The 144179-nt window shown below is 46.9% G+C and overlaps 7 protein-coding genes across 15 annotated transcripts in view; 2 read left to right on the forward strand and 5 right to left on the reverse strand.

Moving 5' to 3' along the window:
* Positions 1–1298: 1298 nt before the first annotated feature.
* Positions 1299–3077, reverse strand: LOC120947303 (uncharacterized protein K02A2.6-like). The gene has a single exon (XM_040362510.2). The coding sequence runs from the start codon at positions 2961–2963 to the stop codon at positions 1344–1346; it is 1620 nt and encodes a 539-aa protein (XP_040218444.2). The 5' UTR covers positions 2964–3077; the 3' UTR covers positions 1299–1343.
* A 4727-nt stretch (positions 3078–7804) lies between these two features.
* LOC120961045 (neurogenic locus Notch protein) lies at positions 7805–84027 on the reverse strand. Of its 2 annotated transcripts, none has more exons than XM_040384630.2 (12): positions 83848–84027; positions 81395–82304; positions 54371–54449; positions 40360–40631; positions 40074–40275; positions 30249–30382; positions 21916–22428; positions 21654–21836; positions 12104–17724; positions 11706–12027; positions 10987–11340; positions 7805–10893 (listed from the first exon to the last, which is right to left on the reverse strand). In XM_040384630.2, the coding sequence occupies exons 2-12, from the start codon at positions 81486–81488 to the stop codon at positions 10352–10354; spliced, it is 8316 nt and encodes a 2771-aa protein (XP_040240564.2). In that variant the 5' UTR covers positions 81489–82304; positions 83848–84027; the 3' UTR covers positions 7805–10351. The 2 variants fall into 2 exon arrangements, with proteins under 2 accessions (XP_040240564.2, XP_040240556.2); XM_040384622.2 differs by having other exon boundaries at positions 10987–11367.
* A 2962-nt stretch (positions 84028–86989) lies between these two features.
* Positions 86990–91227, forward strand: LOC120952454 (outer dynein arm-docking complex subunit 3). Its single transcript, XM_040371788.2, has 2 exons — positions 86990–88357; positions 88431–91227. The coding sequence occupies exons 1-2, from the start codon at positions 87177–87179 to the stop codon at positions 89200–89202; spliced, it is 1953 nt and encodes a 650-aa protein (XP_040227722.1). The 5' UTR covers positions 86990–87176; the 3' UTR covers positions 89203–91227.
* Positions 91109–96446, reverse strand: LOC120952438 (uncharacterized). Of its 2 annotated transcripts, none has more exons than XM_040371769.2 (6): positions 96095–96446; positions 93852–95773; positions 93533–93774; positions 92867–93458; positions 92084–92777; positions 91109–92008 (listed from the first exon to the last, which is right to left on the reverse strand). In XM_040371769.2, the coding sequence occupies exons 2-5, from the start codon at positions 95667–95669 to the stop codon at positions 92100–92102; spliced, it is 3330 nt and encodes a 1109-aa protein (XP_040227703.2). In that variant the 5' UTR covers positions 95670–95773; positions 96095–96446; the 3' UTR covers positions 91109–92008; positions 92084–92099. The 2 variants fall into 2 exon arrangements, with proteins under 2 accessions (XP_040227703.2, XP_040227711.2); XM_040371777.2 differs by having other exon boundaries at positions 96329–96404.
* Positions 96447–100151: 3705 nt separating this feature from the next.
* On the reverse strand, positions 100152–104657 carry LOC125906819 (uncharacterized). Its single transcript, XM_049607345.1, has 2 exons — positions 103712–104657; positions 100152–103637 (listed from the first exon to the last, which is right to left on the reverse strand). The coding sequence occupies exons 1-2, from the start codon at positions 104582–104584 to the stop codon at positions 103632–103634; spliced, it is 879 nt and encodes a 292-aa protein (XP_049463302.1). The 5' UTR covers positions 104585–104657; the 3' UTR covers positions 100152–103631.
* Positions 104658–108466: 3809 nt separating this feature from the next.
* On the reverse strand, positions 108467–115367 carry LOC120948807 (dihydropyrimidine dehydrogenase [NADP(+)]). Its single transcript, XM_040365532.2, has 5 exons — positions 115257–115367; positions 112709–114002; positions 109042–110573; positions 108802–108959; positions 108467–108721 (listed from the first exon to the last, which is right to left on the reverse strand). The coding sequence occupies exons 1-5, from the start codon at positions 115302–115304 to the stop codon at positions 108634–108636; spliced, it is 3120 nt and encodes a 1039-aa protein (XP_040221466.1). The 5' UTR covers positions 115305–115367; the 3' UTR covers positions 108467–108633.
* A 2-nt stretch (positions 115368–115369) lies between these two features.
* LOC120948811 (gastrin/cholecystokinin type B receptor-like) overlaps positions 115370–144179 on the forward strand; it is a 38855-nt gene continuing 10045 nt past the window's right edge. For 5 of the 7 annotated variants that reach the window (XM_040365561.2, XM_040365570.2, XM_040365619.2 and 2 more), the window contains exons 1-3: positions 115370–115458; positions 140487–141039; positions 141142–141256. In XM_040365561.2, the coding sequence (XP_040221495.2) occupies positions 115451–115458; positions 140487–141039; positions 141142–141256 (676 nt within the window). In that variant the 5' untranslated portion in view covers positions 115370–115450. Of the gene's footprint in view, positions 115459–126977; positions 127326–128773; positions 128973–140486; positions 141040–141141; positions 141257–144179 lie in introns of those variants that run through there. The other 2 variants (XM_040365580.2, XM_040365587.2) reach the window with 2 other exon arrangements.

Consider the following 144179-nt stretch of genomic DNA (forward strand, 5'->3'; position numbering starts at 1 on the left):
GTTTTGGCTAACCTAGATAGATGTAGCCACATATAGTTTGTTGTGACACGGTTGGGATCGACGTGGTGGTGGTATCGGTTCCTGTTATTATTGGTGGTAGTGAAGGGCGATTTCTTTGGTGAGTATTGTCGGTGTCTGTATTTACAGGGTATTGTGGAGCATTGTCAACAACAATGGCTTCCGTGGATGCAACAACGTCACGGAACAACCTTCTACGCTTTCCACTCGGGAGGGCATCTGGGGGCGGTACGTTGAAGTGTTCGCTAGGAGCTTGGTGAGCCGCGGCAAAACTGGCAAAGCCCTCACGGATTAGTTTTATTTAGTAGTTAGAAATAGTTTTTATCGGTCATTTAGTGCTAGTTGTTTCACTGTGGTACCCTCAATGTTTGTCTGTCTCGGTCTGCGTCCTGTATCAATCTTGCTTTATCATGTCGTCCCTTTATAGTGATGGTCCTTCATCCAGTCCCCTGTTCCATGGTGTAATCCCATCCGGATTGATCTAATCCGATCTTCTTTGCACCGCTAATCTTTGTCATCATGTTCATGGTGATGGGTAGCTACAGTTGCCGTACCACAGATACGATGTCCATCTATGTACAAGAAATAAATGAGACACCACAAATTGCCACGGCAATAGTGGAAGAATATATAACTACATACGAGAAAACCGACAAATTTGATAAATTTCACAGCTTTAATTAGCGGACACAAGGAGAACTACTACAAAGTCAAGAACAGACCGAAACGAAATAATGATAATAATAATGAATGGATAGAATACAAGGAGACAAAACTGGTGAAAACAAACGAGACACAATCTACATAGTAATGTAATTTTGCCAAGGTAAAAATACTAATTACTGGGTACATATTAATTTGATCGATATTGAGTATCTCCATTTCAAAATATCCATTGTGGATACTACACATTGTAGGTGTTTAGGATTGAAAGGCGCCAAACTATAGGCAATTTGATTTACACCATAGTCAAGCCATAAAATCAATAGCAGCGCCATCTCGAGGCAATGACACAACTACTCCCCTTTTCACAATAGCGCCATCTACGTAGTTAGTTATGCAAGTTATGGGGTCAAAGGGTGGGGTCTTGACTAATCATTAGGAAACATTTGTATGTCCACGGAAAGAGGGGAAATTAAGCCAGCGTACAAACCCAAAAATGTAAACATCGCTAACGGAACACAGCAATTTGTAATGAGTACCCCAAGAAATACATTCAGAATTCAGTTAACAGTACAGATTTTGGAGCTAGAATTTATTTCTACATCTTCATATCACCTTTGTTGTGATTCTTACACTTTATTTAAGATACAATAGGAAACACGTTAAATAACACATAGGACGATACGCGAATACTGGTGTGTGGGTGTGCAACCGTCCGTTGCCCTTGAGCGCTCGGTATCAACTCTCATGCGGCTCCGGTCCTTGTTCGCCAATACGGGAACACTCAGGCACTCAACACGATCGTGCTTCAATAGTCGACAGGCGAATGTCGACGTCGAGCAGCTGGCGCTGCTGAGGCTGCGTTCCCACAACATCTCCCTTCTTTTAATACAGCAGGTACGGGTCGAACCAACGCGGTGCTTTTCTATCTCTAAAAGAGCGGCGTGGTGGTGGTACCGGCTGTGCTCCTCGATGCGACTCTTCAGGGATGCAATCACGTTCAGGAGGTGGTGATGCTGATGATTGGGACACGGTCCTATAAGATGATGATTCAGCGGACGACGGTGATAGATTACACGGAGCTGAATCGGACGGTGGCGACAACGACAATGACGATGGAGACGATGAGGACGATGATGACGATGAATCAGGTGACGACGACGGAGGCGTAAGGTTCCACTCATCCAAGAGAATATGTAGCGGCAAAAGGTGTTGATCACGCTTACTGGATTGCTGGTTAGAAGGGACCCGACGACGTAGTTGGTTGATATGGCTTCGTATAATCTTATGGTCCCTGTCATAACACAGTACATTACATTGCCGCATTTCCGCAATATTCTTCCTGGCTTCCATTTCCATCCGTTCTGCGAGTAAATCTTAGCGAAGACTAGATCATTTGGGACGAAATTGCGTCGTTGCTCATCGTTATTGGTTTCTTGCGGTTTAGGCACAGGGCGTATAAGCTCTAAACAAGTGCGAATTTGTCGTCCGAACATTACTGTCGCTGGCGCTTCGTTATTTGGCACTTGAGGATTTGGCGTGGCGCGATATGTTTGTAAAAACGTGTCAAGTGCATCTTCTATCGCAGTTCCATCGCTCGTGATTTTGGTTATGGCGCGCTTGAATGTATCCACGAAGCGTTCCGCTTGCCCGTTAGACTGAGGGTGGAACGGGGCGGATGTGAGGTGCTCTATACCGTTACAAATACAAAAATCCTCAAATTCGGAACTGATGAATTGGCAACCATTATCGCTAACAAGGGTTACTGGCATACCGTATCGCGCAAACATGGTATTAAGGATTCGTATGGTCGCTTTGGAAGTTGTGCTGGCAGTCCTTATTACCTCTGGCCATTTAGAGAAAGCATCGACTACGATTAAGTAGGAGAAACCGTCGATGGGGCCAGCATAATCGATGTGGATACGTTGCCACGGTGCAGTTATCTCAGGCCATGATACCGGGCTAGCGTGTGGGGGTGATTTCGCTGCGGATGCACAAGCGTTACAAGATGCTACAAGTTCAGCGATATCAGTGTCTATCTTCGGCCAGTAGACGTAGCTTCGTGCGATCGACTTCATCCTTTGTACACCTGGATGGCCGTGATGTAGTTGACGCAGGCATCGTTGCCGGAGAGCCTTTGGTATGATGACTCTCTCCCCGAATAAGAGACAGCCTCCCATCTCTGATAAAGCTTCCTTCCTAGCGTAGAAGCATGCCAGCTCACCACTGAACGTACTGTTACGTGGCCAGTCTTGTCGTACAAACTGTATGACTTTGCTCATAATGGGATCGGATTTAGTAGCCGTTGCGACATCCGTTGCATTTAATGCAACTGAACTCAATGAGTTAACGACGACTGATCGTATGTCCTCCTCTAGGCCGATGCTAGCAATCACGTAATCCTCCTCTAATTTTTCGTGATTTCGAATCAGTCGCGAAAGGATGTCGGCGTTCCCAAAACTGTCGGTCGATACGTAATTGATGTCGAAATCATACAGCTGTAAGGTGAGCGCGAATCTCTGCAAGCGATTGGCAATGTAAACGGGGATGCCTTTCTTGCTGCCGAAAATTCTCAAAAGTGGCTTGTGGTCTGTTTGTAGAGTAAAATGCCGTCCAAATATAAAAATATGGAATTTCGTCACAGCGAAGATAATTGCCAAGCCTTCCCGATCTATCTGGCTGTAGTTTTTCTCTGCCTTTGTAAGTGCACGGGACGCATGCTGCACAACTTTAAAAGTTCCATCGGGGAACTTGTGACCGATTGTTGCGCCTAATCCGACGGATGACGCGTCCGCGGATACAACGATCTCACGCCTTGGATCGTAGTGCGTCAGGAGCAGTTCCGATGATAGGATACTTTTGAACTGCTCGAAGGCTTTTTGACATTCAGGGGACCACTTCAACGAACTGCCTTCTTTCAGTAGGTTGTCCAACGGGTATCGAAGCTTGCGCATGTTCGGGATGAATCTTCCATAATAGTTAACGGCGCCAAGAAAGGAACGTACACCACTAACGTCGGTTGGCGCTGAAAGATCCTTTATCGCAGCTATTTTGGCTGGGTCTGGACGAATGCCGTGGTTATCGAGGATGTGACCAAGGTAGCGAACTTGGCGTTTGTTGAACGAACATTTCTCCGGGCGGATGGTGAAACCATACTCCTGAATGCGTCTCAGGGTTTCGTTTAGTACGTCGTCGTGTTCCCGTTGTGTTCGTTCACCAACGATAACGTCGTCCATGTAACTCGCGACACGTTCCATTCCAGCAAGCATTTGGTCCATAAGCTGCTGAAATGCGCCTGGTGCTACTTTAATCCCTGGTGGCAGGCGATTATACAGGTACAACCCTTGCGTGTTTATGGTGAGCAAGCGGCGACTTTGCTCGGCAATGGGGACCTGTAAGAAAGCATCAGATAAGTCAATTTGGCTAAAAATTGTCGAGTTACCCAGTTTGGTGTAGATGTCCTGTGGCAGCGGCAGCGGATAGTCATGGGGGTGGAGTGATGCGTTGAGTCCCGTCGAATAGTCTCCGCATATTCTCAGTTGTCCATTCGACTTGCGTACCACTACAATCGGTGCTGCCCACTCGGAGTGCTGGACTGGTGTGATGATATTGAGCCGCTCCAGTCTATCAAGTTCGGCGTCCACTGCATCGCGCATAGCATAAGCTACGGGACGTTTTGCGCAGAAAACTGGACTGCAATTCGGCTTCAGGTGTAGTGTAACCTCAGCTTTCGCACAAAAACCCATCGTTGATTTAAACAGGCCGGGAAATTTTCGAACGATTCCCTCCGGAGTAGTAGCTGTGCTGGTAACATTGTTACACAGCTGGTCTATAGGCACAGACCATAAGGAGAAAGCTTCAGCAAGGTCGATTCCCAGCAAGGCCAATTCTCCTTTTGCCACGAAAATTACAGCTTGCTTCTCCTGCCCGTTGATTCCAACCGTTGCTCGAAATTCGCCATCCATTTCGAGTTTGTCACCAGATGCCGATTTCGCGATTACAGATGATGGGAATAATTGCGGGCTACCGATGCGTTTCCAAAGCCGACGACTAATCACGGTGATGTCCGATGCTGTATCCAGTTGGAGCCGAATTTGTGAACCGTTGACCGAACACGATAAAAATTTCCTCCGATGATGTAGGCTGTTCACATTCACGGTGACACTTTGCATATTGGCTCGTTTACGAAAAGTCTTCTTTCGATGGGGCTGATTCTTGGTACGTTGCTGCTTACAGAAACCTTCGCGATGGCCGACCGATCCGCATTGTGTGCATGTGTGCGTCTTGTAAGTGCACTCGCGAGTCCAATGCAGGGATCCACATAACCAGCATGGTCGACTAGGTTTACCTGTACGCTGTTCGTTGGTGTAATGAGACGGGCCTGTGTTGGTGCGCTGATTCCGATTTGCGTTACGTTGAACGGAAAATACTTGATCACTGCGGTCACGTTCAATCATCGCACTATCCTGACGCAAATTCGTCATACGTTGACACTCAGCAGAAAGTTGGTCAAGGGTTACATCCTGGTTCTCCTCGATGCGATGTAAAAGACGTGTACGAAACTCGATGTCTTCTTCGCCCTTCATACCGCAAACGAACACTAAACACTTTAGCTGCTCTTCCGTTAGCCTTCCCAGCTCAAAATCGACGATGCCACGATTGACCCGGCACGCGAAAGTGATAAAATCCTCGGTGCGAAGTTTGGTTAGCTTCAAACACTTGTATCGTCGATGAAGCAAGGATTCTTTCGTGCCAAATAAGCTGGTCAATTTAGCAACTGTTTCCTGCAAACTGTAATCACGCGGATGCTTTGGCAGTATGTAGCTGGTGTAACGGTCGTGTTCAGAGGTTCCCAATTTTCTCATCAATAAACGCACTTTTGCCTCGTCTTTCAAGCGTGCAGCGTCTTTAAGGAAAAGATCCTCGTATCTCGTGTACCATGCAGCGAAAGTTGAACCGTTTTCTTCGTCATACCTGAATTCCTTAATGTGACCGCATAAGGAATCGAGTATTTGCTCAAGGGGGGTTAGTTCGATAGGCGCTTTCGTTTGCTGCATTAATTGCAACAAAATTTGCTGCTGTTGCGCCATCTGCTGTTGCATTAGTTTCAAAATTTGTGCCGTTGCAGAATTATCACTTTCCGGAACATTCTGTACTGACGATGCAGAAAATTGTGGGACCGAACCATTTTGCTGTACGAACTGGGTCAGTGGCACTTGGGGACGTTGACCTGTATCTTGCGGTGCGTGCACTGTAACCGGGGCAATCACGTTTTGCCAACCTTGCGATGATCGACGTTCATCTTCTTCTTGGCTCATCCTGCGGCGTTTCCTTGTCGGTGGAATAGCTTTGCACTACGCGAAATTCACTTCCGATAAAAATTCGTCACAAACTTTAAAAATCCTCGTCGCCAACTGTTGTGATTCTTACACTTTATTTAAGATATAATAGGAAACACGTTAAATAACACATAGGACGATACGCGAATACTGGTGTGTGGGTGTGCAACCGTCCGTTGCCCTTGAGCGCTCGGTATCAACTCTCATGCGGCTCCGGTCCTTGTTCGCCAATACGGGAACACTCAGACACTCAACACGATCGTGCTTCAATAGTCGACAGGCGAATGTCGACGTCGAGCAGCTGGCGCTGCTGAGGCTGCGTTCCCACAACAACCTTGCTAGCAAATCTTGCATAGAGTCCTTGGCGGGTAGCTCTTGCTTGACACTTGTTAGCGCTCTCCGGTGAATATGGTAACTGTGCTGATTTTTGCTCCCTTGGAAAACTCGAGTCGCGAGTTTTAACTATCTAGTGAGGGGCGCAATCCTACACAGTAGGGATCGAGAGCAGGAAGGAAAATAAATATATATCATAGATTCGAATAGTGCAAGTAACAACCATTTCAGGATGATCAGATAATCAGATAATCAGATAGGAACATACAAATATAACTTTATTAAGTAGAAGATGAAAACAGTTACGATAGAATAGCGATTAACGAAAAGTATCGGCGCATTCAAAATAAAAATCAGGTTAATCGCAGAGAGAGTGAGATAGCGAGATGCGATACATCCGTTCGTACGGAAGTGTCAAAATAGGAGGCTTTTCGAGGAGAGGAAGAAAATCGTCAGTCTTGTAATTGATCTTAGCAAGGATGGATGCAACTACTCGATTGGACAAAATAAAAAGCTGTTATTAATAAAAATAATATTTCGGAAATCACCACACACATATGGAAGGTTTTCTTTCCAACAGAAAAAGAGAAGTTTTGGAGATCATACAACGTTTGAGCGCAATAAAAGATTGGATAATAGGATAAAAGCAAAAGGCAAAACTAACGATGGATTCAAATACAACAATACAAAAGATAAAGTAACATACTCTATAAAGTAAAGGAAAACCGGGCAAACCAGAACAAAACAAAACAGAGCTATCAGAAAGCACAAACGTGAACCTAGCAAAGATGTTTCCTCACAGAAAAAGAACAGATGGCCTAAGTTGCCGGAACTAGTTTTTATAGAGGTTGGTTAATATAAAGTCACCAGTTGCGGACTAGTTTTAGAGAGCCCAGAAACTGGACTCTGAAGCCGAACCGCAATATAACCTTGCAAAGGGAAGAAAAACTTGTTTTGTACTATGGGAGCACAGTTGAACGGTTCAACAGTACTTCAATACAGGACCCATGGTCTTCAAACCTCTGGTCCGGTGCGTACCTTCATAATGGCTTTGTAATTAATGCAATGCATTAATAGCGAGAGTCTAAAAGTGGTAGTTTTGCATCCGTGTGATGGCCTTAATATGAAATTTACAAATACCACACCATAAGCAAGACAAAGAGGACTTTCTAACTCTGCTGATATTCCGTAATATTGTTTGGAGTTTCTGAAGTAATACTTAATAACGTTTTGTTGAGGAGCATCAGAAAGAGCAAAATTGCATCCTTAACCACTTGGTTAGAATACACTTGAGAGTCTTATTGTGTCCTTGCCGAGTAAACTAGATGTTGTGAATACCTCCACGTGAACGATTTCGGAAGAAGACAAATTGTTCGAATGTACCTAATAAATAATGTAATGTTTCGCATTTCAAACAACACTCAAATAAATAACTCTACAAGACCGAAAAGTTCACTATTATTTTTAAAAGATATTTTATTTAAAATTCCTGCATCTACTTGTTGCGCTTTCTAACCGCATCGTCTTCGGCCGTTTACTTTACCAAAGATGCTACGGCGATTCATGTACGTGGTTGTCATAATTTGCCTTGTTTGTATTTTTTATGTTCCATTCGACTTAACTTTGCATACCCTTTACCTGTTCTCCTCTATCAGGGCTCTAAGTTGGGCCGATAATCACGATTCAATCATGTTTGTTCGTACATTAAACATAAGTAAAAGTTCGATTTGCTGCTGCTGCTGCTGCTGCTGCAGTGAGGATTAAGCTCTTTGTTTCCATGTTTTGTGTTTGCATTCTTTAACACGCCCTTGCAGCTCATCATTGGCTAAAATACTTCCACATACTCTCTGACTGCATTCAACGCTTTCGCAAACACACCGCACAACAACAACTCGCACAAGGGCTCAAGGCGAGAAGCGCTCTCCTTCCTCACTAGTCTGCTAAATAATAAACGAAATAAAATATGAGTAAAACTGCAAACACACACCGGCGTATATTGTTTTGCTTGATCAAGGGGTTCCATTTTTTTCTACTTCGTCTCTTTAAGTGGAGTGAGTTTTTTGATTGGGCAATAGAAAGAGTTGTTGTTATGTGCTGCTGAATTGCGGCACAGTGCGACGGACCACACGCAGCAGCAGCCCTCGTACGTATGTGTCTGTGTGTGCTGCATTAGACACACTCGAAAAGTAAAACAAGAGAACTTGCTTAAAATTCACAACTAAACGAAACAAAGAGAAACTACTAACAAGTGAGTTGTTTGTTTGCGTTAAGAGATTACGACAATTATTTGAATATTCTACACACTTAGCGGCTAGATTTTTTTTAATATAGCGGCTAGTTTAATGATAAAATGTTTTTGTTGTTGCTCGTGTAATAATTATTAAGCTAATAAAATGGAACAATAGCGGGACGGGTTGTGTGGAGGGTGTTTTTTGAAGAGAGTTCTAAAGAGTTCAAATTTAAATCGAAAATATCTTTCGTTGCCAACGTATAGGGGCGCTTTGTACGAAGGAAGCGGCTTAGCGTTTCCTCTGGAACGAATTCCCCTTCACACGATTAGACAAAAGTATCTCGGAAATGGTGCGAACATTTAAAAAAAATCAACTGATTAGTAGCAACTGTCATGCTTTTGCTCATGCGAGACAACGTTGGCTACGGCATCTGCAGGATTTCTAATTGTGTAGTAAGCTGCAGCGCTACCGCTGCATCGCTGACGTGAATAATACACGGTTATAAAAAAAATATATATAAAACATAAAGTACACACGTCGATCGTCAACCCCGTTGTGAATGAATTTAAGGGAAGAAGGTTTAGGACTGATCGCCCGTCGCATTGTTTCTATTTTTCTCCTCTCGCTCACTCTCTCTTCTCTCTTTTCTCTCTCTTCTCTCTCCATCTCTTTTTTCTCTCTCTCCCTCTTTCCCTCACACACACATACAACCTCTTATAACCTTTGTAAAAGCGCACTATGTAATAACATAAAATATATTACTCTTCCGGGATAGTCTTTTATGCTGCGCGTCCCGGAAGGGGACAGTGAGATTGTGTATGGATGCGTGTGTTGTCGAAGAGAGCGTAAAAAAACACACACACACACACAGAGCTTATACAAACAATTAACAAACAGTTTCTATGTACAAAATCGAACCCCGCCATCGTCTGGCCCCAGCTGCGGAGTGGTAATGGTGGCGCGGCAAATGCAGTAGCAAACACCAGCCAAACCATTTCTAGTCCGGGGCGGAAGGGATCTGTTTTCGTTATAGCAGTCGGTGCGAAGTTTTGTTTTTAGTTAAAAAAAATGCGCGTGCACCACTCGGAACATATACGGCACCAAAGGATCGCTAAGTTATACAGCTACGTACTATAAAAAAGGATAACCCTAAATTATGTTTGTAAAAAAAGTCTAAATAAGGCTTCCTCACTTTTCTCTATTCCTCTGTCTGCTCCTTTTTTCTCCCATCTTGCTCCTGCTGTCGGGCATCCTCCTGCTGTCGGGCATCCTCCTGCGAAGCATCTTTTCTATACCAGCTACTCTGCGTTTTAACTTACAAGCTAGCACGTTTGCTACACTACGCACTAAAAACAGATATGTGCAATTACAGCGCCATTGTTTAGTCCTTTTCTTCCCTCTTAGATTTTGCTATACACATTCGCGCATATCTCTCATTAAAACTTATATAATACGTTTGCTTCTGTCGAGTGTACTTTAAAAAGAAAATAAAATAAAATGTATCTTTCTCTTTGCCCTCCTCCCCGTTCGCCTACGGTTTTGCGCATGTTTTGTCTGCAAATAAAGGAAAGGGAGGATTTTGCCCTAACACCTAACAGCCCTAGCGTAACCTAAACAAAAGCGCACACAAAACGCGCAGTACGTCAACAACAAGATTCTATTCGGGTATTGTGCCAGGGACAGGGAAGGGAAAGCCTCAAACCCACCCGGCTCCGCGGCCCCTCGTAACCCAAAGTTTCGTTTGTCCATCCGGCCGCACCAGCCGCGCTAGATGTAGATCGCCTCGGAGCCCTTGTTCGCCTGGTGGCCGGCCGCACTCGTTACGTACACGTTGTTGGCCGGCGACTGCACGCCCTCGGACCAGTCGGACGTCGAGTGCGGCGAGGAACTTGACCAGTGGCCGGGCGATTCCGGCGATGGCGTTGGGTAGCTGTCGAGCGTCTGCACCAGATGCTGGGGCGTCACACCGCCGCTGTGCTGGCTCGGCGGGGTGAGATATTGGTAGAAGGATGATTGTTGTTGTTGCTGCTGCTGCTGCGGTTGCTGCTGCTGCTGCTGCTGCTGTTGCTGCTGCTGTTGCTGCTGCTGTTGCTGCTGCTGCTGTAGCTGTTGCTGCTGCATCTGATGATGAGCCTGCTGCTGCTGCTGCTGCTGCTGGCTGTTCAGCTGTGCCTGCTGCTGTGCAACCATTGCCAACACCTGCTGCTGTTGCTGCTGACTCAGCGGCGACAGGTGCGCGGACGCAACCGTCATCGCGGAGTTGGTCGTGCCGGTGGTGTTCTGTGAGGTCGATGCTTGAGATCCTTGACCTAGAAATATGGCAAAAAAAGAAAGGTGGAGTTAGTGAACATTCATTCCCTTGTTTCTTTAACCTGTTCGCACTCTCGCTCTGTCTAACGTACCAGCAGGACTGCAGAATCCGGCCAGCTCGAGCCCGCTGGAACCGTTCACGAAGTTCATCTGCAGCCCGGCCAGCATTGCACTGTTCGAGGTGGCGTTGCCGGTATTGCCCCCGTTGCTACTGCTCAACCCACCGCCCATCTGCTGTTGCTGCGGGCCGCCTCCACCATTGCAGCCTAAGCTGGTGCCACCCTGCTGCTGCTGCTGTTGCTGCTGCTGCTGCTGCTGCTGCTGCTGTAGGTTGCTGCTGGAGATCATCTGTATGTTGTGCTTTTGCTGCTGCGCGTGCCTCATCGCCTGGATGTGGGTCGGTGAGGTCGGCAGGCTGGGTCGCGTTTTGGCGGGTGAGGGAGAACCTGCAAAGGCGTTGTGATCGGGAGACACTGTAGCGCGCCAAACGCAGCGAGACAAACCAAGCGAGAAAGGTTGAAACAAAGCAAGATAGAGAGAAAGAGAAAGAGAGAGAGAGAGAGAGAGAGAGAGAGAGAGAGAGAGAAAGTGTTAGTAAGTATTATATCCATTATTGTAGATTTAAGATTAGATTATAGATTAGATTAGATTAGACTAGATCATAGCATATTATAGCATGTAACTGTACGGAAAGAAATGAGAAATAAAACCCGGCACTTCTCGTTGAGCCTTGCAAGTGATGATTATAACAGTAAGCTTGCAGAAGGGAAGAGCGTAGCTGCAGCACCGAGCGGATTAGTGCGACACTTACCTATATAACCTTGAGGCGAGAGCGCCATGTTGCTCTGCACCGAGTGTGGTGGCGACTGGTTGGAGTACGGCGGGCTGAGACCACTCTCGCCCATCGTGTGCATGGCCGTGTGCATCAGGTTGTTCCCGCCCGGGCCCATACCGTTGGACGCGAGCGACCCGACACCACCGCCGCTTCCCCCTCCGCCATTGTTCAGTGATCGCTGTTGGCTCATGAGCAGGTCGGAGAATTGATTGCCGCCGCCACCGGTGACGTTGCTCCCGAGCGAGTAGCCGTAGTTGTCGAGCTGAATATTGTGCAGCGATTGCATCGACTGTGCGCTCTGCAAAGAATACAAAAAAAACATTAGTCATTAAAGCACACAAACCAAACTACAAATGCTGCGAGCAGCCACTTACCTTTATGCAGTCTTCGTAGCTGGGAGGTTTCTTCGGCATCATGCCGTTGCCGGCAACCGCTCCACTCCCGTTAGGGCTGATCGCGTCCAGCTGGTGGACGGTCATCGCGTTCGAGTAGAGGCTGACCGAGTCGTACGGGCTGTTGAGGTTCGCGATCGGCGACTCGACCGAGCTGAGCTGATCGTCCGCCAGCCCCAGCTCGGTCAGCCCACCGTGCCCGGGAGTGGCACCGCCGGAGCCACCGCCGCCGGACGCCTTCTTTGCCGCACCGGTCGGCTTCTTTGCTACCGCTTTTCGCCGCATGCTGCCCGCGACTAGTTCGGCCGCCCCGCAACTGCCGTCCTGCGGGCTGGTCGGGTTTTGGCCGAGCGACAGCCCGCCGCCCATGTTGGCCACTGCTGCCGCTGCCGCCGCCGCCGCCTGTGCTGCCGCGGCTGCCTGTGCCGAAGATCCTGCCACTACACCGCCCCCACCGCCAACGCCACCGCCGTTCATCTTTTGCTGGCGCTGCTTCTTCTGCTTGCTCTGCTTCGCCGAAGCGATGATGGTCGGGTGCGTGATCATGTGGGCGTGCGTCGGCGACATGATCGTGTTGCCACCGCCGCCGCCGCCGGCCGTGCCCGCCCCGCTGCCCGCCGATATCGTCGTCACCATCTGGGGCGACCGGGGCACGTGCTCATCCAGCAGGCGCACTATGTCGTGATGGAGTCGCTCGCTCGCCACGTCCCGCGGCAACCGGTCCATATGGTCGGTAATGTCCCGGTTGGCGAAGTTGTCCAGCAGGGCCCGGCACGCCTCGAACGAGCCTTCGCGCGCCGCCAGAAACAGGGGCGTCTCGTCCTTGTCGTCCTGCGCGTCCCGGTTCGCACCGTGCGTCAGCAGTATGTTGACCGCGTCCACGTTGTTCACCGCCGACGCCCAGTGCAGCGCCGTCTTGCCACTGTTGTCCGCCGCGTTGATGTCCGCATCGGCCTGGATCAGATCCTCCACCATGCCCTCGATCGCGAGCCGCGCCGCCAGTATCAGCGGCGTCGTGCCATCGTGCATGCGCGCGTTCAGGTTCGTCGCCCGGTTGCGCAGCAGTATCTGGAACACGCCCATCGCGTCCGCTGCCACCGCCGCGTGCAACGGCGTCCGGCCCGTGTTGTCCTGGCTGTTCGCTTCTGCGCCCGCGTCCAGCAACCGTTTCGCCGCGTCCGCCCGCGCGTACCGTGCCGCCAGATGGAGCGACGTTTCGCCCGTCTTGTCCATGGTTGCGTTCAGCTCGGCGCCCTGTGCCACCAGCTCCGAGATGATCTGCGCCGCCGAATCGTCCGTCGAGTCAATGTCCTCGCCCGAGTCGAGGCCGCCGCCCCGGACCGCCGCCACCATCAGCGGCGTCATGCCGCACGGGCCGCGCACATCCACATCCCGCACATCGCCGTCGTGGTGCGTCGGCGGCGTCATCATCGCCGGATGGTCCCGTATGTCGGCCGCCTCGAAGTGCTGCTGCGCCCAGACGCGTGGTTCCGTCTCCTCGTAGTCCGTGATCGCCGTGTGGTCGCTCGAGTAGCCCTGGTCGATCGCCCGCATGCGCTTCCGGGCCGTCGGCATCTCCGACTCGTCGTCGCTGTTGCACCACGGCTGCCCATGCCCCATCATACCGTGGCCACCGGCCCCGCCAGCACTGCCATGGCCGCCTCCGTTCGCCACCACCATGTCCACCATCGACGGGTTCTTGTTGAGGTTGCGCATCTCCTGCCCGTCCGGGCGGCGGCGCGACGGCCGCCGCACGTTCGTGTTTGCGGTGAAGAAACCCTCCGGGAACCAGGTGATACCGTGGGCGCGCTTCCGATTCACCACCAGCACGGTCACCAACACCATCAGCAGCAGGCCGAAGAAGCCCACCAGCACGTAGTTGACGTTCGTCGCACCCGGCAGCCCATCGTCGTCCGGATTGACGCCCTTCACCTGGTAGATCGGAAACTGCTTCGACAGCGAGTGCTTCGAGGCCGTGGCCGCCAGAAACTCGGCCGCCTCGTTCGCCGTCCCGAAGCATTCCGCGCCGCTCATCCCGATGCACTTCCGGTTGTCCAGCTCCAGGTACACCTGAATCCCGATCTGGCGCGTTTCCGTGTACACCACGTGGTGCTTCCGCCCGAACTCGCTGTCGGTTAGGCCCTGCAGTGCGGTGCCACCCTTCCACGGGTAGATCATCTCCATGCCGGCCGCGTTCTTCTTGATGCGAACCGTCGTCCGCAGCTGGTGCCCCAGATCGCGCAGGAACTGGATCGCGTTCAGCCGGAACGTGGCCGCATCCATCAGCAGTATGATCGAGATCGCACCCTCCGCCAGCTGGGCCGGCTCCTTCTCGTTCTCGCAGTCCAGCCCGTCCCAGTTGCACTCCGCATTGTTGCAGCCGTAGTCGCAGAACCCGTTCGCGTAGTGCTTCTGGCAGTACGCGTCGTAGATCGGATTGCACGGCTGCAGCTTCTTCTCGCAGTCGCGCCCATCGAACAGGCAGGCCGCATTGTTGCACTCCTCGTTGCAGAACCCGTCCATGAACACCTCCCAGCAGTTGATGCTGGCGGTGCAGTTCAGCCACGGATTGATGCCGAGCGAACAGTCGTTCCCGTCGAAGTCGCACGCGTACGTGTTGCACTCCTCGTCGCACCGGTGGTTGCCCTGCTTCTCCCGGCAGCCCTTCTTCACGCACTGCGACCGCTGGTACTCCAGGTCGATCGCGTAGATGTTTGGCAGAGCCGCGCCGCCATGCTTGTGCCCACGGCCGCCCTGCTGCTGCGTCGTATCGTACCAGCCGTGGTAGTGCGGATCGTACGTGCCGCACGTTTTGCCGCTCCACTTCGGCGGGCAGAGACACTCGAAGTCGCCCAACTTGTTCTGGCACGGGGCGCCCTTCTCACACGGCGCCGATGTGCACTCGTCCAGTATGTCCAGCTCGCAGTTCACGCCGCTCGTGCCGAGCGGACAGTCGCACCGATAGCCACCATCGTCCGCGATCTGGCACAGCCCGTTAATGCAGGGATTGGAGTCGCAGTCGTGGCCGCTGAACTCGCAGTTCTTCCCGTAGTACCCGTCGGCGCACACGCAGTGATGGCCGGACTGGCGCGTCGAGCACTGTCCGCCGTTCAGGCAGGGGCTGTTGGCGCAAAAGTCCACCTTCACCTCGCAGTGTCGGCCCATGTGGCCCGGCTTGCAGTTGCAGTGATAGTCGTTCACCAGCTGCACGCAGTCGAGCGTGCCCGGATTCGAGCACGGATTCGACAGACATTCGTTGATGTCGCCCTCGCACCGGGCCCCCACAAAGCCGGGCGGGCAGCGGCACTCGAACCCGCCGACCTTGTCCACGCAGCTGCCATTGTTGTGGCAGGCGCCCGGCGTACAGTCGTCCGTGTTGATCTCGCACAGCACGCCGATCGTGCCGGGCGGGCAGGAGCACTTGTACCCGTTGACGAGATCGTGACAGATGCCACCATTTCGGCACGGGTTCGGCTTGCACTCGTCGATGTTCAGCTCGCAGTTCTGGCCCTGGAACCCGGCCCGGCACTGGCACCGGTACGAGCCGATCAGGTTCTTGCACGTGCCCCCGTTCCGGCACGGTTGCGACTCGCACTCGTTGATCTCGTGATGGCAGTACGATCCGGTGTAGCCGCGCGCGCACCGACACCGATGCGAGTTGCCAAAGTCCTCGCACGTCCCGTTATGGCAGAGGTGCTTCGCGTCCACGCCCTTCCGTGCGGCCGCATCCTTGCACGATACCATCTCCACGTCGCACAGCTTGCCCGTCCAGCCGGCGGCGCACGCGCAATGGTACGTGTTTTCCTGCTGCGTGCAGGTGGCACCGTTTTCGCACGGATTTTGCGAGCACCAGTCGACGTACTCCAGGCACTGCTTGCCGGTGTACCCGTACGAGCAGTGGCACGTGTAGTCGTTCTCGTAGTCATGGCACGTGGCCCCGTTCCGGCACGGCTGCGAGTCGCACTTGTTGATGCGATACTGGCAGTTCGAGCCGGTGTAACCCGTCTCGCAGGAGCAGTTGTAGCTGTTGATGCCGTCGATGCAGGTGCCCCCGTTCATGCACGAGCTTTCCGTGCAGTCCTCGTCGTTCGTTTGGCAGTTCATCCCGCTGAACCCGAGCGGGCAGGTGCAGGTGTACGAGTTGACGTACTGGTTGCAGGTCGCGCCGTTCTGGCACGGCATCGACAGACACTCGTTGATGTCGACCTCGCAGTGCTTGCCTTCGAACCCGTCCACGCACAGGCAGGTGTAGTCGCCGATCCCGTCGAGGCAGGTGCCCCCGTTCTGGCACGGGAACGACGCACAGTCGTCGGTGTTGATCGTGCAGTCCCGCCCCTCGTACCCCTTCGCACAGATGCAGTGGTAGGAGCCGTTCGTGTTCCGGCAGGTCGCACCGTGCCGGCAAGGCGACGACAGCGCACACTCGTTGATGTCCTCGTCGCACAGCCGGCCGGTGTAGCCTAGCGTGCAGGAGCAGGCGAAGTCGAGATAGTTCGGGCTCGGTGAGCATTTGGCCCCGTTCCGGCAGCGGTTCGGCTGGCACGGGTCCATCTTGGACTCGCAGTCGCGCCCGGTGAACGGTCCGCGGCAGACGCACTTGTACCCGTTAACCAGATCGATGCAGGAGCCCCCGTTGCGGCACGGATTGTTCACGCAGTCGTCGATGTTGATCTCGCAGTTGCGCCCGGTGTACCCCGGCATGCACTGGCAGGTGTACGCGTTGAGGCCGTCGCGGCAGATGCCGCCGTGCTGGCACGGGTTCGAGCCACACTCGTCGATGTCGATCTCACACCGCCGTCCACCGTACCCGGGCGGACAGTGGCAGATGAACTGGTTCACACCATCCTCGCAGCGGCCGCCGTTGATGCACGGGTTCGAGGCGCACTCGTCCACGTCGCTCAAGCAGCGGGCGTCGAAGTAGCCGCGCGGACACTCGCACCGGAACCCGTTGACCAGGTCCATACAGACGCCTCCGTTCGCGCACGGGTCCGACGCACACTCGTTGATGTTCGTCTCGCAGTGGAAGCCGGTGTAGCCCGGCACGCACTGGCAGGTGTACCGGTTGATGCCGTCGATGCACTTGGCCCCGTTCCGGCACGGGTTGCTGTGGCACTCGTTCACGTTCACTTCACAGTTAGGACCGGACGTGCCCGGCTGGCAGCGGCACATGTACCCGCCGACCAGATCCTCGCAGTGACCGCCGAACAGGCAGGGATTCGATTCACACTCATTGATCTGTATCTGGCACAGGTAGCCGGTGTAGCCCGGATTGCACAGGCAGGTGAACGAGTTGTCGCCGTCGATGCAAGCGCCCCGATGGCACGGGTTCGACTGACAGTCGTTGATGTTCGTCTCGCAGGACAGGCCCGTGTAGCCGGGCTGACATTCGCACGAGTAGCCGGCGATCGAGTCGTGACAGATGCCGCCGTTACGGCACGGCTGTGACATGCAGTCGTCGATGTTGATCTGGCACCGCAGCCCCGAGAAGCCAATCGCGCACGTACACTTGAACGAGTTGACCATGTCGCGGCAGATGCCACCGTTCAGGCATGGGTTCGTCGCACACTCGTCTATGTCGATCTCGCACTGCGTGCCGGTGTAGCCTGAAACATGGGCAAAGAAAAGAGTGTCATTAAACGGAGAGTTCCTCAGGGATGTTAGATATACTAGCTGGCATTACAGGGTTTTCCAGGGGTTCTCATAGCTGTGGGACACTTTGTTGCCTCCTTTTTACTTGATATGAACTTAATCTAAGGCGAATTGGAATCTATGGCACCCTTGTTCGACAAATCTAGAAGGAATTTTGAATAAGCCTGTTCAAAAAGGGTACCATATAGTCCAATTTCCATCATATGAAGTTCACTTCCCATAAGAAAGAGTCTGGGAAGTGTCCCACAACTATGAGAACTCATGGACAACCCTGTATATGAACATGGGAATTAAAGAGTTTCCCGCAAAAGCGTGGGATATTTCAGACACTTTGGAATCATTTTCGTAAATATTAACGCTTTTGGTGACATATTTGTATCTTCTCGTCACAATAGAATGTCTCGTGTGTAAGAGACATGAACCAGTGCTGCAAAATGTCATGAGCATCGCGAGATTTTCACCAACGAAAACAACGAAAACATATCCGTGGTAGCTAGATGCTCATTGCTGATACCCAATAAAAGTGCGTTATGACATGCCAAACGCGACATGCGAATTCTTAAATCCAACGTGATACTCTGACTGACAAGCTGAGCTTAATGCCGTCGCAAGCATTATCATGACTTTTTCTGGCTGTAAACAATGCTGCCAGGTGCCACTGTTTCAGTCACCAACACTCATGACTGAAAAGAAACTCAAATCAGATCACGTACATAACTGAGATGATCAATGACGAGACTCAAACAGTTGGAGAATCAACCACATGCTTGGTGACATTTTGTTTAGCACCCAACTCTTGGTCACTCACTTGGTCACGACATTTTTGTCGATGATAATCACGGACTTGGCGCGTGGGCTCAAGCAACAAAATGAGCATGCTATCTTCTTCTGTCTGTTTTGATGATTTGTCGGGTCGAACAGAGCGCGAAACCATACTCATTATGTTTCTTGGAACCATTCCCAAACACCGTATATCTCCCATGCCTATCGCGATGATCACCGACTGAAAATGTCGCGACCAAGCGATGGTCGCATAAATGGCATGAAGCATGTATTGGTCACACCAACCATTCTGAGTATCACCTCTGATTATCACAATTTAGTACGTGACGCTGATATGGATTTTGTTTCTGTCAGATTTTTTTATGACATTGACAGGGACTTTCTGTAGCTCTGCCAGCAAGAGAATAGAGAACCTTCTAATGCGATGTTCAAACTGATTATAATTACCCAATGTCGTAGGAATTCTCAAACAGTATGCTTTACTACAAGACTTATAACTAGACTAGATTTATAAACATTTCATCTTCTTTCTTTTGAACGACGACTCCAAGCGAGAGACATATATGAAGCGATAAAGTCGAGTGATCATAGTTGCGAAATGCCACGTAGAACTTCTCAAATACTGTGTTGAAGACTCTATTGGAATAACACAGACTTCAGTCTTTGGAGTTGATTAAGCTTAATACGGGTGTTAACTCCGTAGATCCAAAAGATTTCCGAAAAAGATTTGAACGTTTGGGCACACAAGAATAACAATTGCTTGGACATTGCAACATTTGATAATATCGACTGAGGACTTCTCAAACACTTTGTTAAACAATGATCGAGTACTCTTCAAGATCTTGGACTTGGAATTCAAGATGTTTGAACGAACCAAGAATTGTATAATGTCAATTTCATTTTCCCTTTTCCACTGGCACCGCACGTTGTACAACGTGTGTCACTTGAACTCAAACGCTCGGTCCAGCGTTTAGCTCCGGTTCAGATTTCATGGACGACGTCATGAGAACAAACAAAATATAGCTCTCGATGGGGGCATTCTCAATGATGCATGTTTTCTCTTCCTCTCTCTTTCTCTCTCTCTCCTTCCGTCTCTTTGTCTCTTTTTCTCTCTCTCTCTGTCTCTTTTTCTCTCTCTCTCTCTCTGTCTCTTTTTCTCTCTCTCTGTATCTGACTCTCTAGCTCTCTCTGCTGCTTTCTTCATTCCGACATTGCGTCACTCAAAAGGTACAAATTATGTGCCATGCCTGAAGCCTGCGAACCGAATTAGAAGTAAGGCATACCGACCTAATGGCATCGGAATGGGGAGGATGGAATGCAAACATTCATTTCGCCCTCCCCGCCGGCCGAAACTCGGACCGCAACACAGCCCAAAACGTTCCGGGCGGATGTGTGTGCGAGCGCGCACACGCTCGCGAGACCACAGCCGGGCTCCCGCTCGACAAGACGCCGGTATGTGCGTTATTTCCGAGCGAAAGGGGACCAGGGCGAAGTGCGCGAAACCGCATCATCATTATATGACGGTTTGATTGCACGCGTTTCGCCGCGTTTACGATGTTCGCTTCGGCGTTTGCTGGAAAGGGAACCGAGTGTCCATCGTGAGATTTGCAAAACTGCGATATCCAGAATATTTCTCTCGCCGAGGCGTACCCCAAGAACACAGCAAGACCGTGGAAAATTACACCACTGGCTACGACGTGAGCGTATGTATGTGTGTAGGGGGAGGAGAAGTAGGAAAAACCGCAAAAACCCACCAGACTGCAGGCAATTAACTGCCAAAGAAGAGCATAACAGGAATAGTTGCTGCAGTGCCAAGCGCTCCCAACGGCGACGAATGACGAGCGCGACCGCGCGGCCTAATGGGGGACGACCCGAGGCGAAAGGAAGGCACCAGAATTCGCAAACCCCGCAAACTCGCTGCAAGAGCTGACCAAGGAATGCAACAGAGTCTGGACACTGGAGCGGCCCGGGGTGGAATGGAAGTCCCGTTCCGAGGGTGGAGGCTTGTGTGGGGCATGGGAAAACTGGAACCCGATTCCGAACGAAAGCACAGCCAATACAGCGGAGCAGCGAGCGGTGCATACGATTGCACACACAGTGGCCAAAGGAGTTGGCGCAAAACGCAAAACTCGAGTGACTCGGGTACGGTTGCTGCGCAGGGCCTAGAGCACAAGTCGGCCACCGCCAATCCAGTCGTTCGTACGTGATTTGTATGTAAATTGGCCACCGCGACTCGCGAGAGTTGGCGCGTTCCGTTTCTTGTTTGGAGAGGCTGGTCCGGAGACCCCTCTGGCTGGCGCATTGCTCGGGCAGATACTGGCGGATACTGTGGGGGGAAGGGGGGGGGGCGATGTGGGAAATGCCGGGAATTCGTCAAAGCAGACTCCAGAGCAATAACCGTGGGACACACTCTCCGCGCAATATGACAATAAACCATGTCCAAGGCAGGACCAGTTTTTTTTGTCTTTTCTCCCCAGTTTTGCTCTCGCACAGCTTCGTCCCGTCTTTTGTTTCTGTGGGCATGCTCGGCCAGCAGAAATAATGATCCTGTGCGAGCGGAGCACGCGCAAATCAAGATCGGCGGACCGGCGACACGATCGAAATAAGGTCAGTGCGCGGTGCGGATCAACATATTTATCATATCTGCGCGCGGCTGCCTCGGACGCGTTAGTGGACTTCCGCCTGGCGAGCTGAAATGGATCCGTCCGCTACGGCACCACTCCGCTAAGTACAACATTAATCATCAAGATGGAGTTACCGAACGGTGCGCACCGCTCTAGCAGGAGTCCTGTGCTTTGAGCGCGTGGTTGTGTGGGCGGTTTCGGCTCGGCTCATGCGGAACAACATAAAGCGTTTTGCTTTTAAAAAAACACTCCCCATCCTAGCAAGGAACCGGTTTCATGTGCGCAGTCGTTGGTTAATGTTTGTCTGCCCCCACCCTACACCTCTAGATGTGATTCTAGAGCGATAGGAGCATTACACAGCGGCCCCACGAACTACACAGTCCATGACCGTGGAGTTCCGGGAGGTTCGATAGAGACTCGCACTGTGGGGTTCGCTGTCTACTTTCGCGCACACTTGATTTGCTACAGACACTTACCTGGCATGCAGACACAACGGAAGGTACCGGGATCGTCCAGACAGCTGCCCTGGTTCTGACACGGATGTGACTCGCACTCGTTCACGTTCGTTTCGCACCGCGGTCCGGTGAATCCTTGCGAGCAGTTGCACGCGAACGAACCGGGCGTGTTCACGCAGATACCGTTGTGCTCACACGGCGAACCTGCAGCAAAAAATAGACAAAAAGGATCAGTTTTAGCCTTAAAGCCTCTTCCTTTTGACACCCGTTTGGTGACACTTACCTTGATCGCACTCGTCAATGTCTTCCGAGCAGTCGATGCCCTTGTACCCGACGGCGCAAGAGCACGTGAACGAGCCGTTGATCGGGCTGGTGTCGCAGATCGCGTCCGCGTGGCACGGGTTCGACGTGCACGCATCGTCCAGATGGCACAGCAGCCCCGTCTTGCCGGGCGTGCAGCGGCAGTAGAAGCTGCCGACACCGTCGATACAGGTCGCCCCATTGAAGCAGGCCGCGTCCACACAATCGTCAATGTTGTTGCTGCAGTCGGGCCCGTTCCAGCCGTTCACGCAGATGCAGTTGTAGCTGCCGTGCGTGTTGGTGCAGGTCGCCCCGTTCTGGCAGATCGATGGCCGCAGCGCACACTCGTCCACGTCGTTCTCGCAGAACTCGCCGGTAAAGCTGGACGGGCAACTGCAGTGGTAGGCGTTGATGCCGTCCACGCATGTCCCACCGTTCTGGCACAGGTTGCCCGGGCAGTCGTCCGTGTTTTCCTCGCAGTTCTTGCCTTGAAAACCTGGTGTAGGAGAAAAAATAGAGAGAGAGTGTGTGTGTGGGCAATTAATTAACTTGATACGTATGTGCACGCGGAAAGTGTGGGAGACAACAGCATATCCAGCATCCAACCCTATTTAAAATGAAATTATAACAACACTAAAAATAGCGTAAGAGAAATAGAACGAATGACTTGAATTGTGCCCCCAACCCAACATTGCAGATGACAAGCGACGAACCCGAAAATGTCTCTGTTCAAATGAATTTCGTAGTCGTCCAACTTTTCGCCTCTGAAATTACAGTGATACTGTGCGTGCATATTCTCGGCGTTTAAGTGTGTGTATCTGAAAGATTGTAAAGCGTATTGATGGAACCTACAATGCATGACGTGATCAAACAAACATGCAAACCCTTCCTCCTCTCACGGTGCGCGGATGACCATTAATTCGTTTGACGATTAAACACAAATAAGAAAAACAACACACACGCACGCACGCACACACACACACACACAACAGACCATTTTGATTTGAGCTTTGTGGTAAACGAACCGTCTTCTTGAGCGCTGCAAGCAACGGTCGCCAGCAGTCGGTGCGCCAAACTATGCACAGCTATCGCGTGCACAGGTCATTTAGCCGTAATGGTGTAACAACACAGTCCGGCGCATTGTTGGCAGACATACCTACAGTCCCGGAAAGTTTTAACGCCCCTGAAGGAAGTGTACGGCATGATACATTTGCTACATTAAAATATTATGATCACGCATACGTGCGTAGATTTTCAAGCCCGATTCGGAGGGCATTATCATGAGCAGAAAGAGGCAGCAAGCAACGGCCAGCTTGGAACCCCCGACACCGTGGTTTAGCGAGGGCAAGAATCGAACAGTGGTCGAAGCATAGCAACCCGAACCAACACACGAACACATCGTCCGTAAGGACAGGGTTTTGATTGCAGCAGCAGCAGCAGCAGCATCAGCAACAAAATCTAACAACGAGAGAGAAATGTTGATGCCCGACCGGAGAGCGTGCAACGGCAACCGCGCAGGAGTGGTGTGAGCAAGCGCGGCACACAACAGAAATAGAAACGAATAATTCATCTCGATGGGCAGCGAGCGGTGAGCTTAGAGCTCTCCGCGCAAAAGAGTCGCACCCGGCCTGTCTGCCTAGGAGAAGGTCTAGAAAGAAAGGAAAAAAACGCGAACGCGCTAGCGCACCATCGTTCCATTCAAAACGCCCCGATTCCTCCACACATAGTGCGCACATACACACGTGTGCGCACTAGGAGAGTGTGCGCTGCGGAACGGACGCAGGGAGCAGCGGGCCAACAGCATCACGGGCAGCGACAGACACACAACAGCCACAACAGCTTGTCTGCGTGGTCGCTAAGCTAAGGGAAGAACAGTTTCCCACGGTTTCATATCTTGCTTTCCGTTTCATTCCCTCCCGATTACTTCTGCCTTAACATTAATCATCGATCGCTCTCTTTCCCTCTCGCACATTGGTTGTTTTTTTTTTCTTTTCTGTGCCTGTATGCTCACTCACTCATTCATTCGCTCGCTCGCTCATTCACCCTTTTAGCTCTTTCTTTCTATCTCTCTTTTTTCTCATTCTTTTTCATGTTTCTCTCCCATAAACGACATCTGATCGAAAGGAAGTAATCTTTTTTTTTCCCTGCTATATTCATTACACTGCGTTCACGCACACATTTTTCTTGCATCCCATTCATCGGTGGCTGTTCGTTCGTTCATCCGTTAGCGGGCTCATTCGCCGTTGCTTCGTTTCATGGCAAAAGAAACAACAACACCAATGTTCTTTTCAGCTCTTGCACTCACACATAGCTGCCTGTTTGGTAAAATTCGAGCAGTTTAACTAACGGATGAATGCGAAGTGTGTTCATTCACTCCTGCTTCACCATTCAACAGCGATTCCATTTTTTTTTAGACACTGAGGGATTAAAGAAGCGACTGAATATTGAATGTAAGATCAGACATACCCATAACATCACACATTCCAATTCCTTTTTGTGAAAATAAAAATAGCAACATGAAGTGCAGAAAACATTGCAGGCAAAACCCAGAGCAACTCGGCGAGGAAATTGATGTTGTTATGGAAGCGGGTTTGTCGCATTACCCCTGCACTATTAATTATGTTTGCTAAAATTATGCTATCACTCCAACAATGACGTCAAAACAATAAAGTGTATACCTTAATATCGACGTTTGGTCTATTTTGTTTTAGTATGGTCTCTGTTATGTATTGTAAACGCATCACATAGAAGCCATACTAATGCTCTGCATTTTCAGTGGGTCATTTGGCCGGACAATCTCATTCCCGGATTATTTAAAAATACCATACCAGGGTGAACAAAAAACAATAAACAAAACAGAAAACCTTGCAATTTTCAGCTGCAATGCAGTACATTGACCACACCGACAGGCGCATCTTAGAAGCAAAGCAGCTTCTCAACACAAAAGAAACAGATCTGAAGAGGACCGAAAGAATCAAAGCCGTCCCTTTGGAAATTAAACAAAACAAAAAGCCGGCAACGCATCGTCCTAGGCGGTGCTGGGACTTTTCGTTCTCGAATTTCTTCTCGTTTTTCCTGATTTTCGTTCCACACTATACGGCCATGTATGTGCAAAACAAACGCCCAAAAGTTGGTTTAGATTTAGATTTTTGAAGGAAATTTGACCCCGAAACGAAACATTTTCTTTCTCTCTCTCTCTTTCTCTCTCTCTCTCTCTCTCTCTCTCTCTCTCTTTCTCTCTCTCTCTCTCTCTTTATCTTTCTCTATTTCTCTATTTCACTCTCCATCTAGATTTGTCCATCAGCAGGTACTGCACAAAATCCTGCCGAAAAACGGGTCGAAAGTAAAAGCTTTTCTGTGGCAAGCACCTAGATGCAGATGCAGCTACAACCCAACACAAAACGATTATGCCGATGCGCCTTTATTGTTGTGTACTTTATGCCTGGTCGTCCTTCTTCCTGACGGTTGCAAACCTTTGCACCAGAGGGCAAGTATTTGTATTGCTGGTTTGCAAACTGGCAAATGTAAAGTTGCATTCAGCTTACTCTTAAGTCGCTTAAGTCTTTCGTACTGAAAATGCGCCTGTGTAAATCAAGTCACCGCTGAGCGGGGCGGCCACTGCGGAACGAAAACATACCTCGAGGCTACACGTCCCGGGCTGACTGTCTGATTGCACTGCACGCAGATAGAGCGAGCGGGAGAGGCTGGGAGATCCGATGGCTCCGTGGCTGCTGGACGGAGTAATCATTGCAATTACGTATCGCTCCGATCCGGTATAAACTAAGATTGAATTTTGCGGTTCTGCACAAACTGACACATTCGTTTGGAGAAGGAGAGAGATAGAGATACAGAGTACGAGCGAGGGAACGATCCAGACAGCATACAGCATACATTAAAATGGGGAAAGAAATCACCATTCCTAAACCGCTCGAGGCGGATTTGCTTCGTTGGAAAACGACGATAAAAAAAGACGACCCGACGGAACAACGTGCGGCCATGCAAACACACAGAGACTTATACACAGGATATGGCCCCGAATGGCTCCTGGACTCGCCTTCTTTTACGCTGCTTTTAATGGCTGCACCATGACTTAAGCGCACGTTCTCCTGCGGGGCAAAACGGAACGGAGCCCACTGTGTAACCATGATAAATGGTTTGATTTTCGCATCAGCAGCGGCACCGTCAGTGCCTTTCTTTTTCTTTTTCTTTTTTACGTGCCACTCGTGACACCCGAAAGGCTTTTCCCGAAATCCCGCAGACCGCCACGCCAGCTCGAAACCCGGAAGTCCCGGACATGGCGCGATGGAAAATCCTGCTCAGCGGAAAATCCTGCAATCTACCGTTTTGTTTTGTTTTTTTTTTTGTTTTTTTTTTGCCGAAGGCTTTCGTGAGACACGATGCGACTGGGAGAGTTTATGGAGTCGCTAGAACAGCGCCAATCGGTCCAACAAATTCAATGTTCTCAGATCCACTTCCTGGAACTGGGGGAATAACGAGCATTAAGAGGGCGAGATTGTGCAGGCACGTGAGTCGGCGGGGGGAAAACATTGAAGCTCGCAAGAGAATCAATCAACAAGCCGGTGTACGCATTCGAACAACATCCGGCTAATCAACAGACCACAGCAGCACGCCAAAGAGTTGAGGAGCTGATCCTCATCATCTCCCCGCGCTGGTTGTCATCGTCTAATTTCCAAAACCTAGCCCCGCTCCGGAAAAGGGCCATAAAAGTGGCCGAATTTTCCAAACTCCGGCAAAGAGGAGCCATCGTTTTATTGAGGGATGGTTGTCGCTACACAGTACAGTATCTCGGAAGCGTCGCGGGAAGACCTAGGCCTAGACGACGAACCCACCACCCATGGTCTCGCTCTCACATCAGTAACTGAAAGGCCGCCCCGAAAGCAAGAAACAAAGCACTAAAGCCCAATTCCAACGGGCCTGCTCTGCGTTGGCCCCATGTTGTGGGCCTGCTGGTACGATCGCCAGACACGACACTCACACACACACAGGGGATGAGCAAACCACTGGGAACCGGGCAATTATGGACGTAGAGAAAATCTTCGACTCAATCAGTCAGTCAAGTCTTCCGTCACATCTTTCCCACCCGCTCTCAGCGCCCAGCCTTTCGCCATCGCTGGGCCTTCTGCTCGTTCGAAGTTTATGGAGATCGGAGCGTGTGGAATTGGCCACCGCGGCGGCAACCTGGGAATTGAAAGGTTGCTCCTCGTGCTCCTCCTGAAAACGCCATAGAACCCGACAACCCGAAAATGATCATCAAGGTGGTGGTGATGATGATGATGATGATGATGATGACGATGATGATAATGCTGGAAAGACGGTAGTGTTGGGGGGCAGCGCTTTCGTCTTTCGTGATTACCTCGGGGCGATCTGTTTCGATTGCCGGATTTGCGAATATTGTGCAGGGAAAACGCAACGATCTTTCGAGGAACGATGAATCGAGGTGACTCCCCTAGAGAGGAATATTTTGAATAATACATGGCGAGAGAAAGAAGGAGAGAGAGAGAGTGAAAACAAGAAAGTATGAAAAAATACATTTCGGTTCACTTCCTTCCAGGGGCAAGAGCGGTAAGAAAGAATGTTATTACAGATCGCAGGGGGGATGTGGTGTGGTACACAAAAAAGTAATAAACGAGGAATGTTAACACGCACACGCACAAATGAAATGTAAGTGTGACTGCGTGTACGTATTTGGAGAAAACATGACAAATTAAAAGGAAAAGAAATCGAGAACGACGAAAATCTAAACCTGAGCGCCCCGTGAAGATAGAACATGCGCTCTTACACACACACACACACACACACATACACACATACATTTACAAAATAAAAATGTTCAGGAGAGTGCAGCGTGTGGGGGTAAACGGGGCAAAATTGACACCTTTTGTTTAAGGCATTATTTGACAGCAAGGATAAATTCCAAGGCTCAAAATGTATTTATTGAAGAGTTCAATGAACACCATGTAAGTTTTATAACCAGTACCTAACAACTAACCAAAAAAAAATAGAAAATAAGATTTAGCAGCATATTGGTATTTATAAGTCAATAAAAATACAAAAATGCTTCACATGGGGCAAAATGGGTAGATGCTTTTGACATATAGCGCTCGGTGAGGCTATGGTGTTGTATTTGTCCACACAATTATGCTAACAGACACAGCTTCTACAGATTCAATTTCGTTGATTAAAACATGTGTAAAACGTGTTCTATTTAAAAAAAAATATTTTTGGATACATTTGAAGGGCTTTTTTGAACAGCAAAACAAAAGATAGGAAGAGAATACGTTTCACTAATCGTACGCAAAAGCTTTGACCATAACCAAAGCGCTGTTGTTGTGGCCCATATTGCCGCGCGTGTCAAAAAAGCATCTCATGAAACATCTACTTTTATTTGACACTTTTTTTCATATGTTTACGTTATTTTCCAGCTGTGTTGCAATTTTATTCCATAGAAAAATGGTGGAGGCATATAAAATAATGTAAGAATGTTTATGTTTCGTGGCAAATTCAAAGGAATAGTCATTAAACTGCTTAACATGTCCATTTTGCCCCGCTTTTTCCTATTCGTATGCATTTGCCCCCTGTTAAAGAGAAACGGTTCAACGGTTCCTTTAAAAAATATTAAGAACGGCGTCGACTGTGTATAAAAGGTAATCCGCACACAGTACAAACCGTAAGACTCACAAATAAAACAATATTATGAGTGGCCTGTTGCAACAACCATAACTTCCTCGCAAAACTAACGCCCACCGTTTCATGCTTTAATTTTTTTTTTTTTTGGTAACGACTTGAAGAGAGCATTAAATTACATTTACTAAGTAGAGCTATTAATTAGAAAGGAGAGCAGAGAACCTGCACCAATCAGTGATTTGCTTAGTCGGGTCACAATACCACGCCACTGTTCGATCCGCTTTGTTTCTCGATCATGTTAAAGAGCGCATTTAAAACACATGACACCATCATGACCGTTTTGGTTGTTGATGACAGGCCGATGGTACGTTGATTGAAGCAACTGTTAGCAGTTCGCGGCAGCCCTTCCGGTTGATTGTTGATGATGAATGTGATCGTTTGATTGTTGATTGCTCGTCGGCCGGCAGGGGCCTCTGCAGGGTTGACACGGTGCAGCAGGATACTCGTACCTACAGAAAAGGGGAACATTCCTGCCCCAATGTACACATTGTAGCAACATTTAGCAACAACAACTTGTGCAGCGCCGCCAGAGATTCTTACACCACCACCACACGCAAGGTGCGCCCAAGTGCGAATAGTTTATCAAAACCTCAGAATCGAATGAACCGGCGGCAAACGAAAAGAATGCACTGACTTGCTCATTCACTAGGAATGATGGATGGATGGTTTTCAATCGGTGGGGAGATGCCGCCAAGATGTTTGCCGCAATCACTGCACGGCCCGATCGGTACTGCAACATTTTAACACAACCGTCACACACATACAACACTCGGGAAAAGGGTGTGAGGTGGGAAAGTGCGCAATTTAATTCGATTTCCATTTCATCAACCACAACCCCCCCCCCCCCCCCCCCCCGCGCCAAACCCTTCCGCGGGCACCTTTTGCGGATCGAGTGCAACATACAACAACAAAAAAAGCAATCAAGACACCGCCCAATCCCCAACTGCACTCTCCTTTAGTTCCCCATTTCTTCTCGACCGTTTCATTAAAAAAAAACACAACCGATTGCAAAACGGGGTTGGAGAAAAAGGCACAAAATATACAAAAGAGCCGGGTGCCGTGCAGAAGAGGAAAAAAATGGAACCGCAACCACAATCACGCTCTTATACTTCAATTCCGACCCTTCCGCCCTACCCCTCCCTACACCACACACACATGTGCGCGCGGGCAGAGATAATGGATGATCGGGACAGTGGGGGAGCAGGGGGGCAACAATGTAGGGCGTGAAGGTGACGACGATCGATGTGAGAAGGGTTCCAGCCGCGCTTTGATAATTGCAATTTGAATGCAAGCACGAGCAATACGGCGAGGGGTGGAGAGGAAAATAGAGCATTACGAGTGGGGGTGGGGGGGATGTTGTGTGTTGCCGGCGCAACAACAATGAGGATGCGCATTTATGATTTATGTCGGCAAATCGGCCCCGCTGCCGCATTAATGCCCATGTGTGTGTGTGTGTGTGTGGGTTCGCTTTCTGTTGTGTTGTGCCGTTGTGTTGCTCCTTTCTCCTGCCCTCGCCCCAGAAGGCAAATCGGTTTGGAAAAAACTTCCCATCCGGCGATGGTTATTAATCCTGCAACGTGTTTCCCACTATACACACACACACACACTTACCGGGTGGACATTTGCATTCGTAGGAGTACTTTGTCGATTGCTTGCAGGTGCCGCCGTTCTGGCAGGGCGAAGGTGAGCAGGGAATGTAACCCGACTCACAGTTCTTGCCCGTGTAGCCCGGTTCACACATGCACCTGAAAGATACAAAGAGAGAGAGAGAGGGGAGAAAGAATGATTAGGCGTTGGATTAATAGATTAAAAATAAATATAAACAATATAGGAGAAAGCGGGGCAAAATGGCACTGTCAAAGGATTTTGTTCTATATCTGTATTGGCAAAACCACTGATACACTGATATTTTGACGGCAATGAAAAACAATCAGAAGTAGTGGCATTAATAACAAATATAACTGAATAAAATGAAATTTAAAAATCAATTTCAAACATTGTGAAAATTTATTTTGCGGATGAAAATGGCCTCGCTATACATAAAATGTCAAAAAACATCAACAAAAAGGGGCAAAATGGACCACAGCATTGGACTTATGGTTTTGGTTTAAGCTGTTGCATCCAGGTAGAATTGTGAGAGTAGAGATTTTTATCTATTTTAAAGCGAATATACAGGATTTTTCAATTCAGTTTAGACTTATCTGTTGATAATATTTAATTCCATGCGCCCATTTGATTTCATGAATGCACAATCCAAATCAAAGGCACTTAGGGGAACTGGGGGTAGTTTCGACACCTTTCGAAGGTTTTCCTCTGATTGCAATACTTTTGCCAATGTAAACTTACTAGTAGACATCGAAAAAGCTTTTTTGGTGTATTATGTACCATCTTACGAGAAACTACGGTTACTGGATTGATTTTGATAACATTTTAATAAAAATAAAAAAGTGTGTTTTTTTGTTGCGTCACGACTGCAGTGCGGGTAAGTTCGACACCATGATGGGGTAAAATCGACACCTCGGGGGTGATTTCGACACATTGTTAGCTTTTAAAATAACAAACTCTGATGGCCTGTAGTTTTCATTGAAGTTCAACAAAGTATTTCGTACCAATTTTATGAAAAATTAACACAAAACATTATTGAAATACAGTAGAACGTCGATTATCCGGGGACGGATTAACCGGCGGGCGGCTTAACCGTGCGCATAAATCTGACAGCTGTTCATACGTACGGCGAAAGTTTGCAGCGATAATCAATTGGGAAACCAGTTTCTTGTGCAGCTGTGTAGTGTCTAGGGGTATTTTCGAAATTCATTTTTGTTCATGAACAGTTGTTCAACCTACAGTTATTGATTAAAATAATATTCTACCAACGATTAATCGATTGATTCTAGGTGAATTAATAATAAAACTAGTGAATTTCATATGTTTTATATGCGTTTGACATTTCTTGGACCATTATCCGTGCAAATCGATTAACCGGCAACCGTCCGGTCCCGAGCTGCCCGGATAATCGACGCTCTACTGTATACGAAAAAAATGAAGTTACAAGCAAGAACAAAAATTTCATTACAAATAGCATCGGACCAGACTCCATATAGTAGAAGCTGCGGCGATAGCATCTTGTTTACGGAATAATTGGTTAAGATTCCTTTAAAACAGGGGTCTCGGTCTCCAAACTACGGCCCGCGGGCCGCATGCGGCCCTCAAGAGCTTATAATGCGGCCCACGATGACTTTGCCAGAGTTAATATAAGTATTACGTAATTATGACTTTTTCAAATAGAATTGTATTTTTTACTTTTCTTAGACAAAAATCAAGCTTTGGTAACTCGAAGCTGTACAAGTAACGTTAGTATTTTGTTATAAAAACGAGATTTAAACGTTCAATCATCATTTAAAGGTAGCGTCAAATGGCCCTCAACATAGTTATTTTTGAAACAATGCGGCCCGAGAGGTGAAAAGTTTGGAGGCCCCTGGTTTAAAAAATAATCTGGCCGCCATCATCCAGTAATCTTTTTCATTTTTTTTTGGCTCAACAACCGATGTCGGTTCTAGGCCTGCCTGTACCCTCTTGTGGGCTTGGCTTTCAGTGACTAATTGATTCCCCCCCCCCCCCCCCCCCCATAGCAGGATAGTCAGTCCTACGTATGGCGGCGCGGTCTATTTGGGGATTGAACCCATGACGGGCATGTTGTTCAGTCGTACGAGTTGACGACTGTACTACGAGACCGGCTCCATTCATTTTTTTATAAAATCGAAAAGTGTTCAATTTTTCTTAGCCAACTCGAAAGCCAAAAGGCGAACATCGGTCAATGTGATTCCAAACCAGCGACTATTTTTTTTCTTCAGTTAATTCCATAATTATAACTTCCTAGGTTTGTTGACATCTTCAATTTTAAAGCTTCTACGGTATTTTTAATTGCGTGTTTGTTCAGTTTGATTATTACGTTTGTCGTACATCGTTAAGGAACATCTGTATAAAATACAGACACTTTCAAATTACGATATAAAAAAAGTTAACATGCTACAAATAAGCATTACACTACTACCAAGTGGGGTGTCGAATTTACCCCCATTGGTCGCACAAGTTTTAGTGACATTTTATATTATATAGCTTAAAAATAAAAATTACGCCCTGTGATACAGAACTAATCAATAGTATTTATAAAACAATTCTATTAACACGGTGCGAGACCGTGAGCGGTTTCGGACACTCCTGAGGCAGGCCAAGACCGCAAAGCGATTGTAGTGCCGGATAAGTAAGTAAGTACTATTAACACGGAAACTATAATTTTGTTGAAATAACGCCACAATTCCTTAAGTCCCAGAAGTAAAAACTTACATCGACTGTCAATCAGAACCACCATGTGTTTATTTTGTTGTTTTTTTGACAATTGACAGGTTTCTGATCAGTGAAATGTGACTCAAATATTCGAAACAGTTGACATAAATAATATGTATAAGTTTTTTGTCTTCAAAAAGTTCTATAAATACAAAAACGGCAAGGTGTCGAACTTACCCGCAGTGTCGAACCAACCCCGACTTCCCCTAACGGCTGAATTGAAACATGCAGTAGTGGACCCACAGGCATAACCTAACCATAAGCTGGATTGAGGTAGTGGTTGGAGAATCGTCGCAAGTGATTTTGCCGCATGCGGCAAGAAATTAGTTTTCTCAATTTTATAACAATTGAAGGTATTATTATGCAACATTATTGTTTCATTAAAAAGATAATCATTATTCAATATGATTTTAACCATTTGACATCTGAAATAATATCGCACACGGCGATGCGGCAATATTAAATGATATTGATTTTGCTGCATCGCTGCATGCGATAGATTCGCATTTTTTTCGAGACGGTGAAAATTACATCGTTTTGAAGAAAAAAATTGTTTTGCTAATTTAGATTAGAATTCAATCATTAGAAGTCATAATAAACGCGTTAATATGCCAATAATGCGGGTGAACATTTCACCCCACCTAACCATTTTGCCCCACGTTCCCCCCTACACTGAGCACGGGTTATTTTAGCGCATCACACAGCACATGCAGCTTTGAGCAGATAACATATCACTATCCCCTCTTCCACACACACACACACACACACACACACACACACACACACACACACACACACACACACACACACACACACACACACACACACACACACACACACACACACACACACACACACACACACACACACACACACACACACACACACACACACACACACACACACACACACACACACACACACACACACACACACACACACACACACACACACACACACACACACACACACACACACACACACACACACACACACACACACACACACACACACACACACACACACACACACACACACACACACACACACACACACACACACACACACACACACACACACACACACACACACACACACACACACACACACACACACACACACACACACACACACACACACACACACACACACACACACACACACACACACACACACACACACACACACACACACACACACACACACACACACACACACACACACACAGTGAACTTATCCCTTGCAGCGTTGCTCCCGCGCATGGCTGGCAGCGATAGAATCTCACACAGCCTTAAGCAAAGGGCCAAGAAGCCAAGGGGCCATCGACAGATCGACACGAAATTTTATCACGTCCAGCAATGTTGCCACATGAAAAGACACACGCACAGGCACATCAAATGTCCACACAATTCACATTCTGCGCGCGCGGAGGGGTACTTAAGAGCAGGGCGTTGGGAGTGCACAAAAGAGGGGACTATGCTCCACCAAAAGTGGACAAAACGGAAGCGCTAAAAGGAAACTTGCTCCCAGGGCAGAAAGGACGAAACGGCCGCCGCTCGTTTGCCCTTTTTTGGGGCTTGCTAAGGTACCAGTGGTGTTCGCGCGCGCACTCCATGAAAGGGTTTTGTGCTGGTTGCTGGAAAAATGCACTGCAAAATGGTGGCTCCCGGGGCGTGCGCGTGCACCACACGCGATTTTCTCTTTGCGTTGTCACCGGCCGGAGGAGAGCCGGAAGGGGGTGTCAAATGAAGAAACGGGGCAGACGGGCAAGGGTTTGACCATTGCTGGACACAGTAAGCTGGACACACGACGGCCGCAAATGGTCGGTTTTAGAAAGGTATGCGCGCCCGGTTGCATGTATGGTGGATTCTTTAGCTTTTCGTTTTGCTTTTGTTTGTTTGTTTGTTTGTTGGTCTTCTTTTTCTGCCTGTATATTTATATATATATTCCCTTCGCTTGCGCATTTTCGCTTCTCTCTGTCGCGTTCGCTGCTGTTAGACGCATTTGTTCCCATTTTTGGAACGATCCGAACAGGATCGAACTGGGACGAAGGAAAGGGGGGAGGGAGAATGGCAAGAAAAATAGCAAGCGTTCGCGATAGCCGCTTGCCGTACGAAAGACTGCAGGCGACGAAGCGACGAAACCCTTTTAGTAAGCATACAAGGGGGGCGAATCGGCTGCAAACCTCTGGCAGACATTGCGCCCTATCCCTGCCTCCCTCTCGTCATCTTCCCAAGCTGGCCAGTAGTTGACAGAATTAATCAGTGGACGGCTGAATTAGGAAACTTGTGATACGCAACCCGCGCAACCGCGTGCGATGGGAAATGATGCGCAGCGCAACAGAGAAAGCTTATGGATGGGGAGGAATGGTACGGCTGGGTGGAAAACATCACTCCTGCACTCCCAAGTTCTTAGACCTGTGGGGCAAAAAGTCCAGCAAACAATTCATAACATTCGGCTTCGTTTTGAAAATGAGAATTTTCACTTACAAATTGCACTGTGTGTGTTCGGCTGTACACATTCCTCCTTTAGGGCTGTTTTACTTTTTCTTTGTTATTGTTTTTGTGTTTTTTTTTTTTGCAGTACGATTTTTTTGCAATCCACACGATTTAATTTTTCAACGGTTATTAACAGAAGAGGAAGAAGGAGGGCTATAAACAATACCATCCCAGCTAGCTATTGGTTTTCATTTTATTTCTCTTTGAATGGGAGGAAAAAACTCCCTTTGCAAGCAAAACCTCACAGTTGGTGCGTATTCAAACAGTTTTCGTTCACTTTTTTGTTCCTCAATAAGTTTGCCGAAAATAGCGTCCAAGTTGCTACATTTTAGCCCCCCTCATCTCTCCTTAAAAAGCACCCCGTCATCAGAAACAAAACACTACGGCAGGGTGCTTGCGATACACTTTTTTTTTTGTTGGTAACCTAGAGTCGCTTCAAGGAAATTGTATTTTTTTATAAAAATAAATAATTTTACCAATTGCTTTAGGAAAAAATAGCTTTCCCTGCGTTTAAGCTTTGGGAAAAGTTCTGAAGAATGTTTTCACCTGCGTCCGAAAAACATTCACCAAGGACGACGGAGTCCGCAAAAGCTAGAAACTCATTTTTTGGAGAGAGAAAAAAAAAACAAAAGAAAAAATCATTTCTTTCGGGACTGGGAAAAACGTCAGGCCGCGCTCATTCGTTACAAATACCAACGAAAAAAAAATCTTTAATGAAAACTGTTTACAGCGAGAAAAGCGCACACACCGACACAATTGAGGGTGCCGTAATCTTTTGCTCGTTTTTACTTTTTTAAAACATTCACGCAAACAATTTTGATGCAACCTGAAACCGTCCTGAATCCCCCACTTCCCCCATGTGTCAACATTTGGCGGCCCAGGAAAATAAGGTGCCATCGTATGCGGAGGCGTTTTTGTTTTGTTTTGTGCCCTCGTCCCTCAAAAGCAGTGGCGGGTTTTTGAGGTTAAGTGCTTCTGGAGGAGGAGGTTCGCTAGTGCACGGGACTGCCATGAACGATCGTTCTGATTGTGGTTCGGGTTTGTATTGATATTTGTGTTCGATTTTCATTTTATTTTATAAGCAAAGGAAAATTGGAGACTTACAAGAATGGTTTGATTTTTTAGACGAACAATGGGAGCAGCCAAAAACTGAAACTGTACATATTGGTAAGATGTCCCACAAAGTAGTATATTGGAGGCCACATTCTGGGGCTGTTTTCGTCACACAAAAGAATTATGCGTTAGATATGGCGAGGTTATGTTTGTCTATTTTCACCTGAAGCGTTACCAGTGCTACAACACTTTCTTAAACTAACCGTTTCTGTCTATTTCTCGCTCCGTTTCTGTGTGTATGTGTGTATGTGTGTTATTGTTTTGCCAGACAGTTCAGAACCGCCTAGCCACGATAACACTTTTTTCCTCCACATTGTTACGTCGAGAAACAGTCATATTTGCTAAACATTTACAGCCAACGTCGCGCTATCTGCGGAAAACATCAGACAGCCCTCCGGTTTTCCGGAACGTCCCCCTAAACGAAAGCAGTGCGCTCTGCTGGGGCTACAAGAAGCGATCGCACCATATCCGCCATGCCGGTGCAGATCTTGCGGCGGTGAAAATTTGTACACCGATTTGTACCGAGCCGTGGCGGCTGCCGATGCGACATATTTTGTATTAGGGCCGTTTTAGGCAAGCGCGAGCTACCGAGTGGCAGGACCCCGATATGGCGCGGGGCTGATTAATTCGCTTCCCTTCGGTGGACAAATCAGCAGCGACTTTTCTCACGGCCAGAAAAGCGCAACCGTACCGCCACAATCAGAGCACCCCCTGCGAGGCATCGAAGCACTCCAGAAACGCTCCCGCTGCACGTGTTGCACTGGTTGACTTCTTGCGAAAAGCGCAAAACGGTATGCAGCAGGTTTGTGAGTGGGTTTGGGCTAAAAAAAGCCACACACACACAGCACAAAACTACAGCCCCCATAACGCTAAGGTACTGTCTACACACACTCATTTGGTCATACAAAAAAAAAACATCGTCTCCTGTGCACCGGCGAGACAGATTTCAACCACTTTCTGCTCGACACGATTGCTAATTGCACGCTATAATTTCGAACCGCTCCACCGGAGACTGTTTGCACCCGGAGCGCCTGGGCGAAGGATGTCAGCCAGCTAACCGGTGGCGGAATTTGCGCACAGATTGAAAAGTAAATTGCAGGGTTTCGGAAGCTGCAATCAGGGGCTGCCCGGTGCTCCCTGTACTGGGTGGAGAAGCACGAGGCGCTACTGGTGCCTGCAACGCCTCAAGGTCCTGATGCGAAGAGGTGTTTTGCTGTGGTTATTTTTTTTTTAAGTTTCTACTCCTAGATCGGGTTTTGTTGGTTCGAGAGTACTCGACAGATCTTTCGTCGAATGGTGCTTGCTAAGTTTCGTGGACGGAACTTAGGATCCACCATTTGGGCCCGGATGACGTGAAAGCGTCATCGTCATGGCGTGTTGTTGTATTTTTCCTTATTTTTCAGTCGACTGGCGAAGAGCTACACACTTCACTTGATTGACAACTTCCCAAAACCACGCTGGGAACGGTTTCGGGCAGGAAGAAAGCTAATAAAACACCGCAGCCCGCTCTGTAAGCTGCTTGGCTAGGGCGCGAGGAGATGGAAGCGAAATAAAAACACACACACAAGAGTTCGAGAGGGCATATCCCAGCCTAAAACCGAATGTGGGATGACTTGAACGACTCCATGCTCGGCCCCGTGCGCGCTAAAGTCTCTTTTTGTTTTGTCCCGGGACGCCCGGTACGAGGGGATAATGTGTTATGGAGATCGTCATCACCATCATCATCATCATCATCATCATCATCATCGGGGAATCATCACCTTTCACCGTGATTTTGTTGCGCACAGAGACGATGACTTGCCGTCAACCGGAGTCCTCCTTTGAGATGCTCCGGTAAGAGCCACCGATCATGCTCGCGCTCTTTCTACCTTCATGATCGCATTGCGAGCGTCTCGTGAAGCGTTCACTGTGCGTCGGACGTGCTCGTAACACGCACGCACACACACACACACACAGGGTGGAAGGAATGGATGCTGGCGACGGTAATTCATTCGCAAACTGAGCAGATCGAAGAGCAACGATCGAACGAGAGTAGCACACCACAACCACTTCTCGGGTACGCTACCAATTGGCTGGAGCAGCGGCAGCTGTCTTAGCACCCGAACGAACGCTGGAAGGCATGGGGGAATGGGCAAGTGGGGTAGTGGTCAATGAACTGGAGTTATGAATCTGCCTGCCTGCCCAAAACAACAAGCTCATTGCTGGAGCGGTCTCGCGCAGCGGGTCGGGTATGTATGAGATAGCAATTCGGGCAATTTTTTGGGTCTACGAACGGATATTACCTTGAGGTACGTGTCTCATCATCGCTCGTTGGCAATCAACGAAAACACCAACAACCAGATCCCCCATATTTTTACAACCTGTGAGCGAAATATTACAATAGTGCGCACTCCCAAGGCGCTACACACACTGCTACTACACACTCACACACAAATAATAAAAAAAAGAAGCAATCCATCTAAATTAGCGCACCCTGACTGACGAATTCAGCGAAGGCCATTCCATTTCCCATCCCACCAATGGCTTTATGGTTTCTCTCTTATTAAAAAAAAATATATTTATTGTACACACAGTTTGGGATTAGCTGCGCCACGAACTGGAGTGATAATATGGCGCACCGCGCCGAAGAGTGGAGCGAGCTCGCGCTGCACCAATAAAACATGATATAAACAAAACTATAAGGCAATCAAATGGGCGAAGAATGCCGTTCTGCTGTAAAAATAAAAGGAGCAAATCATAAAAACAAACCTTTTACATCCCAACCTGTGGAAAAACGGGCTTGCGCCCCCTAGCGGCAGAGACAATGCGCGGGCAGATACTTCTCGGCAAGCAGTAGCGGTGCTAATAGCACCGGACCACTGCTTTTACGAGTGGGATAAACATTATATCACAATCGAGAAGGAGATTAAGAGAGAGAGAGACAGAGTGAAAGAGAGGACATTGCCTTCCTTTTGCTTCTGCACTTGGACGGCGCTTCAGGGGGGACCCACAGTTATCTTCGTTGGCACCTGCAGTTGTTCATGGGGGCAAATTCAGAGAGCGCTACCGAAGCATCCATAACCCAAGATGCAAAGTCAGCCACCTCCAGGGGAACCAATTGGAGATGCGGAAACCCACACACATACAAACACAAACGCTAGTTTCTAGTCAGTTCAACGATCCGCGATTGATTCTTCGGGTATTAGGAAGAAGAATCTCAACGTTCCAGAGAAGGAGGAACCTATCGCTTCCATACATATACATCCATTCCGGAGCAACGCCACGCAAACCTCCCCGGCAACCATCTGGCGTGCGCGCACTGTGTTGCCGAGATTCCGAATTCACCCGGCTAATTAAACTCCGGTTGCGAAAGCGAAGCCGAAACAACAAATTAGGCTGCGGATAATAGTGCTCGATTCGAGCAACAGCATTGGAGGGACGAGCACATTTGCCCGGGTAGTACACAACTGGTTTGGCAAGCCTAAGAGGGCGCAATACTCACTGGTACGATCCGTGCGTGTTGACGCACTTGCCGTTGTTCTCGCACGGATTCTTCAGACACTCGTCGATGTCGTCTGCACAGTACATGCCGCGGAAGCCTTTCGGGCAGATGCACTTGACGTGCCCATTCGGTGACAGCGTGCAGGTACCACCGTTCCGGCACGGGGACGAAGCGCACAGATTCTGCTTGTCACAGTGTTTGCCTGTGTGGAAATGGAAATTTGGAAACAATCAATACGGATCGATCACATTGGCTACACACCAACCATCCCACTCCTCACACTCACCCGAATAGCCGGTCGCGCAGATGCAGGTGTAGTCGTCGAGCGTTTTCAGCTTGCAGTTGCCACCGTTGTTGCACGGCGAGGAGTCGCACGCATTCTTCACCGGTATCTCGCACAGGCTCGCGGTGTACCCGATCGGGCACCGGCACGAGAACGACGGCACTCCGTCCCGGAAGGTCGTCTCGCAGATGCCACCGTTCTGGCACCGGGGACCGGCAGCCGTGTGACACGGGTTCGGGAAGTCGCAAAAATCTCCAGTATAGCGTGACGTACAGCTGGAAAGAGGGAAACGAAACGTTACAAGTTAGTAGCTGTTACATAAAATATAAAAAGTAAATTTAAAAAATATATATGAGCACCCTTAATTACTATCCCACCACAGGCGCCACTGGACGAACGAGACGGAAAGATATAAACATATCTCCGGGTGAAAGAAGATAATCCCACGAAAACTGGCGATTGCGGACGACCACACACATCGGTTGCAACCGGGTGCGCCCACACGCATCGGGGTAGGGTTCCTTTAAACGATTTTGTGGAACACTTCGCCACCGCTGACGCTATGACGCGGGACTTTCCGGAGGTGCAGGCGCACCACGATGCCGGGAAAGAATTGGCTTTCTCTCGTTCCGATGTGATTTTATCATGCGATGATTACTCAAAATCCGGAATTCTCACAGCTCCAATACATTGGGAGCTATGACAATTCCCCAAACATTAACAACTCCGCAAAGTGTCCCAACATTCCAATGTCTATGAGCGTTCTATTGCGCTGTCACCAGTATTGGCAATGGGAAATGTAATTAAATGTATTTAACCTGCACAACGATCGTGTCCAGTAGCGAGCCATCTTTAAGCTATTTCCGCCATCACCTTCAGACTGTTACTTTTTTTTTCTCTCGCTCTTTCTCTCTCTCTCTATCTGTGTCATCTGGTGGCTCGGCATTAACTGGTAAAACCAAGTGGACGAATTTCGGACAGGTCCCAGGGTCCACAATGACACATGCAACACGTACAGCGCGCGAGTGAAAGTTATGCCGCAGTGCATAGGTTTAGTTCATCTCACGCCACACGGACTCTAAGCGCAGTCGTTTAGGACCAATTTGAAATTAGCAAATCGCAGCGAACCGTAAGCTGAAGAATAGTAGCGCGCGCCAGCCGAACACAGAGACCAATTACACGTGAGCAAGTAATCTTTCCTTTTACACACACACACACATACACACATACACAGTCAGAGGATAACCGTGGGAGTTGCCTGTGGTCGCGTGAGAACTTAACCGCAACCGGTTTAATAAATTGCATAGCTCTTGGTTTTACCCCAACGCCGAAACGGTCCCCATGAGAAGATTTCTCAAGATGTCTGGAAGAACACGAGATTCAATCTCAGACCTCAGACTTTCTAGGGTTCTTCTCCCAAAGGTGTTCTAATCGAAGCGCGACGAATTCGCGACCAAGTGTGGCAGTGTCCATTGTCCAAGTCTCCAACCGTTGCCGTAGCCATCATCATCATCGTCATCTTCATTTCGGAGCATCCAATTTCCAGCAGAGTGTGCTCAGTGACTTTGTCTCCAGCATTGATCGGGTTGATCTGTTTTCTCGGGAGTTCGCGCGAGATGAACATTCTCAGGATCGTCGTACCCTGAAACCACCCGCCACACTCATCTTAGCTACCATCATCTCCCCACATCCCCAACCCCCTTGTTTCGTTGTGCCTAGGTCAGCAAACGAGCCTGCGCATGTTTAGCTGTGCAGATTCGATTTGCTGAGTAATCGAAAAGCCTGCCGGCCCGATGACGAGAGCCCATTAGCACCGCAGGCAGCACATCTCAGCAGGTCACACCCAAATCTCCCCTTCTCCGCACTGAATAGAAACTCGAGTGTGCGTTAGCGCATACCGATACTCTCGTAGTTCCTTTGTCTATTGGGTGACTGCTGCTTTATAGCCCCTTATATCCACGCCAACCAGCCAGCGTAAATGGGTGCGCGAGCGCTCGCACACACCAAGAACTGTGGAGAAACGGTCCCAGGGCACCGTGCCGTGGTTCATTACATTTTCTTCTCAAATTAACTCCCCACGCGGATGTTGTTCGTCGGTGCCAGAACGAACGAGCGCAGAAGCGCAACAGAAGGTAAAAACATGAAAATGCCGCTCACCATTAGGTATACCCGTCGTACCGCGAGTGTTCCGACACGGTTCTAGCGCGTTGGGTGGTAAGAATAGAGCTTTATGCTCGGCTATTAGCCACCGTGGGGAGTGCACAACATTATATTGTACCTGACTGAGGGCTGTTTGCTATCGGCAAGAATGAGAATGGGCCGTTCGTTACAGCAGGGGTAGCCCGCATCGATAAGTACCTTCTCTAGCAGCTAGCAGATGTAGCTGAAGAGTTAGTCACGGCGAAAAAATACAATTCTAGGAGCTCCACCACTAGATCGCTCGAGCATCATTTCACCAAGGCTATAGATGTCGCCATCGACAGCAACAGGTCAAAAAGACCACACCATCATCGTTATTCCTCCTAAAAAACTACTCACACAAAAAACATCCGCCTCGACACGTCATCTTTCCGTTGTTTATTATGTTTTGCATTATTTTTCTGATCTTCCCTGCAGCGACACTTGCACGTGAAGGGTTTCGCCTGCATCCGCTCGGGTGGATGGTTTTGTGTGCTGTTTTTTATTGCTTCATTTTGCTTTTACGGTGACCACTTCCAAATGGTTGTCATTCAATATTTGTGGGATATAGTCACACCCAGTGACCGTACGAGCCTTGTTGCAAAACGGCTACCGTTCCAACCGTGTCCAGAAAAAAGGGATTAAATATTAAGTGAAGAAGAAGCATTATCTAGATCATTCTAAAAATTTTGGAACGCGCGCGATTTCTAAGGTCCCGCGCCGCGGAACATCTGTGTCACACATTGCTATTTTTTCAGATGTGTCTCGACAGCGTTTGAAACATCTTTCAGGAATAGGAACATGATCTTGCAACAAAACGAGAGAGTGATCATGAAACGAATGTTAATGCTTTTCCTGTTTGGATGCCATTCCAGCACCTGAAACCTTGTCTAAAAAGGAGTATTAAAACCTACTAGTAAGAAATTTTACTTTATAAGTGTGTGTATATGTGATTTGTATTTATTTTAGAATTCCTCACCCACGACTTTATCGGTCTCTATTAACTAATAAATGTAAGCATAAATGCATGATAGTCTGCCCGTCCTTACAAGATAGTTTATTTTTGTCGGAAAAAAAGGATAAGTAGTGAGACGAAAATCAGCCGAAGGTCTTCAATTGATCGGAACCAATTTCAATCCAGGTCGGCGATGAAGCAACAATGTACGCCTTGATGGCAGAGATCTGGATGTATTATCTGGAAATGATGGAACTTGCAGGACTCGCTTTTTTACCGATCACGTTATACGATACCTTTTTGCGATGCAAACACAGTATCGAATTTCCACAAAGTGAACCTCAAGCTTCCTATATATTCAACTCAAATGTGTCGTCGACTGGAGAGTTGCTGGAAAACATGCTGGTCCACCCCTTAACCACTTCGGCAGGCTTCTCGTTCGGGAGGCAGTAGCAAAGTTGGTAGCCGTTGGTAGAACAACTAATGCCTGCTAGACATCTTGACAACTTGAGGTGAAGTTTCAACCCACCGAAAAGCCATACCACTTGCTTAATGGACATATTACCGTACCGTAAGATCTCCAAGCGTCAGTTACCGTCAGAACCGTGGGCGTTCTGGTGAGATATCTGGACCCGCACCACGCTCCGGACAAGACTTATCAGCCATTCACAGTCTATCAGTGCGGCAGTAAGGAACACCGTTACGTGTAGGCGGCCTCTTCCAACCTTTTTCTCTGACGTCTGACAACACCAGGCGAGCAGTGGTAATTAAAGCAAAGAGGAGACGTCCAACTACAGGGCAGCAGAGGCAAACCGGTTTTCCGGAACATTCTCCTGTTTCCAGCCTTCAGAAGCTCCGCATTTTCAGCACTACCTCATCCTCCTCTGTGGTTCACCCATTAAGCGAAATGCTAGCATGGTGATAACAATTAAGTATACTAGGCGACGAACCTGAGGTAGAAGAGTAAAATCGGAGCACAAGTAAGCGAAAAACAGCAAGTTGAACCCTTCTAAAAAAATGGAACATTTAAAATCTGTCGAGTGTTGAGGATTGGCTTTGATCGGGTTGGGAAGGATCGGCTATGATCGATTGATTTTGTTGTTGTTACACTTTCTGGTTTAATCGGTAATCTGAGATTCAACGGTCAACTCTTAACGTGCAGTTGACAGGACAGCCAGGAATGTCAACCTTTTCGTTCCAAAAAAAAGAGCCTCATCACAACGATTTGACAGGTACTCGCCGGCATGTACTCATATTACCCAACGTACTTCCTTTCACCGCCATCAAAAGTCATCTCTAGTGCATACACACACCTGCATATATACACACTCACCAACAAAGGCATCTCTTTCATCAGTAGGGGTCAGCCGTACGGGGTTTTCACCTCATAATATTTTAAGAACCGAGGCTTATATATTAATATACGCATAAAGTGTTCAGCCAATTAGCAGCAGGAGGGCAGCAAAAGACCTGCCTAAGGCATCAATCTTCGCGCAATGAACAATCTCTGCCGAGTCTGCATTAGTTTATTGCATTTTATAGCGGTCTGCAGCGGCGTATTTTTATTGCACTTCACCGAGAACGATCAGCTCAACCTCCCAGTTTTACGATCGTATATGCTCCGCCGAACCGGACCCGTCATGACACTGGCTCGCGAAGGTTTTGCAAGGAAGGATGCAAAGCGCATGCGAAACAACCGATTGCACAAGATAAAAAAAAACTGTAAATTGCTGTTTAATGCGCTTTTACAATCAGTGGGTGCATTCGTTATTGAGGGAACCCAAAAAAAGACGCAATAAAATCCATCCCAAAACGGTACAGGTTTTTCACATCTTTGCCGCCCCGACCGCGGTTGCCTGATCGGTCCAATAATGAGCGAAGGATATCCGCGAACGGCAGCGCGATTGGGGGAAAAGATGAAAGGTTAAGATTTGTTTGTTGGTAAGATTTGTAATAAATTCCAACATGCGGCTAACTCAACGTCCTGTACGAAGTGACGTGCAGCACAAACAATTCTAGCACGTCTCACACCAACGTTCAACAAACCAACATTTTAGCGCTTTATCAACGCTTAGGCAAAAAAAGGAACAGCAGAAACAACGAGAATTACCATGTGCGCACGAAACGCGATGATGTGTTTTTATTAATATATTTATCCCACCATCTCTCCTTGCTCTGCATGTTGCTCACATTCCAAATTTTGCTTTACGAGCCTTGCTCGACAACAAAACACGCTAACATGTCGTACAGCACAACCAGCTTGGGTGGATTTTTATGAGCGATGCTGAGCATCAGGCACCTGAGCTCGCGGGCCCGAGCGAATGTCGCCAAAACGCGCGGAGACGGTGCAAAAAGGTCGTTTTACACTATCTTAAGCCGTTAAGTGCAAACTCGAAGCACCAGGCGGGGTCAATGGACGTTTTGGGTCGGCCGAAAGTCAGCCAGCAACTCAATAAGAAATGAGTGCCTTATTCCTATTCAGGCAGGGGACCATTTTGTTGGGAAAACATTTTGTAATCATAGCCAGCTCGTATACACCATAATGTGTGGCTCTTATAGATATGTCTTTCCTCTCTCTTTCTCATTCTCTCTCTCTCTCTCGGTTGCTCTTTCTATATTGGTGTAGTTTTGTTTGGTTTACAGATTATTTTTGGCGGACCGGATTAGTAAGATTTTGTTTCGAACACATTTACGAACAACAACGCCAACTTGTGACAATTTTTTATTCATCAGATTCTTCTTTTCTTCGCTCTTTCATCGCTCCTGCTTATTTTCCATTTCGATTCAGCATTCGCCTCCATTCTTCGATGGCACCTGTTATCAGCGATAGCGCGCCGGTTTATCGTAATAAAAAAGTAAATTATTTCTGCACTCCACGATTCAACCTCCAACAAACAATTAGGCGACAGGGCTGGTCAACCGTCAGGGATGCTGATATCATTTGAAATGTTTCCACTACATTGGAAAAACAAAATAGTTACTTGTTGTTTATTTCTCGTTCAATGGATAACAATGATCCCTGTGGACGTTCACAATGTTATGTTTTGAGAGCTGCAAAATTAAGCAAGTGCAAAATATTCTATTCGCCCATTTTTTCTCGTTCTCTCGCTTTTGCAAAACACATACTCAACACTCACTATCCTCCTTCGATTTCGATAAGATTTTCCATCAACCAGCCGACAGCGCCCGGGGAGGTTGGGTGTCACTTCTAAGAGGTGTTAATCTATGCCATTAAGATGCTATCTCAGGCGTTACAGGCCATCAAAATGGCGAAACATTCGCTCACCCACGAAATCCATCGACCCGCACAGTTTATCAAGCATAAGCAACAGCGGCCAAAAAAAAAGTTAAAAAGCTATCCACCGAGGTAGGCCGGAAGCGGCCTACCCCATACGAAGCCGCCGGCAGTGAGCCAGAAAATCATAATAATAATAACAATAATAATAATAATAATAATAATAATAATAATAAAAGCAACAGAAAGAGATGAAAAAAGCACACGCATCAATGGTCGATCGCGTTTGGCGTGTCTGGAATTTGATCTTCGGTTGAAATTGAAAGAAGTTGGCGTACACAAAATAAAACTCAACATCACCGGGGGGGGCGGGGGGTGGGGTGGGGGGGGAGGAAAAGCATTCCGAAAACTGCCTGCGCTTACAACGGGAAATGATGATTCTTTCCATTCGTTTCTCACATTTTCCTTCCCCGGGGAGGCGTCCAGAAGAAAATCTCAATCGCTTCGGATCCTCTACCGAGAAATGAACTGACGAGTGTGAGTGACAGAGAGAGAGAGAGAGAGAGAGAGAGAGAGAGAGAGAGAGACAGAGCGAAAGAGAAGCAAATCTCAATCGCTATAGATCCTCTGCCAAGAAGCATGAGTGAATTCGAGAAAGAGTGGGAGAAAACGTTTCGGTGAGAAATCGGAATCGGAACACGCATGAAACGGTCGTGATCGTCTACCATCGGCACCAGCATCACGGGAAACTATTCCAGGGTGTGAAGGAGAGAGACAGAAAGTGCAAATAAGCTTCCAGCTCGGGACCATAAAATGGCATAATTAAGTAATTTAATTTATACGGCTGTGTGTGTGTACGCGTGGTTTGAAGGCAAAAATGAAAAGATGTGTTTTTTTACCTCGCCTTCCCCCCTCTCTCTCTCTCTCTCTCTCTCTCACAATTGCCAAAAGACTTTAGCGTACTTGGTTTTAGAGAAAAGTCTCACAAGATAGAGAAAGCAAATTGTGTTTTTAGCAAATTCTGAAATTCCACAGCGTCGCAGGCGAACATAAATGGCGCACATCTACAGCAAACAAGTATCTTTTGGGTAAGTTTTGAAAATCAACACATTCCAGATTCATGTAAGGATATTTCATTTGAATTTGAACTAAACTGACAATAAATCATACTCGGATGGTTATTGAGGCCTACAACACCCTTATGTGGTAATTTTATGAAAAGTCCAATACGGTAGCAAGCTTCTATTAACAGCTCTATCACTTCTGGTTTTTATTTATTTATTTATTTATTTCTTTTGATAGAGACTGGGAGTCTTACTTTCCCTTGTCATTATTTCATTTTTTCCATTACTTGTCTCATAATCTACAAATCGACGGAAAACCAACCCCCCGCAGTCGTTGCTCGTTATCGTTATTTGCAAAACATAATGGCTCACGGCTAAACCAAATCTTACCCGTTTCCAAAAGAGCGGCAAACGACGAACCCCATTTGTGACTTAATAAGGAAATGTGCTTCGATGAACGGATTGGCCAGAAAGAGACAGACAAGGGAATGAGGCTGTTGATACCGACCGAAAACCCGTTCATCCCAACGTGGGTGGAACGCATCGGCCATTCCATGTGGTGTTCTTTTTGCATCAGCCCTTAGCGAGCGAGCAGACACAAATCTGCGCAGAAACTGCGTCGCATGGAAAAGTGCAAGAGCCATGCAAAAAAATAGCAATACGAAGAAGAAGAGGCAGACTAAGAACCAACGCACAACGGTTCGCTCATCATCGTCCGTTGTCAAGAATCTTTGTGTTGGACCCGCGTACACACCACCCCTATCACCCAGGACTCCCAGGATGAGGCTTCTCATTTTCTTTCTTCTGATTTATTCTTCCTTTTTAGGCAGACTCCTTTTTTTCTTATAAATATATATATATATATATATATATACATAGGAGAAGACCTTGAAGAAGCTGGCAGCAACGGAGAATGAAAAACAATGGCGAAAGGAAGTGGCCCGATGCCTTGAAGCTAAACCGAGCAAAAGGCAGACCAAACCGCTGGGCCAAACGATTGTTGAACGTCGCGGGCAAAGAAGCACACAACAAGCCCACACATATATTAATGCACCGCCCTTAAGGACACTGCGAGTGGGAAGATTGCGCATTTGCCAAGACTACACCCCAAAAGGTAAAAACAAAAGCCAGCCGAAGTACACACTGACGGCACACAGGACGAAGCGCAACGGCCCGGGCCAAACCATGTTAGGTTTGCTGGCGGCTGCCCTTGGGGCGGGCGGGAACATGTCCGAGAATAAATCCCTCGTGTGCGCTCTGGACATGACTAAACGAAGAACAACAGTGACACACCAAGCGACGAACCGGTTTTTCCCTCCTGTAGTGATTTTTTTTGTTTTGGGTGTTGCGTTGCTGGTTTTTTTTTTTTTTTGCAATGGTTTAGCTTTGATGTGCGAAAGGCGTGCAAGGCACGTGGATGAGATGGTCTTTGTGATCAAACTATCAAATGCTGTGCGAAAGCCGAAACTTTGAAGCTCGGAAATAAAATGCTACAGCAACAAATAAAATGTTTTATTTTTTAAGCTAAATGGAACTAAAATGCTACAGCAACAACACTACATTTGTGTTCATAACGAGTTGATGCACACAAAGCATAGCGCGGCATCCCGACACTAGCGCACCGGGAAATTGACAGCATAATAATAAGTGATAGGGGGATGGGGGAGGGAGAAAGAAGAAAGGGAGTGCACGATGATAGGGAAGGACAGTGATGTGAACAAATATTTTATGCAAGAAAAAAAACGCAACAGAAAGCTTTACCGGCGCGCGCGATTCGCCGCCTGTAAGCCCTCCTGAGAGCAGAGGAACAAACACGATGACCATTATCGGGCATCATTTTCCCAAAGGAATAGTGTAGTGTCTTGGTTGTTGTCTGTGTTACCGGTGTTGCGGTAGCTAGGGTTTGTATTTGTCGGACGATTTGCGCTCTGCGCTTGGACGTTCGTCACTTACGTTCTTTTATCAGAAAAGGTCTTTGCGCGTCAGAAAAAGATGATGAAAATAAATGATTTAAAATCAACCCAAAATAATGTGCTAAATGTATATTTAAAAAATCTCATTTTCGAATTGAGCTGGTACAAGACACCGCCTCACGCTTCTTTCTTCTTTACTGCTAATAGCGTTCAAATTAAACATATGGCGAACCGACTATCTAACACACGCTGCTTTTCACCCCACTTAAAGTCGGATGACGCAACCACAACGTCCGGCACACGTTCGGCTAAGTAGAAGATAACCAACAACAATGTTGAACACATCTGCGTGCATATGGGTAGATTAGTGTGTGTGTGTCTGCGTTCTGTCCGCTACCACCAAGTGTGGTGAAGACGAAATAGAAAACACGCTTTCCCACTCAACAGTATGCGCGCCAACCGTCGAAAAATGCACAGAAGCTTTCTTGTCATATTTGTTTGTTCTGGAGTTTATTGACCCTTTTCTCATGAAGTCTAGTACCCAAATGACATCCTGTTCCCAGACAGCATTAATACCTTTCTTCCATATTCACGTGACATTGGCTCTGATATTTCTAAATCTGTTTCCTCGAAATAAAATTCAATCCTGCAAAGCGGTTGCGTCGTCGTTGTGTTTAAACTTTTTTAAATAAATTGTACCAAAGTGCCATAAAGACAAAAAAAACAACAAAACTTGTCACCAAAAGCACGGGATGGGGCAATAAAGAAAGCAACCATACCTCACCCATCACCATACCATCCCGCGGTGATTCATAAACATCACCCATCATAATCATCATTGCCCGATAAGTGTCATTTGTTTCCCCGCTGTGTTGACTATCAAAATTTGGGATGTGTGCGTGTGTGTATGTGCGTTGTATCATCCGCTCACCGGGGACACACACGCACGCACGTTAATCGAGCAATAAAATAAGGCAAAGAAACAGCCAAACAACGCGGCAAGAAACCACGCTGGAACGACCATTCAAAATGCCCACGCTCACCATGTGAGGGACACACACACACACAGCATCATTATGATAAACGACGAATATTTATTTATGGCGGGATATAAGGAATGTGGAAAAATAAAACAAAATAAAACGAACAGCATTTGGAAAGGATTTCTGGGAAGCGAAAAGCGTTAAAAACCCGCCTACACACGGTGGGGCGAGACGTTCGCGATATGTGTAAGGCGCTACACAACAGTGAGCTGCCTTTTTAAAGCTGATTTTTGTGTTTCTTGCTTTGACGACACAACAACAACAACAACAACAGCAGCATCAAAAAAGCCACATTTCACTTCCACCGATTTCTTACAGGAAGAAACAAAAGAAACCACCATCAAGTAACAAATTTCGCTACATTGTGATAAAAAGGCATGGGGAGGAGGAGGAGGAGGGGGATGTTTCGGTCGCTGTGTCGTGTGCTGTACCGGGTGCAATAAAAGTGCAATCAATCAGGCGAACAACAACAACAGCAGCTCTTTCGCGAGAATGGAACACACAACGAAGAAAGAGCGAATAAAAATGTTTGATTTACATTCCCCTCTTAGCATTCTTCGCTTTCCCCCGCCGTTCGTTTCGCCTCACAGGCGAGGTGCAGTTATATGGCTGTTCGCAGATCAACACACACACACACACGCACGCACAACACCACACTACATCCAGTTTCCAGCAAACCGAGAACATCTTCGAACCAAGACTTCTGACGGCAGCAAGGTGAACCAATAAGGCACACACCGAGAGAATAAGAAACTCGCAACACACACACCCATACAGAAACATTTCAGGGCTTTTTAAAAGCTTGTTCATAAATAATTATATTCACGTTCTGTGCCACGTCAGGGCTAATTTGAATAATTTATCGACATCGGCGAAACGTTGTCCCAAGAGGGGAAGCGGCGGGTGGGCGACGCGACTGACCGAGGCGAGCTCGAGCGAGTCCGTGCGCACGCCTGGCTTAGAGGGCAGACTAAGAGGGGGGAAAGGAGAGGAGCGGGACGTTGTGTGCACTTATCTTTATGCCTTTTTTTAATTTATTTGTTGTTTCATTTCTTTTCGCGGATCCTCTTCCCAATTTTTGTTTCATTCCATTTAGCTCAGCTCTGTCTGAATCTGGTGTTCTGTTCTGTGCTCTTCCTTCTTGCTTCTTCATTCCTTACAACCTTCACTATATCTTTTTATCCGTATTTCCCCTTCTTTGTTGTTAACATTTTTATAGCTTTTTTAGCTCACACTGCGTGTATCTCTTGTGTTCTTCGTTTCTTTTCTTGTTTGCAAGCTTTTGTTTTCACTTCCCATGTGTTACAAGTTTTAATTTTTGCACAATACTATTGTGTTGTATTTTTTATTCGTCCTTATGTTTTTTTTTACATCATCCCTCCAGCTGAGATATTCTCTTCTTATCTAAAAAGCAGCCCCCCTACATTAATTTGCATAAATCTGGAAAAAAAAGCTGTCGCTCGGAGGCGCTCTTCTGGCCTCCCACACAGCAATACCGTAACGCACGCCCCTGCGGATGAATCTCGCTAATGCAGCTATGGGTGTTTTTAGCAATAATTTATCGCATTTGCGTGAAACCGTCTTAGAATTGTTTTTTTTCCATACTTCTAGATTACTTCATTCTAGCAGAAACGGAAAGCATTCGTTCTTTCGATCACTGTGTTTTGTTGAGTAATACTAAATATATAAATAAGGAATATGATTGTTCATTAATCTTTTCTTTCCTCTCTTTATTCCTTCTTAAATCGATTCTTCTTGCTTTCGTTAACTTAACTAAACTTTTCTACCCATTTGTTTATTTCTAAAACTTTCCCTGTTCACCAGTGTAACATTTCCTAATTGGTTGCGAATCCAAACCCTTTCCCTAGTCCCACTTGCTTGTTTCCATGCCCGCGACCTCCAACAACAAAATTCAGGCAAACTCCGGAAGGCACGGGGCAGCAAAAGAGAGCGTGCACGGAGGTTCATTTTTATCAATTTACTTTTGTTTTGTGCACTTTCCAAGCGCAGTGTCTCCGCGACCCAGGTCTCTCTCTCTCTCTCTCTCTCTCTCTTTCTCTGCCACCCACCGTTTTTGGACGCCAAAGTGGCAACATTCTATCGCCAGTGTTTGTGACACCCTGGGCATTGAAACCAAACCGCCCGTTGTCCGTACGGCTCTGCTTCCTCCACAGCCCACTCCGGCTAATAAATCGCGTGATCGCGAAAACTGTCTCCCCCACACGACACTCTCCGTTCGCAATTGTCACTCGGTATGCCCTGTCTCTTTCTCTTTCTGTTTCTCTTTCTCTCTCTCTCTCTCTCTCTCTCTCTCTCTCCCTCTCTCTCTCTCTCTTTCTCTATTTATGTAACATACAGACAAAAAGTTATGGGAAGAGAAAAGGGACCCGAGGGGGAAAAAGGGAAGAGAAAAGGGATCGATTCAAAAGGCGACTGCAGCGAGCGCTAACGAACGAACACGCGCCGATCAAGGGAAAGAGAAACTAAAATACACATATCCACAGTGGTGGCTACTTAAGTAAGGCTGCAGTCAGTTTTGTTGTATTGAAATATTTAGATTAAAATTGAGAAATGTATTTATTTAACTCATTTTTTTAAGGAAAAACAACCTAACAAGCAACATATAACACATAAACATTATCATCGAAAATAATAAAATAACACTTGGTGAGTCTTACTTCTCTGCCCGCCACTGTATGCCGCACAATCCTCAGCGAATTTGGATCGTTGGTGTTCTAATGGGCGAACGAGAACTGTAACTGCAACCCGCGCGCATACACACACACACACGGGCGCAGTGGGGACACAACAAGGGTGGTACACAGAAATTTATTGCCATTTATCGTCCGAGTGCTATGGTTATGACCGCTGTTCGGCCATTATTATTTGGCAGGCCGTGACTCGGCCGGAACGATGGCGCGCGCGTTGCGCGATTTATGGCAAACGAACGTTTCGCACTCCCCGCAAAGGATGCGGAGGGAGTTGGAGGAAGGGATGGGGAGAAAACACCAATTTCTTAGTGCCACCAATTGGTGATGTTTGTTGTTGTTGTTGTTGTTGTTGGAAGCGGAGTAGGAAAGGAAAATATATTTAAAAAAAAAACAATCCTCTCTCACACACAAACCCAAGAACGAACTAACTTTTTGAGACGATCGTGACCGAGCCGCGAACAATTAAGCTAACTCAGACACATGCGATGATTTAGACTTAACAGCAACGGCGAACCCCCCCCTGTCGGCACAAAGCCCCAAATTAAAGGCGCTGCAGCCAAATATCCATGCATCTTAGGTGCATCATTTGTGATGTTTTATTTCCCTGCCAAAAGTATTTGTCTCACACGTGTGTCCGGGATTTGAACTCTTCCGCCTGCGTGTGTTGGATCTCCTCGCGGGCATTTGTTTATCCCGGGAATTGACGAGACTTTACTGCCTTTTAATTAGCCAGGGCCCGTCGTGTAGCCTGCCCGCACAACTGACCTGAGCCGTCGGGCGTCCTACGCAAAGCTACAAAATTCGCGAGGCTTTGTCAGGTTGCAAAAAAAAAATTGTCCAATTAGCAGCAAATGAATCCTTCAACGCGGGGTTCCGCTCCCCGTAGAGTCCTCCTGCGGAATCGAAAATACTTACTTGCAGTAGGATGCACCGTTCGGGCGGCTGACGCACGTGCCGCCATGCTTGCACGGAGACGGTGAGCACGATAGGAAACCTGTTGAAGAGAAGAATAAGAACAAGAGGTGAGAAAAATTAGTGAATCATCCGCCTGGAAAGGGAACGCGTGCGTCTCGCAATCGAGCCTCTCGGCGAAACAGCAGCAGCACAACAAAGTTCTGAATAAGAATAACAATCACACGAGAGCGACTGTTGAATTGCCGCGGCACGGCCGGCCGGATGTGTGCTGTCGCGTCCTCTATTTGCAAACGCTCACTGCCCGCCAGCCCGCCCGCCCTGACCGTTTTAAATTGTGCGAACACAATCCAACCCTCGCCCACCCCTCGGTTTGCGGGGCGGTGTATTAGCATACATCAATTTGAATCTTCAACGAGGTTGCGAGCGGAATGGGGGACACTTTTCTACCAGAATGAAACCATTTTTGTTTGATGCCTTTGGGATAGCACATCCCTCCCTTCATCTCAACTAGAAACACACGTCCAAAATGCATACTAGCATCGTTTAATCATCTATCTTTCGGCTGAGGTTATTGGCCCACAAAAAAAGAAGAGAAAAAGAAAAAAAAAACATAAGACATAATTGCAAGCATAATTTTTGTACTCATTCTCACCGTGCATATAGACGTAGAGCGGTTTTGTAGCGTAAAAGACTAGACATTTCTAGAAGTAGCTCAGTTTTGCAAACAGAGCTACTTCAAACAGAGCTTCATTTTTGGAGCAGTGGAATAATCTAGTTTGTTTACAGGCCAGAAAAAAAAACAAAAAAAAAACTCCGAATAAACCTTAACGCATTTTAACTTATTGTGTTAATGTTTATAGACAAAAAAACGAAGCACTTTAGGAAATGAGCTACTGCAATCTACGTGATGTAAAATTTATAAACGTCCTTCATCGAAAACGCAACAAATTTCATCGACAACCAGCGTGACGTGACATTGTCGCGCTACGTCTGTTTGCACGGTACATTTTTTTTCTCTTTCTTTCTTTCTCTCTCTCTCTCTCTCTCTCTCTCTCTCTCTCTCTCTCTATCTCTCTCTTTATCTCTCTCTCTCTGTCTTTCTGTCTCGCTCTCTGTCTTTCTGTCTCTCTCTCTCTCACTCTCACTCACTCCATTATATTATCAATCACTGCCACTGACAGCACGTTCCACAGCACGCTTAGGACCCGAGAAACGGATATCCCATCCCTTGTTTATGCCTGCCCGTGGACTAGAGCTGGGAAGATCAACTAGTAACTCGAATCGGATGTCTTGGAATATTTAATTTTTTAGTTTAGCCGATGAGAGATCCTACAAGACATGCTCTGGAAATAATAAAACACTGTGTTTATTCAACTGTTTCCATCTTCTTGGCCGTTTTGACACGATGAGCATTGCATATCGTTAGGGGACTCATATACAACTTCATGGTCGATTATAGTGAGCGCATTTGCTCAAGTTGCTCATCCCTGGCGACTGGAATTGGTGGTACCGATCGAACGGGCAACGTGTGCAGGGGCAAAGTGGATGCGCGCGATGGAACATAAATATGCTGACACCCTCAAGATATCATTTAACATGCTGTCAACTATTCGTCTCTCGCTTTCTCTCTCCCTCTCGAGCGCCTACAAAGGTCGACACAAACAGTGTGTGTGTGTATGTATGTATGTGTGTGTGGACACGCTGACGCGAGATTCTAAATAATTGGCCGGAATTCAGACCGCAGGGTTGCGCGGGTGCACGTCGGGGGTTATTGGTGGACTGCACCGTGAGCGCGTGCCGAGCTCCGAGAATTATGCGACATTCGCGGTAAAGAGCACGGGCTCAAAGGCTTGGTTTCCGTTTGGCAACGCGTACTCCCCAGCGTCGATTACACATTGACCACCGGCACCCCACCGAAAACGGGGAGGGGTTGGATTCAGGTTTTGTGCCACCTAATAATGTGCGCACACCCCAGCGACACTCAAACGAACCGGACCAGAACCGTTGACACCGCGCATTGCAGCGGAATGGTGCTACTGCTGCTAGCGAAGTTGAGAGCTCTGGATGCTCTTTTGATGCGGCTCTCGACAACTCCCAGACCGGCCAACGGGAACAGATAGCTCGAACGGGCATAGGGAACAATGTTTGGGAAGCGATGTGTTATGCCTCTCCTGTTTATGACAAATTACATTCCTACGCGACTGCCAAGACCTCTGCACACCCGACGGCTGCACTCCCACAGGAACAGTACCACATGCGAGAGGGCTGCGCATGTGTGATTGGTAAAACGATTTGTGATGTATCTGTAGTGCGCTAAGCCAAGCCGTTTTATTAATTTCTTTACGCTCGTTTATGTTTTTCACGAATCTCTTTTTTTCACTTTACCATCCGGTAGAGAGAAAACAAGATGTCAACAAGTTAAATCACACCATAAAAAACACGCAGACACCGATTATAATCATTCTTTTGGGTACCATCTTCTATCCGCTTCCCCCTGCCCTTCTCAACGCCTCCGTAACCCCCAGCCAGTGAAAAATCCTTTCCTCGAAAAGTGACAGAGGAAGCAAAACACTGCCGGCTGCGTAATTGTCGAAGGGGCTATGCGTCGACGACGTCATGGGAAAATCCTGGTCACGGCACCACGGCAACCAACAACAAAATTTGGGAAATAAATCATGAACCACACGAAGATTGTCGCTTTTTCTCTTCTTTTGTCTCTCGGTCTCTCTCTCTCTCTCTCTCTCTCTCTCTCTCTCTCTCTCTCTCTCTCTCTCTCTCTCTCTCTCTCTCTCTTTCTCTCTTTCTTTCACTCCAATTTTCCTCTTTTTCCGGTCGGTTTGGATATGCCTCGTCTCGCATCAAATTGATCAAAGACCCGTTTTCCCTTCGTCACTACCACCAAACTACACCAGCATTGTACGAAATTGGAAAAATCGGTGCGTAAGAATGCGGTACTGCTGCGCCGCCGCCGCTCAAGTGGTTTTTACTTTTGTCGGTGCTTTCATTTTGGGCGGCTTTTTGTGTACATCCGAGATGCAATTGACGCACTGTGCGCGCATCATCATCGTGACGATGCAAGCGGGGCGCGCGCTGCTGATGGGAAGAGAGGAGACGCACGCGCGCCACACATCAAACAGAACGATGAAACAAAAAAAAAAGGGGGGAGCACAAACAACCAAAAAGGGGGACACATGCGCAACCACCAGCCACCAAACAATCAGGGACCGTCGCGTTCTAGCATCACCCATACCGTGTTGTACGTTGGTGTGCGTCTACTTTCTTTCTGTAACCGGATCGTGCTCGTTAACAAGTGTGCGCGGCCTCCCGGCAAAGCGGACTCTGGTGGCGGAACGAACGAGACCGATTTGTGTGTGTGTGTGTGTGTTTTTCTTTTGCCTTTGTTTTTGCTGTTGTTGATGTTCGTTTTCGTGTGAGATTTTTGTTTGGCCTGTGTATCGTCCGCAGGTGGTGGTGTGTAAGTGGTGTTTCGTTTTACTTTTTGTCTGTCCCTGTCTGTCCCGGTTCTTAATTCCAGCCACTGGTGGGCAACATAGTTGCGCCCCGGTTTTTACGACAACTGGGGTTTACAGCATGCCCGGGAGATGGCAAACAGATGTCTCCGCTGCCTCGCCGTGCTGTCGTTGAGTTGTATTTGATGGTTTTCGCGGCAGCAGCAACCGTGAGATGGAAATGCAGGACAGCACATAATTGCTGTCGGATGTCGGTCCGGGGGGAAATTGTCGCGGTTGAAATTGGTTATTGGAAAAATCGAGACGAAACGGTTTGGTGCCGTGACCAGGAGGGCATGCAATCCGTTTGCTTCCAGTGATCCGTGGATGGATTATTTGCATTACCAAATGTTTAAGGTGAAAATCACATCTCACCAAGGACCTAAGGGCAATGTGTGCGCATTCCTGCTGATACAAATTTCCATTCCATTCCCTAGATATGTGTACTCGATGCAATAATTATCTCCCTCTCAATCTTTGTCTCTCTCATCCTCATTTTTTGCTGGAATTCTCGTTTCTCTTACCCATCCAGCGTAAGTGTGAGTGAAAAGCGATATTAGGAAGCATACCAGAAAATGCAACATACAATTTAGCATAACGGACCCGTAAGAATGAAAACCCATTCGCTATGACTCTCTTTCTCTCTTTCTCTCTGTGTTTCGATTTCGCTTGCAGTACAATACTGCATCAATGAAATGATTCCAATTATGAAATGAACAAAAACAACAGTGGAAAAAAATCACACAGTTTACGTCACTGCGATGCGTTTAAGCTGTAGCGCGTTTTATTTTCAGCAAATGCGCTGGAGTTGTGTTGCAGCTAAGCAGCAAAGTTGAAAGAAACACTCCGAAATTGTTGTGTTTTGAGTTGGCACTGAAATCCGTCTAAGTTTTGGTATGGAAAATTCTAGATTTACTGCTGTATAGTTCAGGAAAAGTGAAGAAAAAGACGATTCAACATATTGGCGAGTGTTTCGGATGTTCTCCTTTTCCATTTCCTATTTGCTTCTGTTTCTAGGTTTTCAATTTTATTTACCATATCCCTATTAAGAGCTTTTTTCTCTCTCTCTCACTCTAATCCTATCTATCTCTCTCTCTCTATCCTTTGAACACACACAAGCTGTACAAGAAATTATGGTGCTCATAGCAGCGGGCTACAAGCGAGGAACCCCCGTAAAGGGGCATACGATCTGTAGCTTCGTGTGTTTTTTTCCCGCTTCTCTGTGTGAGCCTCTTTACATTTCCTCCTGATCTGGTGTATTTAAAAAGCTGCACACTTCGCTTCGAACACGCTCCGACGGGAGACAGCACATACACATATGGCAGCGTACAGCCACAACGAAAGAAAAAAAAGGAAGCAAAACTACAAAACCCGCCAAACGCCGTGTAGGAAAGCCAGAGCAGTCAAATGGGATCGAAGATCGGGAAGGGGAGAGATAAAGAGAGATATAGAGATAGAAAGAGAGCGAGAGAGCAGACCACACGAAACACGACGTAAACGAAACAGCTGAAAACAAACTCGTGGGAAAATGTCTCTCCGCCACTTGTTGGCATCAATCTGGATGAAATTAACGGCCAACCACGGGCTGGAGCAGGCTGAAAGAGAGATGCGCGGTCCAGGCAAAGGACGAAAACAAGAAAGAGAACGTGCGTATCCAAATACTATAGAGAGAGAGAGAGAGAAAAAATGTAGAGGCATTGAGAGAGACAGAGAAAACAAAGAAAGAAGGAAAGGGAGAGAAAGCCAAGAGACAATTTCAACGGATGGTAGATGACGAAAGCGAACCCAAATGGTAGAAGAGAAGGTAAAGCAAGAAAAGGCAAAACTCCACCGACGACCCAACCAAAAGGGACCAACAACGGGCAACGTAACCGGAGCTTACGCAAAGTGAGTAAAAATAAAACCGATCTCGCCGGAAGACTCAAACACACACACATGCATACACGCACACACGCAGCTACAAACGTGTACAGTTGAGCACACTAACACAGCAAACGTGCAGGCAATGGACAGGGCGCAAACGAACGAAACAAAACATAATTGTGACAGAAGGGAAACATAGAGAGAAAGAGAGTGAGGAAAAAAGAGAGAGCGGGAAAGAAAGAGAAATAAAAAAACTTGGGCTGTGGCCCATCGCCCATTACGGTGTTCGTGTATTCCCGCAGGCTGTAACAGTCGATCGTCGCAAGGCAAAGACGCAATGGGAAGCAGCGAAGAGGACGAAGGGAAACGAAAACAATGATGGAAAAGGGAAGGTATGTTTAGCCGTGTTCAGCAGAACTGCAACATAAAAAAAATCCAGCCACAGCTCACACAGGACGTGCACACAACCGTACACCCAAGACCCACAGCTAGAGAGCAGGAAATAATAATACTCTACTCTGGGTCTCTAGCCAGCGGTACCCCTGTGCTCGGGCTGAGCAGGAGGAAGATGGTGATGATGAGGATGGTTGGTACAAACGCGCTCAGCAACACACAAGCATGCCTTCAATGCGGGCAATGGGAACGTACGGGTGACGAAGTGGTGCCTCGCTTCCCGTCTGGGCGTTGAGGACCTTGGTTGTAACTTGAACCACACACACACATACAGACATGGAGCTGATGTTTGGTTGGTCGAGCCGAGTTGACGAAAGGGGGAAGAACAAGTTGAAAAACATCCGTTAAGGACACACTCTGAGGATCCGGACGACGGATGTCAAAAATAGACTTCAGTGAGTGAGGAGAACCTGAAGAAATTTTACGAAAAGTACTCCGATTACTTGGCAGATGATGTGGCGATCAGTTTAGGAAGTCTCTTAGGTATAAGAGCATATGTAAGAGAGAGAGAGAGAGGGACATAGAGAACGAAGGATCTCTGCAGCGGTGTGAACGAAAAGATAAGCGCTGTGATCAGGAATTCCCAAAGTGTTTCCAAAAACCGACCAAGAGTAAGGTATGAGCGAAGATGTCTCCGAGAGAGTGGGATTTTTTTAACAGATGAGGAGATCTGCAGCTCATCTGGATATTTATGTTTTCCAACAAAACCAAATGCGAAAGCCTCAACATGAAAACACCAATGAGTAGCTGTGGGCAGTATTATGTAGGCTCATTTATTACAATGAGACACGGCAAACTCTTGCGATGCGCGTTTCCCGAGGTTTTCCGGGAGCTGACACCGTTCTCGCGCAGGTTATTCTCTCTAAAGCACGACGACACAAGACGAATTGTGTGCGTGTGTATATGTGTGTGTGTGTGTGTGAATAGCCCCATAAATAACATTCGCACGCCAACATCGTCGAGAGGTTCCACACAGTGCCGAATGTCGGAATTGTCTTTTGTCACTCAAGCCACCATTCTCGGCTTTGGACATTGCCCCGTCCAGAACGTCCGGCAATCCAACCTGTACTAAGATCTGCGTCCCGAACTTCAGCCGGAGCAGAAGGAGTTCAAAAGAGAGCAAACGAAAAGCACGATTACAGGGGACTTACCGTTAGCGAGTGCCTACCTTCAAGATACTCACAGAATGCCGAACTCTAACCATAAGAACCGCACAAAACTATTACTCTGCCTACTGGTTCAGTGTCCGGATATGCGACTCGGTGACCACCACGAACCTCTGGTCGTCTGCTGCTTGATGCTCCAGTTATAGGCAAACCCTAACCTCCACTAATGATTTGCATGCCAGGTTGGCACACAAACACATCTTCGTAGAGCGTGTATGTGTGCATTTCTATCTCATCGGAGCTGCTTTGGAGCTACGGGGAGTTAAAGCTGGTCTTCGCAGCCCCCGATGGGAGAAGGGTGTGTATGTGCTGCGGAGGATGCACGATTTGCTTTCTAAAATATGTCGATCGAACTCACGACACAGATTGGCCAGTCGCTCCGCATTTGGCGTTTGGTAAGTGCCCTGCCGCAGGCTGCAGATCCAGCACAACTTACCCGAGCAGACCCAGGGAGATGCAAACGGGCCCCGCTGGTGGATCACTTCAAATAAACGGGAAGGCCTTTCATGTGTAGCTGTGGCACGACACACATAGCACTCCTCCGCTCCCTAAAGCGGTCCGCTTTCTTCAGCCACCGTGGTATCTGAAGCAGAGGCAGAGATAGAGAGCGAAGAACTAACGAATGGCTGGCGGCCTCCACTTGGGCCTCGCTTGAAATGAAATTAAAATCTCATTTACATTTTATTAAATAAAAAAAGTCTTGTACCGGCGCGATATCTTAGGCCCCTTACAGTATCCTCAAAGTCTTCCACGTCTGCTGCTCAAGCAGATCGATGTCGCTCGAAATGCTTACACGCTTAGAATGCTTCACAGTTTCAAGCAGTGTTCGGGCTATTCTTATCGCCTTTATTCTTGCACCTGCCTCGCTATGCACACTGCATTGGGTGCATGGGTTATCTACGCATGTGAGTTTGCAATATAACGCTTATAGACTATCTTTGTTTTGAACAATTCGTAACAAATTCGTTAGCCAATTTGATTTGGATACAGTATCATGCGAAACAAAAGTTGGTCAACCTGATATTACTTCAGAAACTGAAAATGAAATGTGAACATTTTTACCAAGGATTTTCTACGTTTTGAGTGGATTGTTGTTTAACTTTAATTAGAGCAAAAACAACTGCTAAATGGATTGATGGTTCATTTTTTATTTCAAATGCAAGGGGTGAATGAGCATTGGGCGATTGCGATGCAAACCTCTGCGCCTTCCCAACAACCAGATCGAACTGCACAACTCAAAGATGCACAATCTACTTCCGATTCTTTCCACCGCGCGGTCGACGAAAAACGCAACTATGAGATATATCCCGGCACCTCTTGCTCAGAGCGGTCCAATCGCTTACTCCAGCAGTTTTCCCAGCCAGTTGCCTCTGCGCGGCGCAACCCGCCCGGTATTAATTACGTATAAATAAATTGTAATTTAATTTACTACCCCTTCCAGCCGACTCTTGCAAGCACCTTCAATGCAGCCGCACCCCAACAAGTGGCTGTGTGTGTGTGTCCCATGGTCGCGTAGCGATCGTTTCGGTGCCTTGCAAACGAACGAGTTTTGCCCAAGTGAGAAAAGATGGATTGCGCGAGATCGATCGAGCTTGGAGCGAGAGCGTGGCAAGGCGAGTCGGGCACACCGCTGATACTGCCCTGCCCTGTCCCACACCTTGCGGCACACCAAACGCGCTGTCATGGGAACTGAGTACGAAAGCTCCACATGGGCGCTCTGTGTTTTTTTTTCTGTTGTTGCTTGCCCCAAGCTCCCTCTCCTGCTGCCCGCTGGAGCGCAGGTCGAGCGTGACCGGGAACTTAGGCGTGCGCGCTCGTAATGTGGCTGTGTCTGCCGCCGCAAGTGAGCGTGTGAGGGAGCCGACTTTGGGCCGAGACGAGACGGGCGAGAAAGAGCTCTAGTTTGGTTGCGGAGTCGGTTGTGGAGAGGATGTATAGATGGATGTTTTGCGCTCGAGGCGATTCAGCCAATTATGGTAATTAATTAAGTTAACCTAGGCTGATGTACCCAGGAGAGCACACACACACACACACACACACACACACACACACACACACACACACACACACACACACACACACACACACACACACACACACACCAGACAGCATATTTTTGGGCCCGGGAGGGCTACAGAATGTTTGCAACATTCGCCTCATAGAGACGACTTCATGCTAACCCCAGGAGTAGTCTTAAGTAGGGACGAACACCGATGATCAGCCTCTCACTTTAGCCGATCTAGTAGAATCGCATCGGTAAACTATGCGCAAAACCGATGCCCTACATCCAACATCGGAAAGTACAGGCCAGTGCACTATCGCCGAGCAAAGCTGAGATCCTCCAAAACATGTTCATTCCTGCTGTACTCGTCCGTTTGGTGGTAGCCGGCGCGCGAGTGATAAGAGCCTCCTGCTTCAAGCGCTACTGTGCACGGCGTGGGGGGGGGGGGGGGGCTGTGAAATCCATCCGCATATGTGAAATGTCCCGCGGCAGTCGGGCTGCAGTCTGCGATTAAGATGCGGATGCGGTTAGCCACACGCAACACACACCACAGCACCTTCCGCACGATTAGCATCAGGGCCCGTTTTTTTTAGTGGGTCCCAGCAGCCTGGGAGGGATGGCATGGCGAAGGTTTGCAGACGAGTGGGGAGGATTATTTTCACACGCGATAACTCGATCACCAGACCGACCGCCACCAGTAGCCCGATTTGCACGTCCGTCTTCCTGTCCTCCGCCCAGAAACAACCGGAACCTCAATGGGAAGAGGGTGGGAGGGATTCTGCCCCAACAAGATTAGGACGCTCTCAGCCGCTGCGCGAACTAAGCAGCAGGGCCCACACGGCGGGCGTTCGTCTTCTGGTGCCGATACGTTTTGATAGTGGCAGCAAGCAAAGACGCGCTCGTACACGCTTCACCACCAGAGTCACGATAAGTCGCGGAGCCAGCCGACTGGTGAGCGCAGGGGATGTGGTCGCCTCCCCAGGCTTATCAGGTTCGCACGCCCACGCAGGATCTCCTCCCGGCCGTAAACCCGACTCTGTACGGTCAGGGTCACGCAACCCAGAGCACCATTCACACACATCCACATACCCGCTCGGGTATGTCCACATGTCGCATATCAGGCCAAGACACCTTGTATAGGCTCGGTCGGTCAATTGATTGACGTCCGCGGGCGGCATACTACGCCTGCACGTTCCGCAGGAAAAAAAAGACAGCTTGTCCGCCGGCCCATCATTGGGAATCATTGAGTGCTAATTGAATTCTAGCGCCCCGGGTCCCCAGACTCAGACGGAGCCAATTGACAGAAACGGCGGCAAATGTGTGATACGGCTTGCGAACGGTTCAATGATGACCCGGGTCAGTATTTCACTCTCTATCCATAACGTCTTCATACAGCCCGAACGTCCGGGGTAATGGGGGTCCGTCGGTTAGTAATGATTTAATTTATCGTTCCATAGCGTTCCGGCGAACTGATTAGTGATGTGCTCTCTGGAGCGCGCTCAAGACTCCGATCCGACACCGACTATTGTAAGTCCGTTTCCGGCTTCAGCAAAATGGGAACCGCTAGTTCCGCCCGGAGTTGGAGTCGTCCGGAGTTGTAGTCCACTTTAACTCCGGACAACTCCGAACGACTCCGAACGACTCCAGGTAACTCCAGACCACTCCGTGTGACTCCAAGTGACTCAGGACGAATCGTAGTCCAGGCGACCCCAGACTACTCCGGATGACTCCGGGTGACTCCAGACTACTCTATACGACTCCGGGCGCCTCAAGGTGACTCCGGGCAACTACGGGCGACTTCGGGCGACTACGGGCGACTCGGAATGGCTTCGATTTCAAGCAACTCCGAGCGACTCCAGACGACTCCAGGTGACTTTTGAACAATCCGGGCGACTCCGGGCGACTCCGGCGACTCCGGGTGATTCAAGATTAGTGGTGAGAGCTCTGAATAAGACCTACCCGATTCCGATGCTGAATTCCGTTTCCGCAACCGATTCCGGAGACGATTCCGAAGACTCTGGAATCAGAATCGGCTAAGGAATCAAAATCGACTCTGGAATCAGAATCGACCTAGGAATCGCAATTTGCTCCGGAAACAGATTCAGAAATAACTGCAGAATTTGAATTGACTCTGGAATGTGAATCTATTCTGGAATTGAAATAAGTGCGGGAATCTCCATGGGAATTGATCTCGGGGCGACTCGTACTCCAGGCGACTCCGGATGACTCCAGACCACTCCGTACGACTCCGGGTGACTTCGGACGAGTTCGGACGAGTTCGGACGAGTTCGGATGACTCCGGGCGACTTCGGATGACCCCAAACGGTTCTGAGCGAGTCTCGGCGATTCCAGATTACTCCTGATGACTACGATTCTGGGCGACTCAAGGCGACTCGGAACGGTTTCAGAAGATTCCGAACGACCTCGGATAATGCTGAGCGAACCTACCTTCCGAAGTCGGTTCCTAAATTATCCGAGCTGGATCGAAGTTGACTCTGGAGCTTTATCAACTAAACCCATCACTAGATCTAACACTTTGGAAGGGAAAAAGTGGGGGGGGGGGGTTATTATTTGCGCCATCCTCAAGGCGAACTGATATTCTCGCCAAAATGCCCATTCACCCCGTTACACACTCGTACCTTGCAGTACGTTGCGTTGCGCGCCTTGGCGCCTATTGTTTTGGGTCGTTTAAATTTAAACTGTGCTCCGCAATATATGCCGCTAAAACTTGACTCGTTTTTGCTGCTGGCTTGTTCTGTCCTGGTTCTGTCGCACCGTCCAATTGCACACACGTCACAGCATTTGCATATCAATCGGTACACTACTTTCTTCCCCTTTGTCCTGTGTGTGTGTGTTTTTTTTTTTCGTTATTTGCTGATCTACTTCAGCCGTGTTACGTACACTATCAATCGTGGTAACGATCTCCGCCGCTTACATAATCCAATCTAAACGCATCCAATCTTCCTCGGCGTATGTACCACACTCACACACTTGGTTGTCGCATTTTAGGAGTTACAATATCGCTCTTCTGCCACCTCATATTGGCAATGAGTTTCAATCGCCGGTCGGGGAAAAAGAGGGTCACACACAACAATCAGGGCCGAGACGATGCGGCCCAAGAAAGAATCAATTACAAATCTAATTTACCATTGGCAAACAGCTCTAATTACCCGCGAGCACCTTTCTCTTTCTGGCCCACTCTGCTATCGAGCAAAAAATTAGCTCACACACACGCACACACACACACAACACAAAATTAACCAAACACCCTCGGCGTTGGGCGCGAGATACATCAGATCATGTATAATTTTAAACGACTTTCCCAGCATGCTCTCCACCAGCGTCCAACTACAACGCTACATCAAAAGGACAGCCTACACACACACACTCACACACACATACACCTTGATTCGCACATTCAGGTGACCGTAGCACGCGAGATTGCGCAAGGGTAGGTAATAACAGTTCTCCTCCCTTTCCCCCAAACAACAACAAAAAATGTACACTCACCGTTCACACACACACACATCACAATTGCTTTGTTGGTGCAGTTGCCAAAGCCCACCCTTACCGAAAATCTCGACGCGAATGCACACAACAGCCACCCCAAAGCCACAGAAGTAAAAAAAAAAGAAAAAAAAGCAACCGCGTGATCACCTGAATTTGGCGTTTCTCATCACACAGCGGCTCGTCGTTGCTGCAAAAGTCATCAGCCAATGGAAAGGAGAGGTAAGACTACAGCAATACCTTTCCCTCCCGCCTTGGTCGTCGGATACACGCAACCCAAAGCCCATGCCGCCCGGAGAAAGGGCCGGACATTGTGCGGTTCAAAGGTTGAGCAAAACAACCTATTTGTAAGCGTTTTGTTTTGTGGGTTATGTTTTAGCGGGTTTTTGAGTTGCTTTTTCTATCTTATGCAAGTCTACGCTCCCCCTTGTTGGGGGGGCAGAAATTATGTCAGCCCTGTGCTGCCAGGGCTTCACCAGCAAACTTGCCCCAAAAGATCGGAACCGAATCGCTCAAAGTGTGCATTTGGAGATGGGTACTGTCAGTGTCCGATTGGTTCCTTTGGGGGAGGGGGGGGGGCGGTTCGGAGCATCCTTCGGGATTGTCACGGGCGTTTTGTTGCCGTCCGGTTGTCGGTGGAAGAGACAAAACAGCGTTACTAAAGCGCGTAACGCTGCCACGGATGATACTGCGCTGCTAATTGGGAGAGCGTACAATCGTCGGCAAACCACCGGTTGTTCTGTCATCCCGATTGCACCCGAGCAAAGCGGTTCAACGGACGGCGAGAGCATGTGTGTGTATGTGTGTGTGTGTGTGTGTGTGTGTTTGAGCTTTTTATTAACATTCACGCTCGACACAACCATGAGTCCACACACGCAGCAGTCTGCACCTATTGATATGGAAATGCATCCCCTCACAGGGTGAGGCAGACACAGGGGGGAGGAGGAGGGATAGAGATGTGTAACGGCTTCTGTGGCAGTAGCCTGGCGACACACATGCGGCCCAAAACATCGGCCCCATCCCCCTTCCGAAACGCCCCAAATATGACGGTTCCCGCAGCGGCATACCGGGGTATGCGCACGCAATCACCCCCTTTTTCCTGTGGCGCGCGCGGTCAGTCGAAACTGGCCAAACAAAGGCTTTATTAACCGTGTAAATAAACACCGTGCGCATCCACATACCCACTCACCTTGCTCGCGCGCTTCCTCGAACAGCCCGTCGCCGAACGTTCTGTGGACGGCGCATCCACCCCGACCTTCAGTTTCGAATGAAACAATTTCATTCATTCGCTGTCAATTAGCGCGCAGGGGGGGGGGGGGGGGGGGGGGTGCAAACCAACATGGCGAACGCCGAGTGAGACACACACACACACACATGGTGGTAGGTGATTGAATGGGCAGGCGGGTAGTAGAGAGCAGTTGTATGTTTGACTTTCTCAGGGATCTCGGAACGAATTCTTCAGCGCATCGGCTTTTGGGAGCGGGAGGGTAGACACACAGACAGAAAAAAGCAACCCAATTCCAGCCTACTAAAGGTATGGAGAGAAGGGGCGAATTTTCAAACGCATTTTCCGATTCAAACGCTTTAAAACCGAAAAAAGTACGGTTCATACATGAATATCAGATTTTTAATGAGCTACTGTAATGTATATAACCAGTTAAAGCCATATGCTTCCTACTTCGAAAAAGGCTCGCCCCTCTTCCCCAAGAAGCTGCCCCCATAGGACAAGCATAGCTTCCCGTCTCTTTCTATTCCGACCATGTGTCAACACGTGAAGCGCGTATATCTGTCTAGGGGAACTAGGGAAAAGCCACCAGACGGGAGGGCGCGAAAAAGGCGGAACGCAAGAGCGAGTTGACGATCGCGGCCCAACACCGAAACAGATGGTTGACATCCGGCCCTCCCCTCTACACACATGCGAGACGACACACCGTCGTCTAGCGCGCGGTCCCACCACTTGTTGCACGGGTTGGCGGCGTCGTATTGCATTGCATGTGGGAGGGGGGGGGGGGGGGGGGTGTTGTTACAAAAATAAATACAAATCAAGCGAGTTTTGAAGCCGGGAAGCCTGTTATAGGGACCGTTGGCCACCAGCTGTAGGTAAGTTGAGAAATGTAATTCCCAATGTACAAGTGGCCATTTTACAGCGAATCTTGTATTGCGCTGCATGCAAGAATGTGTCCACCTCTAACGACACCTTCCCGTTGCTAGTAAAGAGTGCAAAGAAGAAGAAGAAGAAGAAGAAGAAGAAGAAGAAGAAGAAACACAGACCGGAAAGCTTACCCGCACAATACAAACAATCAAATGCATTTATCGTCTGTCGCATAGGGGGTAAAAACGCGACGCGAGGCCCGCATCTATGCCTCATCGTTTTTTTTTAGTTCTCTTTCTGTTTTCTTCGGTATATCACCCTTCTTGTCGAAACCCCAAAAGCGTCTTGGGGCGCCACCAAGCCGTTTCATGGGTCCGGCGACACTAATGGTAAAAATCTACGCACACACAGACCCAGTGCAACAGTGCCAGGTAACGAACAAGTAAGTACCTCAAGAACGTCTTAACGGGCATGTCCGTGGCACACGACAAGCCGTTCGCATAGTCATTTTATCACCCTCCTCGCCGGGGCCACGCAAACACACACACACACGCTGTCGTGCGCAAAAATAAGCATCAACAAATAATGGTAATAAAATTGTGCGCCCGTTCTGTATTTCCCCCATACTAAATTCTCTCTTTTGCTTTTTATCGCAAACACACACACACACACACACACACACATATATGCACATGCGAAAACTCCAAGAGGAGTCTCATGTCGCCTTGTTCAACAGTGGCCCGCGCGTTAACAGTTGAGACCTTTTTTGAAGAAAACCGATCGGTACGGGGTGACGGCGGGCGATAAGACCCCACGGGCCCACCATCATCCATCACCTTCGCGGGTGTGCGCGCGCGCGCGCGTTCGCCCATTTGCGTACACAGTAACTCGCCCCTAGGGCACAGGAATAGAGTGATGGCGTCGTCGGGCTTCTTGCCATTGGAGCGGCTTCAGGTCGCACCCATTTTTTAGGTCTTTTTTTTTCTTTTTCCCCCAGATCCACTACGCCCCGGACGCTCCCCTGGCAAGCGAAGATAACTGCGCTCTGATAGTTGACCGCCAGGCAAATAGAGTTTTATGTGTTAACCCCTCAACATACTGCCGACAAAACATACCCAAACAAAAAAAGGGCGACCAAACTGTGGAAGTGTTTCCAGAAAAGATGCTTTTCCATTGGTGCTATCGACAATAGGCTGACAATATGATTAAACGCTTTGTTCCTGCAGGGTCAGTGCTGCAAAGTCACTGTCACTGTCAAAGTCATAAAAAAAATCTAACTGAAACTAAATCCATGTCAGCGTCCCGAACTCAATTGTGATAATCAATGGTGATACTCAAAAACAATTGGTGTGATCAATCCATGCTTCGTGACATTTTTACGCTTAATCAGTCACTATGTCATGACTTTTTTTTACTGTGATCACTTCTGCAAAATGTCACTGACATAGTCATGACAAATTCCAGCTGCCACAAAATCAGAGGTGAGCCTCAAACAGTTGTTACGATCATCACATGCTTGGTGACATTTTTGCGACCAACTCTTGGTCAAACACTTGTTCGCGACATTTTCAGTCAGTGATCATCCCGATAGTCATCAGAGATATGCGGTGCGTGCGAGTGGTCCCAAGAAACAAAATCATCATGGTTTCTTGCTCTGTTTGACCCGATAAACAACTAAAGAAGACAGAGCGAGCTCATTTTGCTGCTTGACACCCCTTGCCAAGTATATTCCAAGTATGTCATATATATAGCACCGACAGAAAATGTCGTGACCAAGTGAGTGATCAGGAGTTGGGTGCTACCAAAAATGTCACCAAGCATGTGATTGGTCCACCAACTGTTTGAGTATCACCTCTGATCATCTCAGTTGTGTACGTGGTCAGATTTGAGCTTCGTTTCGGGACAGCAGCTACCCGGCGTTATCAACCGTCAAATGAGATGTTCATCCGTGTAACGTTGCCCCTTTCGCCCCAATTCCCACTTTGCTGCGGTACAAAACCACCCGGGGGAGGGGGTTTGGCAACAACAGGTCTTACGATTGATTGGAAATCCGACGTTTGGAAGCGCACGCGACGCGCACTGTCGTTCCGATTTGTTTTTTTGCTCCGTTTCCCACCGAAACAGTCGCATGTCTATTGCGAAGCGTCTACAAATGTTCCCATCCACCCGCAACCAAACCTGAACTGACCGTCACTCTCAGAGTGAATATCTCCCATGCCTCCACCCGTTTTTGCTCGCCCACCGAAATTTCCGTGGCGACAAAACGGTCGCCGGGGTGAAAGAGACACTACTTGGCACAGGGGGGTTCGCAATCACAGCGAAGGGAAAGCAATTAAAATGCTTCACGTTGATTAAATATCCCCAACAGTCCCCCCCCCTACCCTGTCACAATCATCTTTGCAATCTGCCTGCCAAAAGAGCAACAACAAAAAATCTTCAAAAATACGCGTAAAAGATGATTTTTTTGTGTGTTTTTTTTTTTTTTTTAATTTCGCTGTGCAGTTCGACATCGGTCCATTCGTTTGCCCACTTGAACGGGCCCCATTCCCACAGTGCAGGCAACCCGAGTGCGAGAAAGAGGGAAAGAAAGGGAAAAGAAGCGATTGGTATTAACCACTTGAACGATGACTTTGGACATTCTTTTTTTTTTGGCTTCAACCCTTCTCTCTTCTCTCTTTCTCTCTCGCTCTCTCGCTTACGCTTTGATGTGTCAATGGTGGAGGGATGGATCGTCAATCTCCTCCTCATCCATTCCCATCCGCCCACTCCCACCAAAACAAAATGCGTTTGTGGGATCGAATTTTAATCGATTGATCGAACTCAAATGGGACACACTGACTGGGCAATTTTTTCTCATTTAACCGTTTTAGATAGTACTTTTGGTTCATTGTTGTTGCTGTACGCATTTTTTTTTTTCGGTACAAAACTAGACCACAACACCCACTTACACCAACATTGCTACTACCACGTTTCACCCTCTTTCGCAGAGCTCAGCTCATTGCATCCGCTGGGGTAAAGAGATTCGTGAAAAAAAGGACCGCAAATAAACACAGATTTGGCCGACAATTTCCACCGGTTCGCTCGCTCGCGGCAAAGTCGATTCGAAAAGCGTTACCGAACAATCCACCACCGTGAGAAGGATGTGGACTAACCGCAGGGGAGAGGTAAGGTTAACACGTGAGCAAGGTTCGGTTTGGGGCTTCTGTTTTGTTCGCTCTTTTACTTATCAGTTTAAACCAACTCGTCACACACACACACACGCACGCACGCATGCGACAAGACAACTCGCTGAGAAAAAGTAAGTGGACAGCGAGAAGCTCGGTGGTTCGCTTTCCCCCCCCCCCCCCCCCAGCACAAAATCAGCCACAAAACCAATGGCCATTTCATCTTCAATCTTTATAGCTTCACCCCACGCTTCCCGCCCTCCCGTCCTCCCTGTTCACTGGTTGGCATGATCACTTTTATGGCAAATTTGTCCGCCGCACCGATCGCAACTGGTTCATCTCGTCCGCAATTCGATCGAGCGTCGGAGCGGTCCCCCTTTCTATCCCCGGTGGTACCTACACCAGGTCCCAGGGCAACCTTTTCTCTCTTTGCTGCGGCTTTGGTTGTTTGGCTGCACATTTTTCCCCATTTCGCCCTTCCCAGTGGGCACCGCGCCCTGACATTTATTTGCGAAATATTAATTTGTACCAAGTGTCGCCGAGTTTTAATTAATTGCTTTTTCTCTTCTCATTTTTTTCTGCCTTTGGTCTTTCTCCTTTTCGCGCTCTCCCCATCCCCTCTCTCTCTCTCTCTCTCCCACTCTTTTTTCGATTTTTTTTACGAGTGTTTATTTTTCTGCCAATGAACGGTAACTCAATTGACAAAAAAAATCACAGCTTACAACACGGGGGTTGCAGCCACAAATTCGAAGCCTCCGGGAGTCGTACAAACTTTAAATGGCGCGGTTAGCGATCGTAAAAAGGCATGAAAAAATGTAAAACGAGCGGTTCACGGAGGCAGAGGAATAAAAAAATGATTTTACAACAAACGATTGCAAAATCAAGGCAAAACCATATGCAGTGTGTGTGTGTGTGTGTGTGTGTGTGTGTGTGTGTGTGTGTGTGTGTGTGTGTGTGTGTGCATGTATGTATACTTCGTTTTTCGACTCCACCTTCCCCTTTCGCCGCCTAGGCTACCAGCCGAAAAGCGAGCCAGCAACAACTGCGCAGCACTCTATAAAATAAACATTAAAAATCTGTTTCCATCTTGTGCGGATCATCTCACCAGGAGCATTAAAAATTGTGTACAACTTGGAAGAGAAAACTTGACAACAACAGCAATAAAAAAAAAAGTGGCAACCAGAAAAAACACTGGAACCGATGCCGCACGTTCGGTCTGTTCGAGAGCCCCAGCCCAACGGTCCACTCCGTTTAAGGAGTGAAACAGAAGGAGGAGGAGGAGAAGGAGGCGGCGGAAGCTTCAGGTTGGCCAGAACCAGAGGGAAAACCGAGAACAAAGCCGCACGCAGATCTGTCTTCTCTCCGGGGTCGTGTCGAGTTCGATTAAGGGCAAAAACACACACACACACATACACACAGACAAACAGCAATAAGTAGGAATATAAAACTAAGAACAGGGCGCGCAACAAAGCAACAAACCCTCTTCCCGAGTGTGGACCAAGAAGGGGAGCGAGAGAGAGAGAGAGAGAGAGAGCGAATAAAACGGCCCCGGGGCATAAAACCGGAGCAGTATAGCGGTGGAGCATAATTTTTTTTTCTGTTTTAACTTGCGTAGAAGAGAATATCCATATAGAAAGGAGAGCATAGCTCGGCGAAGCATTACATTGTGTGGTGGCGGCGTCCACGAAAGTGGATGCACGAATGCAGGGAAGGCGAAGGCGCGATTCGCTGCCTCACGGGCGTGTGTAATAAGGCCGGAATCTGAGCCAGGCGAGCGGGCGCAAGAGAGAGAGAGAGAGAGAGAGAGAGAGAGAGAGAGAGAGAAACTCCACCGATGCTGCTGCTTCTGTCCAGAGATCAGGGCTCCCACAGCATCAGCATTCGAGCCACGGTGCTTTTATTTCGCTTCATCATAATCGGCCAGCGATGGAAACCAGAGAGAGAGAGAGAGAGCAAGCGAGGGGAAGAGAATACTTCTTTAGTATTACTATTATTATTATTATTATTATTTCTATCTTTTTTTTTGTTGAAGAGCGTTGAAGAGACATACCGAACAACACACATCGGAAAGGTTTTCGTAAAGCGGACCATAAAGAAGCAGCAAAGGTAAGAGGAAACCCAACAAGGAAAACAGAAACAGCAAACGAACAGCACTGGAAGAAGCGAATGGAACGCGAGCGTGCGAGAGCAGGTGAGATAAAAAAGGGAGAGAGAGAGAGAGAGAGAGAGAGAGAGAGAGAGAGAAGCCTTCCCCTGGCAGCGAAGATAACGGGCAAAAGGAGCGAGCCGAGAACCGCAGTAAGAGGGAGGGAAAAAGAAAACGGAGCAGCACACGGACACTTCACGCACATCGCGCACATTTGCCGCGATCGTAATTAGGCAGCGCTTCGCGCATCTAGCGAACCTCTAGCACGAAATCCGGATCGCGGGAGCGACGTCGGCGACATCTGGAGGGAAGGGGTGAAGACATTTAAACATTCCCGGAAATATTCATAGCAGCACACACACACGCACACACGGCGTCCAATCTGCTAACATTGTATGCAAAACATCTTCGTCTGTGCCGTACAGGCACGTAACCGTCCAAATAGACATACAGCGAAAACGTCGCGCGCGACAGAAACTAGCTCAATTTTGCAAACAGAGCTACTCGACGCGCGCGACATTTTTGCTTCATCCGAAATAATCGAATTATCTTCTTTTTTATTAGCCAGATTAATGCCAAACGCAAAAAAATAGATTTGAACACATTTTAACCTATTTTTGTGTGTTTTCAAATAAAAAACAAGTTGGTTGACTGAGTCAAATGAGCTACTTTGATCTACACCGAGTCAAATTTTGAGCTATTTTTCGTCGCGCGCGACGTTGTCGCTCTATGTTTATTTGGACGGTAACGATGGGCGAAAATGTGCACGCCCGTGTGTGTGTGTGTGCGCGTGTGTGTGTGTGTGTGTGTGTGTGTGTGTGTGTGTGTGTGTGTGTGTGTGTGTGTGTGTGTGTGTGTGTGTGTGTGTGTGTGTGTGTGTGTGTGTGTGTGTGTGTGTGTGTGTGTGTGTGTGTGTGTGTGTGTGTGTGTGTGTGTGACCATAAACTATCGGTACGATTTCGGTCGTCCACGGTCCCGATGTGATCATCGGCAGCCGCCATCAATGTATCGGGTGTGGCGCGGACACCGTGTGCGCTTTTCCTCCACGAACTTTTTAATGTTTAATAATTCTATTCCATGCCTGCGTTTTTGTGTTCTCGTTCTGTTCTGGTGGCCGAAACAACCAAACTCGTAGGCAGAATGAGCTCCTACAAGTGAGCAATGCCGCGCAGGATACTGGGGCAGGCACCGGTCAAGGTGCACCCGTGCTGTGCTCGATCGAAACAAATCTCAACACAACCCGAGCACGAGAATACACACGGCAACCGGGAACAAACGTAACGTTAACAATAAAACCAAAAGGAAAAAAGGTAACATAAGCAAGGCGAGAGAAGCAGTGGAAATAGAAAGAACGAATAAAAGCGGCACAAAAACAAATGGTAAGGATAGAGAGAAAGAGAGAGAGAACAGGTAATGAGAACGAAATGGAATAAAAACGATATCGAATATTCCAACGCCGAAGGCACAGCACAGAAGCAAAAATAACGCATCACAAAATAAGCATAGGAAAAAAAAGGCAGATAGAGAAACCACATAGAAGGGAAAAGTATTACAAACGAACGAGCCCAAGGAGCGCAGGCATTGAACAGTCGTAGACAGGGAAGAATTCCCTTCTGGGGATTGAAACTTTTCATCGACTGGTTTTAGCTTTTTTTTTTTGTAATGGTGCTGGAAATCTTACTTCCCATAAAGCTAGCGTCAGCCCTTTTGCGCTATCGTTCGCTCTTCCTTCCTTCGTTTGCTTTTCCATTTCCATACACACATTTACACACGCCCGTCGCTGTCCTCAACTATAGCGCGATAATCGAGAGTTTGCGAACAAGCGAGGAGTCTCTCTCTCTCTCTCTTTCCACATTATCAACACTGCCCACTACCAAAACCAACGCCCACGGTAAAAGGAGATTTTTATCCGTCACTGTGCGCCTTGCCACCTTGCCTGAAATGTTTCCCTCCTTTCCACCATTGCTGCAAACTATTTTCGCCCTCATGCGCTCTCGACTGCTACGTAGGCAGCGTACAGGGGAAAAAGGTGCAAGACAAACTCACCGGACAGCAGCACCTATGCGAGCGAAGAGAAGACCGTCGACCGATTTTGCGGAAAGCTGAAAGGCACCGCCAACTAACAGAGAGTACACACTCCCGCCGAGAGCAGGATTTACAGATGGAAATAATGAGCGTGTCTTGAGGCGTTAGTTGCCGCAGTTAGCAGGGATCGGAGAACAGAGCTAGTAAAAGCATTTCTTTCTGTCCGAAGGTCCCCTTTCGGGAACTGGATCAAATTCTGCCCAAAAACCCATCCATGTGGATCGAACGGATCGATGGTTTGGGATTTTCGGCCAAACCGGAGATCGGATTTCGCAAACAGACGTATAATCGCCCGCATGGGCTAGGGTGGGCGAAGGTGCCAGGTGCATCTTGTGCAGGAGCGTGCAGGAAAGAAGGGAAAAGGAAGCACAAACAAACAAACAAAAAAACACATTCAGTGTAGACCCAAAGCAGGTAGTGGCAGTGATTTTGCGAGGATCTCTTTTGGTTTTGTTGTCGCTTTAACGTTCAGCCATGAAGGTACGCCACACATACAAGCATACGCACGCATGCGTACACTGTATTCAATTTCCCATACGCAGCGCGGTCTGTTCTCCGCCGTATACGGACGATGGGCAAACGTACGACTTGCGCGCCGTACCAAGCGACGAACCCGCCGGAACCGGGCGAACGGGGCGTTGCAGTAAAACATATTAAAATAAGCCGTGTAATACAACGCTGCCCCACTGCCCATCGCTCGGTTGGCGCTGAAGGGATGAGCTGAATTTTAAAACCGCCTCGAAAAACTTGTAAAGGAAGAAAATATTTAAAAGAAGAAGAAAAAAAAACTATAACACCGTGTGCGTGGGCAGAGCTCCGAGAAAATGTCAAAACCCGGGGCCCGCTGGCGGAAACAATATTCATCATCAGAAATCGGTCCCCGGTCTCCCTTCCCCCCTTCGGGTTGGTGTTTCGGAAATGGTTCTCGATTTTTTTTTTCTTTTAATTTTGCTTGTTGCGCGCGCGCCTGATCACGTCGCGCCGGGGCACACTGCTTTATTGCAGATTTATGCTAATGTATGCATAGGCTCAAATTTCGAAGCTTATAGACATACGGACAGCCCCACATACACACACATACAAACAAAGGAAGAGGTGGTGAAGCTTGAGAAGCTGCTCGCGAGTCCCAACGTTGCACTCGATATTTGCTGTTGTCACAGAATCTCGCTGTGCCGAGCAAAAGGCATAGCTGCAGGAAGAAAAAACAGCACACACATAGGCGCATGATTGGTGAAGTGCCTGTGCTGCATAAGAAGGTGGGCGGTGTGACCTGTGTGTAGGAGATGCACACCAGCAAATAAAGTATAATTCAGATCATCTCGCTCGAGGGGAATGGTTTTTTTTTGTTACTTTTTGCTGTCCTCTTCCTCCTCACACTCCATTTTTTCTCCAAAGCCCTTCTACTTTTTGCTCGTTCGTTTGCTACGCTGCTTTCGGCTAGCATAATTCCTTTGATACGGATTTTTGGCTCGGTTCGTCGCTTGCACCGGAATTAACAGCTACTAAACGCATTTTTATTTTTCATATTATTATTATTTTTGTTTCGTTTAGTCATCCACACATACACACGGGAACAGCTACAACCAAACAAAAAAATAGACAGAGCAAATTTTAACATGCAAAGCATCACCAATCGCCGAAGCAACAGCCACAAGCAGACGAGCGCGACACGCCACGGCCCACTACACAACACGCCAAAAGGGCGACCTACATATTTAACTTTATTTCTCATTTGACTTTTACTGCGGTCGCGCGATCACCCCAACACACACACACACACACTCACACAAAGGGAGATCGTGACGACCAGCAGCAAAAGAAACGGCATGACTATCGGAGGCGGCAGGAGGGGAGGATAAAAGGGAATGGTTTTGGCCGAGCGAATGGGAAATGGTGTGCTCAATCTCGCCCCACTCGCCGTATCTGCATATCCCTGAGCGGGTCCGAGAAAAGTGCACACAGTGCCATACACAGATACATTAAAGTGTGTGAGGGGGGTTTGTTTCCTTCAAAGCATTGAAATCTATTCGTTTTTCGTTATTGAATTTTATTACAATGCGTGTTTTTTTTTCCTAAATCCTAAACAGATTTATACAAATAGAATAATATATACGTGATCGATTAATGAACATTATTATTAAATGATAACTAAGTTCAGATTTAAGCAGATTCATGGCTTTAGACACTTTTCTTTTTTTTTTGTAACTCTGCTCAGATAAAATTTACGTAAAACTAATTGTGTGCTCCATCTTCAACCACACACACACACACCAAACCCGGTTGCCAAGCTAAACGGGTGCCCTTCCCTTTTTTCTGTGTGCTGGGCTCGAGTCCATCCGAAACACTTCAACCGAAAACCGAGTGTCCGGGAGTCTGCGGTTGGGGCTATTGTGCTTTCGAGTGTGTGCTTCTCTGTGGCAGGCGCAAACTGGTGGAATGGTGGGTACAACCGCACGTACTTGAAGAGTTTGTACCACACAGCACAAAAAAGCATCCAATAACACACACACACACTCTCCAATACATATAAAGCGTATAAGTTAAGAGCAACAGAGAAGGATAGAAGCGAGGAAAAAAGAACTGCAGCACATCACGCCAATAGTTGATTCGTGTCGTCCGGATTTCTTGTACCGTTTCTGCTTGTGTCTGTGGTGCTCGCTCTGTGTGTGACAAAACTGGATGGGTTCAGCTCGGGGAGGGGGGTTTAGGGTGAAAGGGGAAAGGGAACATGTATCCCCATTCACTGTCCATCTAGATTGTTTGTATGTGTGTGTGTGTGTGTGTGTGGAACCACCGTGTGGCCGCGAGCTCAGGATACCGCGAAGACGGCGCAATAGGAAGGGGCAAAGACATAAACGACGGCATAAGAAGGAGGCTGATGACGACGACGACGATGGGGCGGCTTGAAGTGGACAATCAAGCGAGAAAACCTGTTTTCGGTTCCGCCGCCGCCACCGCCATTCCCCAAACACTACGTACGGACCACCAACCCGCCCGGTTGTGCGCGGTCTGAGAAAAAATATAGGCAGTGCGCGGGCAGGCGAGCGAATAAAAAAAGGGTCTCATAAGCAAAGTGAGCCTCGCTCGCTTCAAACTTTGCGCAGCAGTACCGCTACGGGGCAAGGGTTGGTGTATGCTACACACACACACACATTCCGGTCGCCAGGGATTTTCTCGCAAGGGCGTCGGCCCTCTCACCGCACACTTCACCCTCCCCTGCGGGGCGAAACGCGAGCAAATCAAGCGAAGGGTGAAAATACATACCGAGCAAACGGTGCTTGAAGGGATTTGTTTTTTGTTTTTTTTTTTCGGTGTGATCAATTAGCAAGTTTGCATGTGCAGTAGAAAGAAAAGTCTCCTACCAATCGGGATCGAAATATCGTCCCCGGCCCAACTCGCACGGTGCAAATGGAACGTTTGCGTCATAAAGGATTCATGTCGGCACTCGGCCCACACCAATACAGTTTTTGGCATTAAATAAGATTTTGAGTACGCATTGAAGGTACAGCCACTACCGCTAGTAAAGCTTAGCGTACTGTTTGGTGCCGTGACTAGGATACGACCGAGGGATTTCAACATTGGGCCGGTTTGTAGTTGAAGCCATCGAGCTGAAATTTCAGCCTGTCAGTAGAACAGTACTTATCATCCGGGTTGCATCCATTTGACAGGGCCGCCATTTTGGATTTCAGCATTTGTGTACAAACAAAGAAGCGTTTTGGAAATCGTTTCCTTCAGCAAAAAACATAATTTTTCAGGTTGAAATAATCTAGGCTGAAGATCTGAGGCTAGTTTTGTGTGTGTAGTTTTGTATGGAATGTTGACAAGATTTCAGCCGCCATAAGTGTCAAACTCCATATACGAAAATATCTAGTCAGTATCGTAAAACCCTCCATTGATGGTAAAATCAATAGCGATTGCCAGGTGCTGCAAATTTTACCAAATTTTACTGCTATTCTGATCGGTGGCTGGTGCCGTGACCAGGATGTAGTTAATAAAAAAACGCTTTAAAAACACCAGCACCGGCTTATTCAGTTGTAAAGCTTCAAACATCTTTATCGTACACATTCTCCGTCTCTCTACCTCTCACACACACACACAAACATACCCACATACGTTCAAAATCATACGAAAGTGTTCTATTTCATGACCAGGTGGTGTCGTTTCGCTCATTGAGTGGCGAATAGAACAATACTCCGTGAAATAGAACAATCGTTCTATAATTTATAATTTATAATTATATAATTTATAATTTATATCAGGGCAAATTTCAAAGTGTCACATTGATTTTTAACACAACAATTTGGCAGGCCGTGTTTATAATCGCTCAGATTTTTTTTTGTTTTTTTTTTAATTATTTCTTGCTTTCTTTCCTTTATTTCTGTTCGAGAAACATCGCACTAACAGCTTCCAGCGGAAAGTAAGCAACTTTAAAACAAATCCGCTTACTTGGACAGGCAAGCCCCAGCACAAGGCGAGCTTCGCCTTGCCATTTAATTAAGCCGCTTTGGTGCCCAGACGTGCCCAGACCGGTGTGAATCTTCCTTCGATGGTTTACAGCAGTCGGAAGTGATTTTCATTAAACAAGAAAAAAAACATCTAAGCGTCATCGTGTGTTTGCGTGTGCGTTACCAGGGTTTTACAGGCAACGAAGCAACTGCTCAACAGACGCACCCAGAGACATATGGGCTTACAAGGGCGCGCACACACACACACACACACACAGTGAACGGCGCAGGACATTCCACCACTACCACTGGGGAAGGACAACGGGCGATCCTTTTTCCCATTTCCGTGCGTGCTGGGACGTGCTGGGACAGCAAAACACAAAGATACACCTGGGCCCGCATTTCACCCCAGATGGTTTGCTCAGAAGAAGGAGAAAAAAACACACACACGACGATCCTTTTCTTCGTCGTTTTCGTTCGCTGCATGTGCCATTGAGTGTCCTGAGCCAGGATTCTTACGTTTCGACGCCTTAAAATGCATTTTAAAGAACGGAAAAACAAAGAATTCGTTCGAGCTCGAACGCATACTTACCGGAGGCGCTACCGATGGAACCGCACAGCACGATGACGGCGAACAGGACGGTGCCGCTCGTGGTGCCCATTATCCTTCGCGAAGAGCTCCCCATCGCGGACGGGGGTTCTGTGAGTACCACTGCCTTCCTGTTTCTTGTTGCCCGTCCCGTAGTTTGTGCCGCTTTTCTTTTCTCGCCTACCGCCGAAACGCGAAAGCCCGAACGGTTGACACGTGGAGCTCGGTCGCAGGGTTCGTCGCCGCAGCAAAGCGACACTGTCCAACACTGTGCTTTCCACGGGGTCGCAACGGGCACAGGAGGGAGGGTATGGGATCTAGATTAGGGCGCTTTTCCCTCTCTCCCTCGGCACACTCGCGACACAGAGAGAGAGGAGTTGACCGCTGGGATTGGGAATGGGAACGGCCTGCTCTAATTGTGGCCGCCCTTTGCGCAAGTCACAAACACGGACGCGCGCACACCCCCACGGAGAGTCCTTTTTCCACCAAAAGCGGGGGATGGGGTGGGCTCCCTCGCACTCCCTCGAATGCTGCTGGTCGGGCTGGCGCACACTTTTTCTCTATCGCTCTCTCTCTCTCTCTCTCACACACACACACGAAAATGAAAACCCCGTCGTTTCAGCAACGACGCCCACCGAGCGGTTTAATCCTGCGATCGTTTCTGCGTCGGTTAAACATTGCGCCGCGCTCGCCCAAACACACGCGCACTGCGCTGGGCCAGATTAAACCCTCCCTCGCCACAACACACACACACACACTAGCAGGCTAACGTGCACACTTGCGCACGTGCCCATACGCTCACAGGAGACACACGAGAAGTATGGAAATCAATCACTTTTTTTTCTAAAAAACTAATTTGCTTTTACAATATTGTGTATGTTTGTTTTGTATCTCAATTGATTTGCTTTATTTCCTGTTTTGATTTGCAAAAAAATAAAAGAATGAAGTAAAAACACAAATGCAATTAAATTGTGAAACAAACATAAAAATATTTCTCTGCGTTTCGTTGCAGCCGATCATTTTGATGTAAGTAAGTGTGTAATTGCCTCGCCCGTTTCTCTGGCAACGCTTCGAAACAATCGTGCTTATGCTGCAACGGTTAGTGTCAGCGCCACCTGGCGGTGAAGGCGAACGCGCACCACATCCTTCCAACCGGATGGTGACTGTATTGAAGGAGTGTGCGTGTGTCTGTGTTTTTTTACTTCTTCTTCATGTTTTTCTATGACCATCACACACACACACAAACACACCCATTCGCACGAATACAAACACAGCCAGCAATAGCTTTCACATTCTTTATTTTAATTACATTAAGCGAGCCCACAACCGCACACGTTAAAAGTGTGATGTAAAGGCAAAAATTTGAGTAAGAGAAGAGAAAGTGCAAAAGGAAACAAAAAAATAGAAGAATTTTCATTAAAAAAATAACAAAAAAATGCATCTCTCTCTCTCTCTCTCTCTCTCTCTCTCTCTCTCTCTCTCTCTCTCTCTCTCTCTCTCTCTCTCTCTCTCTCTCTCTCTCTCTCTCTCTCTCTCTCTTTCTCTCTCTCTCTCTCTCTCTCTCTTTTGTTTGAATTAAAAAAAACAATAAACTTCACATTTTTCGTACACGATCACGGGTCTCGCGCAAGGATATTACGCACACAGGCAAAACACACCGAAGACAAATGCTTTAATGGAGCGGGGAGGGTGGGGGTATGCTTGGAAACTTTTCCGTTTGAGGTATTATTAGGGATTTTGCCGAAGGGCCCGATTCACTCCACGCGCACTCAATTCCATTACTCGCACGGATGTTTTTGGTTGACTGTCGATTTTCAAGAGGCCGATATGCTCGTGTATGTTCGGGTTGATTGAGGGAATGTGGAGCGCGCTGGAGCCTGCTGCCGCCGCCACTGCTTTCAAATGTGTGTTTGTGGTAAAATCTCCTTCCTTTTTTCACCCTACTCTTCTCCTTGCTTAAGCTCTTTTATGACACCGTTTTCTTCTCCGATGCGGGTTTCCTTTCCCAGCAATGGAATTATTTTATTAACAATCACTAACGTACACACACACACACACACACACACACACACACAACAGCACGGCACAAAACACTGCGAAAGCCCAGGATTTGGTGATTTGATCGAAGATGCGAGTTTTTCTTTCTATCGCGGCATGCCGCCACCACCGGACGTTATTTTTCTTCTGCCGACAGTGGCTGCCGAACGGATCCTACGAAGTGGGCCGGTGTCTGCGTCAAGTTTTGTTTCCAATTTTCACACACACGCATTCGCGAGACAATTTTTCGCTGGTATATCCTTGCCGACACATCCTTGACGGATGTTTCATAGTACGATCACATGAAAAAAGCACATACAACACACACAAGGCAAAGTCCCATTCGCTGCTCGGCTTTCTGCTTGCAGCGGAGAAGGGCACGGGAAGGGCAGGTATTGATATTGTAAATAATATATTACACGCAATTGATGTACAACGTTCCACCGCTCCCGGACAGCACCGCTTCGCTTTCAGTCCTTGGTGCTGGTGCAAATTCTGCTACTGCTGCTAGGTATGCTCGCTCACTCGACACGGACGACGTACACGCACGTCCGCACGCCTCAACTGTACAAATCAAACTACTCGAACCGTGCTCGAATTTTGCTCGAGTGTTGGTATTGCCCTATGGCCAGCGTACCGTACGCGGTGATCCCACTGTTCCCGATAAACACACCAGACGCACACACATTCGCGCACACTTGAGCGAACGCGTCGCTACAGCGGACGCGCTTGTATGCGAAGCGAAAGAGCGCGAGCATGCGAAAGAGAGCGCACGTTCGCGAGCAGGCTGCTTACGCACGGCGTGTGACGTGTGCGCACGATTCTGTTGCTAGATGTGTGCGTGTTTAAACTGCGCGCAGGTTCAAGATGGCTACGACCACCGAATTGCCCTGCAGCAGCCGCATAGCGAGTGCGCGAAAGAGAGACAGTGAGAGAGAAAGGGTGAAAGAGAGAGCGATCGATGGAAAGAGAGTGAGAACGCGGCAGGATCCGTTGGAACCGAATCCGGAATTTCACAAGCCGTGGAGGCTTTTTCGAGCAGTGGATAAAATCTGCTCGAAACTAGGAATTAGAAAAAAAGAAAAAAAAAACATCGTTCCATTATTTCTCAAGCATCAACACGCTCACTGGTTAATAATGAATGAGGTATGTTTATTTTATTTGATTTTTTTTTAGCACCGCACCATGGTTTATTTTAAGCTTTATTTAAATGTTCGCTTGTGAAGGATCAAACGGTGCATAAACCTGAGCTGGCGTACCAACAAGAGTGACTGAGAACGATTGCAGTGCGAGCGAAAAAGTGCTCGATAAATCGTCATTACATGCACACACATACACACACCCGTGCACACAGCAACCTCACAAGCCAGAGCAAAACGGCTAATCAGAATGATGGCGTAGAGTGCGCTATACCGCAGGGTTTCACAATTTTCTGAAAACCCGTAACCGAAATCGAGCAGTGAGACACAACCACCACTACCACCATCAACACCACCTTGCAAACAATCTCTCCGGCTGCTTGTCTCGTTCGTTCTTTCGACCGTGCCCGCTTAAATGCCGCTTCCTTTCAGCGCGCGCACTCGACGGCAGCCCCTTTCGTCGTTCGCCTTTAGGGGTCGATGGCAGTAACTGCGGTGGTTTAGTTTTTTTTTTCTTCTTCTTCTTCTCCTCGTTTGCTGGCCGTCCTGAGCCTGCTACCCACCAAGCGAAATTCTACGGGAAATCATTCCATCTCGCTCGCTCCCATTACGGAACGGCGCGCGTTCGCGCACTGTCTCGCCATGGTACCGCGTGCACCTCAACAGAACCAAAGCAAAAAAAAAGGCTCTTTTTTCCTTTTTCCAGTGCGTGTTTTGTGTGTGCGAGTCTCGAATATATTGGAGCATGAACATTTTGGCTTTGCTCTCATCGCAGGCTCGATCGTTGTGCTCTGCGTCCCCGCTCCCTCGCGCTCCGGATGCTGATGGATAAGTCTATCTCATTCCGCCCTGCGCTGCATGCTGAAATAGTGTGCGGACGGTGGTGGTAGCACACAGCACGACAGCAAAAGCTTGTGTTGTTTTCTTGTTTGATATTCCATTCTTTTTGGTCTATACATTTTTTACATTTCTAGGTTATGTCCGTCCGTTCGTCCGTTTTGGGCAGCTTAGGTGGTGCGTTTGATATAGGGGTAGATATATGCCTGCAGTTTTTCAATTGTTGCAATGGGATGGATTTACTGGCTAACTCTCCCTTGCAAGCTTTGCACTCTTCGGGGATCTTGAAATGCCGAATCCTGTCGGAAGACCCCTTTCGATTTTCGGAAAAAATGACCGATAAAGGAGAATCAAAATGGTCCAGAGTTTAATTGCAGCAAATTGACAAGACACCTTGAGACCAGCACCAGCCATCTTTTCGAGTTCGCAAACTCCTGCATTAACGATTGAGTTTGTTGTCGACCATCAACAACTTCTGATGGTCCACCGTCGAAATCGTCCAGCATCCTGGGTTGGCATCTTTAGAATGTTCGTTCCAGTACAACAATGTGGAAATGTTTACTGCAGCGCCTGGAGGGAGTCAGTACTGGACCCATTGGCAGAACTCATTCGGTCAGCACAAATGTGCACGGATGTTTGCTTCATGTTTACAATTTACGTGCGGAACAAAATTCCTCCCGTCCCCTGTGCTCTGTACCGAATCCGGCCACTTGTAATTAAAACCACATGGTCGAAATCCAAATAGACCTGGACCACCGCCAGCGTTTGAGATTGTTTCCAAACTCAGTGTCAGAATAAGTCAACAATCTCGAAGAAGCTGCTGACGAGAGGATCTTAGCAAGGCGACAAAGAGATTGTGTTATTCTCGTCGTCTCAGCAATTTCAAACGAATGTTGTTCCTTCTTGGAGAGAATTTGTACAGGGCTCGAGGACTGCTTGTGCAGTAGTTTTAGAATCTAGAAGAACAGAACATTGCAATCCCTTGAAGGCCCTTTTTCCAGCTCAAGATCGGCAATCATCCGTTCTTGGAATGGGATCGACCGATGTAGGACATAATAAACCCAACCCGGGACATGAACGCGTGCCCAGACGCACCAAGAGCCAGCTTCGCGGCACGCCAAGACAGGCGGTAATCGAGTTGCTCTACTAGCCTAGGCTATGTGCCTCGGAGACGAAATCCATTTTTGTAGTGGCGGATAACAGGTTTTCCAAGCGGGTCATACTATCGGCAGCACCTTATTTTTGGAAGAGGGTAAGGGGCTAACCCTAAGCCCTCCGATCGGCCGGCGCAGTTAAATGTCCAGACGGATGTCGTAAAATGAATTGAGTAAACTGGAGAGAACGAGAGAGAGTCGAAAACTCTGTATGCTACGGAATGAACTCTCATCCGTTGAGCCGTTAAAAACGGGAGAATGAACCATTGCTGCTTAATCGAGCAGAAATCGAGCAGTTTGAAAAGACTGATGAGTTGTAAGTTGCGATGAAGTTTGGTGTTGGAATGCTAGCGGCACGTTGCAAAATACGTTGATCAGAAAGGATTTGAAGTTTGGTTGTTATTTCCATTCCGTTTTCAACGCGCCCAACAGCCGTAACCATGCGAACCTTTTCTAGGCAACCGAGAGGTAGCAAACGACCCTGAACAGCTCCTGAGCTGTTGGATCGATATCGACTGAGCAGTGGGGCCAGCTGCCGACGGTTTCACCGTCACAAACCGTGGTTCCGTCGTGTGTTGACCATCATCGCGGGCGTGTTCACCCACCGAGCGACCCATCATGTCGACGCCGAAACCGATCCTGAATGCGGAAAATCTCGCCCTCACCAACAAGCGCATCGGCGAGTTGAAGAAGAAGGTGATGCTGGCCGAGGGCCAGAAGAAAGCGTACACCGAGGAGTGGAACGACAAGAAGAAGGCCCAGAACGACCGGATGGCCGAGCTGCGGAAGGAGGTGCGGGACCTCACGAACAAGCTGTCCTACCTGCACAACCCGACCAGCGCCAAGGCGCAGAAGAACGTGCAGGAGATCAAGCGGCGCGTACCGTTGCCACCCGGTGCCAAGTCGGTCGCGGACGCGCTCCGCATCGTCGACCTCAAGGTGATCGATCTGCACAAGCAGACGGACGTGGCCGAGGACCGGATGCGGAAGCGGGAGCGTCACTTCAAGCAGCTGGTCGAGCAGTACCAGGCGCTGGTCGGCTACCGGGACGCCAAGTGCGACGGCTCGAACCCGCCGGAAACGATCGAGGAGGACGCAAACCGGAAGCTGATCACGCGGCTGGAGAACGAGATCCACCGCACGACGGTGCAGTGGATGGAGGCGGAGCACATCCGGAAGAAGTACCGCGGCATCAAGTCGTCGCTGATGCGCGACGCGGAAAAGTTCGAAAGCTCACTGCTGGAGCTGGAGCAGGCGATCACCGAGCAGCAGGCAGAGATCAACAAGCTCGAGGAGGTGCACAAGGAGGCGGTCCAGATGCGGGACAGCACCAAGACGATACTGCAGCGGCAGGAGCAGACGACGCACTACTCGAACAAGGCGCGGGAAAAGCAGGCACAAGACTTCCGCCGCCAGGTGGAGGAGCGGAAGCTCGAGCTGGAGCGCCTGGAGCGGAAGATCTTTTCGTCGGGCAAGACGCTCATCCATCAGGAGAGCATCTTGTCCGGCTCGGGCGAGCACGGGCGGGGCGGCGAGGGCGGGGACGACGGGAGCAGCCTGCACGACAAGGACGGCGCATCCGAAATGGAGCAGAAGTTCAAGAAGCTGATGCAGGCGACCGGGGTCAGTGCGGCGGGCGAGGTGGTGGATCGGTTCCTGGCCCAGCGGGAAGCGTCCGCCCGTCTCACGTACCTGCGGACGGTGACGGAGAACGAGAAGAAGCAGCTGGAGGCGCAGCGTGAGCTGATGAAGGCCCAGCTGGACGCGTTCAAGTTTGCCGACGTGAAGGACAGCGATGTGTAAGTGTTTGCCGGTTTGCCCCGGGGCATAATGTGTATCCTTTTTTTCATATCCTCTTTATCTCCGCCGCAGCAACCAGGAGGAGCTGGAAAAGATCAAGAACTCGATCGAGGAGCAGAAGCAGCGGCGGGAGGAGTGTGACAAGGCAATCGAGTACACGCGCAACGTGTTCGACACGATCAAGGATGCGCTGATCGAGCTGCTGCTAAAGCTGCGCGAGATCGAGGAAAGCCTCGACACGGCCTCGCCGTACGGCCGCCGGACGCCGCTCAAGCCGGCCGAGCTGAAGGACATCACCTCCGGGAAGCTGGCGGTCGAGGAGCTGGGCAATCTGCTCGAGGAGCGCATCAAGCTCGGCCTGATCGCGAGCGGCCAGCTGACGGCAGACGCCGACAGCGGCCTGTCCGAGGACGAGGGTGAGACGGACCGACCGGTACCGGCCGGGGTTACCGTGTCGCCGACCGGTACGTCGACCATCACTCCAGTGCCGGCCACGCCGACCGCACTGCAGCAGCTGTCGCCGGGTCCGGGCGTTGCAGCCGCGGCGGCGGCGTCGGCAGCGCCAGCATCGGCCGCCGGAAGTAGCAGCGCGCTGTCCACCTCGTCGCCGGCGGAGGATCGCGAAAAGCCACCGGCCTACCCGCCGGTGTACATGAACCTGATCGCGGGCCGCACCACCACCCAGATCTCGTCCACCTCACCCGGCCAGGGCACGACCGTGGTGCTGTCGGACGACGAGGGCGACGTGCCGTCCCGCAGCTATCTCAAGCGGCAGGCGAACATGATCATTGAGGCCAAGTCGCGGCGCAAAGGCTTCCGGATGCCGGTACCGAAGCGACGCTAAAGCTGCGGCTCGTTTTCGGACTTCTTTTGCTGCTGAAGAACGATCCAGACAAAATCAATAAATAAATAATCGCGTACGCGTGCTGTTTCGTTTGGCTAGTATTAATTTCTCCTTTTCTTATATTTCTTCTTTTCTTTGTCGACTTTTCGATTCACCATTTATCTTGTTCGCGGTTTTAACATACATACATACATTCATACATAAATTACATTTGCTTGCTAGCTGTTCCGGCTTGCCACAAACGATTGGTACGCCGTTGTCACGCTTTTAAGCGGATTATCTATGTACACACACACACACGCCAGTCCTGTACGCATCTCACTCCCTCTTCCCCACCGACACTTTCTACAACTTAACAACTAATTGACAGTCGATTTTCGAAACTCCATCTACACAGCAGGTGGTTGGCGGGGGTGCTGGAAAACGCGCATTGACTAATCCCTGTTTAAAGTGTTGCGATTGCTTCTCGCTACTGCTTCTATCCGAGTTTTCCCTCATTCCCCTTTCCCCCTGCCATACCAGTGCTCCGTCACTGTGGTTTTTCGGCTTGCCCTATTTCCATCCTCTGCCGCCCGCGCCGCACCACGCAACAGCATCAACATCCGTGTCTGCTCTCTTTGTTTCGTTATTTGTCTAGCTTATTTATGCATAAATATGCCTTTTTCTCCATTTAAAAAAAAGGACCTATCGGTGGTTCAGTGCGGCAGGCACGAGGGTGTGGCGGGTGGGCAAATAAAAAGGATTCTTTTTCGGAGCAAACCGAAACCACTTCAAACGAAACAAAAAAAAAAGCTCGGGGAAGATGGTTCGCAGGCGCAGAATTCGCGTATTATTGGCGACCTATCCCGGTTTATCTTCCTATACAATAGCGCGCTACCCACTGTTTGGCTTGGGAGAGAGGGGAGGGCAGGAAGGATACCGTTTTCAACCCACTACTCCTAGACTGAACGTAGCTTTTCCACGCAAGCTGTTAGTTATCACCGTTATCACATCTCATTGGCAGTGTTGGTGTGTGAGGATACGAGTTTAATGGTGCGGTGTACGAGTGTGGTTGATGGGTAAATGGACACAGTCACCCCTAATTTCACCCCACCCACCCCTGGATTTCAGTTCAGTTTTCGTATCGGAGTGGGGAGAATGTCCATCAACTTCCGCGGCGAGTTTTTTTTTTCTCGCGTTCTTCTCGGACTGTTACATGTCCGTCAACTAACTTTCTCTTATGCTGAATAAAATGATTCAATTTTCCTGTAAGCGCTTTGCGAAAATATTAGCCTAAGCATTAGACACATAAACGTTATCCCTTTTTTTGCTGCTACGACTCCGCTGTGCCGTTGAGACATCGTATCTTGTGTTTAATATTAAACCTAGCGAGGCAGTGAAAAGTTACGACGATAGCTTCTAACACAGTACCAACAACATAAGAAAAACAAAAACAATCGAATAAAATATCCCCCTCCTCACCCCTAATCCCCTCTCACACTTTTTACGTTAAATTGTTCTAGAGCGTTCTGCGGCACTCCTTCCGAGTGCCGAATTTTGGCGTGGAAGAGTAATACAGCGCCTATTCGTTACATAATTCCTATTAAAGTAAGCTTGCGCTTCCTTTTGCTGTTTGCAAGGGCACCGAACTCGAACTCGATTGCCTTTCTTTTTTGTTTTTAAATAAACGCACATCGGTGCTGAGCAATCGCCTCTTCTTCCCAGCTATCTTTCCTACAACTCGCTTTTAGCATCTGGCGTTCCATCGGTTCTCTTCCCTTCCCTCTCTTAGGCTAGTATTTTCTACTGCTTCTGCTGTCACTGGACAGCCTGGCAGGGCAGGGCAGTGTGAGCTTCCAGCGCTTGCTCGCTTTTCCTTTGCGCTAATTTCCGTGCTTGTTTTGCAAATAAGTGTAAGTTTTGTAAATCGTTTTGGATTCTGTATTTGTTTTGGGGTTTAATTCATTTAACAGACTTATAAAGTTCAGTGCAGGAGGTCGTTTCAAAGCGTTGGGATAAATAAACAAATACGGTGGGTTTTTTTTTGCAATAGACCAACAAAAAGGCAAATAGTGACCAATGTCACCAATGTCCGAGCATCGCAATTCTAAAGGTTAATTTGCCCTTGTTGGGGCTTTTTCTACAATTCATTTTGAAATTAGAGATCTTGTCTAATAGACGAACAAAGCATGAAATAATAATGTACGATTATAAATGCAAGGAGATGAACGCTAGCAGTTGTAATAAATGAAATATAAATTAAATACGTAAACTTTGCCTTGGTAAAGCGAACTATTTGAAACTCGTTGACTCGTTCGTAGCTTCTTCGGGTTGGCCCCTCTGGCTGAATTTTTTCCTTTTTTTTTTTCTTGCTGCCGCGTAAGGAACTATAATCTTGGGTCGTTAGGGCCCGCATTGAAATCTTGCAATAAATTAAATTCATGAAATAAACGGCGTCGAACGGAAATTTCAACAATTATTGTATGAATTTTCAGCTCAAACCCGGCTCCCAGCGCACAAGTATAAGTGTCCTGCTCTGTGTTTGAGTGTTCCGTTTGTACTTTCTCGGCGTGTTCTCGCGAGACACACTCAAACACGAACAGCTTAATTCATTCAACGAGTTCAATATAACGCGAGCCATCCTCAAAAACCCCATTTGGATGATCATCATTGACCACAAAACGAACAAAAAACCTTAACAATGCATTAAAGTGAAGCTGTGGACAACAAAAAAAAAATATCCTGGCGAAAATACCGTACCGGCGATGACGAATGAGCGATGAGTGAAACAGGAACGGACCGTATGGTAAACAATGGATCGTCAAATCTAAAAAAAAAGGTGGAGAAAAATCGTAGTTACTAAAACAGCCACCTGTTGCGCGGTGCAAAATCGTTAGCTCACTTTGGCATCCTCAGGCTCACTGCTCTTCCCAGAGCAGCTCCTGTTTTCCATTGGGAAGTACGCGCTTGCCGACCACGGCAAACATGGGGCGGGACGTTCTGTTGCGTGTTTGCACCGGTTCCCGGACGGCCGTTGGATCCCAGTAAACGCCACTGACCATGCAGGAGCTGTTACTCGTGCTTGAGTGGTAGCCACCACTACCGCCACCACCCGCCGCCCTCGTCCGGCCTGGGTTCTGCTCTTCCGCAGTTCCGTTCGAGCCGTTCAGCTCGCCGGCCAAGATGGCGGTGTCCGAGTTGCGGCGCCGCTTGTGGCGCTTCGTGTCGCTGTAGTTTTTGCTGGCCAGCGCCACCAGCCGCCCGGACGAACGGCGCCCGCTCGCCATCGGTTTGTGGTCCTCCGTCGCGGAGGTGTCGGATGCCACGCTGCCACTGCCACCGCCGACGGCTCCAACCTGCTCGCTGCTGGTCGAGGAAGTGGAATAGGTATGGGAGCTGCGCGCCCGGCGCCCGGAGACGGCACTGCCGCTGCTGGGCCCGCTCGTGCTGTGCGCGCTGTTATGTCGCTGCACGTTCTGCACCGACAGCTCGCTCAGCACGGAGTTTTCATCGATTTTCTGCAGCTGGCCGCCGGTGGAAGCTCGGCGCGACAAGTGGGAAGCCGCTGCTGCCGGCGCTGCGCCCGCCCGCTTGTGCTGTGGAGACGAAGAGTGAGAATACGAGTGAAATCAGTAACACGTCCCTCAAAATGTTTTAGAATTAAAAAAAAAAGTATGAACCCCACCAAGAATTCACCCGACGTCAGCTGCCGCTTCATGGCCGGCCCTTGCCGGTGCCCGTCGACGGTGCGGCGCTTCACGGAACCTTTTCGCCCGCCCCGGATCCTTCCCAGCCCGTACGGTACCGGCGGTTCCAGCCGGTAGAAAGGATTGTTCGCACCGTCGAAGTTGGCGCGCGGCGGAAACAGCGACTCGAGTCGGTCGCGCATCGGCAACAGCACGGGCGCGATGAACCGAATGCCCCGCTGTTTGCGCTTCCGGGCACCGATCAACCGTGCACCGTTGGTGGCATTGAACGGCACCGCACCGGATGTTGGGGATGAGTTTGAGGCAAGCGATGCGTCCGGTACTCTCGCACCGGCGGTTGATAGGGGCTGTGACGCGCCAGTAGCAGCGACTGCGGTGCTGGCGACGGTGCCGGTGGACTTGCCGTCCGTGACGTCGGGACTCGCTGAAGCGTGGAGGACCGCCGGAGGCGCGATCAGATCGGCAAAGTTGATACGCGGATCCGCGAACGATGTCGGTCGCTCGGCGTAGTTTAAACCCAGCATCCGCTCCCTGGTTGCCGCATCCATGAAGAAGTTCTTCTCGTGGTTGCTGCAATGGAGAAAGCAAGCGGAACGTTAACGGTGCGGACCGAGGGACCGACACAGCACAGAGCAGAATCTTACGTGCGGGGCAGAAAGCAAGGTACTTGCATGCACGGGGGCAGCATCCGCAGCAGGTGCTCGGTGACGGTCTCCTCTGCGCCGAGCGGTATGGTCGTGGCCTTCATCGGCGGGGGCAGCGCTTTCCGCAGCGTCCACAGGTTGGCAGGCTGGGACACTTCCCGCCCGTTCAGGAACCGGTCCGTGTTGTACCGGAGCGTCAGCTGCAGCAGATCGATCCGCTCGCTCGTGGTTAACTTCAGGGCCTGGTGGGGTGGAAGATTGAAAGCAAAGTTTAAAGGAGAAACGTGCGCGGCGAACGAGAAAGCATCACAACCCGTACCGATGACGGCAGCTGTAGCGCGCGCAGATTGTCCTCGATGTACGGCACGATGGCGAGCCGCAGATCGTACAGCCGGCAGCCGTTCCGCATGATCAGATTGTACAGCGCGAGGTGCACGAGGTTCACCGTGCCCAGCTCGAACCGCCGGACGAACTCGTGCCCGTGGTTGCAGATCGAGCAGATGAACAGGTAGAACGTGTCGCCCAGCAGGATGGGAAACTGCAGGCTGCGTACGCACCGCCCGTGGAACCACTGTTCGCAGCGCCGGCACTGGATCATTTCGCGCGTCCACTCGCCGTCCGCACCGCAGTAGCAGTAGTGCCGTTCCGCGTTCACCCGATGCTCGCTATCCCAGTGGAGGGCGTGCAGACTGTACGGCAGCTGGCTGGCGCTGGTTAGCGGCGAAAACTCATCTGGAATGACGATCGAACGAAATTTAGGCGCCGGTTGCGCTGATGGTGCTTGGGATGCTGCTGATAGGCTGTTGGGTGCGTGTTCGTTCGTAAGCGAAACACACTCTTCTTCCGGCTCCTTCTCCTCCACGTGATCCACGAGCATCTCCTGTTGGTCCCGTTCGCCCGAGCATTTCCCATTCGCTGCTGGTCGCTCCGGCTCCTCCTGCTCTAAGTATTCCTCCAAAAACTCCTCCTGTGGCCTCTGGTCCACGTGCTCTAACTGCTTCTCCCGTTTCGTCCGCTCTACCTGCTCCACGTTTTCTTGCCGCTGCTGCTCCGCCTTGTCGTGCCGTTCCTCCCGGTCCACCTGTACCGCCTGATCAACCGAGCGCGGGCAGGGGGACGGTTGCCTGGGGTTGGCCGTGTGCGGATTCCGCACCCCGTTGCCGGCCATGCGCGTAATGCGCGACAGCTCGACCCGCACCGTGGTTTGGTCCTCGAACCGCACCAGACAGCTGCGCTTCGGCTCGAACTCGATGACGGTGCCGAGGTAATACTGATCGTTGTTCGAGATCCGCACCAGCACGTCCTCGCACGGTCTCAGGTGGTCAATCTCCACCGATTCCTCTTCCCGCGCATCACTGCTGCCGTCGCCGCTATCCGCACCGTTGCTTGTGCTGGTGGCGGAGACGATCTGGCACGCCTGTTCCACCTTCTCCGCCGTCGTGGAGGGATGGCAGGGCTTTACCGACGGCAGCGGCACCGCATCTTTCCTCGCCAGAAGCGAAAACGCAGGAGGAGGCGAAGGAGAAGGAGGGACGACAGGAGAAGTATTAGCTGCTGCGGGTGACCTTTTACCCGTCCCGTTTGCTGCTGGCGCACGGACTTGCACATCACCTTCCTGCATCACGTCGTCCTCGTCCTCGTCGTCGTCCTCGTCGTCGTCCTCGTTGTCGCACGCTTTCAGCAGCTTGTCCAGCTCGCCGAGCTTGTGCCGCAGGTTGTGCGTGAGCGCCCGCTTGGCGCTCTGGTACTCGTGCGGCCGGCCAGGGTAGCGGCGCTTCTTGTTGATGCTGATCTTCAGGTTGTTCGTCGGCGTCAGGATGGTGATGGAACCACCGCCACCGGCCGCTCGGGGCCGATCGTGGATGATGATGTGCCGCGACTCACCCGATCCGGGGCTACCACTTGCTCCAACTCCAACGCCTCCGCCACCGCCGCCACTACCGCCAGCACCACCGACACTACCACCGCTCTCGCCGTTCCGGGCTAGACGTTCCTCGCCGGGGCTTCGGGACGCATTCGGTTGGTTGGCCGTCGCACCGCCGCCGGTCGAACTGCGGGCCGGACCACCACCGTCCGCCTGGATTAGCACCACCGAATCACCATTGTCGTACCGCACTTCGACCGGGGAGCCAAGCATGCTGCTACTGCTGCTGGGGCGGTCCGGTAGCCTCCAGGGCTCGAACTGTGTCTGGCAGGATTATCACGTTGCAACCGAGCCGACCATCCGAGCGTGGACACAACCTAGGCCCGCCGGATAAAATGGGCGCACGGCAACAGGAAAGGGGAGAAAGAAGAGAAAAAGGAACCGCTGTCTTTTAAACCACTGCTGATTCAATTGTTTTCTACCATTAACGGTCCCGCTCACTATCTTTGTCTCTGTCTATTTCTCGCTCTAAAATGTTCCCCCATTCTACACCAACCTGCGCGCACACACATTCCAGATGTACGTTTGCATGTGTGTGCGTGCGTGCGTTTGTGTATGTGTGCGTTTGTGTGCGTGTGGATTTTTGTCTGAATAGGTGCGTTCTGTCGGACCGCAGCAAGAATGGCCGCTCGTCTTACCTGCGCCCGTTCGGCCGTAGCGTGGCGTGCCGGGGCCACTGCACACGCTGAAAGCAAACAGCTGCACGAACACACAGATTCACTGTCCCTTTTTCATCGAACGGCCCCCTCGCGAGGTTGTCTTCCCAGCAGTCAAAACAAAAAAAAACAACAACCCAAAGCAAATTCACAGTACCGCACACGTTCTAGCGGGGTTTTGCTTGCGTTCGGCATGCGCACGCCACACGTCCGTACCTGGCTAGACGGTCTTCACGATTGCTGCTGGTGCCGCTGCTGCTGCTGCTGTTTGCCTGTACAAGGACTGGAAAATTTGGTTACATTTTGCAGCTACAGCTGTCAGTCGAGCGCACTGACAGTGGCTGGTACGTGTGCCTGTGCTCAGCAGCGAGTGCAGGCGGCTTGCGAGCGCTTCCGCACCTTTCGACTGCGAACAGACAGCTCCGACCGGTAGGCGGGAAAAACATGACAAACTCAAACGGGACGGTGGATTTTTTTATCAATGAAAGAGAGAAAGAGAGAGACAGAAGAAAGAGAGATACAGGAAGACAGAAAAAATAGATAGAGATAGCCAGATATGCAGATATGTATAACATAAAAAATCCCTATTTCCATCGAACGATAAGCAATCAGAAGCTTGATCGATCGCGCAAACTATTTTTTTCTATTCAATGAATGTTACATGGTATAAAAAACAGAATGATACATTTCATCACATCGATACATTTCATCACATTGAAAAAGGATTTCACGCCAAGTTCGAGGCAAACTGTGGAACAGCCATACAAACAATTGATCATTTGCGATTTTCTTTAACAATATTTCGTGCCGTACATCTGCCGTCCTGGTCCCACCATATGTTTATGTTTACATAGGTCGACTGCTCGAACGATTCGTTCCATGATTTGACAGTCGTTGTTCTAACTGCTCGAACTTTGTTCTATACAATTTAAATCGTCCGTTGTGTTCTAAAGATTAACTCTTAAGTTGACAACCGGAATTCCGGGTATTTTTTTACACTTTCAACTGAACTAACTTTTGATTCATTGCTTGTACTGACTTGTTGCCTTTTCAGTAACCTTCCTTTTGATTTCAATTTTTTAATAGACATTAAGTCAAAAATAACCAAATCGGCCTTAACCCACTGTACTCTAAAGCGCCACAGATTAAGCTTAAACGACTGGAAAAACAAATATCCATAGTAAAAATGCAAGCTCCATTGCTTCACTGGTTTGCTTAATAAATAAGCGAAAGCCCAAGTGCCACAAATCCACTAAACGACCACTAAACGGCTTCTAAACGACTTAAGCACTCTACCTAAACGGAATATAGAAAGACTTCGTTTAGCAGACGGCAAACGACTCATCCCAAGTGCCACAAATCCACTAAACGACCACTAAACGGCTTCTAAACGACTCAAGTTCTCTACCTAAACGGAATACAGAAAGACTTCGTTTAGCAGACGGCAAACGACTCATGCATTCTAAAAATAGCGAAAAAGCTGGTGGCGCTCTCTGTTGGTGGGATCCCAAGTGCCACAAATCCACTAAACGACCACTAAACGGCTTCTAAACGACTCAAGTTCTCTACCTAAACGGAATATAGAAAGACTTCGTTTAGCAGATGGCAAACGACTCATGCATTCTAAAAATAGCGAAAAACCTGGTGGCGCTCTCTGTTGATGGGATACCCCAACCAGTTGAGCTTCATCGCTTGGAGGAGAGCTTTCTCATTTCCTCTGTACTGTTGTATAGTTTCGCTTTGAAGTTATGCATCGCTAGAACTAGAACGGCGATACGATTGTTTAAATACTGAACTCCAATGGAAACCACCAGCACTGAAGCAAGTGAGATTTGAGTAATGGTCGTTGGTGTTGATACCCACGTATCTGACCACACGACTATCTGTTGTGGACAGACCGCTGCCTCATCCTGAGGGCTCACTGTTGACAGCAGGGCTGTCATCCTGTGACGTCCTCAGTGAGGATCGCGGCGCGAGCAGGACCAGTCGTCCTCTCCCCGCATTGCGTGTGTGTTGCGTTTATATTATTTATATACGTGTTATTGTAAACGATACCAAAGATAGTGATAATATAATATATTCTGTTTGTACCGTACACACCGTCTCATGTTTCATTTGTGCGGACACAACACTATCCATATAGATTTTTGCTCAGAAAGTTAGAAGGCTATATCCCAAGTAGCCTTAAGAAACTCTATTTGATTATTAACAGTTTTTTTAAGGCCTTAAAAATCAAATAGAGTTTCTTAAGAGAATATGACATTTGCCAGCGTTACAGCATAACGATGTATTCCGTTACCCTCGTTTTTTTTTATTCGGGTCAATATAACACACAGTGTTTTTCAAATTTTATCTACACCATTTCCAATTTATTCAATATTCGAAAAATCATTTTCTTATTTATATAATAATGCGTATTTATTTTCACACCAAAATATTTGTGTTGCTTAACTGTACGAAAACTATGTGTTTTCTTTTATTCCTCTACTTGAATCTGCGGTAATAATAAAAAAAAATAAAAATTAAAAAAAAATCATAGTTTTTAAGTAATACATGTGAAGAGTTTGATAAAGGGTACAGGCGGTCCCCGAGATACACGGTTAATGGGGACCGAAAACGGCCGCAAAATACCGCGTATCTCGAATTTCCGCGTAAGTCGAATCTCGTGATTTCCAGCTTTTTGCAAGTAGGGGGCGGTTTTAGTCATTTTATGAATTATTTGATATGATCCTGACTGAATATAACAGTTTTAAACATTTTTAAAAAGTTATTAACATTGGATCGAAACGGAAATTATTTGGCAATTTACAATTGATGTGTCAAAACAGTACAATTTTCTCAAAGAACTGTCAAATTTAGAAAACCGTGTATCTCCGAATCCGCGTATAAGAGGTACCGTGTATCTCGGGGACCGCCTGTACATTCGAAATGCTGCTTGGAACTAGTGATGGAAATAGTTCATTGTCATTGTCATTGTTTAACAAATTGACTTTTTTTATTCCTCGCTTCAAATCTGGAATCGTTTCTTATTTAAAAATTTGCATTGTTATTTTTCATTGTGCTCGTTTTTATTAAAAAAAAGTTTAATATGTAAAACCTCGAATTTTACTAATTTGAACTAAACGTTGAACTTATAAAAGGCACAAAATCGCAAGGCAGAAGAATTAACCTTCATTTCTATAACCACCTACCCGGGTATGTTTTACATATTCTTTTTATGATAACTTTTTATAGGATTTTCGAACCGATCCAAAAAAATTAGAAAGCCTAGAGAAACATGTTTTACAAAAGTCGTAAAAAATTCAGAATTTTTAAAATTTTTGAAATGTGCTTTAAAAAATAAAATCAACTTTTACCCCTTACTTCTATAACCACCTACCCGGGTAGGTAACACATACAATAAAGGATTTTGGTTTCGATTAGTCGCTAACTTTGTAATGATATGTATAGCAATGCATGTAGTTATATTTATAGAATCTACAGTCTTTCCCCGAGTTACGCGACACTCGAGTTACGCGAATTCGAGTTACGCGAATTTTTATTTTTGACAGTTCAGATGTCAAATCAGTACAATTTTCTCCATCAATCGTCAAATGAAAAATAATTACCGATAAATAACCAAATTTTCTACACCGATTGCATCAAATAAGTATTAAATTACATAAATGAACTAAATTCAATCAAAAATTATGATAAATAAAGTATATTTTTGCTGTAACATGTGATATTCGACTTACGCGAAAATCCGAGTTACGCGAATGTCTCCGGAACGCATTATTCGCGTAACTCGGGGAAAGACTGTATTCCAAAAGTTTTCTAGCTCTTAATATTCTTCTAAAGTCACATAGATTGAAATGATTGCACCGACAGTCAGGAAGAAATGGCGGTGTATTAGTGTCAGTTGAATTAATTGATATGCATTCAATTTATGTAACTAACAGCCATACTTCATAAATTTATAAAATAAAAAGAAATATTGTTATTATAGCTGCATAGAATTAATTGAATAAGACATTTTTTGACCAATAAAAATACTGTAATCTTTCTTAATTTCGGAAGAATTAACTGAAGGCTGAAGAATTGCGTGTTTTCTGTTTTAGCGCTCAATCACGAATGACATCTCTATTTGACAGTATTGCCTGAGATACTTAAACCTAGGTGTGATCGCACAAACAAGATGTACATATAGAAAAGGTGTATGTGTAAGGATGTCAAGGTGTATGTGTGAGGTATATACAAATTCGAATTTCTAATTTCTACAGCTCGGCCATCCTGACGAGAAATTGACCTCAATTTTTCCTGCATATGTATAGCCCTACCCTTAATCTTAAGTGTAGCTTTATGAACATATTCCGATCAAGCTCCCCCCAGAGGCACTATCCATCTTCTCAACTTGTCCGACTCCAACACTCCATCATATGGTATTTGCGTCATTTGTATTCCATCGATATCACGTATAACATATCTGTCATTAGGTAAACGTTTGTGGATAACGTATGGACCTTTATATCTGGCAATGAGTTTTTTGTTTGAATTTGGTGTGTTATCTACATTTTTAATTACAACAAACTCTCCTTCATTGAATACGGGAGCAGGGCGATGGTGTTTAGCATGTTGTTTCTCATTATTTTGTTGTGATTTTAAAATATTGAATGATGCTTCTGCACGTATAGTTTCTAAATCTGAAAATGCTTTGTTTTTGTCTTCTAAATATTCGGTCAATATATCTACTGAAGGGCCTCGTTGGTTAACACCAAACAATAGCATAGAAGGGGAAAAACGAGTGGACGAATGAATGGTATTATTAAGAGCGTATTCTGTAGATAGCAAATGGGTCACCCAATCTACATGGTCGGTCTGATTTGATAATTTGCTCAATATGGGACGAATAATGCGATTGACCCTTTCCACTTGACCATTAGCTTGTGGTGATCCTGTGGCATTCAACACATGGCTAATTCCGCGAGAAGAAAGGAAATTGGAAAATGCGGCTGAAGTAAAGCATGTACCTCGATCGCTAATTATTCTTTTAGGTCGACTTTAGTAAGAGAAATATTGTTTTAGAGCATTGCACACCTCTTTTGTACTAGTGGAAGTTGTTGGATACAATTTAACGAATTTCGTAAATGCGTCTATTACTACCAATAAGTATTTTTTCTTTAAAGATGATGTAGGTAGCGGTCCAAAATGGTCAATGTGCAAGGTATCAAATGGGTAAGGTTCTTTTTGGATGCTATGAAGGTTCCGATTATTTACTCTAGATGGAGCAGAGTGAATAATGCACTTCAAGCAGTTATTTATAAAGTTTATTATCCGTGTTTTTCTGTTAGGAAACCAATAATTCTGATCTATTTGGTTGCAACATTTTTCGGCTCCCAAATGACCTATTTGTTCGTGTATTGATCGTATCAGATTATTAACCATTTCTGTTGGCACGTATAATTTTAGCCTATTAGAAGGTGATCGTTTGAATACAATACCGTCTTGTAATTGGTAACCTTCGACATCCGTCGTCTCTAACTCTTTTTTCAGAGTTTGGATAAGCGGATCCCTAGCCTGAGCTACACGTATTTGGAAGTCAATATCAACATTATCGAAGGCAGCCAAATGTTCCAGTCGGCTTAATGCGTCTACATGACTCATTGCTAATCCAGGGCGATGTTGAATAATGTAATTATAATTCTCCAGGAACAGTGACCAACGTGCTATCTTTGCGGACGAATTTCTATTTTTAAGCGTTTCTACCAGAGAATTACAATCAGTCACTATCTTTATTGGAATGCCGTGTACATAGGTATGGAAACGTTTGAGCGCATATATAACGGCCAATGTTTCAAGCTCGTAGCTGTGCAATTTAGCTTCATCAGCCGAAGTGGTTTTGGAAAAATACGAAATAGGGTGATATCTACCATCATCCTGTTTTTGCAAAAGCACAGAACCAAAAGCTATCGAACTTGCGTCACAGTGAAGTTCAGTTTCGCGTTTAGGGTCGTATATGGCAAGCACCGGAGCTACTATCAATTTATCTCGGAGTGTTTCAAATGCTTTTTTACACTCATCATCAAAAATAAATGGAACATTGTTTTTCAAAAGATTAGTAAGTGGTTTTGCAATACTAGAGAAATGTGGAACAAACCTCCGGAAAAACGAAAAAAGACCTAAACATTGTTGTACCTGTTTTGTGTTCTGAGGAACAGGATAGTTTTTGATAATTTTTACATGATTATCGCTAGGACATATACCTGAATGATTGGCCTTGTATCCTAAGTAATCCAATTCATCGTAAGCAAACTTACATTTATCAAGCCGTAGCTCCAACCCATTATTTCGTAGAGTATGCAAAACTTCACTAACTATTTCAAGATGTTCTTTAAAGTCTTGAGAAGCTATGAGAATGTCGTCAATGTATACAACCAGCTTTTCATTCTCGATGAATTTCCGCAAAATTGTATTAATGAAACGCTGAAATTCAGCTGGCGCGTTTTTTAATCCGAAGGGCATACGCGTGTACTCGTACTGGCCGTCTGGAGTAACAAACGCTGTGAATTTAATTGAATCCTCGTCCATTGCCACTTGATGAAAACCACTCTTTAGGTCTAGTAACGTAAAGAATTTTTTATTGCCCAAGTGTTCTAGGCACGTCTCTATGAGTGGAAGCGGGTAGTTGTCGCGGATTGTTACTTTATTAAGAGGTCGGTAGTCGACACACTTACGAATTTCGCCATTTTTCTTCCTAACGAGTACCAGTGCGGAAGCATAAGGAGAGTTACTGGGTCTTATTATATTTTTCTCTAATAAATCCTTCACAATGACTTTTACTTTATTCCTTTCATCGAAAGAAAGTCGTCTAGGCTTTGTGAAAATAGGAGTATCATGAGTTAAGCTAATTCGCATTTTATGAGCAGATGGTATTATATGTTTATCCGGAAAATTAATGTAATTATTGGACACTATTGATCTTAAAGCAATGCCTTGTTCTTTAGAAAGATGTTCTCCAACATTTATAGTGCTAGCCTCATCGCTAATATTTATAGAACACATTTCAGAAAAAGTTGTGTCATATTGTTGTTTATGTTCAGATTTGTCTGATATCGAAATGAATTTTGAAGAAATATTGGGATCGGACAATTTCGAATCTTTGCATACCTCTGGTAAGGGAGCCTGGATCGAACTACGTAAAAGACCCAACGTTTGGAGCTTATGGTAAAAACCCGGTTTTTTTAAGTTCAGAATTTTATCTTTATTTAAATTCATCAGCATAAGTTTGCTGTAATGTTTACGGAATTGAGCGAGTGTGATGTTAAATTCTGATAACAAATCTCTCCCTACTATCATGGATAGGGACATGTAGCTTTTTGGTAAAATATAGAAATTGTGAATGAATGTTTGATTACGAAAACTAAGTTTTAGCTGTACTGTTCCAAGAGTTTGTAAATTCACATTTCCTATTCCTCGAAATCCACTTGGTTGGGGAGCGCTTAGTTTTGTAACCGGAACAATGGCTTCATTTATGAAGCTTTTAGAGCTACCGGAATCAAAAAGAGATGTTATAATTAACCCTGGGCTCCAAACATTGTTTCTCTTAAAAGCTACACTTACCTCCTGATAGGCCTCAAGTTGAACGAAGTTTCCATTTTCCCCAGAATCTAGATGCGCTGTTTCATTGTCGTTGCCCTGTACCGCAGCAACCGTTAGTTGACGTCTATCTGGGACAGGACAGTTGCGAATGACATGTGATGTGCTACCACATCGGAAACAGGAACCCGGAGCTCGGCGAGGTTGTGTGCATTGCGATGAATGATGTCCATGATTCGAGCAGTTATAACATCGAAGAGGTTCTGTCGTCGTTTGTCTTGGTGGAATCGGTCTCGGGGAAATGGTGTTGATGTGAGATGGGCTGCGGCGTTCTGGGTTTTTGCGCAACAGAAGATGGGATTCATATCGCTTAATGTTGTCAATCAGGTCGTAAATATCGCGGTAATCCTTGGTCACAAGGCTATCATAGAGAGGGTCACGAGAAAGTCCTCTGATGACATAAGTTATGATAGCCTCCTCACTCACGTGGCCTGACATTCCCAGCGCATTTACTCGGTATACATAGCTTGTGTACGACTCAGAAATTTTCTTGTAGACCGATGCTAATTGGCTATGAATAACGGCTTCGTTACAGCGATCAGGAAAAGCCTTTTTAATTGTGTCAGCGAATTCGTCGAATGTCTTCAAAGTGTTACGGAAGCCATTGTACCATTCGCTTGCTGCTCCAGTCAACCGACTGCCTGCATATAAAAGCATCGTGCGATCCTGCCATCCATATAATTCGCTATTGTAGCGAATCGTATTGATCCACTTATTGATACCGAGGCCGTCAGAAAATTCCGGTATCAAATGTTTCAACTCCTCGGGATGAACCAATCGACCATCCGTAAACGTCTGCCGCTGTTCCATTTCCATAATTTTTGCTCGTAGCGCCATTAATTCCAATTGATGAGAAGTTGCGTCGAATGAAGCACCTTGCGTCGAAGATGTCGGAGCAGCTTTGTCTTTCATCAAGAAGGCGGCTGCTGCAACGTGGTTTCCATTGTTCGTCACTTCGTCTTCATCTGCACACACTCTTTGAGGAATGAAATTCTGGGTTGATTGTTCCTCCATTTTGTTTTTCGGTACACTTTGCTCGTACAACATGCGTAGTTGTGGTAAAGTTGCTTTCGGAGGCACTTCGATGTTAGCAACTTCCAAAGCACAAAGAAGTTCCTCTTTTGTAAGCATTTTTCGGCACAAACGGTTTATCCCACTTCTGAATTGTAATCTTTCTTAATTTCGGAAGAATTAACTGAAGGCTGAAGAATTGCGTGTTTTCTGTTTTAGCGCTCAATCACGAATGACATCTCTATTTGACAGTATTGCCTGAGATACTTAAACCTAGGTGTGATCGCACAAACAAGATGTACATATAGAAAAGGTGTATGTGTAAGGATGTCAAGGTGTATGTGTGAGGTATATACAAATTCGAATTTCTAATTTCTACAATACAAATTCCCTTATAAAATGTATTACTTACCCGGGTAGGTGGTCATAAAGATGAGGGTGTATTTTTGGTCATAGAAACGAAGGTTAACAGAAGGCTGAAGGTGTTGTCAGTACAACGATCCGTAAACGAATGATCTTTATTTTGACATTCAGATTATCGCACAGTTGTCACGGTGATGGTCATATTCTGATCCGGCATATTGAGCACTATGGTCTTATCAGGGGTCAAATCTCCAGGATATTACAAATATAATTTTAAAGTCACATGCAATTTCTTTTATCCTTATTATTAAAATAGAATATTTTTCATTTGTCTTTTTCATTTCTTTTTCATTGAGGTAGGGGAAATCTAGCGGCCTGTTGCGAATCTTTTTATGAGCATTCCGAGCTGGATGAATAACAAAAATATTTGCCTGCCATTTTTTGACAGTTCAAGAGAAAAATTGTTATAAATCGTGTTCAAACATTAGTTTTCGCTAATTTCCACGTCCCGAATGTTCTGGTGGTATATTCATTTCTTATAACGAGAATCCGTCGTTTATGAATAATTTTGTTAAATTACGATACCGATTCGTGGTGTGTGAACCCAAAAAGATTGGAAAATATTTTTTTTGACACTTGAAGGGAAATGATTCGCAAATTAAGCAAAGGGCTGTGTGAGCTAACCTATTAATTAGCTATGTATTACAGGACTTCGGCATTTCTTTTATTTTAATCCTTAATCAAAATCCTTTTATCTTAAGCGTAATCATTTCATTTGGGTTTTGATTTTTGGGGAGGTTGCAAAGTACAATAATTCGTCTTGTAGAATGTGAGATGCAAATAAATTCAACTGGGCTACAACCGCTTTCGAGTAACGGTTCCAAATGACTCTAGACGGCTCTATAGGCTTCGGACTAGTGTTGGGTACAGTAGCACAATTCAGTGTGCTGTGCGCACACGCACATTGCCCTAAGTGTGCTGTGCTAGCACTGTGCGCACAGTGCGCACTTTCGCACAGTGCTAGCACAGTGCGCACTTTCGCACAGTGCTAGCACAGTGCTAGCACTTTCGCACAGTGCTGTTGTGCTAGCACAGTGCGCAACACTTTCGCACAGTGCGCTCTCTGAGCACAGTGCGGTTGTGCTAGCACAGTGCTAGCACTTTCGCACAGTGCGCTCTCTGAGCACAGTGCGGAAGTGCTAGCACAGTGCTAGCACTTTTCGCACAATGCGCACACTTCGTACAATGCGCACTCTTCGCACAGTGCGCTCTCTCAGCACAGTGTGCTCTCTCAGCACAGTGCGTTCTCTCAGCACGGTGCGTTCTCTCAGTAAGTTTGCATGCAGTGTGTGTTGCAGTGCAGTGTGTTCAGAGAGCGTACTGTGTGAAGAGAGCGCACTGTGCGAAAAGTGTGCTCAGAGAGCGCACTGTGCAAAGTGTGCGCATTGTGCGAAAAGTGCTAGCACTGTGCTAGCACTTCCGCACTGTGCTAGCACTGTGCTAGCACTTCCGCACTGTGATAGCACAATGCGCACTTCAAGCACTGTGCTGTGCTGTGCGCACAGTAGGATGTGCTGTGCGCACAGTGCGCACAGTAGCACTTTACCCAACACTACTTCGGACGCAACGAACGAAACTGTTGGTTTGACAATCCATCACTAGTTGTTGCAAAGTTTCCAATTTTCATTCCTATTTCGTTTCTAGACAGTTGACGCAAATCTGTTTTTCCATATAGAATTTGCAATCGAGTCTGCACAAAATTATGCTAATATTCAGAATTTAATCGAAACATAAAACGAATGAGTTTGCATTCGATTTAATGTTTCTTAAGGGTCTCGGTTGTTCTGTAGAATAAGTTTGTTAGATGTTATGGGAGCATTAATGTTAATTTAGAAAAATATAGCAACACAATGATTGTCCTGCTCTGGAAAATTGAAAACACTTTGACAAATATTAATAACAGATTTTTGGTTTGCAGTGCTTTCAGCACTTCTCAAAATATTCTCGCGGGCCGCATTCATTATCGGGCCGCCAGTTTGACATACCTGCGGTATAGAACGTCGTTCTCTTCTCTTTTGCTGGTTTCTGTATGGATACACATACACATTCTGTCTATGTGATTGATAACAGCGCATGCCATATTCTCTCAATCACATAGATAACGGTACAACCAGCGCTTTTAAGCCAGAAAAAGATAGAGATTTGTGATGAAGTGAGAAGCTAATCGCTAAAATTTAAAGAGACAATTCAGAGCTAGCGGTAACACAGTAATAAATGAATACTTTCAAGTTATCCATGCATAAAGTGAACAACTGAAAAAAGCGTAACCATGACAGGTTATCTTGAACCTGCATTCCGCGCTCCATTATTTTTCTCCAGATTGGCAGGTTCGTTCCGTTCCTTAATTTTCAGAACTATTCCCATCACTAGTATGTATATCCAGACTAGAAAGCCATACTAGAACCTGCTTGGGAACGAATCGCACCTGGCAGGTTCGGAACGCACATCACTATTGGGAACCATATATAAGGCATGTAACCATACCTCACTCTCCACGGCAGAAGCAATAGCCCTGGATATTGCAGCTGACGAAGGTCTACGCAGAGATAAACCCAACGTGATCTTCAGTGACAGTGCAAGTGTCCTTCAAGCACTTGAATCTGGAACCATCCACGACCCGAACAACCAACAACTCTGCAATATACCGAATTCACCCCAAGTGAATTATAGAATTCACATTCTGCTGGATTCCTGGTCACACAGGTATTCAGGGAAACGAAATAGCAGGCCAACTAGCCAACGCAGGACGTAAAACCCCTAGCCTGTTGTCATAATATTCTTTTCTCTGTCCGTCACATCTTAACCGAATGCCATGGTAAATTTGATTTGATGGTAGCAGCACTAAACTTGCTGATGGGAGATTGAACAGTAAACTTGAAATGTAGTCTGGGGCCCCTACGATAACCAGTTACAGGCTCTAATTTTTTTTTAAATTTCTATGACGAGGGGGGGGGGTGCCGTCCATCCTTCCGGGGGCCCTTGTCGCTAGTACTCTGTTCATACGGCATACTATAGACTAGACAATGTACTGACAATGACAATGTCTATAGACAATGTACGGGGCCCCGTTACCACCTACCGTTAGATCCGCCACTGTGGCAAAGCCGTCCCTCCTGAGTAAAACAAAATTACACATTTAATGATTTTGCTCACTCAAATTTCCTTGGTACTAAACACATTATTTGAGAGAGAAATCATAGAGTCATCATAGCATCAATAGCATTATAGAGTCAATTTATGTCATCATAATATCACAGAGTCATTAATTGAACGCTGTATGCACAATGATTGTTTAGAAAATCTCTTTATTGGTAAAATAGGATACATATATATCTTTTAAATGCCTTAAGAGTATTGTAAACATTCATATAACAGATGCTTTTGCACCCGATGTGTTCTTCACTTTAGTAACGCGTGAGGAAAATGCGATCTGGCTTCCCCTTCTCGGTTGTCTACTGCGATGGGCTGAGCGCGTGCACTGCGACACTCCCGTTCGGACGACCACGCTTGATGACGTGTGGAATCTTTTTCGGCACCATGCTGAAAGCAGACAGACACCGAATGTTATCGCGATGAAGGGCCCGAATGGGTAAATTTTTTAACCGTCCCGCAGATCTTACCTGATACAATCGATGATGGGACAGACGGAGAGGCACAGGTTGCACCCGGTACAGTCGTCGTTGACGTGCGGCAAATGCGTTACCGAATCGAACTCGATCGCCTGGTAGCCGGAGTCGGCACAGGTCATGTAGCACTTGCCACAGTTGATGCACAGATCCTGCAAAAGAAAGCGTTAAATTATGTCATGCTTGATCCACAATGCCACACGGGACGGGAGTCCCGTGTCCCGTAGGACTTACATCGTCGATCAGTGCGACAACCTGCTTGGTATTGTCCAGCTTTTTGTAATCGCCGATGCGGGGCAGTGCCCCGCCCAGCACATCCTTCACGCGCGGGACAGCAGCCGGCGTGGCCGACTCGGTCCTGACCGGCGCGTGTCCATTCGTGCCGGGCTCGGCCGCACACGGGTCCCACAGTGGACCGTGCTGGAGGCGCAGTTGGGCCAGCTTCTCCTCCCGCTGCTTCTTGTACTCGCCGAAGTGCAGCAGCGGCTTGCCGTCCTCGCCCCGCAACGGAGCGACCGGTTTGCCCTTCTGCAGCTTGGCCGCTGGCGGCGACTGGCCATCCCAGGGCAGTGCTTCCGGCGGCGGGTTCGCGCGCAGATAGAGCAGCGCCTTCAGTCCCAGTATGTAATCCTCGATGACGGTAAAGTCCTGGTTCTGCACGGAGGAGCAGATCTGTAGGATCGGCGCACCGCACTGGATGAACTGCAGCGCGACCTCGGCCGAGTCGATGCCGCCGATGCCGCAGATCGGGAAGCCGGGTAGCTTGTTCGCGATCAGCGAGATGGCCCGCATGGCCTGCGGTCTGGTGGCGTTGCCCGACACACCACCGTACGTGGTGCGCCGGTCAGCACCGACGGCCGGCCACGGGCTGCCGTCCGCCCGGAGCGACATCAGCCCCTGCACCGTGTTGATCGCCGACACGCCGTCCGCCTGACCGCGCTTGGCCGCCTGCGCGATCGACACGATGTCGGTAATATTGGGCGTGAGCTTCACGAAGAACGGTATGCGCACGGCACCGCGCACCCAGCGCGAAATATTGTACACCAGCTCGGGGTCTTGACCGCAGGCCAGTCCCATGCCCGACTCGCCCATCCCGTGCGGGCAGGACAGGTTGAGCTCGAGCATGTCGGCTCCGGCCGCTTCCGCCCTTGACGCCAGCTCGACCCAGTCCGGCTCGCTGTACGTGCACATGATGCTCGCGATCAGCACGCGGCTGGGGAAGTCACGCTTCAGCTCCCGGATGCCCGTCAGCCAGTAGTCGCAGCACTTCTCCGAGATGAGCTCGATGTTGAGGAAGGCGCCCTGCTGCGGACCGTAGTGCTGGCCGGCCGTCACGCCCCGCACGATGCGCGGGCTCACGTTCGTCACCATGTCCTTGTCCAGCGCGAACGTCTTCGTCACGGCAAAGCCCCAGCCCTGCTCGAACGCGCGCCGTATCATGGCGGTGCTGGTGGTCGGAGGGGCAGACGCGAGCCCGAACGGATTCTCGAATCGCACGCCGCACACCTCCACCGACAGGTCGACCTTGTCGATCTCGGTGTAGAACAGGGGCAGCTCGGGTTTGGTGTCGAGCGGGATTCCCTGCAGATAGCAGTGCATGTACCAGGCCGCCGTCTTGCCGTCGTTCACTGATTCGACCGTCGTTTCGGCCGCGCCCGCCAGATCGCCCCCGCAGAAGACGGCGGGCAGGGAGGTCTGTTGTGTTTTCGGGTCTACCTCCGGCAGTCCCCAGCGGTTCATCTTTAACCCGTCCAGTGCGCTAATGACTATACAAAAATGAAAAAAATAAATAAAATAAAAATATTAAAAATAAAAAAATACAAAACTAAACAATGATTTTCATCGAATGATCTCAACTCCAGCCAGCTTGAGAAGGTTCGTCGTCTCCCAAGGAACATTTTAAATCTTATCATAGTTTTAATGATGTTGTTACGGTTATTCTATTCAGTCTTCCTGTTTCATTTGAATGTCTTGTATGACCTCATAATACTATAATAAAAGTTACTTTAGACTGAAAGGGCCCATCTACAGAACTCTGTTAAGACTACTAGTTACAACCATTTCTAGACCTTTAACATGTGAGGCGCAAATAAACTATCAAAATTACAGCTTATTTCTATGAATATGTTCTTAAGACAGCAATCAAGTAATGAATATGAAGCCATAATGTTGTCTTGTCAGAATTATAATGTTGTCTTGAGATTTGTTGATGAAATTTCTCGCATAAGAGCAGAAATCCATGCCAAGAAAATTTTCCTGTTGAAATACATTATAATAAGTTGAAAAATATCAAAGCGCCTCAATAATAATCATCTTTTTATTTCAAAATTACATTATTTCAAAAATCAAATTTTCTTTTAAACGTCACCAACATGGATCAAAAGCTGTGTCATAATAAACATGACGTGAACAGTGTTTTGGAAATTTCCATTTTTCCATCTGTAATGTAAACTATAAAATTGTTTATCAAAATATCAACATGGCTGACACATATTGGACACACAAATCAACAATCATATAAAAAATGGATTTCATTGGCTTAAGATTAGAAGGACTTTCCTGACCACAAGTTCAGTCGATTTATAGTGTAATATGTGTGGCTAAGATCGTTTTAAAAAGCACGCAGCTTTAGGAAGCGCTTGTGCAGACTAGTGATGGGTCACCGGAATCGCACCCACGGCTCAGAATCGCTTCCGAGCATTGCTCCGGCTCCGATTCCGAATAATTCAAACCGTCGATTCCGCCCGGAGCCCTCGGAGCCGTCCGGAGCCGTCGGAACCGTTGGAGCCGTCGGAGCCGTCCGGAGCCGTCGGAGCCTTCCGGAGCCGTCGGAGCCGTCCAGAGCCGACGGAGCCGGTTGGAGCCGTCCGGAGTCGTTGTAATAGTTGGAAGTATTCTGAAGCGCTTTAATTTCCAGATATCAGCGATAATTTCATTTTAAAAAACAGCTCACGAGTAAAAAAAGAGTCTTCTTCATTTATTGCTCTAAAGTTTTTTTGTGTTTTGGCTTCGACGGCACCGACGGCCCCAACGGCTCCAACCGGCTCCGTCGGCTCCAACGATTACGACGGCTCCAACCGGACTGGCTCCAGCCGGCACTAGTCCGGCTGCCGACTAGTGGCTCCGGACGACTCTGGACGGCTCCGGACGGCTCCAGACGGCTCCGAGGTCAGAGTTTTGCACCTACCTTACGGAACCGCTTCCAATTTTGGCGGATTCATTCGGAAGCGATTCCGGATTTTTGTTGAATTTACCCATCACTAGTGCAGACTAATAAGTTTAAAGACTCTCCGCGTACAGGCAGTGTCAGAGATACGCGGAATCCGGTATACGCATATTTGCATAATCGCGGTTTTCTCAGTTTTATCTCCTGCATACATTAGTAGAATTAGACATATATCTAATAATTTTTGCCGGGGATAAACCACCCACTCCATACAAAAGGAAAAGAAAATGAAATATTTTATGGTTGAAAACCGCAATATACAACTTACGCAGAGGTTAGGAATTCTCAGCTTATCCGCGTTTTGCGTTAATCTCGTATTTCAGGTACAACCCCTATTGTATGTTCCAAGTTCCCTTCATGCAAGACTTTATAAGCATTTAATAAGATCAATTGATCTCGATGACTAAGTCCCAAATAACAAGTCTTGAAACGTGCTTAAGAATTCGTTTACAGGTTGATTAAAGCCATCCATAAAAACTCCAATTTTAGTTTCCAACAAAACAGACAGTCTTACAAGCGTCTTCAGAACGTTTAAAAGATTTAACAACTTTAAAGTCTGTTAAACATCTTCAAAAAACATGTTAAAACTATGTGGCTTAGTACACCCATAATAAAGAATGCTTTATGACATATTTATGTGTAAAAGGTAGGGTAAATGTTTCTAGGGCTACTTACTGTCAGCATCGTACAGCCCGGACCCGAACGCGGAAATGATGTAGTTTGCCTTCAGGCGTGTGATCTGATCCTGGTCCTCCACCCAGTTTCCTGTCTCGTCCTGCTCGGTCCGGTAGAATTCCATCGCGGCAATGCGCCCCGCCCGCACAATCACCTCCCGCGGCGCCATGAACGGTATGAACTCGCAGCGCTCCTCCCGCGCCAGCTCGACCTCCTCCGGCACGGCGCGTATGTTGTTGTTGCCCTTCCGGAACACGACGAACACCTTGCGGGCACCGCAGCGCAGCGCCGACGTCGCACAATCAAATGCAGTGTCGCCCGCGCCGAGCACGATCACGTTGCCATTGAGCGTGGGCAGCTTGGCCGACTGCTTGCACCCGCACAGGCCCGGCTTGCTACCGTCGGCGACCTGCGGCAGGAAGCTCTTGGACGTGTAGAACCCGTGCTCCTCCGTCAGCCCCTCGAACACGCGGTCCACCTTCGGCTGCGGCAGCCCAATGCCCAGAAACACCGCATCCACGCCCCCGTCCAGCAGCCCGCGCACGGTCAGATCCTGCGCCGACAGGGCCCGGTTCAGCTCGAAACGGACGCCCAGATCCTTCACCAGGTCCACCTCGAAGTTCACCACCTCGACCGGCAGCCGGTACTGCGGGATTTCGGCCGAGCTCAGGCCGCCAAGGTACGAGCGCCGCTCGTACACCGTCACGTCCCGGTAGCCGAGCCGCCCCAGGAAGGTAGCACAGGACAGCGAGGCCGGCCCGCCGCCCAGCAGGGCAATGCGCTTGTTCGGATGCTTTAGCGGTGCCACGCCCGGCGGCACAATTTGCCGCAGCCCCATCCGCTTGAACACCTCCGTCGCGAACTGCTGCAGACCGCCGATGTTGATGGGGCCCTCTTCGACTGCGGCTAGATTGCAGCCGCCCACACACAGATCGCTGGTCGGACAGACCATGCCGCACGTCAGCCCGAGCGGATTGTCCGAGAAGATGGCCTTGGCCGCACCGTAGTAGTTCCGGTTCGCGATGCTCGTGATGAAGCTCTTGATGTCCAGCTGCGTCGGGCAGGACTTCTGGCACGGTGCATCGGCACACTTGAGGCAGCGGGCTGCCTCTTTCAGCGCTGCCCGCTCGGACAGCGTCGTATGCTTGATGTCGGAAAAGTCGTTCGTGAGCGGGGTGCATGACGTGCAGGAGCGGTCTTCATTGCGCTTCCAGTGTTTCTTCACCTTCTTCGTCACGGTCGTCGGTACCAGCGAGCAGGACTGCTTCACGCGCGGATTGAGAGCGAGCAGGCTCTGCAAAAAAAGAAAAAAAAAATAAAAAAAGTGGCGACTTTGTTCGGTTTGGGATGTGCGTATTTGTTAAAAATGAGTAAGGTACATCTTGGCAGCATTAACAGCTTTTTGAATGTTTTTGTTTTGAAATCGCATTTGCAATCTAGCTCTTAGCGATTACTGGCAGCTTACAGGGTTTTCCAGGGGTTCGCATAGTTTTGAGACACTTGACTCTTTCTGATGGGAAGTGATCTTCATATGTTCGAAATTGGACTCCATGGCACCCTTTTTGGACATGGTCCTTGAAAATTCCTATTGGATTTGTCTAGCAAGGGTGCTATAGAGTCCAATTCCCATTACATTAACTAAATTTCACGGAAGAAGGAGCCAATCAAGTGTCCCACAGCTAAAACAACTCCTGGAAAGCCATGTATACTTAATTAATTCGTTCGTTTGATTCTCGATCAATGATTAAACTTTCCAACACCGAAATCATTCAAAAAAGTCATTGATGAGTTGAATAAATAAATCTCCCGAGAATTAAATCTGAATTCAACGTACAACTGTCTGTTGTTCATCACTCTTACAGAGCAAATTTAACGTTTAACTCGCCTTTGTGCCTCATTCGCTCTGAAGTGACTCACGCTACTAAGGGTGGTTGTTATTCCCATCACTAAGGTGAGTGTTTGTTGTTCAGTTTGCAGCCAGTCAGACTGCGCGGTTTTACCCAAGACGAGGAAACACAAACACAGCCGCAAAACAACCCCACAAGACGTAATGTTTTGCGCTGCCACGACCCTTCAAAGGGAAATGGAAGGGCAAACACGAGATTGACCGAGGCGGTCCTCTGGTGCAAACGAGGGCACATGATGTAATGTGCCATTTGGCGAGTGCAGTGTATTGAGTGTGTTGAGTTTGTGTGTGCGTGTGTGTGTGTGTGTGTGTGTGTGCATAAACACTGCTACAATTTATTGGCACTGCATCAAAACAGGCGAGTGCTGCGCCGCCAGAGTGACCTGATGCCCGATGCCCACACCCGCTGATACGGCACAGTGCGGCAAGATAAGTGGGAAGCGATCGGATGTCGGGTCGAATTTCACTCGCCACGCGTGATCTGTGGCTGCGTGACGTCGGTCGGCGAAATAGGCGACCCTGAGAACGATAACGTCATATTCGGCGTTTCGCTCATTACACAATAAGCTCTTGTCCGGGCGGACTGGCGTAATTGCGCAGCTAGCATTCAATTGGGGGTTGGTTAACGGCGGCCCCACTTACCTCAATGTCCGGCAGGTCTTTGCTGGTCAAAACACTAGCACAACTCATGCTGAGATGTTTCAATTCGTCTCGTCTATCTAGCACACAGCGAGCAGTTGATTGGAGGCTGGAGCGCTAGACGGTTGAAAGGAGTTGGTTTGAATCCCTGGCAAAGGTGTGTTCAGCAGTCAGCGTAGCGGTAGAGGCGCAATAGAATGAAAAGGTAAAGTATTTATGATTAGTCACTTTATTTCTCACAAACCATGAATAAAAGAAGAAGGAAAAAACACACACACACACACACACACACACACACACACACACACACTTTCGCTCGACCAGAATGGCTTGCAAGCGAAGCAACTACGACACACAGACCCACCTCACCAGTATGACAGGTGTGGGACTGCCTAACAGCACCTAACAGTGTCCCACGCAACCCAGCTCCCGCTCGCCCCATACCTTACCTAGTACGTAGGCACGATCACACACTGTTGCCTCTCGCACGACACGGAAAGCGAACACACGGCTGCTCAGTTCGAACACTGAGCATAGACTGAAAGTGGCCAGCGTACGGCGCAACATGCGCACTCTAGCCCACATACCACCGCGTCGACATAACTGTATGGGAGATGATGTTCTGCGCGCTGCTGGTACCTTCTGGCGCAAGTGTGGAACGTCCCGGTGTGTGCGGAGCCGACGGAGGCTCGTACGGAGGCAGTACCCACCGCGAAGAACCTGATTGGCCGTAGCGGTGGTGTGTGCGTAGTTAGCTGGCGGGCGGGTGGAATGTTGTCGCTAGCAGCTGATTGTGTGCGGGCCCTGGCAACACGCAACAAGCGCGAGGGGAATGTGATATCAACCAACTTCGGCTGTTTGTGTGTATGTGTGTGTGTGTGTTTGGCTGCGTTCGTGCGCGCGCGCCTCGCGTATGTGGCAAGCGATAAGAGATCCATACGCAGAACGCTGGCAAAGCTGGGCCAATTGACAATTGGCTTGATTGATTGTCGGTCGTATCGGCGAGGTTCGCCGAGCGTCCCGGACAGCTAACATATGTCAAACATACGGGCTTGGGCTTGGTATAGGGAGGGCTGATTCTAGCAGATTGAGATTAGCACATCAAACAAAGGGCCTTAAACTTGACTGGTTTCAGTCATGTTCTTGGCTTCAGGTTCGTACAGCAGCTGATGGTAGAATGTTTGCCGAAGTTTTCATAGTTATAGCCCAAGCATAGACATTTTTGACTATTTCAATTAGACTGCAATAACCAACTGAGAACAACCAACTGGAAGGAATGCAATGATAATGAATACTGAACCTGTTATATTTAGCGCTAGATCTTCGTCAAGTGTTCAAGGTCAACTATGATCTTATGAAATACCTGTACGATCTCATTATCTTCGCATCATCAGGCAGGGTTTTCTGCAGAAGACAAATATGAAAGTGCATCGATCCAGGAATATCCGCTTTAGGAATTGAGTTCCTACTCCACGTCACTTCCAGTTCCACGTTGTAAATTCTACAACTATTCAAGTACTTTGAAGTGCTGAAGAAGTTGTATCACATCGGCAGCTTTTGCCTATACCAAAATCTATAACATTAGAATGTATTTTTGTTCTTCTATTTGGCGTATCGTTCTACGCGGACATGTCAGCCTATATAGGCTTTCGCGATTTACCACGTACCACACCGGGTAGCCTGTCCTTGCTAGTCCTTGACGACTGTACTACGGGACCGCGGTGCTTAAATTATAGAGGAAAGAAATTGCCATTCTTACACCAAGAGTCCATTTTGTGTCGTCTGTTCCTGGTCTACTAACACGTGTTAAAGTACTGGAGTACGTGTTGGTTCAGAACATTCGTGGTCGAGAGTGCAAAGCTTTAGAATTATTCCATTATGTTCCAAACCTTCTTCGTAGGATCTCTACCCGCTGGATTGTGATACATTCCATACCTCTAAATCGGAATAGCTTAGACGTAAAGGCGACCGATTTTTGGGGCATAAAATGCGGTTCGAATTATTGCATTATCTCTTCTCGCTCTCCACCTAAAGCAACTCTCGCCTTTTTAAACTCTTGTCTAGACATGAAGCTGCAGGCAATGAGAAAAAGGCCGCACAGAGAGCAAAAGGGGAAAGAAAAAAACACACACACACACACACACACACACACACACACCACACCAAATGCGATAATCCTGTGCGAACCACCAGATTTCAACGGTGAGAGTAGGGTAGGAGAGCGCCGGGTGCGCAGAGTACGATTTCAGTAATGCTTTTGATTTAATTAGCTTTGTTCAGTCAGTAAATCTTTTCCGCACCGATCCATCTTGCCTTGCCCTCACGGGTAAGAAAGACGGTGCTGCTGCTGGTGCCACTTCCAGCCGTTGGCGATGTTCCGGCGAAGCGTGAAATAAAAGTCGTGTGGACCCGATCGGGTCCCCGCAATCGCGCATATGTCAAAAAGTTCACATTGTTTCATGTGCGTCACATGATTTTGCGATTGTGAACACCAAAACTCCTCCCTCCCGCCACCTGAATCTCTCCTTAAACTGCTCCTATTTCGTTTCTAGCAATAAAAAGATTCAAGCAAATAAAAAAATTGAATAAAATAATAATTCTTGCCCTTGCCCAAAGGCGCCATCATCCCAAAAGTGCCCGAGGTTGACGCAGGGCACATTTCTGCTTGGAAGGCTCTCCGAAACCCATCGAGTGACATAAATCACTGTTTACGGTTGGTTGGTGGGGTAAACGAAACCGCTATACCAGCACAGCGTTTAGACAAATATCCGTGCTGTTCTCAGGAGATGGCATCATTTTGCTTTTCAGAATTTCTACATCTAAACACATGCGGCGTAGGAAGTTCGTTTGATCGGCAGGAGCGTAATTATTGCACTGGCTGGCTGTGAGACGAACCCTCCCGCACGGATGCCGTTGGTTTGGCCCCCTCCTTAGTGCTTTCCTTTCCCGCAGAGCTGGCTTGGTGGGTTTGTTTTGCAGTTGTGAAAGAACAATCTGCTCCCAGCAGTCGAGTTACACAACACAGCCAAAACATCACAACAAGCACAATACACAAAGCCTCACTAAAACAAAACAAAAAGCAGAAAAAAACAAAAGGAAAAGAAAACCACCAAAAACCTCCAAAGCGACATTCCATTCCACTCCGGCAGGCACTGATGAATATGGAACAATATATCCCTGTATCGGTAGCCGTGGCAAGCGTGGTGTGAATTGATAACGAGCCGGCAGCAGTGCGAGGAAATATCCCGCCTAGCATCCACGCGCCAAGCTTGCCCCGTGGGTCTTTACGTTTTTGGCTGTCATCCTTTTTAGACGCTTCTGTTCCCTCTTGTATGAAATACGTCCGCCAGTCTGCAGGATCCTGCACATCTTTCATATGCTGCTTCAGCTACTTACACCAAACGCACTTAAAAGTTCACCGTACGCAGCATCGGAAAGTTTGGCTAGATCGGATGGAAAAAAGTCCTCTGGTCCACGGATTCTCGGGGCAACTCGGCGACGGGAGCGAACTGATTGGAAAGGGATGTGCACGGGGATGAATTTGCAACAACTAATCAATATGGAATGCATATGCTGTTGTTGCGACGAGGATGATGAAGTGGAGAGTGGCAGGGGGGGGGGGGGGAGATTTTTGTCCCATGCGGAGCAGGGTTTTTGTTGGAACCGGCCACACACTGATGACTATATGATGAGATGCTCTGGAGATGATCCGGAGATGGTAGCGTAACCGAATGGAAACTCAGAGCACTATTGGAAAAAGACTGTTGATTGAACGATGCCGTGTCGAAAAACGAAAGTTCTATTTTGCCTGGTTGTATTATACAGGCTTATCAGGGTGCTAAAAATCAAACATGCTTTATCTTGGACACCAACATCTGAGCGGAGTTTCCCGACTAAAATTGATTTTCCAACAAAGCTACTCGTCATCCCACCCGACAACAAACAACACAAAAACAGCTAAAGATCCATTAGCTCCAGCTCCGTTAATTAGCAACCAAGCGTGCCCCGACAAACGTTGAAGCGCTTTAGCAAATCACATACTCTCTCTCACACACACACACACACACACACACACACACACACACACACACACACACACACACACACACACACACACACACACACACTGCATTGTATTGTTTTACATGAGTATTTTCGCTTCTTTTTAATGTGTTATCTCCATAAAAAATAAACAGCACGGCTGATAGTCAGAACGCAAGCGTTGACACTTGGATCTAGACAAGTCCTATTAGAGTTCCCGAATCGCTGGAACTGCCGCGGTGCGGGTACTTCCAAAGATTGGCAAACAATTCGCCGGACTGCTTATCGTGATATCACAGACTTGTATACCACCTCGTTGACATACCGCAAATGTTCTTCTGTGCACTGCAGTCACTTATTTTTCCACAGAAAAAGTAAGGAGTAGGTGCAGCCTGAACTTGTGTCGAAGATGATTAGGAAACTTTTCCATTAACTTCCCGGGACGGGCATCCTAGTCCAGGCACGGCACCTGCAAATGGCTGTAGTGATTTATATATCTATATTTCCGACACGCTCGCGTTGTACTCAACACTTGATGGCGCAACCCCGATGGTGGCCTGGTTGAGCACCAAAAACTTCCGAAAATCAAACTAAAACCCGACACAAAAAAAAACCGATGCATGTGTAAACACTTACCGACCAGTGCTTACCCATATTCTAGCAATTTAAATTCTGATCATTTTTCATAACCTGTACAGCTGGAGCGGGTTTGATGGAGAATGGAGCCAACTGCCGAGATGGGAATAAATTCTCTCCCTCCCCTACACGCCATCCACCATGTGGATGTATCCGTGTATGAGAGTGAGACTTTAGTTAACAAACGCACAGCGGCGTTGACCTTGCTTGAGGTTCCTTGGTGTGGGTTATCCAAAAATTCCATTCTTCCGTTCGTTCCTTCAGATAGAAAAACTGGTTTGACGAGGCACCAAGCCGGGACGATGTGAAACTAGTGATGGGAATAGTCCCCTAAATTGAGGCACGGAACAAACCTGCCAATCTGGAGAAAAAGAACGAAACGCAGAACGCAGATTCAAGATAACCTGCCCTGATTACGCACTTCGCTTGCTCACTTTATGTATGGATCACTTTAAAGTATCCATTAAATAGTGTTTAATGTCTTTGATATTGTACAATCACACAGTTTCAATATGAACAAAACTAAATAATTATAGTTTACGGAATAAGTAAAAGTATTCTGCTACTAAAAGTAAAACGCAAGGGGTCACAGCTCGAGTGAAATTGATAGTGATGTTTTATGTTTTTTTTGCTATATCTTATTGAATATTAATCAGAATATGGCTTATCATACACATCATATTGGCGACATTGATCACGGTGAAAAAATAATGGTAATCGGGGAATGATAAAGAAAAGCATTAAATTCATTATTTTAACATGTGTAACCCTGTACGATAAACCACAGGGTTTCGAATCATATAAGGCAGCGGTCGGCAAGCTTTTCAGGTAAACTTAGTAAATGATCTAGAGGCCAAGCCCCAAATTTTAGAAACAAAATAATCAAATAATTCTATAAAATAATGCAAATGGTGATTTATTTGATTTGGTTTTATTTTTTTGTAATAATATCAGTCAAGCACAGGTCAAAAATAGGTAATTCCTACTGCTCAAACTAGTTGTAAATTAATCAGTTAAGCATCCAAAACAGAGTACTCAAAAATGAGATGGGAGAATACGCAAAACAACAAAGCAAGAGTAATATTGCTTCTTGATGAACCCCTCCTCTCATGCCGTAAACACATTTAGGGATATTCTGGGGATGATAAAAAGCTAAAAAATTATCGGGACAAACGTACATTTAGTAAGTATCAAAATGCTTTACGAACAAGTAATGCAATATCATATAGGTTAATAACTAATTTCGTGTGAAAAAGTACTTTGATAATTGTTATTCTCATAAAAAGCAACAATGTGGAATCATCGAACTCTTAAAAACAACAGGGTTTTTTAATTTTCGGTTTTGTTTTGAAATGCGACCGAAAATACCCCTGCAAAAATAAAATTAAACCAACTGATTTATGTGAAGTTAAGAACACCTAACAAAAGTTTTAAAAATATTATAACGAGAAAAATGCATGCTATTTCACTATATATCTAAAACTATGAATTACATGTATTGCGTTGGCGAAGGCCGAAAGCTCTCTCTCTCTCTCTCTCTCTCTCTCTCTCTCTCTATCTCTCTCTCTCTCTTTTTCTCTCTCGTCGCAAAGTCACATGCATAACTTTAAATAAATTTACTGCAACCAGAATTTTATCTCTTCTCAATACAAATTTCGAGAACGACATCATTTGTATTAGTCTTCCATTCCAAAAGTCTTATTGTCGTGTTGAAAAAATATAAATATCAATTACGGGGATATTGAGGTCGAGTTCGATCTCACAGATTGGTTCGTCATTTCATTTTACTATAATTAAAGTTGAATGAGTAACGGTATAAAATGTCATACAAAACGAACTTCAGTGATTTGTATAAAAATAGTTTATTTCCATTATTTAAAATCAGGCAAATCCATTCGCGGGCCGAGGATCCTGTCGTGGAGTCATAATTAATCATGATACATGAGTAAAATAAATGAAAAAGTTTTGGGATGTTTACATCGGCACCCACAGTCTGATGACAGCTCCCCAGTTTGCTTGCAAAATTCTCCTTGTCGGTTGCAACACTCCCCTATATGATTGCAAAATTTCCATAGTATGCTTGCAACATTATCCTACCGATTTGCAACATTTCCCTAAGTGATTGAACTATTACTTTATTTGATTCGAAACCCTGTATTCTCATTAATATTCAATGAGATATTGCATAAAAAAACTTAACTTTCATTTTTACTAGAACTGTAACTAAGGTGCACTATCAGGGTGTCTAATTATCCGGTAGTGCACTGTAATTGTCCATAAGAATAGTACTAATACACGGTCTAATAAACAATGTTCAATGAATTTTTGCGGAAGACTAAGCGCATCGTGCACCGCAAGTAGTTAGTTCCAGAAAGAAAACCACAGGCAAAAATTCAACTGCGTTAAATGAAGATACATGCGCAACGAAGAATCGTAGAACCCAACACATAGCAATTCATTGATTGCCACAATCCTGCCCAAATAATGCACCAATACTAATAATATAGTAGAAGAGATGCAGTTATTTCATTGAGTTTACCACTCGCGTAGAATTGTCTCTTTAAATTTTTGTGTATTTTTTGCTTTGTCCTTGCCTGCAGATGCTGATGAATGAAGCATGCATACCTTTCAGGTACGTTCGTGGTATAAGCTCTATCCCTTTTACGTGAATTGTGAACATATAAACGTATGCAATCGACTCTGTATTCGAGTATGGGCAGGCCCGTGGGTGTCGTATGTACGCTGGATCGAAATTAACGCTGAGAGGAAAAGGTTCAAATTTAACCTGCTTGCTTTGTACGTAACAAACCGGCCCGTCGTATGAAACAGAGCAGATAATCGAACGTTGCAGGTCGGATCGAAAAGAACTCTGAGAGAAACAGGTTCAAATTGACCTGTATGTTTTGTTTACAGCAAATTGGCCCAAAGCAAAGAGGATCGCAGTCTGGATACTTGCATGCTGGAACGGCTCGCACCTGGCAGGTTCGGAACGCAACGTGCATCACTAATGTGACCTGCCGAACAGACAGGACCACCATCGCGTCCGAGAAACGATGAGACGAATTAGAGCGATTTAAGCAACTGGTTCTTGAGTGTGGAGTGCTAGGAGGTTTCTCTTGCGAACAGTATCATAATAGCATCGTTCACAAACTACCAGTTTTGCTCCTGTCGTGTGTTGGCGCTCATTCATTTCTATTGATGTGCTACCAAGCAATGCGTTTCTTGATACTAGCGGATGGACCACGATTCTAGGAATCATATAATCAGGTTTGCACTCTGTACGTTTGGGCATGTTAGTTTTTGAAGCTACTAGGGCGCGATGTGCATTTTCTGCTAGTTGTGGGTCGTTCAAAGAGTATTTTAAAGGATCTACCTTCGCCGCAAACACAAACATTTAGATTTCACCAGTGTTTATCGAACTGGAAAAGCGAATAGATTTTGCTTTTTTTCCACGGATGCTTGTTACGGTGGTTGATTTTACATACTGTTTACGTTTTTTTATGTAGCAGCTGCAAAAAGGTTGACTTCTGATCTTACAAAAGCATCACAGACGATGCATTGCAGACGCTAGCGAGAAAAAACAAGCTTTCTGGTAGAAAAAATCACACATTAACGGTTTGCTATCGTTCAATGGTACGAAGAAAATAGCAGAATGTTTCCATCGTGCGATGTGTGGGACACAGCAATCATGTTATGTTTTATATTTTATGTTGTGGTATGCAAAGAATGGACGTCGGCCTATGCGATGCAATCTGGGCAATGGCTCGGTAGGTGTGAAATTTGCGGGACAAAGCCTGTCGCATTGGGGACAATTAGTGATGTTTGTTCTACAATTATATATTTATATGTTATTTATCAATTTATGCAAACCAGTGCTCAATAGGACGATCTGCTTATTTGCCAAAATATCCTTATCATTGATGTTAGAGTAAACCATGAAATATGTTCAAACAGCTATTGTTCACAGCATCTGCTGGATGATGCGAACTAATTTCTTTAATTTAAGTTAAATGAAATTGATAAATTTCTCCGTAAGATTGTTTAACAAGTTAGTCCGAAGCTTCAAGATATAGAATAATAAAAATGCTAGTCTTCCGAGTACCCGGATGGACCGAGTAATTCAAGGAGCTTTACACAAAATCCGAGGAGCTGTTACTTTGCTTTGTTTTTTTTCCTCTCCCTTCTTTATGGTTGTTATTTTTACCGAACTAATCTCTCTTCGCTTTGGAAATCTCGCACCGACCAAAGGCAAAGACCTTGGTCGTTCAATACATGGAAGAAAGCCCGAAGTCACGCAGGAAATTATGTCGTGTTTTACGATTGCTGGTTGCGCCTCTCCGCTAACGCGTCTCAGTGTGATGATAATTAACTGCGACCTTTGGTAGCTCCTATGTATACTTTCTTCTCCACTCCCTACTCTTACCCTAGAAACATCGCATGCCTGCGAGTGCCACGACGAAATTACTATCCAATCATCAATTTTATTGCAAACGTTCTAACACCGGCAAGTACTGAGGGGGTAGTTGCAACAAAAGAAAGAAAGAAAGAAAAAACACTTACACATACGCATATAGAAAGGACACCCAACTCAGTCAGTACTCTACGAGAAGGCGAAATCTGTAAACAAACGGGCGAAATAGAAACATAAGAGAATCGGATCCAATTTCACTGGGTATCGCTTAACCTGCCGACGGGTGAAGAGGCAGGCCACGGCTCAATTTCATGCTTAATGCTTAGCAATTCCGTTTCATTTCGACTATTACCGCCCGGTCCAAAAGCCGCGCAACACATTATATGTGGCCAACTGCACCTATGTCCAGGCGTATAGGTATGTAACCGAATCAGAAGGCATCTGGATCAACAGAGGCAGTAACCATCTGGTAGTAGCTGCAATTATTTTCCAACGAGAGTTGTAGGCACACGATAATCTCTCATTTGATCTTCATTTGATGATTGCCAATTGTTTGCGTGTCGTGTGTGAGCAACGCAGTGGCAAAAGAGTAGGCAAAAGAGCGAAGAGTGCTGAGAGTGTATGCAAACATTCCCACGTGCTTGATTAGCCACCTGCGTGTGTGGTCAACCGAAGAAGCAACTGAGCCACACAAAAACTCAACCTAGAATAGAACAAAGAGCACACACGCACACACACGCACAGTCACTAACAGATACTGGCGTTGACTAGTCTTTATCATAACAGTAAACATTTGCTTAAATGACCAATAAAACCAACGATAAATGGTAACGTAATCAGGTCTGGCAGATCTCGGTACAGACAAGAACTACTAGTATCAGTGCTTCCCATAGCGGACCTTTGGCACGCTTTTTTATTTATTTTTTTGTTCACATTTGTGAGCTGTACACGAAATGTTGTGGAATAGCGATAAGCTTCAGGCTATACTCTGTGCCTACTAATTGCGTAATGATGTATCTGAAACAAATAATTCAAGCGAAAACATGCAGGCTTATTCTATATTTTCAATCGAGATGTCTCGACGTTAAATATTGCTTAGGAAATCGGGTTTACTTTGCACTTCAACTATCCTGCTTCTAATTGCTGTTCGAGGTTTCCATAGAAAAGGGTAAAGTTTTGTTATTTAAAATGGCTACGTGTTCTTTCGATTTCAGAGTCGATTTAAGCTTGTCATTTTCGACATCAATACCCTAGCGGGAAATGGATCTAAATCGATGCTTTGAACGCTTTGGAGTAAAATATTTTATTTTTCTTCTTTAATATATTCGATATTTTCGGATGATTGGGGTATTAATATAATTGGGCATTATTATTTATGTAAATTCACATTATTAAGCATTAATTAACTATTAATTATTAATTAATTCACATTATTACGATTATTTCCTAGTGTGAGTAATATGAGTGTAAGTGTGTCTGACGTCAAATACAAGTGTCAAATAATTTATGAAAATTCAATGTTGTCGACTCTAATGTGACAGGAAATGCTACATGAAACAAAACATAAAAACTGTAGCCTTAAAGCTTTTTAAATCAGATAATCATTGTTCTTTTGTGGTACGATACATTTAGTTAGCGTTAGTACAGTTTGGATAAAAAAAGAAGGAAAAAAATCTGTAATGGATGTTACTTGAGAGCCACTGGCTTAAAAAGCTTTTCTGAGTGTTATATTCTTCTTACATGTCCATAAGGGGTATGTTTGCATAGGAAAGTGTTCCAAGGGATTCTGCTTACCGATACGAAGGATGAATTTTCTCTCCTCTGGCGAACCTTCCTCCCCGATGCGTCGGTCAGTTGACTCGAACACGCTCCGGGAATTACACAAGAAAAACAGAACACCAAAGGAGTAGTGTACGAGGGTAGGCAGGCAGGTCAAACCCGTAGGAGGTACGCGTATAGCTACAAATTTATTGAATTAATTGCAGAAAAAGCGGTTAGGCCAGTGGCCGAACGAGTTGGTGGATTGTAGTAAGTTAGGCTTGTGTAGGCTCGCCCACCGCTGCTATTTCGTCGCACACGTTAACACCTCGCTTTCTCGATCCCGGCTACTACCCCACATCTTGGTTGATTGATTTTCTTTCCCCGTTGTTTTGGTTGTTATTTTTGTCTTCCTTCACTCGGGCCAATTATTCGACGATTATTAAGGGGGCTGAGTGCCGGGAGGGGGCCAAAAGCCAAAAGGATATCAACTCACACCGATGTCGAGATGCTGGACGGTGAATGGGTCATGTCCCAGTTTCATTGGCTTCAGGAATCTCCCGCTGGGTGTATGTGGGTGTGAGACTGAGGAGAACATGGAGCGTGACACATGAGGGATATCAGTGTGTACTATCATTTGGTGACAAAACTGTAACCCTTACTCGGAAGCACGAGTCACTCAATATGGGTATAGGTATGGGTACGGGCGGGCACATTGTGTGCGGATGTATGTATTTTATTTGTTTCTTTTTCACTAAGCATCCCCAGGATGAGAATGGCAATTTTTGACACAAACATTTGTTTGTTTTGATCTTCCCCACTGATCCTGGCAATCCAGATCGAAGCGTTTGCATTGAAAAGAAAGGGAAAGTTCCAGCACCGCAGGCAGGCAGAGCAGTGCAAAGCGCCACCAGCCGAAGCGCGCCCGAACGGAAGCCGAAGCAACTGATGCCAGGATGTCGGCTCGCGCGCTAGAAGCCGTCAAGACAGTTGTTGTCGACGCTGAGGGGATTCAGTATAGTTTCGTTCGCAGGAGGTCGTGTATGACACGCCACAGTGTGTTGCGTCTTTCTCGGGGGCGTCAAATGGTTCAAACGCAACAGCAGAGGCGGTTAGACCGAGGTGTACGCGTCAGTTATACATCCGGACCGTTCGAAACGGTGTGTTGATTGGTGGCAACGAACGTGTGCTTTTTATTGCAACCGAGGGAAATAAAAAATCTTGCGGTATGTGACAAGTTACGTTGGGTAAGAAGGTGTAGGAAGTGTGAGGTTAATAGTTGGGATCAAATTTTTATGGCTGGCGTATAGATGCGGCAGGTGGTTTCGATTTCGTAAATGTTACGCAAACCGGAAGCACATATTCCTGTGGCGGACACATCTCCAGGAAGAAGGATCTTCGGTCCTAATGCTCCAAACTGAAGGTTCAGAAACTCCTTCGGCATCTATTACGCGTGGCAAAATGTAAAAGGATGTAAGCCAGCGCGAACCCAATTTGTTGCACTGCATATTGCAACGTATTGGTTGTTCGTGTATGTGTGTGAGTAACTGTAAGGCGTACACGCGTACAGAAGAATAATGATGTTTCCGTTTTCCCCCGGGGATCGGGTGTCCGGAAGTCGAGAAAAAAAGGGTTTCTGCAGCATAACGCAATCCATATAACTCCGCCGGGTGTGCTCGTTGGGGAAGTTGAAAGCTTAACAGGACACTTCTTCCTCCTCCTTCTCCCGTAACGTGCCGATGAGGTTCAGGCGGTCGCGTGCGTGCCAGTTGATCGTGAAAAGAATGGTCTTTCTGACCTTAGTGATGAAAAGCTTGTACCGAAATGACAGAAAACCGCAATGAACTCGCCGGAATCGGGTGACTATCTATCAAAAGCGATGAGCCCGGCTCACATACGCCCATCAATCAAACGGTAGTTGGTGATTTTTTTTCTAATTATTTTTTTGTTAACCAAAACCCCAGGAACCAGCATCGCAAGTGTTTACAGTAAAAGCTTCACCGAACCGGAAAGTGAAACAGTGGATCTTATGATATAGAACTGCTAGACTAACGAGTCCTCTATTGGATTTTTTTTGCTGATCGCGTGCGAAGTGTGAGGAGATTCAAAATCTCATTATAAAATTAACAAAAAACTGCTTGTACGTTCAAATTTTAGTCCGAAAGCAATCAAAAATTTCCCAGAAAAAAAAAGAATATTCTTGAGAACATTGCTAAATTCTTCATTTCATGCATAACCATATACACACTCGAACGTGGGTACATCAAATGAGTCAACATTTAAACTACTATTGTAGGCAGTTTTTGATCACGACTGAGTATTTGACTCATTAATGAGTATGTGTGAGATGGTGGGTATATCTGAAAAATTTCATCGCTTTGCTTGTTCACGAGTGTGTGTGTGTGGGAGCTAATGAATTGATTTGTCAATATTGAACCAGACAGTACTTAGAATCTCTACCCTTTTTGAAGCTGTTTCAGTAGAAAATGTAACTTTAAAAAGTGCATCCAGCTGATTGATTGTACTCGGTTTGCTAGACGTTTGATTGTGGATACTATAGAAAAGTATAACAGGCAAAAGGAGACATACAATGGCATCCGAAAAGTGCAACGGTTTCGCTTTGATACTTCTTCGGTTTTTCGATATTATTTTCACCATAGTTTTGTTTTTAAAGATGGATTAGATACATTTCAATGCTTGCAGCTATGACACAGTCACAATGACAAGAACAGGTGCTTAAGAAAAAAGTGTATTTGGTCAGTGAAAAGTGTGTGATGTGGTGAAGAGTTTAGAAAAAGAACAGCTATAATCCTCCAGTTAAAGGCCCAACGCTCGCTGCTTGGCCACCACTTGAGGATTGCTGTGATTGTCGGGTAAGTTAATGAGGTGAAAACACCGATCCATCTATCAATAAAACCACCCCTACACCAAAAAAATCATCAATCAAACGAAACGTGGCCCTTTTCCCAGCCAGCGAGAAAAATGGCGAAAATCATGACGTGTAATTAAATGCCTTCTTGGGCGTCTCAATCAGGTGTCGGTTTTATTAAAGCAATTCACCTTGCGGTCATTTACATTTCGTGCTGCGTCTTCGATGACGCTCACCTAGCAAAACACGGTGGCAGCACAAAAAGAAACCTTGGTGTCAAGTACATCTGCATCAACACGTGCGGTTGTTTTGCTCCGAAAGGGATAGCGCCGTAATGTATGCAATTTACTGTCGCGATGCGCTCGAAACGTATGCAACAACGCATCGCAACACGAGCTTGATTTGGTTGCCAGTTCTAGGAGAGGGAACAGGGAGTTTTCGGTTGGAAAGGGTGAGACGAACGGTGGGATAATTTATTATTTATTCAATTTGCTTGAAACGATGTTGGGATCGAAATCGAAAACAGGTAAAGCAATAAAAGCGACGATTCATGCATAATTCATTGCAAGACTTTTTCGTTTCGCTATGCAAATCAGTGCAGGCAGTAGCTTGGATTCGGTAAAGCAACAAACTTTCTATTGTTGTTATTAGTTTGCGCCACCAAAGGTGCGGCCAGTGTAATTAAGCTGAAATGGTGCAGCTCGGAAAAAAATCTGCTGGACGCATGTTAGTTTTCCCTTGTTTGCATTTTCTCCCATCGCCTGCCGTTCCCTTGAAAGGATGTTAGCACGGCATGAACTTCGTTCGGCAACCTGTTTGAACATGTGCGCACTTTCCCTAACTTTTTATTGGTTGCAAACGGATTTGCTGCACGGTTCGATTGGTTCTTGTAGCAGAAACGACTCATCACGAAACCTACGACGAATAGCACTGTTCCATGGTGCACTTCGAAATCAAATTACTGGCGGGATTGGTGAACTAATTTAAAATGGTGTTCAACACCAGAGTATGCTTTAATGCACTGAATTTCGGAGCAAACTGGACGGCAAACGGATTTGAAATTCTTTTGTCGTAGCTGCTTCAGGTTACTGTAACTTGGTCGCATGAAAAAATAGGATTTCGGGGGGTAGACACATATATCAAGATGATTAGAACACGAACTGTAAACACTATCCAGTGACGAGAACAAAGAGATAGACAGAAATCGCTATTTTTGGTGCATTTTGCAATTGAAGTTGTATAAACTTCAAAGTAGTATATACTTCAGTGAAATCTTGGTAACATTTAGTTTCTTCAAGATGAATTGTTTCTTTAAGCTCAACATACTCAACAACCTGAATTATCTAATGTGAATCTTCGAGAGACTGTTTTTAATAATATCATATTTAACGGTCAAACGATGCCATATTTCTATGGTTGCTGCTTTGAATACAACATAGCAACGAATTGACTCCATGAAAATCTCTCTAACTTCCTTGAAGATTTACCTTACCGAGACTTCATTGTATAGTTAAACCCCTCATAACGAAATCAACTTGTTCCAGTGAATCACTCATGTGGTGATTTAAACGGTATATACGAAACTTGTTTTATTATTAGTATGAGAAAGATAAGTATAGTTCACTATCGTTATTGAAAAGTGGTCTATTGGTTTAGTCTTTTATTTAATCTTTCCTAAATATATTGTTTTTCGAATGATCTACATTGATTTGAGTCTAAGAAGGTATTGTTGTTTCGCAGATAAACATTTCATGCTAGACTTGTCCAATTTCAGAGAAATAAGCCAATTTCATCATAATTGTACATTTTTTTGTAATTAATATTTTTCAGCAAAAATAAGGGATTAAAGATTTTGATTAATTCATTGGCATCAAATTGACAACCCACTTGTAGTCATAAGAATCTCCTCCAACAGACGATCATGTGCCACGAACGCTCATTATGCGAAATTATACTTGATTACAATTCGCTTCGAACCCACTCGTTACGATGTACGAGGTTGTGCGCTTAGCAAATATTGGATAGAATTGCGAACCGCAACGACCATCGTTAATCGTTTATCTCTGTATGGAATAGCCGGAGTCTCCTAGTAACAAACGGTTGTCAAATTATAAACGACAATACAGCTAAAAACAGTCGGTATAACTGTCGTTTACGAAATGTAAAATGCAAAAAATAAATCTAGTAGTTTGATTGAAAATCGTTTATAGCCTAATGACAGTCGTTAACCGTATCGACAGCTATTGAGTTGTCGTTAACTTGAAAACATTGTTTATTTAGGATTTTTTAAATTTATGATTGCGTGAACAAATAAAATTCGCAACTTAAATACTATAAAATAAATAAAAATAGCTAATTTTTTTAAGACCCATTTGGTTAAAGTTGGAAATCTATAAACATTTAAGGTTTCCAGCAACTGGAAACTGACCTTTCCTTCTCTCACAAACAAATGTTCATCTCAATCTCTTTGCGGTTGAGAGTCCCCTGCATTAATTATGATTTCGCACTATGTTTTGTTAATAAATCATACCGGCCATATCAACGAGGCAAGATTCACCATGCGGCAGATATTGGAGAAAAAAATACACATAACATACTATCTCTTCATTGACTTAAAAGCTGCATGTGATAGTATAGCCAGGATAAAATAATACGACGCTATGAGCTCTTTTGGAATTCCAGCCAAACTGATAAAGCTAGTTTGAATGACTATGACCAACGTCACTTGCCAAGTGAAGGTGGATGGAAATCCCTCAGGGTCTTTTGCTACCACCAAAGGTACTATCTCCTATTCAACTTCGAGCTAGAGAGGGCCATCCGGGACTGGAGAGTGGAGACTTCAGGAACCATCTTCTATAAGTCAACCCAGATCCTGGCATACGTTGATCATATAGTCATCATTGGTCTGCGGCTCTCCTATGTAGCAGAAGCCGACCGACGTAAGTCCCAAACTAACGTAGGCGTGACGTACAGATAGGTGAACGTACTTTTGAAGTCGTCCCAGAATTCACCTACGTCGGATCAAGGGTCAGTTCCGACAATAACATCGATGAGTTGCGTGCAAGGACGCTGGCTGCCAACCGTTCATTTTATAGTCTGAGATAGCAGTTCACCTCAAAAAACCTGTCGCGACGGACGAAGTTGCTACTATATAGCACCTATATAGTACCGGTACTCCCATACGCCTCTGAGCCATGGGCACTGTCCAAATCTGATTAAAACCTTCTGGCCGCGTTCGAGAGGATAATGCTCAGAAGGACTCGACCTCCCGACCTCGGAGTCGCTTATGCTTTATTGTACTTACTAAGCTTTTCGGGCCGATCCTAATGACTCCAGGTCACTGATCCCGGAGATGTATGGCGGATCAAGACTAAGCGACCGTGTAGGATGCGAGTAATTTCCATATTTAGCCTTAATTCTCGACTCACGGACTTCTTCAGATGCTCCATTCCGCCTTAAGATGATAGGTCAAAATGGTGTCTGGTGGTGTAGTTGTAGGACACTCATGCAACAGGAGAAGACCGCGTAGTAGTTGTAACGCTGGATGAAGAAAGTGGGCACATAGCCTACAGACAAGTGACTACGTAACGGGCACAACTTCGTACAACATATCATTCAACAATCGTTTCTTCTTCCACTTCTTCTTTGGCACAATAACTGTCGCTGATCAAGCCCTGCCTCTACCACTAGTGGGCTTGTCTTTTAGTGACATATGTTTTAACCATAGCAGGATAGTCTGTATGGGAAAAGGACTGCGTATAGAGGCATGATTCATTCGGGACTTGAACCCATGGCGAGTATGTTGTTAGTTTGAAATATGCAAATCCATAAATACACATTCATATATACACAAATACACACTAGACACACCGCAATTTAACTGGAAAACAAACTACTCTTAGCCTACTCCGATTGTTAATTTGACCATAAAACACTGCATTAGAGCAGATGTCTCCTTTTTTTAACCTTTGTTTATTTTGACGATTTTCATTCGCGATGCCACTCATTGTTTTGTTTTAATGCGAAAAGTGTAAACAAAGTTTTTTTTCCGTTTGTAAATGTTGCAAATGCCATATTTAATATTTTCAATACAAATTTAAGTAAAAATGTAATTCAGTTTGCGATAGATAAGTGATAAAGTATATTATCATATGACGGTACGCTAACCCGTAACATGTGGAGGCCAGTTCACAGGAGACGTTAATACTTCTATTATGTTGCCTATCAAACGTAATAATCTACTTGATCACGCTTGCGTTATTCTTAAGCTGCTTGATTTGGCAGTGCGTGCTAATGCGACTGTGCTATTCGGCTGAGGACTTTTGGGACGTCTGTTTGAGCAGAATAAAAGCTACCTTATCATGTTAACTACTTGGATGCTCTTGCTCAATTACATCAAGGATAGTAAAGAATACTCGAAATAATAATTATGATGGTGTGTTTTATGGCTCCTGCTCGTCTGTGTGACTTTTGCCAAACCATGGCCCAGCATAGCTCTTCAAACTTCAAGCACTGATCGACGGATTCGTGCTCACCTCATCAAGTTATCGAAGTAGGCCTTCCCTGATGCCTCCGCTAATTGTATCCCTTATACCAATCAAGCCCGATGGCGAGATGTATCCAAAACATGTCAAATGCAAAAAGGCAAGCGGAAACGCAAAACAAAAACATAACTCTGTATCTAACTAACAGCGTTGGCGACTTTCTTGGTATCTTCATATCTACTTTACACACACACAGGCAAATGCACACACACTCATGTAGTCTTTTTTGCGATATAACTTGAACGATACACAACGTTCCGCGGGAACGGAGCCCGACAAAATTGAATTCCATCGGAAAACGAAGGTCATCAATGCCAAAAAATGGGATTTATCGTAGATAACCTATCTGTTCCTTTTAGTTGGTATTCGTATTCGGATTGGGAGTTTGTGTGAGTGTGTTTTTTTGCGTGAGTGTAGAACTGTGTGGAAGTGAAAAGGTTAAAGAACTGGCAGATGGAACGATGCCGCTCCCGAGCTCCGGGTCAATCGTTCAACGTCCCCAGGCTATCGGGTAACTGTGCTACTTAACCTCACCAGCAGCCTGAGGCAATGCGTGTGAAATGATAACAGCAGCGGCAGCACTGGAGATACCGAGCGAAGGAGAAGAAGCGTGAGAGAAAAAATGACTCAAAATCCTTTACGCAGACCAATCTCGTGTCGTTGTGCTTTCGGTCTCCGTTGCCACAGTCCGCGTACGGTGAGATTCGCCCTTGTACCACCGTACGTCGGCCCACCTGTCCGGATGCGTTAAGCGAAAGCTCAGTGGGGTTTGATATGATTAACGCGGATAAAAGCTGCTGAAATAGCTGTTGGCAACCCGATTCGCCTCGCTCCGATTAACCCAGGGGCTGAGCATCCTCTTGTAAACTAATTAACGATTTACGCTATCTTGACCGCCCTCGCCTACAAAAGAGTGTGAAAAAGCTGCTAGCGTCAACGCCAAGCGTGGTTTGCCAAACGAACAAAGGATAAACAGCAGCTACACTTTGAAGAGAGATTCATACTCACACACAAGCATACAAAAAATGAAACAAAGCAAACGATATTGAATCAGTTGTTGTGCCAAAGAAGAAGAAGAAACGAAATTGAAAATGACGAGCCGGAGTTATCCCCCTCCTTTATTCGTTCGGTTTTCCATTAGGAAGCCGCTGCCGGAGGAAACCGCGTTGCTTGGATCGAAAATAATGAGCTATGGTAAAGGACGCTCTCCAAGGGGGCGAGCAACGTTTCTTCAAGTAAGCCATTCAACCTTTCGTCACACTCTAGCTCAATGGTCTCTAACCTGTGGTTCGAGGCGTTAACAGTTGTTACTAAACAACAATTTATGAAACAATTTTTGAAAAAGAAAACGTCATTACTATACATATCATAATTTTTTTCCCACAATGGATATTAAATTTTCTACAGGAATGTCTAGAATAAGATTTAGATATATTTTTGATCAAAAAATTAGAACTAAGCCTACAAAATGTATGCTCTCCATGGATGTGGGCCGCGGCTAATGTATATTCAAACCCAAGTGTTCTGCAATCCTAAAAAGGTTGGAGAGCACTGCTCTAGCACGCAATACGGCTCATTGCTGCGGGCAATTTCCGTCATGACGGGTTCTCTGGTTTCACGCTATGCGCCTCCAGTAGAATGAATACAACATTGAACGATGTTTGCTAACAATAAGTGATTATGCAACGTAAATGAACGGGGCCAGTAATAATTGCCCAGTCAGTGTGGCCCTCCTTTTGTCGAACTGATGAGCTTGCAATAGCGTTTTTTATTGATTACGCCTTTCAATAGCTGCAATCCAGGCGCTTATTGTAAACAAGCGATACGCATGATTTAATCTGATTAAATCGGTTTGGGTGCAGGCTTCCAGCAAATTGGACGCATATTCAACGCACCCCTGGTTGATAAAGGTTAGCTGAATCTTTTATCGAAATTAGCGCCTCGACCGACAATACAGTCATCAATACGTGTAAATAACCATCAATTTGTGCAACAGATGGAATTGTAGGCAGTAAGGCCTGCTTGATGAACCTTATTTAGCAAATAATTAATATTTTAAGAACGGGGGTTTGCCGTATGTCTTGCTTATTTTAAGGCGGCCACTCAGTGAGGCTTGGCAATACGTTTGAATTTATGGAACAGCGGTTTCCTAACACAAACTGATTGCATACTTCTAGGCGTAGTTTATACGATGAACAGCAAGTCGGTTTGCACAGTGCATGCACGGTGGATTAAAGAAACCAGGTGGTGGAATATAGAGCATATTGAAACAAACAAACAAGAATAATTGCAGTGTTATTTCGTGAATGTATTGTGTGCTTTTGATATATTTTACATTCATTGCTCAATATTTAAGTGGGGCATGGGCAATTAAAATGAAATTGATATTGTGATTTAATTGATTTTAAATCTCCTGAGATTCAAAATCATCAACTATATCGTAAATCATACTGATTTTTTCCTTAATAATCAAAACACATACAAAAACGCATTCAGTTACCAAGAAATCTATTCTATTTGCTATATTTTGTATGCGGAAACCAACCGGCACAGACTTAATCATTCACTCAAAACATGCGGCCTGGCCGGTTGGGGTTGTAGAGTTACAACATATTTTTGATTGAAAAAAATCTTGATAGGATTTTTAGAATTCTAATTTTACTAAGATATGTTATAAAACATTATTATGAACCTATAAGAAAATTTTCATTAAAATCTAACAAATAACTCAAAAGATATACGCTTTAACCCACGAAAAACATCACTCTTCCATACAAAATGTATGGCCTACCCGGGTAGGCGGTTGTACGGTTACGTACTGTTTTTTGGTTGTACACATGACGGTTAATCCACCTTGAGTGCACGTGAAAAAATTTACAGAATGCCTTTGAAAGCAAACTGTCATAATATTATATGAAATGAACCCCAACATCGACTTTCTCCGCAATTCAGCGCTCACTCACCTCGCATAATGAAATAAATTCATTATGACACTGATTTGTTTACTATTGGGAGAGTTTTTTTTGTACGCCCATGCAATCGTCGTACCATCCGCTAAACTGACACTAGTATCTCAAAGTATTCCAATTTAGCTCATTACCCAAGTACAAACACGCCAAGGAGGGGGAATAGAAGAAGTGTGGACGGGTCGAAAACCACACAGGTGCTATTTATTATACCAGCCACCACACATTACGATAAATCATGATAAAAATCTCACATACATTCCGAACGCGGAGATACCTCTAGTGAGGGAAATGTATGACAAAAAGAAAAACATACGAAGATACAGAAGGCACACAAGATTAATTATGGCACGGTTGCTATCTGCTCGCCAGGCCCTGTAAACTCCGTGACAGACTGATCTCCGATAGCTCCCCTGATGCCCGAGTCGCAAAATCCGTTTTACAACCACGACCAACTTGAAGTGTCACGGGAGATCGGTAGAGGTTAAGTTTAGGTGCGTAAATTATGGCGTATTGGCCTGCAAAAAAAAGAGAAAAAACAAGCCTAGTTCGCTCACCTTGCGTGTGCAAAGTTAAAGGCCCGTTTGGAAGAGCCAACACGAAAGCAAAAAAAAAAAAATGGATCGTACTTCTGGGACGTCCTATCGGGGAGGATATCTAGCACTTTTTCTGAACCTACTTGAAGTGCGAGGAGAACACCGGTGAACGTGAAGCATTCGCTTCCTACTCCGCTGCTCTTTTACTTCTGGCATGCTGTTGAACAACCTCCCACCGACGTAGCTGTTGCTAGGGAGCTGAATAACCGCCTTGTAAACCCATCGCAATCAGACCGGGTAGCTGGGGCGAATAATCGTCACAGAGGAAGGGGTTTTTGCTCAATGGTGTGCGATTGAAGCGCGACATATGGATATCAACATGCAAAGGCAGCACACGTTGGAACCACATTAACTCACACATACGCAGTGGGGTAAAGTCTGTAAAGCCCAAACATCGCACGCACATGATACTTTCCACCGGCTGTTACTAAGCCTCTTCCATCGAGCAAATGGATCCTCTTTGATAGGTCCGCGCGCGAGTGTCTATTTGGGCAGCTCTTTCCAAAGCGGCCTTTGTCTGGGGCTGGGAGCTTATCTCGCAGCATACAGCGAGAAATTCGTCCGGAAGATTATGGGCGACAACAGCACGGGCACGTAGCGCCCGTAGAGTTTGATTTGTCTGCGCTCATCGCAGTGCCTCCGCAGTTTCCCCCTTCGATGACGACGACGACCGCAATAAACGCGGATGGAGCCTGCAACTGAACAGAAGCCGAAATGATGCAGTTCGATCTAGCCCCGATAAAGAAAATTGGAAAGTGATGTCGTGTGTGGAAAGTAACGGAGAAATCCGCCCCCTAATCCAGAGAAGAGAAAACCCCATCCGATATTGCGGTGGGGGAAGCGGAACCATTTATTCGGTAGAAGTTTCGCTACATCCAGCGTAGGATCAATGGCACCGCCGAAAATCTTGGCAAAATCCCCAGACTCCCAGCCAGCGCTCTGTCATCCTTTGCTAAGTTCCGCGATATCCACAAATGAGTCAGATTTACGGACACCCCGGGCAGGTTGGGTGCACATTCTTGTTGTATAATTTGAGCTACACCGAGCAACTAACCCCAAACTCCGATGACACAACACAAAACCCCCAGTTAGGGGGAAGCCGTTTTTGTCCCGGCTCAAGCTAGTTGCCCTTTGCCTGGGCAAATGTGGTCCCTCCCGGCCAGGAAACGTATAACCCCACCAGGCAAGTGTTTAAAAATGAAAAGTTTTCCGCTTTCAGCCTTAAGATACTGGTCGGGATGTAAGTGTGTACACAGTTGGCGTTGGGGATGGAGACAAACGCCCGAAGGAGCCGAGGTCGAGATTAAATTGGACTTGAAAGGCTATCCTTCGCCTATTTTATGTTATTTGCTTTTTTGTGGTTATTGCTGGGAATTGAGGCTAGGGACCACAAACAAGTGTGATAAGCATCTAGTTTTTAGCAAATTAAGACATCCTTGCGGTTCTTCGTTGCCAGACCGATTTGTTCATTAGAAGAGTATGCAGTGTTTTGGGGTTATGTGTCCGGTAGACCACAACCGCATCCATTCGCATTTTTTGAGGTGCGTAGGCGGAAAACATACGTCATGCACACTTCACCGCTGCTGTGGGGCAAGTCACTACAAACAGAAGCGAACGGTATGTATAGTGTCGTCGACAAAAAGGACGCCATTAAATGGGTGCTCGAGTCGATCCCTTTTTCCCGCCTTGGCAGGCTTTAGTACGCATGCATGTGTGTGTATGTGTCGGGTGCCACTACTACAAGGACAGAATCCATTTCGTTTTATTTATTAGCATCGTTCCGTTGGATGCCACTCTGATACCGATAGTCTGTGGCTTTCCCGCGGGACCGGAAGGGACGGGGAAGAATCTTTCCGACATTAACCCGATACCAAGGCAAGACAAAGTGATGAGAGGCATTAAGCCTTTCGGCCACCTTGCACGGCATCCGTACTGAGAGTTTTTTTTCTGCAGTGTGAAAGGGATACGGAGTTAGGGAAGGCTTGTATTCTTCATCCGACAATGGAGGCTGATAAGATAGAAAGTAGGAGGAAGATGGGTGCCGAGGGAGGAGACAACATTCTAGTGATAGTAAAACTTTTCTTTTCACCACATCTCACACCACTACCGCCAGCGGGCATGCTCCTCTGTTCAAGATGGTTAGGAAATATAGGAGGACTAGGCCATTTTCGCCCAGGAAACCTTTGATGACTTCATGGAGGTAGGTGTTCTTGCGTGCTGTTTGTTCTAGAGCTGCTCTGCTCACCACCGGGCACACAGACGTATACAAACGCCTGACTAATAATCTAGATAGCAGGAAAGCTACTAAAGTACACGCATTATCCTCCGGTTGGAAATAAAACAAATATATTGGGGCGAGCGGTACCCCTTTTCCCGTCCGGGGGTTTCTCTGCCAAGACAATTGAGATATGACACGGGTGACGGCACATGGCGGGCTGCTACCGCTAGAACCTGCAACGCCAACAATACCGGGGTAATTCTACCACAATTCTAATCGGAACATTAATCAATTAGCTATTAAATTCTTGAGTAGCTACCAAGCGTAGTATTTCCCGACGGAGACAAGATAAATCGACGATCTTGGCAATGCCGACATCTGTTATGCGACGGTTGTCAGGTTTGGGGGCTCATTGAAGGTCCTTGGGGGACCTTGGAGCTCGGTGCTCGGGTTTTAAAATCGAAAAATTTCATCCCGGTACGAACAAAGTCAATAAAATTTTCAGCCATTAACTTCATTGTCATGTACCGGGTACATTCTGCGTCTTTCGTGTTGTTGGGCTTGCTGGCTTAGTTAGGAATATGCGCGAAGACGACACTCTTTGCTCAATCGTTCAACAGAGTACGGTATAGGGTGATACAGGTAGACTTCAGTTGACTTGGCTACATCAAACCACGCGAGTCGCTCACCAGGAAATGGTTAAAATTCTTCCCAACCGTTCAATCTCGATTGCCCCTGTAGTCGGTTTGCACACTCTCTATCTTATTTCGAGATAAATTTAATTCATCCCACTCTGTACGTGAATTACTCAACTAGGATCCCTCACTAACTTATCTGTGTCCAAGCGATCAATTACGCCACGCGATTCGCAGGTTTTTATTCGTTGCGTGGCCTGTCCTATCGCAAACTGTGACGCGAGCAGAACTGTAACTGAAACTGTCATTTGCTTTTGTGCGGAGCCAGCGAGAAGCGATTGACAAAGTGATGCGTACTTTTGTTAGTGAGTTGCCGCCTGAAGATGCTAATTGTGGTAGACTTTAGGGATAGATAACAAAACACCAAGCTTTCTCCGCGGCGATCCCCCGACGTAAGGTTCGATTAGGGCGCACGTCCATTTTGCTGAGAAATTAGCCTCGCTGTTTCTAATGACACCATCTTGAATGTACTGGTTTACTTTGTATGTTTTACTTTCAGCTTTTCCATTGAGTTAGTTGCTGCTGAACGGCGGACATTTCGTTTCGAGAAATCAGAGCGAAAGAAAGAGAAGGGGTGTCCGCCCAGCCTATTCAGTCTGAGAATGACCGACGGCCCGTTCGTGTACGGTATCGAGCTGAGGGATCCACCGACGGCCCCAACCGAACTCACCCAGTACGACCTGTTGTTCGGTCCGGGCAGTCTCCTCTACCGTCCGCCCAACAGCATGGCCGGCGACTACGGTGACGAGCTGTACGGTACCAACCTGTCGCTTGCGCTTGGCGAGCTGCTCCGAGACAACATTTCCGCCACTGTGGTCGGCACCCACAACCTGTCCGGGAACGGGCGCAGTGCGGCCGGTAATCTGCCGCCAGCCACCGGAACGGGCACGGCCGGTTCGCGCGGCGGCGACGGCACGTTCCAGAATCAGCTCATCATCCCCCTGTACGCCATTATCTTCTTGCTGTCGGTCGTCGGCAATCTGCTGGTAATTTTAACGCTCGCCCAAAACAAACGGATGCGCACGGTCACCAACGTATATCTGCTGAATCTGGTAGGGACGCAGCACTAGCAGCACCGGAGCAAACGCATCGTAAACGTTACTGACACTTCGCATTTTCGTGTTTTTTGTTTTTGTTTCTTGGGAAAAACGCAGGCAATTTCCGATCTGCTGCTCGGTGTCTTCTGCATGCCGTTTACACTCGCCGGCCAGGTGCTGCGGAGGTTCGTCTTCGGTAGCGTCATGTGCAAATTAATACCATATTTCCAAGGTAAGATAATGTCGCCGCCACTCAGGCGCAGATTCCATTAGTGTGTTTCTTTTATTCATAAGTATGTAAGCGTACTATTCGCCATCACATCCGAGCACCCCATCCCCACCCACAAGGGACGCAAGATATCGAAGTCATTTCCACTGTTCGCCCAATACGTTCTGCGCTGCGCCGGAAACCTATGCAACCTGCCGTATCGCCAAAGCCTTTTTAAAGGGACAAGGTGCCTCTTGCCTACGTTATGGACGTGCTTTTGAAGGTGCTCGATTCCGTCGCCGTTTTCTGGCTGTTGATTAGCCGTCAGCACGTCGGATGGTGGAGCGGAAGCGAAGCAACGCAATATTCTCTACGCGCTCCCTCAGTGCTTTTTCTGGAGGGGTGATGAAGATAAATTGAAGACGATGGTAATGTAAGGGGAAAGAGGACAAACAATGCTACCAGAAAGCTTACGTTAAACACAAATTTGGCTGATTGAGTGGATTCGGGGTATGCGAGACTGGGAATGTTCTGCGCCTCGGAAATTGCCCCGGTGCAACTAAGCTCGGGGCCCAATTACCAGCCCGTACACGACTCGCACTTACTTAGCTTATCGCTGACGAACTTCCTACTCGTCCCCGTGCTGTGCATTGGGGCGTGAGTGGCTCATTAAGAATTTATTATGCAATCGCTGATGAAGGTATAATCCACAGATTGAGCGCTTAAAAGATTGACTGGCGGGGTTTTTTTTAAGTGTACGGGCTGCCGAGCTATATATTTTGCGTTCTCATTACCATGTGGTTGGTGCTAGGTGAGAAAGAACAATGTCGCATTCCCATTCTGCCAAACACTCAGGGTAATTTGGTGACATGTGCACCGGTGTTCGGGTTCCTGCAGAGTTTTTTTTTGTCCACTCAGATCTAGTTCAGATCTTAGGTGAATCGACCTTCGCAGTTAGGCACAGCTGTTAAATGAAAGGCGAAACTTCAATATTGATATATGGTAAAAGGTTTGACTGTAATCGAGCTGCTCATTTTAACCGAAAAGAATGAGGTCTAAAAGACTCAATTTTGTTGTGAGCCAATCAGGGACAAAAAATCTTTCTTCTTTATCTGAGACAGCTGTGTCACTCTTCCCCCTACTATTGTCCCTACTTCATGCAATAATACGGCAATATGAACTTCGGGAAAGTATGCCCCACCTTGCATAAATTAGTTTATAAAATATTTCAACGAATGCATTATGTACATTTTATTGGATTGTGAGGCACATTTTATTTTAGCCGATCTCGTGGTACAGTCGTCAACTCGTACGACTTAACAACATGCCCGTCATAAGTTCAAGCCCCAAATAGACCGTGTCGCCATACGTAGGTCTGACTATCCTGCTATGAGGGGTTATCCAAAAGTCGCTGAAAACCATTCCGATAAGTGGTACAGGCAGGCCTTGACCGATAACGGTTGTTGTGCCAAAAAGAAGAAGACATTTTATACTAATTGTATATTTTATATTTTATATTTTATATTTATATTCATAATATTTATTATTTTTTTATATTTATATAGTATATTATATTTGATGTATATTTTACACTAAGCTGTGACTAACTTTAGGCTGTTTATACTGGTTCTCGCACAGCTTGACATGTTTTACCTTGTCTTATGTTTTATCTAGGTATTATTTTGTTGAGTATGGGCATGCTCCAATCCAATAACAACGTTGGCCATAAAATTGAGCAGCCACCTCATCTGGTTTACTCCTACGGTCACCATTTTTGTTGGTAGCCACCTGAACAAAGAATCATTGTTTGGCGAACATTTTTAAAACAAAAGCTGTGTGAGTGTGTAATCTGAGGTGATATTGTATCAAGCCCCGAGAGGAGAGCGAAGAAAGTATGGTTTTGAAATAGTAATCTCATAAAAATACCCGTATTACATCTGACATGATCATAAGCGTGTTCAAGGTAGTTACAACAAAGCATAATAAAAAAAAACACAAAAACAGCAAAAAAAGGTAACACATTTATTAGTGTTATGGTTTTGCTGTAACATGCAAGACCCATACGGTAGATGACACTAGCAGCCAACGAGGCAAGCACACGGCAATCGTGATCGAAACATTGTGGCGAATCCAACAACAACAAAATCCAACAAACAAACCCCATTTTTGTCCCCTTGTTGCTGTTTCCCCCACATACTCGCGCTAAGTAAATAAAGCTGTATCCATTTGCACTACCTGTCCCGCACCATGCTACCATCGCGCAATAGGCACGTACTGTATGACAGCGCGATGATGTACCATTTTCCGCAATCCGCACTCCGAACTCCGGTGCTCAAATCTCCCACGCACTTTACGGACTTCCAGCCCGCGCATCGTGGGAGCAAACAGAGCCCGCCGCTCCCGAGGCACTTTGGGCGATTGCAAATCGACATTAATGTGCAATAAAAGTGTGCAGTGATGCTGTGCTATGTGTGCTACACCCACCAGTCTGTTTGCTTTGTTCGGTGGATAGGTCGCTAGACCGGACGTTTATCGTCCGGTTCAGCAGATTGCATACAACGGATCAAACGGAATTGTACGGTAGATTGAACTCGTGACGCGTGTTTTGCAACTGCTGGATGGAAGGAATACACAAAATGGAAGTTCCCGACGGTATTAAAAGCTAGATGGTTATTTTCCTTCGTTATGTGAAAATACGGAATTCGGAAATAGTCAATATAGTTTAAAGTTCAATGAAAGAGATGTTTAGCTTAGTCATACAGAACTGGTTGTTTTACCCTTTTTCACCTAACCTGTTTTCACGAACAGAACGGTTCTTCGAACCAATCCATGAGAATAGATCGTTGTCAACTACGTCTACATTCAAACACGACCAAAATAGTAAGTACATATTCTCTTATCAATAAAATAAATGCTGCATTCTATCCTCATAAACCAAATGCGTCGC

Source organism: Anopheles coluzzii, chromosome X (assembly GCF_943734685.1).
Source record: "Anopheles coluzzii chromosome X, AcolN3, whole genome shotgun sequence".
NCBI lineage: Eukaryota > Metazoa > Arthropoda > Insecta > Diptera > Culicidae > Anopheles > Anopheles coluzzii.

Coding starts and splice junctions, on each gene's coding strand:
- LOC120947303 (XM_040362510.2), bottom strand. CDS start 2,963: ATGAGCAAAGTCATACAGTTTGTACGACAAGACTGGCCACGTAACAGT.
- LOC120948807 (XM_040365532.2), bottom strand. CDS start 115,304: ATGAGTTGTGCTAGTGTTTTGACCAGCAAAGACCTGCCGGACATTGAG. Junction 114,003..115,256: donor AAGACCTGCCGGACATTGAG/GTAAGTGGGGCC, acceptor CTTTTTTTGCAG/AGCCTGCTCGCTCTCAATCC. Junction 108,722..108,801: donor CCCATCATCGATTGTATCAG/GTAAGATCTGCG, acceptor GTCTGCTTTCAG/CATGGTGCCGAAAAAGATTC.
- LOC120952438 (XM_040371769.2), bottom strand. CDS start 95,669: ATGCTTGGCTCCCCGGTCGAAGTGCGGTACGACAATGGTGATTCGGTG. Junction 93,775..93,851: donor CGCTACAGCTGCCGTCATCG/GTACGGGTTGTG, acceptor CCACCCCACCAG/GCCCTGAAGTTAACCACGAG. Junction 92,778..92,866: donor TGACGTCGGGTGAATTCTTG/GTGGGGTTCATA, acceptor TCGTCTCCACAG/CACAAGCGGGCGGGCGCAGC.
- LOC120952454 (XM_040371788.2), top strand. CDS start 87,177: ATGTCGACGCCGAAACCGATCCTGAATGCGGAAAATCTCGCCCTCACC. Junction 88,358..88,430: donor GACGTGAAGGACAGCGATGT/GTAAGTGTTTGC, acceptor TCTCCGCCGCAG/CAACCAGGAGGAGCTGGAAA.
- LOC120961045 (XM_040384622.2), bottom strand. CDS start 81,488: ATGGGGAGCTCTTCGCGAAGGATAATGGGCACCACGAGCGGCACCGTC. Junction 40,632..54,370: donor AACGGTGCATCCTACTGCAA/GTAAGTATTTTC, acceptor CCCTCTTTCCAG/CTGTACGTCACGCTATACTG. Junction 40,276..40,359: donor CTGCGCGACCGGCTATTCGG/GTGAGTGTGAGG, acceptor ATTTCCACACAG/GCAAACACTGTGACAAGCAG.
- LOC125906819 (XM_049607345.1), bottom strand. CDS start 104,584: ATGGCGCTACGAGCAAAAATTATGGAAATGGAACAGCGGCAGACGTTT.